Source organism: Lepidochelys kempii, chromosome 6, assembly GCF_965140285.1.
Source record: "Lepidochelys kempii isolate rLepKem1 chromosome 6, rLepKem1.hap1, whole genome shotgun sequence".
Taxonomy (NCBI): domain Eukaryota; kingdom Metazoa; phylum Chordata; order Testudines; family Cheloniidae; genus Lepidochelys; species Lepidochelys kempii.
Window position 1 is genome coordinate 113,895,990 of NC_136385.1, and position 117,831 is coordinate 114,013,820.

A 117,831-nucleotide genomic window follows, 5' to 3' on the forward strand; every position below is an offset into this window, starting at 1 on the left:
AAACCCGGTGCTACTGCTCCAACCTGCTGTGCCTGCTCTTGGCTAAACAAGGACTTCTGCCTCAACAAATGTAAATCCAGCACTAACCCTATTCAGGACCACAAGGCCTGGCTCAGTTGGGAGCTGTGTGTTCTAGGAGGGCTGCTCCATTTGAGCATTCTCTCTTCCATGCACTTGAGTTGAGTAGCCTTTTCCCCTAGTAACCAGTATATCCAGACAACAGTATCTTTCTGTCCCATCCCCCATCACACTATTCCTCTGGCATGTGTTAAATATGCGTGTTTTAAGGAGGCATCACAGAGATCCCCTAATTGTTAATGTCTCGAGGAGGCACAGAGGGGTTTGGACTGGATGGATCTTGGAGGTACTTGTAGCCTTCTGTAGGAATTGTTTTTTCTTTTTATAAAGCAGTGGCGTGATCCTCTTCTGCGGAGCGGAAGCAGCTTGAAAAGGCCATGTCTCATCCTGAGGGCAGGTGCAGAGAATAAAGATTTCTGATACAGGAAAGAACGCTTTGTTTTTGAATGGTTGATATGGTGGGTGGTTGATGAGAAATGCACTTGACCAAAGAGAAGGTCACAAGCAGAAACCATTTATCCCTTACATTTTTTATTCTGAATAACATAAGTAGGTGGTGGTTGATTTAACACACACAAAGTACAAAGCATTGCTTACAAACCAGCGGTGGCAGAGCCATGTATACAAGACGAGAGGAGTGTCATACTGCACTCTGTTATACTTGGATGTAATTCTCCATAGGATCACGATGCTGGGACTGGGCAACAGTGGATGGATCACTTGATCATTGCCCTGTTCTGTTTGTTCCCTTTGACGCAGCTGGTACTGGCCACAGTAGTCTAGATGGACCATTGGTCTGACCAAGTATGGCCATTCTTGTGTTCTTATCATCCACTCCAGGCATTTGTACCTAGAACTCATGGATGATATTGGGTGGTAGCTTTACCACACCCAGCTGAAGACCACTTTTTAGCAGCCAGCTATCACATTAGCTTTCCACCATATCTTGGGTATCATGTTCTTCTGTATGACATGGGACCCGAAAATAGACAGCCCGTATTGGCTTTTCTTCCCAAATCAAATCAGTATCTTAGATGTCTGTATACTAATGTGAGAAGTATGGGGAATAAGCAAGAAGAACTTGAAATGCTAGTTAATAAGCACAACTATGGTATAGTTGGCATCACAGCCTGGGATAATACGCATGACTGGAATATTCCTATAGAAGGGTACAGCACATTGGAAAGTTGGTGCCTGTCCAAGAAGCTGCATGTTAACTTCTGAAGAGCCATATGTGGCTCTGGAGCCACAGGTTGGCCACTCCTGATTTAGATAATGGCATAGAGAGTTTGCTTATAAAGTTTTCAGATGATTCAAAGATGGGAGGGGTTGCAAGTGCTTTCGAGGATAGGATTAAAATTCAAAATGATCTGGACTGGAGAAATGGTCTGAAGTACATTGGATGAAATTCAATAAGGACAAATGCAAAGTACTCCACATAGGAAGGAACAATCAGTTGCACACGTACAAACTAGGAAATGACTGCCTAGGAAGGAGTACTGCGGAAAGGGATCGGGGAGTCATAGTAAATCACAAGCTAAATATGAGTCAACAGTGTAACCCTGTTGCAAAAAAAGCAAACAACATTCTGGGATGTAATAGCAGGAGTGTTGTAAGCAAGACATGAGAAATAATTCTTCTGCTCTACTCTGCGCTGATACAGCCTCAGGTGAAATATTATGTTCAGTTCTGGACACTATATTTCAGGAAAGATGTGGACAAATTGGAGAAAGTCCAGAGAAGAGCAACAAAAATTATTAAAAGTCTAGAAAACATGACCTATGAGGGAAGATTATAAAAATTGGGTTTGTTTAGTCTGGACAAGAGAAGACTGAAAGGAGACATAACAGTTCTCAAGTACATAGAAGGTTGTTACAAAGGAGGAGGGATGTAACTTGTTGTTAACCTCTGAAGATAGGACAAGAAGCAATGGGCTTAAATTGCAGCAAGGGTGGTTTAGGTTAGACATGAGGAAAAACTTCCTGTCAGGGTGGTTAAGCACTGGAATAAATTGCTTTGGGGGTTGCGTGGCACCTCTGTCACTGGAGATTTTTAAGAGCAGGTTAGACAAGCACCTGTCAGGGATGGTCTATATCAGGGTTGGGCAAACTACAGCCAGATTCAGCCCTTCAGATGTTTTAATTTGGTCCTCAAGCTCCCGCCAGGAAGTGGGGTCTGGGACTTGCCCCGCTCCAGTGCTCCAGCTGGGGACTTGCCCCGCTTCATGCGTGTCATGGCTCCACACAGCTCCCAGAAGCAGCAGCATGTCTCCCCACCAGCTCCTATGCATTGGGGCAGCCAGGGGGCTCCGCACTCTGCCCCGACCCCAAGCGTCGCCCCTGCATCTCCCATGGAAACCATGGCCAATGGGAGATGCAGGGACAGCGCCTGCAGACAGGGCAGCATGCCGAGCTGCCTCACTGCGCCTCTGCATAGGATTTGAAGGGGGGACATGCCGCTACTTATGGGAGCTGCTTAAGGTAAATGCCGCCTGGCATCTGCACCCCTGACTCCTCCTGTGCCCCAACCTCTGCCCCAGCCCTGATCCCCCTCCCATCTTCCGAGCCAATTGGTCTCAGCCTGGAGCACCCTCAGGCACCCCCAACCCTTCATCTCTAGCCCTACCCCAGAGTCCGCACCGCCAGCCGGAGCCCTCACCCCCCCCGACACCCCAACCCCCAATTTTGTGAGCATTCATGGCCCGCCATACAATTTCCATACCCAGATGTGGCCCTTAGGCCAAAAAGTTTGCCCAGCCCTGGTCTAGATAATACTTAGGCCTGCCGTGAGCGCAGGGGACTAGACTAGAAAACCTCTCAAGGTTCCTTCCTGTCCCATGATTCTATGACATTGTAGTAGTTCTGGTGAGACGTTGTTGAAGCCACAAGTTTTCCCTGTTTTAATTTATTTCAGTGCCTTTTCCGTGTCTTCCCTAACGTGGGGTTGGAAGTTTTCATCTTGGTCAAAAGTGGAGATTTCTTTTATTGACTCCAGTCCTTTTTTGATTGACACCTCAAAAATTGTATCTTTTTCTGCTTTAGCAATGTTGATCAGGTATGTGGGGACACTCTTTGGAGACACCTTCTGTTGACGTGTATCTGGTGGGTTCTGTGGTGCCCCAAACTTCCTGACTGTCCATGCTTTCCTGATAGAACTTGATATGTCCGTTTCTGAGATTGCTTTTTCCCAGCATGCTCTGTGGGCTAAATTCAGGCTCTCTAGAAGATGACTGGCTATTTCTGGGTTAATGAATATTTTGAACAGCTAAAGGAAGTTTTCACATTCTTTGCCCAGACATGGTATACAGATCTTTGGCAGCCACATTGGATGAACTTGGAGATGATCTTAAAGATTGCTGTGGTAAACCTTGAACATGCTTAAACTACTGAGATTTTATGCAGAATGCAGAATGTATACTAGTCAATGAGCTTAGTGTAATTGTCCCAGTCTTCTTTCTGTAGTTCCAACTTAGTATCCAGGAGTAAAGTGGTTTAGTCTGTACCCTGATTGCTGACCAAAGCCTTCAATTATTTCTTGTAACACTAGCCCCATTTTATTTATATCTTGTATAAAAAGCATAAGGCCATCAGCATATAATGAAAGCTTTTCTATTCCCAATATTCTTATTCCCTGAACTTCTTCACCTCAATCTTTTGTTCTAATAGTTCCATAATTAAATCAAATAATAAGGGTGATAAGGGACACCGTTGGCTTGTTCCTCTGCATAATGGCATTGGCTCAGTCTTTGTGACATCATTTCCCCAAATACCTAATGTGACCCTGGCAGGACAGGTGCCAGCTCATGCCAAGGCCCCTTGGCCACAACTGAACACTGACAAATGCACCGCTGGAAAGCAGCCTGGCTCCCCTGTGTGTTAGTACTGTTAAAATAGGTATTAGATTTATGAAAAGGTGTTTCGACTTTATGAAATGCTTGTAAACTGCTGCATGCGTTAATCTCACATATCAGATCTATATCCCATGTTATAAGGTAGCACTTTAGTGTTTGCTCTATAACTGTAAAACCACTTGTCAGGAAAGAAGTGTTGCCAAGTGTGAAATACTAGTTTATCACAAGAGGTGTTATCTCCTGCCCAACAAAAGAAGGCCCTGAGGCACCAGACAAGCCATTGTGGAACATCAGAAGACTTTGTTGATTGCTCCTCTCACATCCATGAAGAGGAGATGTGCATGGGGCCTCATCCCGACAGCTTGAACTCTGGTGGAAGGGAATAAAAATCCCAGACAGGAAGAAATTGTATGTTTATGCTGCTTGGACTCTGCGGGGCAAGGATTACTAAGCATAAGCAAAAGATCCCAAGTGCTTGGCCTGGATTACCCCTGAAAGACAAATAGAGCTTGATTATTATAGAAGTTGCTATTACCTTTTGAAACCTAAGACTGTAACTCATTTGTGTGTATTTTTATCTGCTTTAACCTTGTAAATAACTTTAATTTCTTTTTCTAGTTTATATATCTTTAGTTCATTTATTATAGGATTCACTTCAAGCATTATCTTTGGTGTGGGATCTAAGGTGCAATTGACCTGGGGTAAGTGACTGGTCCTTTGGGAATGGGAGTAACCTGAATATTATAGTGATTTGTTGGGGGGGAAGGGACCATCTATCACAAAGGCAGGCTAACCTGTTTGGCAAGATAGATTGGAGTGCCCAAAGGGACTGTCTGTGACTCCATGTCAAGGCTGTTATAGTGCTTGAGGAGTTCACATTTGATCCTTGGTTGGTGAAATCAAAGTATAGAACTCATAATCAATTTGGGGTGTGTGCCCTGCTACTTAACAGTCTGCCCTGAGGTTGGTACTCTTGCTCCTGAACCACTCCAGACAGTTTGTCACCCTAGGATTTCTATAGGTTATTTTAATCCACTTCTGAAAGTGTTCCCAAAAACTGTATTTCTCCACCTTTCTAAACAAAAATGGTCATTCTACCAAACCTCTTCTGCATCCATAGTTAGAATGCAGATGTCTTCATTAGTGCTCTTAGAATGCTTTACCACATGCAGGAGTTTTCTTGTGTTATTTAAGTGGTTTCTTCCTTTTTATAAAAATCAATCTGTTTTTGATGCACTACTTTAGGCATTCTTGTGTCTAATCTGGATGTTAGTATTTTTGTTAAAATCTTACTATCTGTATTTGTTAAACAAATGGGCCTATAAGATGCTGGATCTGATAAATCCTTATTTGGTTTAGTTATCAAAACTACATCTGCCTGATGGAAGGTATTTAGTAAGCACTTTGTTGTCAAAGAAGACTGAAATATCTCAGCTCACAATGGAGTTACCTATATTTTAAACATGGAAGCTGCGGAGCCAGTGCTCGGGGCTCGGTATGGGCAGTGCGCAGAGCCACCTAGCCACGCTTCTGACTAGGAGCAGCCAAGGATGGGTCACCACTTATGGGGAGCCGCCCAAGGTGAGTGCCCTCCGGATTGGGCACCCTGAAATCCCTTCTGCACCCCAACCCCCTGCCCCGAGCCCTCTCCTGCACCCAAACTCCCTCCCAGAGCCCACGCCCCACACCTCCTCCCACACCCCGCACACCCTCCCACACTCAAACTTCCTCCCTCTTAGTTAACTGGAATTTTTCACTTTTTCACCCCCCCATTCCTGCAACATGCTGGATAAAAAGCTTTTACTGTACTACCCTTTCATTCTGTGTCAGTCTGGGCATTTTAAGAACTTGCAAAATACTAGCTCCTAATTCTTCCATGTTAACACATTTGCTAGTATATATCTCTTGGAAATATTCTTCTAGTATTTTGTTAATCCCTTTGTTTTTGGAGTATTCCATTTTTTGTCCTTAAGGTATGGTATGGCTGTTCTGGGTCTTCTGTTGGAAATCAGTCTGGTTAGTAATCTATGTTCCATTTCAGAGTAACAGCCGTGTTAGTCTGTATTCGCAAAAAGAAAAGGAGTACTTGTGGCACCTTAGAGACTAACCAATTTATATGAGCATGAGCTTATGAAGTGAGCTGTAGCTCACGAAAGCTCATGCTCAAATAAATTGGTTAGTCTCTAAGGTGCCACAAGTACTCCTTTTCTTTTTATGTTCCATTTGATGCCATAAAATAGTTTCTGCGTGACTGACCAACGAGGCAATCATGAGTTCCTTTCCTTGTCATGGTACCTTTTTAGGTATCATTTTTGCTTTAGCTTCTTAGCAGTCCTCAGTAATTTTTCTTGACCTGCCTGGGCTTTTCAAACTGTCAGCCACAGTTTCTTCTCACTTGTTTTAACACTTTCCCTGATTTGACACCTTGTTCTGCTGTTATCACTCTACAAAGAGACTTTGAAATTCTATATTATCAGTTCAAGAGACTCATTATACAGAAAGTGCTCTCTAATTCCCTTCCTCTTATCCCAAATCATTTGCATATAGGCAGCCTTTTAATTCCTGCTATCATATTTTGGAAACCTTCTTTTAGTAAAGTGAGAACTGGTTGGCTTCACTGCTTGCAAAGGGATTTTAAATTCTCAGATGGAAGGCCCAATGTACAGCAAGTGCACTATAAATGTGTTTCGCACACAGTGGTTGTGGAGCACTGGCTGGTGATCTGCGGAGTGCTGACTGGTCACCTGGTGCTAGCACTCCTCCTTGTTTCCAAATGTTAAATTGCATTAAAAGAAGCTGAAAATATAACACTTTCCTACGTAAGCTAAGGCTGCATCTGCCAAGGTGATGTTATGTGACCACAAATGCAATGAAAGATGGGCTGCACATTCGAAAATGGCCCAAGAGGCAATCCCTCTGTTAAGCTATGACCCATTCTAGGGAAATGTTTGAGATCCCCTCCCCTGCCATATGTAATTTTTCACGATTAGTCAGAGTGGAGCATTAAGCATTTTGTGTGAGTCCTAGTACAAAATGGGGCCACAGCCTGGAACTCCATGAAATCTTGGAGTCACCCCACTGCAACAACAGTGACGAAGTCTTCAGAGAAGAGTAACACTCTGGGAAAACAGGACCTTGCGCAGAGAGTTCAGTAACATGAGGTAGGCCCTGAAGCCAAGCCCAGCAGCATTCCACACACAGTATTAATCTACACACACAAGCCTGACTTTCACTTCTCTCTCTTGCTTCATACCAGACCTTCAGAACAGCCGTAGGAAATATTCAAGTCTCCCCAGAAGGATTTCTTAGGCCTTCTGCAGATCAGTCACAGTATTTCTGTAAAACTGCAAAGCGATTGATTTGTGATTTCAGGTCCCCCACTTCCTGAGTCAGCAGAGCAGTGCAGCAGGGGCACTAGCCTGCTGCCATATACAACAGCAACATCCTCGGCCAGTTAGGAAGCGGTATTGACAGGTTCTGTGAGGATCTCCATCCTTGCCACTGGCTGGCTCCTAGGGGTAGGCTGCAGAGTGGAGGCAGGCAAACACCAGGCTCCTCACAGCTCCACCAGAAAAGCATCTCATGGCATTGAGAGGCGATTTCCCTTCTTAAAACCTCTTTAGAGAGATCTCTAACAAAGAAGAATGTAAAACTGTTTTCTTCCATTGGAAGAAGCCTGTTCTAAGCCCAGAGGTAACAAAGAGACCTTGAGTCCATATGAAATATCTTGTTCCTGCTTATTCCAGTTTGTGCATTTCTACTCAACTACTTCTGTACAAGCTTAAATATGGATGTTGCCCAGAGATTGCTATACTTCTGCACCTGGATATTATCATCTGCTGGTGCTCTTACCCTCTGCCAAAAATTCTGATCCTGCAGTAATGCAGGCACATTGAAACCTAAGCTCTTTGGAAAATACTGGAAAGCCTTTCCTCAGAATTAGCCTCATTGTGATACATGTGAACCGGAGTGTTGTGGAAATGTTCAATTACCCATTTTTAAAATGTATCTCAGGAGTTCAGTCTCCTGTGCAAGAAATTCCTGCAAATTCTCTGTCAGTCTCCACATGGTGCTGGGAAACAGACTGAAAAAATGCAGTCAGCTCAGACAGAGATTATTAGGGATTCGTGTGACTTCATAATGGCTGTTAAGCATGACTTGATAATGCCCATTGCAGTTTGTGGACCCCCCAGGGCACAGTCTGGCCCATTTGTCTGAAAGGCCAATTTTCTTGCTCTAGATTATTAAATTACAAAGAGCTTTGGGAAACAATCTCATTTACTTTTCACAGTAAAGGATGCTGCCTTTACTTTTGCATTTCACACAGTTGAGACAATGAAAATAGTGATGCTATGGCCCTGCTGAAGTTGATGGCAAAACTCCCATTGACTTCAGTGCAGTCAGGATTTTTTTACCCACAACTCAGCTTTGCTTTCTGTTCTCATGCACTTGGCACACATCTGTAATGTTTGCGTTGCAGAGGGCTGCTTAAATCCAAACAAAACTTCCATCTCGCCCCTTCATTTTCCATGAGAACATTTCTTGCAGTGTTAGATTTTTGCATAATCTTTTCCCCCCTTGCAAAGTCTTAAATTTCGGGCCCTGACAACATCCCCTTCCATCAATGAAAAGGAGTACTTGTGGCACCTTAGAGACTAACAAATTTATATGAGCATAAGCTTTTGTGAGCTACAGCTCACTTCATTGGATGCATCCGACAAAGTGAGCTGTAGCTCACAAAAGCTTATGCTCAAATAAATTGGTTAGTCTCTAAGGTGCCACAATTATTCCTTTTCTTTTTGCGAATACAGACTAACAGGGCTGCTACTCTGAAACCTTCCATCAATGAAGTGACGTAGATTCAAGTGCTTTTGAGGGCAAGGATCGGCCTTCTGGTGTCATCATGATATTTGTAAATGATGGAAAACACCATGCATATGCTCAGTAAATTGTGAGGAATTAAAAATGAGATTCCTTGTATAAAGCAGCCTTATGTGAGTGAGACACTCTTGCAATAGAGAATCTCACTCATTGAGTAACGCAGAAAACTGTTGCAGTATGTAGAGAAGGATTTGGAACAAATTGATCAATTGAACAGTAATGCGTCCCCAGGGCCAGGTAGTATTCACCCAAGAGTTCTGAAGGAACTCACGTATGAAATTGCAGGACTACTAACTATGGTATGTAACTTATCATTTAAATCAGCTTCTGTATCAGATGACTGGTGGATAGCTAATGTGATGCCAATTTTTGAGAAAGGCCAAAGGTGATCCTGGCAACTACAGGCCAGTAATTGTAACTTCAGTACCAGGCAACTTGTTTGAAACTGCAGTAAAGAACAGAATTTATTAGACACATAGATGAACACAATTTGTTGGGGAAGAGTCACCGTGGCTTTTGTAAAGAGAAATCATACCTTACCACTCTATTAGAATTCTCTGACGCCAGAGGCGGATTACATTTTTATAGGGCCCTGGGCCAGAGTAAGTGGGGGCCCCTCCCCACTGCTTCTATCTGCAGTCTTCCTCCAGCTTCCCCCTGGTGCTCCCGCTGGGGAGCGGGCTCAGGGCGCTTTCCCCGCCTACCCAGCGCTCCTGCCAGGGGGGAGAGGGATTGGGTGTAGGGGCCTGGCTCTCCACTCGGTGGGGGGCCCCAGGGCATGGGCCCTATTGGCCCAGTGGCTAATCCGCCACTGTCTGAGGTGGTCAACAAACATATGCACAAGGGTGATCCAGGGGATATAGTGTACTTGGACTTTCAGAAAGCCTTTGACAAGGTGTGACGCTGGTAGACCAGGTCAGATCAGGGCCACGAGCCAATTCACTTGTGTATTAGTATAGATGAAAATGAGTGTAAATGTAAGAGTGTATTCAGGTCTTTAAACTCAGTGGTAGCGGATGACAGGACAAGGAGTAATGGTCTCAAGTTGCAGTGGGGGAGGTTTAGGTTGGATATTAGGAAAAACTTTTTCACTAGGAGGGTGGTGAAGCCCTGGAATGCGTTACCTAGGCAGATGGTGGAATCTGCTTCCTTAGAAGTTTTTAAGGTCAGGCTTGACAAAGCCCTGGCTGGGATGATTTTAATTGAGGATCGGTCCTGCTTTGAGCAGGGGGTTGGACTAGATGACCTCCTGAGGTCCCTTCCAACCCTGATATTCTCTGATTCTGTGAAACTTCATGAAAACACGTGGAATGTTACTTGTATTGTTTTCACTTATCCCGTGGGGGGAGGGGAGCTGTGCTCCCACCAGCAATGCCCCAGGCCTGGTAGGGGCCCGAGTGCACAGGGAGGAGGCGGGGACCGTGCCACGGGGGAGCCCAGCAGTGCGGCAACCAGAAACCCCCGGGCCTGCTGCTAAGCCTCTCCCCTGCTTGTACTACCAAGTAGTACGAGCCTCTGTGGGGAGGAGGTGGGCTGGGGCTGGAGCGGAGCCGCAGTGGCTGAGGGCTCCTCTCCACCCCCACCACTGGCAGGAGCCCTCAGCTGGCAGCCAGCTGGCCAAGGGGAGCAAGTGGGCAAGGGCGAGGGAGAAGACAACCCTGGGCCCACCAGCTGAGAGCACCCAGGGGGAGGGGCTGGGCCGGAGAGGAACTAGTGCCCCAGCCAACATTGGGCCAGGCCAGCACATGGCACCCTCTTTGGCGGGCGCCCACCCCAAAAAGGCCATCCCTGGTCCCAGTGGTGCCCCAAATTTGCTGGTGCCCTATGCAGCCTCGTATGCTGTTTACGCTTAAGGACTGCTCTGCCCCCCTCACCACATGACCCCACTGTCACCTCCTGTAACACCACCCTCAGCTGTGACCCCTCCAGCCCCCTCGTCTGGAGCAGGGGGCAGCCAGTCAGATCCTTGGCAAAGGGGGGGGACACGCGTGCGATGGGGCTCCAGGGGGGAGGATGTGCCTTGCTCCAGAGCAGATGATGCCTCTTGCATACTCCTGACTGAATCCCCACACCTTCACACTCCTTTGGGCCCCACATAACTCCTCCTGCCTGTAATACTCCAGTCTCAGTCTGCCCCAAACTTTGTGCTTTCCCACTGCAGCCTCAGGCTCCACAGTGCCCAGGAGACCAAGGCACGTGAACATGGAGGTGCCCACGCTGCAGTGCCAAGGAGTCCAACTCCTTTTTCTCCTGTGCTGATGCTGGAGCAACTCACTGGGATGCCAGAATAGTGCAGCGGGGGGTCATGGCCCCATCACTTTTAGAAGTGGGAGGTCTATGCCCTCCCACTTGTTTCCTGCCTTAAGGGTACGCAATGGGGGGAGGGGATGGAGAGGAGTGAGCAGTGGGGGGGGGTCTTGGGGGAAAAGGTGGAGCAAGGGCCGGGCCTTGAGGGAAGAGGCAGACCAGTCAGCACTCCGCAGATCACCAGCCAGTGCTCCACAACCACAATAGCTGTTAGTCTAGATAGTCAGGGATGCAACCTCATGCACTGGGTGTCCCTAAGCCTTAGGGAGGAGCATGGGCAGCTGTACCCTCCCTCACCCCCATTTCTAGAGAGCTTCCGGCGCTCCTGCTGGGTCAATGCGCCTCCAAAAACAGGTGACCCACGCTTGAATACTGTGTGAGTTGTAGTCACCCCATCTCAAAAAAAAAAAAAAAATTAGAAATGGAAAAGGTACAGAAAAGAGCAACAAAAATGCTTAGGGGTATGGAACAGCTTCCATATGAGGAGAGATTAAAAAGACTCTGAGTTCTCATCTTGGAAAAGAGAGAATGAAGAGGGGATATGACAGAGGTCTATATATTCATGAATGGTGCAGAGAAAGTGACTAAGGAAGTGTTATTTACCCCTTTACATAACACAAGAACCAGGGGTCACCCAATGAAAGTAATAGTCAAGTTTAAAACAAACAAAAGAAAGTACTACTTCTCCCATTGCATCATCAACCTGTGGAACTCATTGCGAGGGTATGTTGTGAAGGCCAAAAGTATAATTAGGCTCAAAAAAGAATTATATAAGTTCATGGAGGATAGATCCATCAATAGCTGTTAGTCTAGATAGTCAGGGATGCAACCTCATGCACTGGGTGTCCCTAAGCCTTTGAGTGATAGATGCTGGGACTGGATGACAGGGGATGGATCACTTCATAATTACGCTGTTTGTTTCATTCCCTTTGAAACATCTGACACTGGCCACAGCCAGAAGACAGGATAGTGCGCTAGATGAACCATTGTTCTGAGCCAGCAGTTCTCAAACTATGAGGCAGGCCTCCCCTGGGACAGAGGGGCAAGAATGTGTCAAGGGAGGTGTCATAAATATAAAGGGAAGGGTAACCACCTTTCTGTATACAGTGCTATAAAATCCCTCCTGGCCATAGGCAACATCCTGTTACCTGTAAAGGGGTAAGAAGCTCAGCTAACCTGGCTGGCACCTGACCCAAAGGACCAATAAGGGAACAAGATACTTTCAAAACCCTTTCAAAAAGGGATTTTATCGCACTGTATACAGAAAGGTGGTTACCCTTCCCTTTATATTTATGACAGGAGGCCTGAGCTGTGTTTTTTTTTGTTTGTTTGTTTGTTTTTTAAAGAGGTCTGGCTTTCAGCCCCCTTTTGGCTGGGGCTCATGCAGAAGGGCCATGCACAGCCGGGAGGTGGGGATACAGAGGGCAGCCAGAGACCCACCTCCCGGGCTTGGGTTCTCCTCCTCACACCTCTCAATCCCTCACCAGGGGGCAGCCTGGGCTCGGCCTCTCCTTCCGTCACCAGTCCCTCACCAGGAGGCAGCGGAACGCCAGCTGCCAGCCCCGCCGCGCAGAAGTAAGGGTGGCAATGAAGTGCTAAGTCTGCTGTAAAAAGTGATCTCGCTTTTCACATGGGCACCCTTACTTCTGTGCTGCTGCTGGCCCGGCGCTGCCTTCAGAGCGGAGTGACGGTATAGGTACTTGTGGGGAGGGACAACTACAAGACAAAGTAGTGGGGGCCAATCAAATAAGTCTGAGAACCACTCGTCTGACCTCGTAAGGCCATTCTTGTGTTATTTGGATACCATTATTAAACACCCAACGCAATGAGGGCTAGAGCCCCAATGTGCACTTCAGTGTTACAGTGCTGAGTCTAACTTTAGACACCCTGCTGCCTGGTGGAATCCACACCCCAAGTTAGGTGCCCAAGCTCTCTAGAAAATGAAGGGGGAGAGTTAGATGCCTACACGAGCCAGCAAAGTAAGTGGAGAGCTGCCTAACGCAGGGTATGTCTACACTACAAACCCAAGTCAACCACCACTGCGATGCTGCATGTCTACACTACCCTCCGTGGGTCAGTGGTGTGCGCCCTCATCAGGAGCACTTCCACTGACCTAAGAGGGGCAGTGTGGGGAGCTGAGAGCCCCATCTCTCAGCTCTGCTAGCAGCTCCCTGCCAGAAGCCAGACTGCCCCACAGGCCCCCTCTGCTCCCCATTCCCTGCAAGGAACAGGGGAAGCTGTCCGGGGCTTCTCCCCCCCATGCACTATTCCCCGCCAGGAGCATGGGGGAAGCCGCTTGGGGCTTCTCTGTCCCCCTACCCGCTTCCCACTGGGAGCCTGGCAGCCTTGTCAATTTCACAGCTCACCAATGACAAGGCTGCCAGGCTCCTGACAGGGAGTGGGCGGGGGGCCCCTTGGGCTTTTTACTCCAATTCCCAGCTGGTATTGGCTCTGAATCAGCCCCAGTTTCTAGCTCCAGTTCCCAGCTGGGATCGGGGTCCAAAGCGCCATGAGCTTCTCACCCCGGCTTCCAGCTAGGATAAGGGTCCACAGTCACCCTAGCGTCTCGCCAGGGATCCCAAATGGGATAGGGGTCTGAAGCCACCCCAGGCTTTTCGCCCCAACACCCATCCAGGAGGTTTGTCCAGCCACCCAGCTCTCAGAGGAGATCAGGGGCTTTCTTGTCAATTTCATGGCTCCAGCCGTGAAATTGACAAGACAGCCAATGTAAAGGATGCAGTGTCTACACAGACACCTAACTCCACATGAGACTCTCAGCCATAAACCTTCTCCTGGAATTAGGTACCTAAACCAGTGCAGAGAGGTTTTTAAGGCCTGGCTTGACAAAGCCCTGGCTGGGATGATTTAGTTGGGGTTGGTCCTGCTTTGAGCAGGGGGTTGGACTTGATGACCTCCTGAGGTCTCTTTCAACCCTATAGGGTATTCTGGCATCAGGTACTCTTGCTGAATCTGTTTCAATTTGAATAAAATACTTAAATATTCATTGGCACAGGAGTGCTTTAACCACTGTGCTATAGACTTGCACACTCTCTCTCATACCTTCGGTTAGCTGATCACAGGTGGCCTGATAGGAAAAAAATGTACTTGATAGTTTTTGCTGTTTTTCTCTGTTTATTTTTAACCTGTCAGTTAAATGCAGCCACTCCATGTAAAGTATTAATATAAGTCTGTGGGCACTCAACCAATTTAACCATTGACATCAAACTGTAGAATGAAAATACCACTTCTTACCTGTCTCTCACATCTTGGGCCAGTGCATCATAGCAGGGGACCCTTATTTAATTCATGCAGGAAATGCATTGCTTACCTGGAAAGAAGACTCGCACCACCTGAAAGTTTTGTTGTCTACTGTGAAGGGAACCATTTCTCCAAATGTACTATTGTAACCCAAGAAGTTAGACACCACAATAGCAGCATGCCATGCTTCTAAGTGGCCTGCAATTGCTGAAAAATGAAAGATTAGCGATCAGTGTAAGGTCAAATAGCTGTGGGGGAGGTCTTCAATTGAAGACTTAAAAGGTAATTGGGATCTGGAAAAAAACAGGAAAAGCAGAAGTATGTCTTGTTAATTCTGTTGTAGCACCTAGAGGCACCAGTCCCATTATGCTAGGCACTGTACAAACAACTGTAAGACAAATACTTGTTGTTGTTATTTTTGCATTACAGTAGTAAGTGGAGTCCCCAACAAAGATCAAGGCCCCATTCGGCACTGAACAAAGACATAGTAAGAAACAGTCCCCAACTCAGAGTTTCTGATCTAAATAGGCAAGACAAACAACAAGTGGGAGAGTGAAGAACAGCGCCTGCATCTCCTGAATCCCAGACCAGGGCTCTGCCTGCTGGACCAGGACCACACTGCCTCTCTATTAAATAGGTGAAGGTGAGGGAGGTGGTAATGGTAGAGACAACTGAAAATAACAGTATCAGAAAAATCATCCTGGAATTGAAATGGAATCCAAAGGAAAATGGTGGAAGCCCCGTCTCTTGAGACATTTAAAAATAGACTGGACAAAGTACTAGAAAATGTACTGTAAAGAGCAATCCTATACTGGCAGGGGAATAGCTTAGATGATTACATAGGTCTTTTCCAATTCTAATAGCACTGCTTCCAAGCTGTAGAGGATGAGTAGAAGACAAAGGTGATCATGGGTGGTGGGTACCATAGGCTGGGGGAGGCTGTGCCACCCCAAACAGCCAGGCGTGTCCCCATCCACACTCTGCCCCAGCCCCCACTCCTGCTTCTACTCCATGTGGCTGCTCCAGTCTCCCTGTGGGGTGGCCCTGGCTTGGAGCTGTGTGTGTGTAGGGGGGGGGTTGGCCACACCACCCACTCCAAGGCTGGGGAGGGAGGCTGGGGGTGCTCTGGGGCTGGGAGGGGAGCTAGCTGCGGCGGTGGCTAGCAGCTGCAGTCGGGGGGGGGGGCTAGCCTCCCCCAGCCTACGGTTCACACGCTGCCCATGAAGGTAATACATAAGAAGCAAGAGCATGCCACAGGAGCCTACAGACCTATTTAACAGGGCAAGAGCAAACACGATGCCGAACAACCGATGCCAATTAATCTTTGTGAGTCAAGATGGGTGAGATAATACCTTTCATTGGACCAACTTCTGTTGGTGAGAAAAAACAAGCTTTCCAAGCTACACAAGAACTTTTCTTCAGGGCTGGGAAAGGTATGAAGCATGTTCCAGCTAAATACAAGCTCAAACATATAGTTTAGCGTAAGTAGTTAGCACATATTTCAAGGGACCATTAAAGGTGAAGCAGCACACCCCTGTAGTCATGGGACAAAAAGTACTAGCAAACCTTTGACAGTTGTTTCTGATGTTTGAGGGGGTAGGACAGATGAAATGCCAGAGAAGTGGGAAAAGGCAAACAAGCAAAATGCTTATGAGTGGAAAGAGGATCCAGAGCATTACAGACCAGGGCATTTATCTGTGATACTAGGTAAAGGATTATAACAATTAATAAAGCCATAAATCATGGCAACCCAATTTAATATAATTATTTCTTAAACCAGGTATACTCTTCATGGATAATGGCAATGCAGACAACATACATCGTCAGTCTAGTAGGTCATTTTATACATATTGCCTCGTGACAGGCTCACAGGGCTACAAGAGAAATGTGGACTAGCTGGCACTGCTATAAAATGGATACACAAATGGTTAAAAATCATGAGCAATCTTCAGTCACATGGCAGGAAGACAAATTGCGTGGGGAGCTCACTGTGTGCGCATTTGGGATCTAATAAATACAAAGCGAGGGCTAAATCCCTTGTCAGATAAGGATCCTGGGATTATAGCGAATGCTGCATTGAATGTGAATCAACAATGCAACTTGCACAAAGGGCAACTATTATACTGGTGTGGGCTGTATTTAACAGAAGTGGTATGTAATTGTTCCACTTTACTATGCATGTGTTAGCCCTGAAGAAGAGTCCTACACTGACAGGTGCTGCAGAATCCAAAAGAGAAAAACCAAAGAAAGTTCAGAAGAGAAGAATATATATATATATATATAAAAACCTGACAGGGAAGCTTTTGAGAAGTGCGCACATTCAGTCTGGAGAACAGATGCCTGAGAGACAACAGGATAACAGTCTATAGGTACAGAAGGGACTGCCATAACCAGAGCAGGGAATCAATTATTCTTCCTAGCGGAGAGAACGCAACAAGCATCACTGTTAATCTGTAGAAAAGAATAATTTGTTTAAATATTAGGGGAAACGACAGGCCATGCATCCAGCAATCAAGGAAGCTTGTGACCTCACCAATTGGAGCTACTTGGGGCTAGAAATAGCACCTAGCCATTAGAAATGGCTAAGAATAATTAACGTTCGCAATATTGTTGTAGCGGTGTTGGTCCCAGGACAGTACCGCGACAAGGGGGGTGCGGTAACATCTTTTACTGAACCAACTTCTACACAGAACTGAAGAAGTAACTCAAAAGCTTTTTGCTTTCATCAACAGAAGCTGGTCCAATAAAAGACATTACTCACCTGGTCTCTAAGAATAATTGTCACTTTGGTCATGATGCAGGGAATTAAATGAACAACCTATTGGAGGTCCTCTCCAACTACACAGAGACTTTGATTACCATTAATCTAAGGAAACTGAGTGATACTAATGAATCCATTAGAAACACTTTTTGCATGGATACATTATAAAACCTCTGGCTGTTTATGATCTTCTGCTTGAATAGTGCAAGGTCCCAACAACTCACCTGAGAAGCCACTGTTGCCTAGGGTGGGAAGGGAGAGTGTGTTTACATTTGTGAACTTCACTATCTGACCCACAGCATAAGAGTAAAATATTTGCAGACCTAACCAATGATTAGTAGTCCTACAATTTACCCATGAAAATAAAACTAGGTAGAACAGTGCTTCTTCAGAGTATTGCTAAGAATAAAACTATATGTTACAACTTTTAAGATAATTTGATAGGTTTTATTTCTTTCCTGAATCATAAGCATTAGGTGGGTACCAGTTCTGTTAGGTCATTGTGCCCAGCCTTCTGCCACAACAGGATTACTCTCTAGGATATTCACAATTGCTTTATACAAGTTCAAACCAAAACCATGCTCTTATTATTCCTCATGGCAAAGAGATGAGAATTCAGCTAATGATCCAGTGGTGAAAACAAAGACTAAAGAGAATTATTTTCCTTAACTAGATCTAAGAAATAAGGACTGTCCTGCAATTTTGGCTATGGATTTATTTGCTTCACCTACAGATTCTGTCTACCTTCTTGGAGACAGCAGAAGAAAAATAAGGCCTGGCTGGTACAACTAGATTTACATTAGCAACGATTGCAGCAGTGCTGTTGTGTGGAGTGTGGACAGGCACTCTTAAATTAAAACTCCATGCCTGTTAGATGAGACTCCAGCCACCTGCCAAGCATGTGTGGAATCATGAAGTGGACAGAAGTCTGAAGTCTCCCAAGAATGTACAGAAATAGCAGGTGGGTTTTACCCTCTCTCCCCTTCCTCCATAGCCTTGTAAAGAAAACATTCTTTTTCTGAATGCCTCCAACATGTAAATGTCACACTTCGTACATAGCATCAAGCCTCTTGTGAAGAAGCTCCGCCCCATCTTCAGCACTGCATTTTAACCATGCTGACAGAATAAAGAAATACCACCTCTAAAGCCTGGTCTACACTACAGCATTAGGTCAATGCAAGCCCCTTGCAGCAGGCTAGCTGTGGAAGTGTCATCACTTAAATTTGGCTCCCATTGACTTAAGTGCCTCTCTGTGCCTATTTAGCAATACCACCTCCCCAAGCAGTGGAGAGTCACATCTGATGTAATTAGATTGATGCAGTGTCCATGTACACCAGGGATAGTTGATTATTTTCTGTCAAGGTCCAAATTTCTTGGCCAAGGTATAGTCAAGGTCCAGACTCCAGAGAAAATTAAAAAGATTTTATGGTCCATTCAAAAGCATCTGACAGTCCAGATTTTCCCCTATTGTAGGCACAGTTTTGCCTGTTATTGGCTTTTAGGAACCATCCCACAATGCCCCCCCGACAATACAATTGATACAAATGCTCCTAGTGAGGATGCGCATTGCTGACAAAGAGCCAAGTGTCCATACACACAAACAATTTAATAACTACAATGGCTGCATACTGACATAAGTTAGGTCAACAATTTTATAGTGTAGACATGGTCTAAATGGGAAAGCCACCAGCCTTCCTTCACTGAGATTTACATTTACACTGACTAGCATCTTCGCTTATTCCAATGTGAGACTGAAGTTCTGTTTATGACATTTAAAGATTAAATCAGCAACATGAGTGTTCTAAAAACCACACATACCACACTTTATGAAGCACAACTTTGCATGCCCAAACTATCAGTTTGCCTCCTCTATATAACTGTTGGTTTAGAAGAGAGTACAGCTATGAGCTCATACTCTGGGGGGGTTGTATCTGAGCTCTGGCCCAGTACCAACCCTGCTACCACCATCTCTGGGATAATTGCTTGTATGAGTAATTATAAGTGCAGGTTAATTATAGTAATTCTATAGCAGGAGAGACTGAGTTGCTACCACATACAATGTTTTCACCCACAGCTTGAGAATGGTTATGGAACCAACAAGCTGCATCAAGATCCAGCTTGACTAGATAGTTTGTTTTAGGCTGGTGTATTGCTCTGTTTCAGGTTGAGGAAGCTGACTAAGCCCAAACTCTTTGTTAGCTCTCAGCTGAGAGCTATTTGTAAGAATAGGGAAAGACTCTATAGCAGGCAGCGTATTAACAAGCAACTGACACTCAAGTCAGCATCTCCCAGCTTCCCCAACAGTTGGTGTACAAGTCTGATACATGTTGAAACTAGGAGAAAGTATTTAGTATGCATGCTTTTGGAAAAGTAATGTAGTTAAGGCAGGTTTTTGACTACTCCTTTAGCATTCCTTCAACATGTGATGGATTAACCCTTCAAACCAAGAACTGGGGTGGGGGGGTAATACTGGTGACTCAGTTTGGAGCCCTTTATTACACCCACTCTCCTACTATCTATTGTCTAGACTTAGAGATGTTAATTCCTTAGTTTCAATTCCTACTGACCTAGACAGCAGTAGAGCTATTAGAACAAGCTTTAGGCCATGAGAAGCAACATGTATTGGCTGCCCATCTGTGTGACTGCAAACAGCCCCTTTAACAGTAAGGTGGCCCTGGTATGACAAGCCACAAAGCAGTTTACCATTGTCAAGATACTGAAAGAATTTACAAACAATACAGCAAGTGAGTCCAAGGGCTGACTGCACATGCTCAGGTCTTAGATGTGGCAGTTTTACAGGAGAATATTTTAACTGAAGTCTGAACATTTGTTCTTTATGCCACTTACCAGGATTAAAAAAAAGTTACAGCAACAACTAACATCACAGGTGGTGGAAAGACTGTTCCCCTAGAACTGCAAGTGGGTGTATCAAGTTCAGAATTCACTTCGAGGGAAGCAGCCCAGCTAGGAAGATACAACACTAAGTCCTGCCACTCCAAAAAGCTGGAAGAAACAGCTAAATGTCACTCCGCCTTGTGCTGCCATGCTAGATTTTAGTATTCAGACAGATTTGGTTTAATTAAGACACATTTGTCAGGCCAAAACAATAGTTTATTTCAGTTTTTTCAGCAACATCTCAGCCATCAAAAAAATAAACTCTAACACAGATGGATGGAAGACTGTTCTACAGTGTTACTAGTGGGTTTTTGACCCCAGGGCTTTGATTGGAGTGATGTTTATTATTCATCCAATAAGTTAGGAAGCATGGAATTAAAGTGCTTTCATTTCTGAGCTGGTATGAGGTCATCAATGGACTGGCCTTTTTCAAGGCGTTTTTCCATTTCAATCAGTAGCTTCACACCATCAACCACCATCTGCACCAGCTCTACCTCAGAGAAGCCTAGCCGGTCAGCATTGGAGACATCAAACACTCCTCCAACAGCAGCAGTATCCACACCCCCTGAAGAAAGAGGAGATTCAGTTTAGATTTGTGAAGTCCTTCACATCTTGTGTACTGCTGGAGAGACCACAGCAAGAGTCCACTTGGAGCAAAAGCGTTTCCCTTGCTGGCCTGGCAACTGGGACTACTGCATTCATACCTGGTTATGGACAGGAAGGTGGATGGGCATGGCTTGAACAGAGGGATGCTTCCAGTTTGCTGCTGAGTTAGTAGTACAGTACAAGTTCTGTGACAGGACTCTCCCCCTCCCAGCTTTACCACTACGAGTGACCCTTTGCAAGTAACTCAGCCTCTGTGCCTAGGATTATCTGCCTCATTGGCATAGCATTCTACTGGACAGAAGCCAGGTAGCTTGATGCTTTTAGAGTGTTTTGATATAAGTGATGAACTGTTCTTGTGGGACCAAAAACAAAAACACACACTTTCCTTAGCCATGACTGTAGCTGTGGGCACTCACAGTGGGTAAGCTGCCTATTCCATAGGCACAAGGGGAGGATTTGGACACGGACTGTAAATGGTGCTAACTAATAGCATGCTGCAGTGCAGTTCTGTAGACCTCTATGCCATTTGCCTCCACATAGTTTTTTTTTTTTTTTTTTATAAGTCATCCTGGAGTGCTGTCCCTCTACTGAATGCAGAGCCATCCCTTGGGTAGGGCAAATTGGGGCAGCTGCCTTGGGCCCCTGTGCTTTGATAAAAATCAGGACTGTCCTGATATTTAGCCCTTTGTCCTGCATCCAGAGGTGAAAGTAAGCTGGTACAGTCTGGCATACTGTACAGTATGCTGTGCTGGACTGGACTGGCTTCCCTGGTGGTGATTTAAAGGGCTGGGTCTCTAGCCCTGAGGGGAGCCCTGGCCCTTTAAATCACGACCGGAGCCCCAGGGTAGTAGCAACAGGGCTGCCAGTGATTTAGAGGACCCAGAGCTCTGCCATGGGTGGAGCCCCATGCCCTTTAATTTGCCCCTGAGCTCCCAGCTGCCTCTGAACCTGGTAGCTCCAGGGTGATTTAAAGGCCCTGGGGCTCCCAGTCACAGCTGGAGCCCCAGGGCCTTTAAATCAAGATTTAAAGGCCCCACCTCTTCTGTTTGAGGCCATGCCCCTGCTCAGGACTCTGGTGTACCGGTAAGTCCTTTAAGTTACTTTCACCCCTGCCTGCATCCCAACCGATGCATGATCAGGGCACCATTTGTCCTGATATTCAGGTGAGGAGGTGGGCAGGGAGGTGAGGCTGGAGGGTGAGTGAGGTGAGGAGGTGAATGGGGAGGTGAGCAGCAGACAGGAGAGGAGGCAGGCAGAAAGGAGGAGAGTGGTGGTCAGGTGGATGTGGGGGGAAGGCATGCCAGATGGACAGGTGAGTGGGGAGGCAGGCAGGAGGTGGGGGTGGTGTTGTGAGGAAGAGGTGGTGGTGAGCAGTGGCTGGGTGGGGCAGATTGTGAGGAGACTAGTGGGGAGGCTGATTTGTCCTGGGCCCTGCACCCCTACTAGGGATGGCCCTGACTGTATGAACTGGGAACTAGTCTTCTAGACACTGCTTCTGAGTAATTCAGGCTCCAAACCTACTTGCCAATAGAATATTTAAAGGAAGTGATTAATGCAGTTCTGTGGAAAAGGACCTGGGGATTACAGTGAATGAGAAGCTGGATATGAGTCAGTGTGCCCTTGTTGCCAAGAAGGCAAACAGCATTTTGGGCTATATAAGTAGGAGCATTGCCAGCAGATCAAGGGATGTGATCATTCCCCTCTATTTGGCATTGGTGAGGCCTCATCTGGAGTACTGTGTCCAGTTTTGGGCCACACACTACAAGGAGGATGTGGAAAAATTGGAAAGAGTCCAGCGGAGGGCAACAAAAATTATTAGGGGTCTGGAGCACATGACTTATGAGAAGAAGCTGAAGGAACTGGGATTGTCTAGTCTGCAGAAGAGAAGAACTGGGAGGAAAGGGGGATTTGATAGCTGCTTTCAGCTACCTGAAAGAGGGTTCCAAAGAGGATGGATCTAGACTGTTCTCAGTAGTAGCCCATGACAGAACAAGGAGTAATGGTCTCAAGTTGCAGTGGGGGAAGTTTAGGTTGGATATTAGGAAAAACTCTCACTAGGAGAGTGATGAAGCACTGGAATGGGTTACCTAGGGAGGTGGTAGAATCTCCTTCCTTTGAGGTTTAAGGTCAGGCTTGACAAAGCCCTGGCTGGGATGATTTAGTTGGGGATTGGTCCTGCTTTGAGCAGTGGGTTGGACTAGATGACCTCCTGAGGTCCCTTCCAACCTGGATATTCTAGGATTCCATTTCTCACCAGTGCCTCGCTTCTGCAGCCTCAGCCTCTTGAGGATTTCTCCAAACTTCTCATGCTTGCCAAGGTTAGGTAGTTTGATGTGTACACCACCACGGAGACCTGTCCCAAGGTTGGATGGGCAGGTCAGGATGTAGCCAAGGTGTGGATTCCACATGAACTCATAGTTTTTGGTCTTAAAGAGAGTTTCAATCTAGAGAGAGAAGACAACAACTTTAGCGGAGAAACAGACCAGGCAGTCTCTCAAAGGTTTAAGAATTTGAGGTTTGAGGACCATTTGCAGTCTCATTAATGTATCTAGCTCCATGATTCACCGTCCCTCCCCAGATAGTAGTATGACCTGAGTTGAACAGCTGCTATCAGTGGAACCTCTGAAGCTAAAGACCCCTGGATTTAGAAGTGGGGGCAGCCAGCAGGGCATCCCCCCCAAACAGATTTGAACTTCCTTTGTTCTCCAGTGTCTGAATGAGTCTATATTTAGTGGCTTTCAGGGTAGCATCTAAGCCCATCTGTTGACATGGGCTTGTGGGAAGAGCGTAGATATTTAGTGATGTTGCCAAGCTTGATTTAGTGGCGTGTGTTCCTCTTTGCATGGGTGGACGTGGGGAGGAAGTGCTGGCTTTACTTCCCCCTCACACTAGTGAGTTAGCTAAGGTACCTAGGGCTCCAAGTAGGTGCTTGATGTAGTGGAGAACCACTACACATTTACTGAGCCTCAAGACATGTTCCATTATTGGTCTGTAGGCAGTGGTAGTTCATGTGTTCTAATGAAAACCCATGCAAGAGGAGGAAGCCAATCAGGACGTTAGAGGACCTTCCTCTAGGCTTCATAATAACAACCTACTTTGTCAGAGTAGGTGTTTGAGCCTGTACACCCCTGGAATTTATTTGTGGAAAGATACACTAAGATGCTACCAGATGCCTAAGCTACATTGTCAGATGTTTACATAAGCACAATACAGGACTTCTACTTGCACTGAGACTCCATGCCACACAGTAGCAGTACATGGCAGTATATTTTTAGAGCCGGTTTTAAGTCAGCACTCTGAGCACTGCATCAAGTCCTGCACCATTTAAGGCAAGAGCAATTCTCTTTAGGCTTCTTGTTACAAAGGTTAACTTCACCTGTGTTAGCCCAGTACAGAAGCGGGTGAACACTTCCTTCATGTTGCCACCTTTCTGCATGGAAATAACTCTAAGGTGATCTTCCTCATTGATCCAGACAAGGAAGGTCTTGTTGTCATTGTGCCTGAAAGACAGAAGCCAAACAACCCCTTTCTCCATTTGCAGTAGAGTTTTACTCACTTGGATTGCCACCTGGAAATCTAAATCAGTCCATCTCTTATTTGGACTAACCCATTGTAAAGAGTTCATGTTGTACTGAAGATATGCTTTGACTTTAGTATCATTTACTCTTACATGACAGTTACATTAGATTTAGTTTTAACTCTGAATCTGCCCTTGTAGGTTAAAGGGTCAAATCAACTCCATATAGAGACCTTCCCAAAACATCAAAGGAAGATGCAATTCAGCTTTTTCTGCCCTTAACATCTGAAGAATGGTTATTTGACTCCTCCACCCTGCTTAGACATGACCTAAGTCTTAGACTATAGCCATCAAGATGTGCACATCCTGTGCACCCTTTCCTATGATCTTATTGCTCAACCTTGATGCCATGTCAGGTCTTAAATTAATTTGCAAGTCCCCTGGGACAGAAAGATTCAGTCCCTTTGTTCCATAAGGAGTCACTGTCAGGCAGCGTAAGGGGTGAAATACATTAGCAAATATTCCTGCTAGGGCAGCAGTCTGCACCTTCTATCTCACACCATCTATGGTATGCAAGGAAACATGAGGTGCAACCTAACTGTCTTGTCAAAGTCAGTTAAGTTACCTTACATGCAGCAAGGACTCAGCATGTGGAGTAGATTTAAGAAACAAAAATTTTGGATACTAATTTTAAGCTGCAGTTTCGAAGGAAGAATGCTGCAAGCCTGGTGACCCATTGGTCCATCTGCCCTTGCCTTTGGATTTTAGTTGCTGCTGCCAGATAAAAAAAAAAAATCTATATTGCAGTACTGATAAGCTAGTCCTCGACAGCAATCAAGTTGGGTACTGAATTGGTTAGCTGTCAAGATGAAGGTTACATAGCGTGTTAAAAGCTTCCATTTAATCAGAGACTAAGGTTTTAGAGTCATGGCTCAGTCGACAAAGCTATCTAGTGTTATCTCTTGCAGGCAGGTGATGAGTGTTCTCTTGGAAAGGTGACCTACAAATGCGTTCAAGATCCCACTGTTGCATAAGACTGGAGGAATTCTACTGAGTGTAGCAAGAAGCTTTTAGTGACTCTTGTTGACCTGGGAACATTTGCAGGAGTTCAACCTTCAGTGTAGAGGAGAACAAGATACTTAAAATGTTCTTGTGAAAGCTTTTCTTCCACTAGTTGGTTGGGTGTTAGAGGTCTGACAAGTTAACTCCTTCCCTTTACTTGTTCCTGTGTCAAGGCATACTGCTAGCTTTCTAGACAGAAAAGTGAAGGCCTGATGTTTCCAATGCAAAAAAAGCCACGTAAGAGGCCAAGTCTTCTCTTCACCATAAGCAGAAAGACTGACACTAGTCCCCTTTTAGGTTTGCTTTGATTATATTGCTGCAGAAGGCATTGCTTTTCCTGCCTTGTGTTTTCAGTGAAGCCATTTTTACTGCAGTTATTTTTTTCAATTCCAAAAAGCTAGATTGCGTTAGTCATCAGTGACAATGCCACTAGTTCACCATTAATGGATTTTAAGCTGCCTCCCTGCTCCCTTAAATGAATTATTTCTGCAGTGGAGCAATTCTTATATCCCCAGTAAAGAGGCTGAGAGCAACAGCCATACCAATGGGGGTGAACTTAAAGTTTGAGGGCTTTTTAAATTTTAGCTTTATGGGCTTGATCTTGTGGCCCACTGAAGCAGATATTAAAGCTCACATTTAAGTCAGAGCAGATTCAAATACCCCTTTAAAAGCAAAGACAATATGCAAGTTTCTGCCAAGTGAACACTGTTTCATTCAGCTAGATTATTCAGGACCACAGATTTCTGCCTGGTACCCACTGCAGACATTTTTAAAGGATTCTGGTTTCCATTGCATATACTCACCAAATGCCTCTGCCATCAGGCCAGTCTCGTGCCATTCCAGAAGCCAACAGGAGAGGAGAAACTGGTTTATCAAATAGGAAGTGATCATCGATCAGCTGCTGCTGCTCTGCATCAGTCATGTTTTTCAAAGCATAGTACTTTCCATTAAGGTCACCTTCCAGGCTAGCCAGGGCTGAAAGCAAGATTCATGTTTAGGACACAAACAGGATGCTAGGTGGTATTTTGATACAGTCCCAGCAATTGAGAGGCTAGACACACAAGCCTGGTGGCATTTCTGAAATGGATCTGTTTTGTTTCCTTCCTCCCCTTACTGTCAGGGACCATGCAGTGTTTGGCTCTTTCACCTTTGAAGGAACTATCAGGCTGCTGCACATTGTTGGGAGTTACTGTAGCCTTTATATCTTTAAAAGGGCATTTGTTTTCTTATGAGCTATGCAACTAGGGTTATTTAATAGGACCTATATTGCTAGCAGGAAGTGGTATTAGCTATGAATAAGCAAGGCCACTCCAGTCATTTAGAGGTTAGAGTAATATTACTCTCTGTATTGAAGAGTCCTGAGCAGAGTGGTCTCAGTACGAGGACAGCATTGCCACTGTACAAGACAATCTCCTAAAATACATCCCATTGAAACCTACAGCCCACTCCCACAGTGTCATCCTAGTGGAAAGCTAGGTGGCAAGAGCTGTAGTTAAGACCATGAGTGTTGCAATACATCACTGGATTTGAAAAGTCTAACACCTGCTCTAGTTGAATGCATGCTCACTTGTTATCCCACACAGCCAGGAAGGCCATCAAGGTCAGAAACTCATTACTTAATACAATCCAATTGCCCTCTACTGGCTTCCAATTCACTTCCAGTTGAGAAATAAGCTCTAGTTATTAGGTTAGACATCCAGCTACATGTGATAATTTGTCAGATTCCTAATTCTGCATTTGGTGCCCTAATATTTGAAATTTTTGAAGTTGAGGAGGTAGGCAAAAATATTCTACCTCCTCAATTGTTAGCCTCAGTTTGACACACATCGAAAGCCAGTCCATAATAACTGAACTTTCATTTTACCTTCAACAGAAAGCTTCTCGATAGCCCGTCTCTCTCCTCTGCTACAATGAGGGGGAAGACAGAATCCACGGATGCTCCTACCAGTTCTGACACGGGAACTTAGCACATAGCTGGGGTCCAAGTCATCACCACCCTATAAGAGATTGAGAAGTGCAACATGCCATCAAGTTCTACCCTGAATTATGCACGGCCCCTATTGGTTTCAGAGCATGATTTGACCCCAAAGCCTTCAATATTTGCGTTGGCTTTAGCATTAACTCAAACACAAGACATCATGTTACTACTTCATATTTTTAAGTGGATAAGCTAGTGTACTGCATGCATACAATCCCCTTGTGTCAGTGCTCTCAATACATTAGAGCTGCTTTCTTTTACTAATAGTTGGAAAAGATCAACTCATTAACAGAAGTTTAGATCTGTATTTGTCTCTACCCAAGTTTAGGGTTTTATTTCCCCTCCAGAAGTGGGCTGTAAATAAGGCAGCTCCTTGTTGTGTTTAGGTGCTAGTCAACTCTTGTAGGTAGCAAACAGAGTTATGAACTCAGGTTGCTACAGTTAAGAGTCTTCCCATTCAACTTTAAGAATCTACTTTGGCTACAGATCGTTCACACATGTTGTTAGGGATTCCCAGTAGTTTATTTCTGGAACAATTGGAAAGATCCTGAACTCAAACTACATAGTAGTGACTTCAACAGGTCAAGTCATTTGTAAGATCCACTTGTGTACCAGAACCCAGCCTAGAGTTATCCTTAAGGATCCTGCAGGGTGAGACAGGGCTGCCCCAGAAGTCAAGTACAAATGTGGATGTTGAAGCTCACAGCGCTGAGAAAGCTGTGACTGTTCCACTAGAGCAGAGGGGACTAAGGGCTTGTCTACACTACCCGCCGGATTGGCAGGCAGCAATCAATCCAGCAGGGAGGGGGAAGTGGGGGGGAAGGTGTCGATTTATCACATCTAGTATAAATGTGATAATCAACCGCTGAGAGGTCTTCCATCGACTCTGGTACTCCACCAGGGCGAGAGGTGCAGGCAGAGTCAATGGGAGAGCGTCAGCTGTCAACTTACCACAGTAAGTAAATCTAAGTATGTCAACTTCAGCTACGCGATTCACATAGCTGAAATTGCATATCTTAGATCGACCCCACGCAGCAGTGTAGGCAAGCCCCAAGTCACAGCAGTATCTCAGGTCAGATAGGACAGGAGTAGTCATTCAAAAGTGGTTCCACCCAGCCTGTGCTGAAGAGTCCTTACTGAGAGACAGGCTCCAGAGAGCAATAGGATAGGAATACAACAGATTCTAACAGGTGGTCACACAAGTCACAGGAACAGATTCTGAATGACAGGGACAAGCAACTACACTTAGTTTTGCCCAGGTTTTTCTATACTTTTGTCAGATGTCTGACCACTGCTGATGAAAGACTCTATACCTGTAGGTGATCAGGATTCAAATCAGTCTTGTGTTGGTCACTTGGTTTGTAGCCTCCATGTCGGTCCTTGATAATTGGGTCAAGGAGATCCTTAAACACTTCATAAGATTCTTCATCACCAGCTACACATCCTACTGTCATAATGAAGGGATGGCCTGGAGTGGTAATAGAATTGTAAGAACCAGATTTGGGTGACGTTTGACTGTATCCCGGAACAGCATTAACCAGATAAATTTGTCCTTATAATGGTAGGTCTAGTCACTTAGGAATACATTCCTACACATACACACAAGACAAGAACCAGTTGAAGACAAATCTTAGACACTTTACATTTCATTAGCTGGATGAAATGTAAAGTTACTGAAAACCTATAACTGTTGCCAATAAGCTACGTTTGGACAAGATTTTTGTCCATGGTCAATTTTACTAGCTATAGTTTAATCAGATATTTTATGCTCAGGCAGCTCAGATATTGCATCCATTATAGTACGCTGGGCTTGGACTTCATGGACAACTTGATTTTTGGTTCAGACTGCTACTGATGGAGTTGCATTGCTCACAAGAGTCAACTCCACAAACTTAGTCAGCATACGCATGACTGATTTCAGCTGGTTCACATATAATATTCTCAATGCATTTTACCAGGATTATCAACCCCAGTCTGAATGACATCATCCAGGGTGAAGCCACTGGGTGTAACTCTGTCTCTCAGTTTCTTGTACAAGTCCAGGGTTAACACCTTGGCCATGTGGTTGTTGTGGGCGCTCAGGTCCGGGTACTCCTCATCAGAAGGCAGTCTCTGATTATTTAGTTGGGCCATTTTGATATTGCTAGAGTAAAAATAAATACTGGAATGTTAACACATTAATCAATCTGCTCCCCCTTTTTTTAAAAGAAGTGCCACAGAACTTCACATAGCCAGTTTGGAATAGGAGAGATCAGAGCAGCCAGGTAGGCCCTCAGAATGTCAAATTTTTAGTCATGGTGTTTGTAACTAAGTTACACTTTTAGTCAGATTTTGTTTCAGATCAAAGCATTTAGCAGAGCAGTTACATAATTTGAGTGTTTGGTCTGTCAGAACACTGCATGCATTTATAGTGTTCTCTGCATTGCTCAATGGGAGAAGGCCACCTTTAATCCTTAGTGGGCAGTGCTTTTGGGCCAGGACTCGCTGCTTGAGAGATTTTCACAGCTCAAGGAACCTGGGTGCTGTTATCAAGACACACTTCCTGTAATGAGGGAGAACAGATGTTTGTGGATCAAGAGGCTCGGTCCTTTACCTGGGTTGTCAACCCCAGTTTGAATGACATCATCCAGGGTAAATCCACTGGAAGTCTGTTTGTCCCTCAACTTCTTGTACAGGTCCAGGGTCAGCACCTTGGCCATGTGATTGTTGTGAACACTCAGGTCTGGGAACTCATCCGTAGCAGAGTACTTCATCTTCAGGAGGTTGTGGCTGTTTGAGAATGGCATGACTGACGCCTGACTGCAAGGTGCTAGGGGAGAAGAAAGGGGAAACCTCACCTTCAGTGCTTGGCACGCCCTTCCAGGCAGCCGCTGGAAGGACGCCATGGCCTGCACCAAGGTCACCTTGGCATGTACTCCACCTGCTTGCAGCCCAGTTAACTGCCTGGCCTCTAAGGCGCCTTCCACGGCCTCCTAACAAGGGCACCCTGTGGGCAGGGCTACCCCCTTCTCCCCACAGGGAGGGTGCAGAGCCAGGGGTGGGGGACTTGCCCTAGTCTGGGGAAGGGGGGCCAGGTCTCCCCCACAGGGGCTGTACAGGCAGTGCCCAGCCCCGCTGCGGAGAGCTCTCTCCCCGGCCCTACCCCAGCGGGGCCCCTTCAGGGGAGGGGGAACCCGCGTTAGCCCCAGAGCCGCGTGGCCGAGCTGCCCCCCGCCCCAGCAGAGGTGCCGGGCTCAGCAGCGGCCACCCAGCGGCCGCTCCTTGAGCTCAAGGCACCGGGCCACCTCCAGGCAGGGGGCGCAGCCGCGAGCTCGGGGCTGCAGCTTTTCTAGGCAGGAGAGCTGCGGCGCACCCGGCCCGGCCGCGTTACCTCCCTCCGGCACCGGGCGCTCGGGAGGGCGATGCTGCACCTGCCATGCAACCTGCCTGCGCCGAGAGGCAGTGGGAAGCGCACAGCAGCCGTTCCCCAGGACCCAGCACCGGCGGGGAGGGTGCAGTGCAGTACAATGCAAGCGCTCCCCCCCCCCCCCCGGGCTAGAAGAGGGAACGCAATGCAGCCCCTCTCCCCAGGCTCAGCAGCCGGGGCCAGAAGGACGATGCAATCTCGCCCCACCTGCAGGGGGGAGAGAGGGGAACGCAACACCCCGGCAACCACCGCGGGGAGCCGGGACCCAGCTGCAACCGCAATCAAATCCCGCAGGGAGCGTCCGGCTGCAGCAGATTGCCTGGGCCAGCCAGCGCCGGAGGGGAGAAGGTGAGGACCGGGGAAAAAGAAATTCCTCCGGCTTCCCCAAGCCTGGGGGGGCAAAGATCCCCAACACCCAGCGCAAGCGAGCCCGACCCTCTCCAATCCCTGCGGGAGCCCCGGCTGGGGAGAGCTCGCCCATCCCAAAAGCACTGTCTACCCACTTTGGGGAGCGGGTTAAACAATCCCCTACCCCAAGCCATTATGTAACAAAGGCCTCCCTTCGGGTCACCCGAGTGGGGGTGAATCTATGTAAATACCCTGCTAAATAGCGGCTTAGCCTGGCTTTAAAGTTAGAGCCGATCCAGTTTAACAAACCCTCCAGTGCCTGCATCGGGTTAGGTTTGGTTTTTCCTTGGTTATATTCTGGGCGTCCATATTATAATCTGTTTCCATCTCTCCCTTTATCTATAAGCCCCCCCCCCCCCGCCTCCCCTCCTTTTTTCAGGGTCCGGAGACACATTCCGGACCCTTTGGTAGCTAGCACTAACAAACAATACATTCAGCTGCAATACAATATTGACCCATTGGATTACAATTTCAGGGGGAGTTTTTTGGGGGGGTTGCCTCGAAATAGTTGTATTAAATCAAACTGTCTAAAACAGGCCAAATAGATCATCCTCCCATTTTAGTATTGCCAGTCAGCTCCCCCAGCACTTACCGGGTACCACAGAAAAGGAAACCGCCCTTGTTCTTACACCCCCAAAGCTGTCACAGGGAGACCTATATGAAGTGGAGTCTCACCCCCACAGCCTCACCAGTTTTATATACAGCAGGAGCTGGCCTCCCATTGGCTGGTATTTATATTCCATTCATTCCACTGGAAGATTGTAAAAGGGAGGGGCGAGGTCCCTTAGTCTATTATAACCTATTGTTGCTTCCATTTTGCCAGGCCTCTTAGTCTCAGGGAGATGCTGGCTGTCTCCAGTTTCTCTGTGTTAGCCTGAGCCTACAACTTTCCTTCCAGGCAATCTGAAAATGTGAGGTTTTTTGGCTCAATGGCATCTAGTTGCTCTGGTAAAATGCAAATACTGTATTAATGCACACCCACTTTCCATTATTACAGTGTTTCCCAGCACTATTAGACCCACACAGCTTTTTTGCCATTCAGACTTGCTGCCTTTAGTAAATATTTAACAATGACTATAATAATCTGATGTAATAAAAGTACGGTCTTTGTGATGTTAGGACCAGCCTGACCTAAGAATCATGTGAGTGATTAACTGCCTCTGAGTTCACTGGTTAGAAACTATGATAAGAATAATGGCTGACGATCTAGTACCTATTCTCAGCCTCCTTGAAATATTAAAATAGTGAGTTTGTCTCACAGTTTAATTTGAAGGAAAGCATACTTGATTAATCAAGTACACCAAGCCTCTTATTTTACTGGGTGCAAAAAAAAGAGGGGGGTAGGTAGGGGGGAAGCTGCATTAGAGAGTTGAAAACAGAAATTAAAAGACTAAATCCTGCTCACTTTACTCATGAAAGTAGTGCTGTTAACTTTAATGGGATTACTCAGGTGAGCACAACAAGCAGGATTTGGCCTAAAGTTAGATGCTACTGAGGCTAAGGAAAAAGCAAAGTTAATGACTTTACTTTCAACCTGATACTGTTACACTTTATATTTCTTTCTGAAACATAGTTATTACAGTAGGCCTTACATTTGTCTGAGTGGAACAGGGGATTATACATTTATATAGGCTCAAATAAGAGGGCTTTTATTTTAATGTAAGTTATAACTGTCATGGGATATAAACCCAAGTTCCTCTCCCAATTCCTACTCCTACCATCATTATCCAAATTCAGGTAAAGGAAGAGTCAAAGTATTGTAAATAAAAAGTATTTGGGATAAGGAATGAACGTAGAACATGACTATAAAATAAAAACTCAGACCACTACAAACAAAATTGCATTATGTTTGGCACGGACGATATCTGAATTAATCAGGATCTATCTGATATTCAGAGGTGCTGAGCACACAGAACTCCTGCTGAAGTCATTGGGGGCTGCCAGTCTTCGGGCAGGCCCTTTGTCTCCGGGAACAAAGAAAAATCCTCTCAATATCCTTTCTATCTTTCAAACCATATTAAATCTCCTCCAAACTTTCTAAAGCCCCCATCTGTATGTACCAGTCAGGTGTGTTCACAGTTTGCACAGACTTCTAGTGCACAAGTCTTATCTCAATTATACTAGCATCAATTGGCAGTGATGACAGTAAGTTACACTATGGTAAAATGAATGTAAGTGCAAAATCAGAGCATATAGTCCTTGAAATAATACATTTGGCTATGGATGCTCTTAGTAACAACTTCTGTAATTTTGTCAAAGTTATTATGTCCCAATGTCATGTACAATTCGGATTCTGGATCATTTGGTGCAAAGTGCCAAGAACATGTTTGGTGCTATATTAATAATAATAAATATAAAGAATAATACACCAGTAATTTAATATTGTATTTCTGTGGTCTCTGATTTCTTCCCAGAATTGTTATGCACTCTTCTCCTCTGGTAACAGCTCCAGCTGTGATAATTCTCTTTAATTCCAGCCTTATGCATCCCACTGGGCATCCATTATGTTACAAAGGTCAGTTTTAGGTTATTCACGGATAAGGTCACATGATCTTCATTGCATCATTGCTAACCCTATTTTTCATTTTCAGCAAGAATTTTATAACTCTTTCATTCAATCTGCTGTTGCTTGGCTTCACTCCCTGTTTCCACACCAACAATGGAAAAACATCAACATATACAGGTCCCTTTGGTGGGCTCTGTATATGTTGATGTTTTTCCATCAAATGAACACTTAGGCAAGAAATCATCCTTTATTATACCCATTTTTAGATAAGCAAATTGTGGCATAGAGAGGTTAACTTGCTCAATGTCATGCAGCTTCTCAGTGCAGAGCTAGAAGACCTGATTCCAAGGCCCCTGCTCTAATCACTAGACACACTCTTTCCCTTCCAATATTCTAGAAGCAGGAATATCACTATTATTATAATTATTATTTATTATTATTTTATATTCCATCAGAGCCCTTGATCTGCTAAGCATCATCAACACACAGGGAGAGAGACGATCCCTGCCCTACAAAGCTTTCATCTGAAGAAGACAAGCAACATGCAAAAGGTGGGGGAGAAGGAGTCAAACTATGTACAATTCATATGTATAATAAATACATATGAACTGTACCCAATAGTCCCTCATTCTGTCCTTCATTATTTGGCAAATTTCTTGTAGTCAATATGACAGAAGTGGTCCCGTCTGACTTAGCTATCTTTGGATCACCTAGAATTTTGAGATTTGCTGAGAATTTTGCCTACATTGGATCCATAGTCTTTCTGTTACGTCAACCCCCCCGCCCTCCCCAGACGTCCCCAGTGGCTTAATTGTAAGTGTTGTTCAGTAGACTAAAGCTAATGCGTCAACAGACAGTGACTGACCATTATATCTAGTTCATCTGCTGAAAAACAATATTTTCTTCAGGTAAGCCCGTATTTGCTTATCCAGCTGCAATAATGGCAGCATTATATTGCCTTATATAATGGAGTAATTAACGTCCTGATGCTTGCTGATTTATACAGTAGGTTGCAGTAATGCAGCCCAAGATGGAGATGTGGGGTAATGATCCCAGATATTTCAATGTTGAGCTTTAGATGGTTGAGAATTTAAGGGAAGTCAGACACAGGCCGCACAGTGAACTTCCTAAGTGGCTTAATTAGAAAAGTTGTCTGTATATGAGTTCAAAAGGAGATGCATGTTACACATCTTCTGAAATGACCCAGGTAAACCTAAGATGAGTCTGGAGAATTACAGGGTAAACATTTCCTTGAGCATTCAGAAGAACATCCAGAACAGAGGAGACAGCCATAGATGGTGAACTACCATCCCCAACAGTTTTGTGTCCAATTTCTGAGCTGGCAAGCTGGGTTATAAATTGCCATAAAACAGTACTTTGAAAACAAGCCAGAATGTATGTGGATCAATATACTGGAAGGATTTGGCTGTTGCTGCATTTGTTTAACTTAACTTCTCTTCCCACACAAATGGAGGATAAATTTATCTTAACCATTAAATATACCTGCCTGACTATCACATTTGGCATGTTTATTGGCAATTTGTTTCAAATGTTTTGTCATCTTTGGCCCATTCATGCGAAGAGCTGAGCACCTCCTGTGAGTTGCTGAGCATTAACAGCTCTCATTGAAGTTAAAGGTAGCTCGGGGCTGGCAATTCCCTTGCTGGATCAATTCTTCGAACAACCACCTTTTCCCAGAATGCCATTACTCCAAAATAGTTACGCAATGTGGTAGGTGCAGACATACAGCCATATGGTTGTAAGGCAGAAAGGCTGCAGGATATCTGGGGTAACACAATCTAAGAAACTGCATTTGTTATGTCCTGGTCAGAGGAGGGTGTAACAAACTGGTTAAAAAACAGTTGTATTTGAACAGGCATAGTTGGCTCAAGAGGTAAACCAGACAACTGCTCCTGCTCCTGCTGACGGCAACGGTAAAGCTCCCATTGATTTAAAGGGGAAAAGGGTGGAGGTTCATCAGTTCTTTCCCATAGACAGAGTTTCCATCCGAGTTTGCACTGATCATGATTTCATTAGGTTTCAGGTCCACCCGCAGTCCTTGATCCTTTTACTTAATGCCCAATTCTCTGCTCATTGCTTCAAAATGTTATTGCATTAGATACCTACAAGATTTTTTGCCTTAATTATTGTGTATTATAAATTATTAGTTAATGAAGAAAAATGTATAGGATTATCTGCCTTGTCAGCATAGACAAGAATCTACAACTCCAAGCCCTGGTCTACACTACGGGGTGAGGTCGAATTTAGCCGCGTTAGGTCGATTTAAAAATGAATGCATCTACACAACCAACCCCGTTCCATTGACCTAAAGGGCTCTTAAAATCAGCTTCTGTACTCCTCCCTGGCGAGGGGAGTAGCACTAAAATCACCCTTGTTGGGTCAAATTTGGGGTAGTGCAGATGCAATTCGACGGTATTGGCCTCCGGAAGCTATCCCAGAGTGCTCTAATGTGACCACTCTGGACAGCACTTTGAACTCCAATGCACTAGCCAGGTACACAGAAAAAGCCCCGGGAAATTTTGAATTTCATTTCCTGTTTGGTCAGCCTGGTGAGCTCAGCAGCACCGGTGACCATGCAGTCCCCCCCAGAATCGCAAACGAGCTCCAGCATGGAGTAAAAGGGGGACACTAGATCTGATTGCTGTATGGGGAGAAGAATCTGTGCAGGCCAAAATCCGATTAAAAAGAAGAAATGCTAATATATATGCCAAAATCGCACAGGGCATGGTGGAGAGAGACTACAACAGGGACACACAGGAGTGCCGCGTGAAAGTCAAGGAGTTCAGGCAAGCCTACCAAAAGACAAAGGAGGCAAACGGTTGCTCCGGGTCACAGCCCCATACATGCCACTTCTATGATCAGCTGCATGACATTCTAGGCAGGGACCCTACTACTACCGCACCACTGTCCGTGAACACCTGCAAAAGGCTTACCATGGCTGCCTGAAAACCGAATTCTGTTGCCCAGCCATTTGTGATGTGTCACCATACTGGGAGGTACTCAATATAAAAGGCAAAATGTGACCTTGTACATAAAGCACATGTGCTGTCTGCTGTGAATTGCTTGATTCACTGTGGAAGAGCCTCCCTTTTGTTCTCAGAAATGTATCATCTTAAATTTTACTCTCCCTTTTTATCTCCCCCCAGGTGCAAATGTTTCTATACTCCCCCTATCATCTCCATCCGTGAGGTTATCACAGATTAGAAGGCAAAAAAAAAAGCACTTATGATAACATGTTTTCTGAGATCATGCAGTCCTCCCTCACTGATCGGGCTTAATGCATGGAGGCATTCAGTGGCAGAGGCCAGGAAACACTAAGTGAGCATGAAGAGCAGAGGCAGGAGGTGATGCTGAGGCTAATGCGGGAGCAAACGGACATGATGAAGTGTCTGTTGGAGCTGCAGGAAAGCCAACAAGAGCACAGACCCCCCCGCTGCATCCATTGTATAACCGCCTGCCCTCCTCCCCAAGTTCCATATCCTCCTCACCCAGATGCCCAAGAACGCAGGGAGGGGGGAAGGCTCTGGGCACTCAGCCACTCCACTCCAGAGGATGGCCCAAGCAACAGAAGGCTGTCATTCAAACAGTTTTGATTTGTAGTGTGGCTGCAATAAGGAATGTGGCCTTGTCCTTCCCTCCTCCCGCACCCCACCGCACCCAGGCTACCTTGTCAGTTATCTCACTTTTTTTTTAATTAATAAAGAAAGAATGCATGGTTTCAAAACAATAGTTACTTTATTTCCTTTGCCAGCTGTGATCGAAGTGGGGAGGGTGGTTGGCTAACAGGGAATTAAAATCAACAAAGGGGGAGGATTTGAAGCAAGAAGAAACACACACAGCTGTCACACCGTAGCCTGGCCGGTCATTAAACTGGTTTTCAAAGCCTCCCTGATGCGCAGCACACCAAGCTGTGCTCTTCTAATCGCCCTGGTGTCTGGCTGCTCAAAATCGGCCACCAGGCGATTTGCCACAACTTCCCACCCGCCAAAAAACGTCTCCCCCTTACTCTCACAGATATTATGGAGCACACAGCAAGCAGCAATATCAATGGGAATGTTGGTTGTGTTGAGGTCTAATCTAGTCAGCAAACAGCGCCAGCGGCCTTTAAACATCCAAAGGCACATTCTACCACCATTCTGCACTTGCTCAGCCTGCAGTTGAACTGCTCCTTACTACTGTCCAGGCTTCCTGTGTACGACTTCATGAACCATGGGAGCAAGGGGTAGGATGGGTCCCCAAGAATTACTATTGGCATTTCAACATCCCCAATGGTAATTTTCTGGTCTGGGAAGTAAGTCCCTTCTTGCAACTGCTCAAACAGCCAGGAGTTCCTAAAGATGCGAGCGTCATGCACCTTTCCCGGACATCCCACGCTGATGTCAGTGAAACATCCCTTGTGATCCACCAGTGCTTCCAGCACCATTGAGAAGTACCCCTTGCGGTTTATATACTGGTTGGCAAGGTGGTCTGGTGCCAAGACAGGGATATGTGTTCCATCTGTCTCCCCATCACAGTTAGGGAACCCCATTGCAGCAAAGCCATCCAGTATGACCTGCACATTTCCCAGAGTCACTACCCTTGATAGCACAACGTCAGTGATTGCATTTGCTACTTGGATCACAGCAGTCCCCACAGTAGACTTGCTCACTCCAAATTGATTCCGAACTGACAGGTAACAGTCAGGCTTTGCAAGCTTCCACAGGGCTATAGCCGCTCACTTCTCAGCTGTCAGGGCAGCTCTCATCTTGGTATTCCTGCGCTTGAGGGTGGGGGAAAGCAAGTCACAAAGTTCAAGGAAAGTGGTCTTACACATGCGAAAGTTTTGCAGCCACTGTGAATCATCCCATACCTGCAACACTATGTGGTCCCACCAGTCTGTGCTTGTTTGCTGGGCCCAGAATCGACGTTCCACTGTATCAACCAGCCCCACTGCCACCATGATGTCCCAATTGCCACAGCCCATGCTTTCAGGAACATCTGTGTCCATGTCCTCATCACAATCATCCTTGTGCTAGCTCTCTTAGCCCAGTTCTGCACATACTCCAGGATAATGCACGAGGTGTTTACAATGCTCACAACAGCAGCGGTGAGCTGAGCGGGCTCCATGCTTGCCATGGTATGGCATCTGCATGGGTAACCCAGGGAAAAAGGCGCAAAATGATTGTCTGCCATTGCTTTCACGGAGGGAGGGGCGACTGATGACATGTACCCTAAACCACCCTCAACAATGTTTTTGCCCCATCAGGCATTGGGAGCTTAACCCAGAATTCCAATGGGCAGTGGAGATTGCGGGAACTGTGGGATAGCTACTCACAGTGCACCGCTCCAGAAGTCGATGCTAGCCACAGTATTGTGGACACACTCCGCCGACTTAATGCGCTTAGTGGGGACATACACAATCGATTGTATAAAATCGATTTCTAAAAATCGACATGTATAAAATCAACCTAATTTTGTAGTGTAGACATACCCCAAGATGGCTCAAGTGCTTTCTATTTGTGTGTACCCTTCCCATTCAAGGTCTCTGGGGCTCCTTTGCAAACAGAAAATGAAGTATTCTTCTACTCTTTCCTCTCTACAGAGAAATTTCCCATTGCCACAGGCCCATGTATAGGTCTACACCAGTGATCTTCAAACTTTTTCCATCACCCGCCCTCTTTATCCATAATGAAACCTGTCCATGCTCCCAGAAGAAGCACAGTCAGGAGGCATGGCTGGGAGCAGGACCAGAGCCATGGGCCGGGTCCAGAATGTGGCTGGGGTCAGGAGTCAGGGCTGGGAGTGGGGTCATGGCTGGGGCCTGTGTGCTGTGATTGGGGCCGGGAGACAAGGCTGTGGCCAGAGCTGCAGCTGAAGGCAGGGCGGGAGCGGAACGGGGACAGAGCGAGGCTAGGTGGCACTCCCTCCCTGCCCCAATGGGGACCGGCCTGGGTCCCGCTGTGCCCTCCCCAAATATTCCTCCATGCTCCCCTGTGGGGCGTGCCCCACAGTTTGGAGACCACTGGTCTACACACTATTTAAACCTTTAACATGCAATTTAGGTGATGGTGAGAGTTTATCACTCTTGGTCTTTAGAACATTGATTCTATTTCTCCTGAATTAATGTCTTTTTTCCCTATAGCCTATGTAATGGCTAGTTGTCATCAGCTCTTTCCCAGAATTAGATCCTTTGTATAATAGCAATGTATTCTAGAGAACTTATTTCTGAATTCTGCCTATTTTCCTCAATAGTTAGCATGAAATCTTGATCCCATTGAAGTCAATAGCAAAACTCGAATGACTTCAGTGGGCTGAGGATTTCATCCATAAAGTTTAAGATTGTGCCGGTGCATCCTTACTCTTAAAAAACACCACCAAGACAAAAATCGTATATTTTTTAAAAAGTTTTTAAGTTATTATTACCAGCTCAGATTATTGGTAATAACAACAATCTTTATAATGGGCTCCATAGAAAAGCAATTTACAAAGGAGGTAAGTATCATTATTAATATTGAAAGAATAAGTCACTGAGGCTCTGTGTGGGTGCAGGAAGCTGCCTGCACAGAGCTCAGTGTGGGATCAGAATCCTGTTGCATTTCATGGGCCTACCAGAATGAAAACAAACTAGGCAAATTCACTTTCATGCACTAGCAAAATGTTGCAAAAGCCTGTTGATTTTTTTTTTTCAGGAAAAAATGATATTACTAATAAGTTTAGTAAAATCTGTTCTTTTAATACAGCCACTACATTTTGGACCCAGACTACTTCAGTGTTCTTTCATTCAATGTCCTCTAAAGTCTCATTGAAACACAATGCAAAGTCCTTCATCAGCACAGGGAGATACTATTAAATACGCCCTTTCAAGGGATCCAGAATGAGCCCGTTCCCTCTTCCTCCAGTTGAGCAAGAGTGGGCAGATTAGATCTGAACACACAGCCAACTCCGGTGAGTTCATCCCTGTGGCTCTTGGTTTAGGGGGCGGGGTGCGTAAGGGACAGACCCCTGCAATGACAGCTCAGGCTCTGATGTGAGTGAGACTCCCAGGACCAGGGCTTAATTGGTAATGAAAGAGGAACCAGGGCTCAAGCAATTTTCTTTTACTTGAAGAACTTACATGGCAAACCCGGTGGGGGGGGGGGGGGGCTATGAACTGCTAAGCCTAGAAGTGCCGGGGCTCAGCCCGCCCACAATTTAAGCCCTGCTGAGGACTGATCCTCCCCGAGACAAGCCCACCGCAGAAACCTCCTGCTGATAGGAGAGCTTTAAAAATGCGCCTTACAGGGAATCCAGAATGGGGGAGTCTCCCCCGTCCCGGCCAGGAGCTGGGGGGGGCACTCGGGCTGCTCCCTGGGGCGGGGCTCTCCCCAGTCCCCGGGTCCCCACGTGCCGGGAGCGGGGTCCGGAATCGCAGCGCTGCCGGGGAGGTGGCAGGGGGCCGGGCTCCCCGCACTGACTCTGCGCCCGGCGGGGTTGCTGGGCCGGCAGGTGCCAGCTCGCTCCGGCGCAGAGGGCTCATGGGGAGGGAGGGAAGCGGAGCGTCAGCAGCCTGCGACCAGGGCGGAAGGAGGAAGCGGGGGTTTGAGCACCACGTGTGTGAGCCGAGCCGGGGCCGGTGGCTCCTTTAATGTCCCCGCCCGGAGCGGGAAGCCCAGGCAGGTAAAGGCACCGGGTGGGGCGGCTGCGGCTGCGGCTGGGGGAGGTGGGTGTTGTGTTACCCACTGGCCTAGGCTGGGGGACTCTGGCACCTGGAGAGGGGCGGGCACCCTGCGGCAGGGAAGGAGCCTGGGCCATGGGGGGAAGGAAGGGGCTGGGAGACTGTGAGGCCAGCTCTGGGTCATCTGTCCCCCTGCTCGCCCCACCCTCGAGTCTCCCCGCTTGAGTGGCCAATGTTAGCTTGACCCGAGCTGCCTTGAAGCATGTCACTGCGGTGTCGTCGCGAGCTGGACCCTTCGCAGCTTAATGCTGCTGCTTTCTAATCCCTACAGCATCTTCCTGCCTCCCCTCCCCGCCTCCTTTATTTGAGCGTCTAATTCTAAGGCTAGTAAATAGAGAATCAAGTTAACTAACTCTAAAGTGGCCTTAAAGCAGCCATTAGGTTTTCAAAACTGCTCTTAGCTAATTTGCCTCTAGATTCTAGCAGCTGAGTTTTTGTGTTTATAAAAAGTAAGTAGATAAAGCAGTTCTTCCTCTAGGGCTCTGTTCAGGAGTCAAAGATTTCCTTTGCTTACAGGCCAAGGAGGATGATTATAATAAACGCTATAGCTGATAGCCAAATATTGGATCTCGTGGCCCGCATATTTTATAGGAGTGTTTGTAAAAGAATGCTGTGTTTCAAACCCAGATGAGGGACTATGCAAGGCACCATAAATGTTATGCCTTACTTCTCTTTGTTGCTCCTGGTTTGTGCACCAGATTTCTGTTTTTATAAGGGGGAGTCTCTATTTTATATTGCACAATTTAACCCTTCAGTAATGTTTAAACAGCTACTTTTCCCCAGTCTGCAGCTGGAGATACAAAGTCTGTTTGGGAAAGAACTTCTTGAAGGCTGGAACTATTTTGGGTTTACAGGAATATAAAATATTTTTTCCATTTCATAGCTCAGGTTATTCTAGCTTTATAAAGTTAAGTAGCTAGTCACTCAATAAATACAATGGGAGAAAAACTGCAACTACGGTATATGCACAGCAACTTGAGAGTTAACTACTTCTATCGTTGCAGGGAAACCAAAACCCAACAGTAAATAACCTGATATCTTGGGTAAAAAGTATATCCAAGTTACCACATCAGCTAAAATCCACAATTAATTGATATTTGATAGCTGAAAGTTAACAGCCCCACAAAGCTTTACTCTTCTGCTCTGGCTTTTAAGTTCATGGAAGACTGTTTAAAGATACATATTTGTAAATGGTTAATTGTTTAAAGGGATCACATTAAGGCTCTTGGATGACCTGACCTGAAACCTTCATGCCAGGGGAATCCCTCACTCCTCTTTTTTTAAAATCGAACATGGGCCATCCTTTGGTTATGCTGAAGCTTTCGTGAACCAGAATTTGAAACCAACTGAGTAGAAATTTTCCCATTAACTTCTATCCATGGTGTCAAAAGCTAAGCTTGCCCAGTTCTAGGGGTGGCTCTTACTCTGGATAAAATGTTTGTTGTCTTAAGTCATAAATCACCAAAGAGAGAGAACAAAAGTCACTGCCTAGCAGGCATGCTCAAGAACTTGTGCAGTGGGGTTTAATAGACAGCTACAGTTCATATTTCCTTGTAGCTCGCTCTGTAACAATGTGGAACAAGCTGAAGAAAGAATTTGTTTGCTTAAACTTGTTTAAAATTATAAATGCGTTCAGTGTACAAAGGGACAAATGTTGGTCACGTTGAAGTCAATGAGAGCTTTTTGTGGGCAAGGATTTGGTCCAGTGTCTTTTGTTACATTTCTAAATGTTTCCAGATCGAAGTTAAATTTAGTAGCCATTTTGTGTATAGTTTCTTCAAGCTTTAGATATAGAACATGACTCATAGAATATCAGGGTGGGAAGGACCTCAGGAGGTCATCTAGTCCAACCCCCTGCTCAAAGCAGGGCCAAGCCCCAATTTTTGCCCCAGATCCCTAAATGGCCCCCTCAAGGCTTGAACTCACAACCCTGGGTTTAGCAGGCCGATGCTCAAACCACTGAGCTATCCCATAATGAGCTATCCCATAATAAGCTATCCCATAGCTCCGTGGTTTGAGCATCGGCCTGCTAAACCCAGGGTTGTGAGTTCAAGCCTTGAAGGGGCCATTTAGGGATCTGGGGCAAAAATTGGGGCTTGGCCCTGCTTTGAGCAGGGGGTTGGACTAGATGACCTCCTGAGGTCCCTTCCCACCCTGATATTCTATGACATATTCTTGCTTTTATCATTCATAATTACATATAAAACTCCATCATAGTCTAAAGGTATAAAACTTTCTTGTATGTTTCTTTTCCTTTAGGTGAAAATATCCAGCCGACTAGAAGATTATCACAATGAGTTTTGTTGACTACGGAGATACGATAAAAGATGGAGACACAGCTATTGTGTTCTTGGGCCATGAATCAATGTTTCCTGTGAAAGTCCAACATGGCAGTAAAACTCAGACTAAGTATGGGGTCATTAGACATTCCAGTGATCTCATAGGCAAAAGGTACGGCTCAAAGGTGACCTGCAGTAAAGGAGGCTGGGTGTTTATTCTTCATCCAACCCCAGAGTTGTGGACTATGAATCTTCCCCACAGAACACAAATTCTTTATTCAACTGACATCTCTTTAATCACCATGATGCTGGAATTGAAGCCAGGATCCATAGTGTGTGAATCAGGTAATAGTTTTTAATAAGGGATTTTAGTATATTAACTCAGGGGTTCTCAACCTTTTTCTTTCTGAGGCCCCTCTAACATGCTATAAAAACTCCACAGCCCACCTGTGCCACAACAGCTGTTTTTCTGCATACAAAAGGCAGGGCCGGCATTAGGGGGTAGCAAGCAGGGCAATTGCCCAGAGCCCCACATGACAGGGTGCCCCGCAAAGCTAAGCTGCTCAGGCTTCACCTTCAGGCCCGGATGGCAGGGCTTGGGGCGGCTGGACTTTGGCTTTTTGCCCTGAGCCCCAGTGAATCTAATGCCGGCCCTGTCTGGTGGACCCTCTGAAACCTGCTCGTGGTCCCCCAGGGGGCCTTGAATCCCTTAGTTAACCCAGCAGTTCTCAACAACACTTTAACTAGCAACAGACTTTGTTTTAAACTTTATATAGATAGATATAGAATTGTTCTGTTGCTGCTAGAGCCTTCCTGGCCTACAGCTTGAATAATTCTACTTCGTTTATGAATGTTAGCAAATGTTCTGTTTTTCTGTACTGAAAAGACACTTATGTGACACTTATGTGGCGGGGACCATGTGCAGAAGCGTGTGTAACAAGGTTATTGAGTTAAAATAAATAATTTTATACTTTTTTTCCCTTTGGGGGGTGAATTAGGTTTTTTTGGGGGGGGGTCCTTGGGAATGTGCCAGTTTCAGATGAAATAGTTCAGTTTGTTTACATAGTATTAGGTGTGTTAATACTCACCTAATTGTGGGGTTCAGTATTAGGTTCAGTATTAGGTGTGGGGGGAGTTGTCTACAGAACAGCTTATCTGACAAACCTCAGATATAAATCCTACATTCTTCTTCTAAAATAACTTGAGCATTGGTAGAACTTATACAGGTTGAAAAAGAAAACAAAATGGTATGGGTTAAACGGGTAATACGTGGGATAAAATGGGAGCGTTCACCAGGCCACATAATCCACATATTTGGCCTTTCTTACACGATGTATGTGCTATATGCAGTACTGAAACAGCACACAAAGGTCAGCTGCAATGGAATGTACAATGGGTGGTTTGATACCAGTGGTGATCTGTGCACTATGTTCCACTGCTTTTCATACAGATGATTTTAACCCTCTGAATGGATTAGTGGTGTGTTGTGTTTAGCTTATAAAGTGTGCTGTAAACATTATAAATGCTAGGCTGTTGCTTGCGATGCAAAAGGGGAGTTGTTGTATTTTATACTAAATGTTCATTATCATATTGATTAAATATATTATATGATGCTTTAATATTTTTTTTTACTGCAGGCAGCATTATTAGGGCTACATAATAATTTCCTGCCATTTGATTACTTTCCTGTACTGTAGGGGAAATATATAATTTTTATTAATGTATATAGCTGCCTTTCTTTTTGAGGGATTTATTCTGTCTGCCTCCATTGAATCATTTTGTAAACCTGCTTGTCCCTTGACTCTCAAGAGCAGATGCATAAAAGGAGTGCACAATGTTGTTATGCTGTATTTTTGGTTAAGGTTTCCCATTCCCAGTCTTGCATAATAATTGGCAGCCTTTTAGGCACGGCTTTTTTTCACACGCAACTAAAATTTCATCTGTCATTCTGTTTCAGATTTGTGGGTCAGGGAATGTGATGTGTATATATTTAACCCCTGAATACTGGAAACTGGTATTTCCAGATGCATAAGGCACTATTGCACAAGCCCTTGATTCTGCAGAAACTCTGAACCCCACAAGTCCGGATTCTAGTTTGTACAATGGTAGTCTTAGGGCTGGAATTGCAGAGTTGTTGTAGACGTGTTGGTCCCAGGATATTAGAGAGACAAGGTGGGTGAGGCATCCACATGGCCAGGAGGGCACAGAGGCAATGTGCCATAGCATGGTTTGACCTGGCTAATGCTTTTGGATTGATGCCCCATCAGCACATTTTTGCCACGCTGCGAGAGTTCAAACCTATGCCTGAAAACTCTCTCCAACTGGTCCGGGAACTGTGTGAAGGCTGCACCACCACCATGTGCTGCACGGAAGGAGAGACACCCAAAATTCCTATCCGTAGTGGCGTGAAGCAAGGCTGCCCCCTGAGCTCCATCGTTTTCAACTTAGCCATAGAGCCGCTCATTCGAGCGATCTCCAGCGGTCTAGGTGGTTTCAATCTATATGACAACAGAGTGAATATCCTGGCCTACGCCGACAATCTGGTCCTGATTGCAAACAACCCACAAATGCTAGACATCACCAGCAAGGCTGCCAACTGGATGGGATTCCACTTCAATGGCAGGAAGTTTGCATCCCTGCATATCAATGGCAGTAGAACGGATTCAGTCCAGGTGACATCTTTTCAGGTCCAGAGTGAACCCATGATCTTCCTCGAGGACAGGCAAGCATACCAACAACAAGTTTCTACGTCCAGCAGACATCTGAGGATACTATCGCAGAGATCCTACGAGATGTGGCCAGGATCGACTCCTCCCTACTGGCGCCATGGCAGAAGATCAACGCCTTGAACACCTTCCTGATCCCCCGTATCTCATTCGTCCTGAGGGGATCTGCCATGGCGAAGGTACCTCTGAACAAGGCAGACAGCACCGTCCGGCAGCTGGTGAAGAAGTGGATGTTTCTCCCCCAGAGGGCCAGCAATTAACTGGTGTATATCTTGCACAGGCAGGGCGGCACCAACGTCTCTCGAATGGGTGATCTGTGCGATGTTGCCGTGATCACTTCCGCCCTTTGATGTGCCCGGACACCATGGTGAGGAACATCGCAGAGAGTGCTCTGCAGGTGCTGTCAAGAAGCAAATTGCCAGAACCCCCTCCAGCCAAGATGTCACCACTACCCGAGTGGCTCGCTGTAAGGTGAATTTGGAAGAGACAGGGGAGACTTTGCTTCGCTCTGGACTCGTGCCTGCAATGCTACGATGACTGGAGAAGCATATCTGCTGCCACTGGATGTGGTGCAAGGAACACCAGGAGCTAGGAGTACTGGTACCACAGGTGAAGAATACAGATCACGCTATCATCACTCCAAGAGCTAGAACCATGCTGGAGAGGACCTTGAAGGATGCCATCCACTGCCAATACGTGGAAAACCTGAAACAAAAGCCGGACCAGGGCAAGGCGTTTGAGGTGACGTGCAAGTGGGACGCCAGCAACGACTTTCTCCCTGGGGGCAGCTTCACCTGATTTGTCGACAGGAGGTTCATCCTTAGGGACTGGCTCAACTGCATCCCACTGAACGGAGCCGTCTGCCATGGGAATCGGGACAAGCGATGCAGAAAGTGTTGCTACGCCAACGAGACACTACCCCACGTCCTATGTAGCTGCAAGCCCCATTCCAGAGCTTGGCACCTGTGACACAACGCCATCCAAGATCGCCTGGCCAGAGCCATCCCGCCACCCATGGGGAAGGTTGCTGTAAACTCTGCCATCCCCGGAACCGACAGCCAACTGTGACCGAACATCGTCATCACCAACAAGGACCGGAAGAAGATCATCATGGTGGACATCACAGTGCCCTTCGAGAACAGGACCCCGGCCTTCCACGATGCCTGAGCTCGAAAGGTAGAGAAATATGCCCCTCTGGCCGAAACCTTGAGAGCTAAGAGTTACCAGGTCCAGACACACGTACTGATTGTCGGAGCCTTAGGAGCATGGGACCTCAGTAATGAGTGAGTGCTGAGAGAATGCGGAATCAGTCAACGCTATGCTCGACTGATGCGGCAACTCATGGTGTCTGATGCCATTGGGTGGCCAAGGGACATCTACATAGAACACATCACTGGCCATCGACAAGGAGGAGTGAGCTAGAGTGCCGATGAGAAGCGCAGTCAGGAAAATAACAAATACTTTCCTCATGGACTGTATTTTCTAAATGGACAACCAACCTAATTCTCAATTAGTGAGGGACAGTCTCCACTCGCTGATATATTTTGCTTTCCACAACCAAATCTCGGTTCAACTTTTCACGAATGATGTACCCAGGTATTCAGATTCTAATACCAAAACTGTATTGTTAAATCTATTCACTTAAATTTTAGTTATTGCTGATTATGTATCATATAACTTTAAAAAACTAACTTTGTATTTGTGGATAATCTAAGCACTAAGTACAGACACACTTTTTCCAAACTATGTATTATATAATTTTTTTAACATTAGCTGTAAATAAAATTTTTAAATCTCTTACTGAACCAACTTCTGTTTGTGAATGTATAGCTGGAAAGTTTGTCTCTGAGCTCTTCCTCAGGTCAGGGAAAGGTACTCTCAATGTCACAGCTAAATACAAGGTGGAATAGATTGTTTAGTAAGTAGTTAACACACATTCTAAAAGACTGTTCAAGATGTTGTGGGCCGTTAACAATAAACTGGGGGTTAGTGGGTCACAGATCAAATCAGCAGACAAAGAGGGTCATTGTAGTTCTCAGCCATGATGACTATATCAATGAGGTCAGCCAACAGCTCTGACTCCACTTATTATGAAGAATTCGAAGATTCCACACGACAGTTCACCCAGGAATTTAAGGATATCCTCAAATCCTTCCCCAGACCACTCCAGGAGAAACTCTACAACCTCATCACCCATGATCCCACACCAAGAACCTTCTACATGCTTTCTCAGATACACAAACAAGGGACCCAGACAGACCCATCGTGTCTGGCCATGGCACTCTTACTGAATGAATATCAGGACTCTCAGAAACCATCCTCATGCCACTCATCACACAAGGGACCAGCTTCCTCCAGGACACAACCGACTTCCTCCACAAACTCCTCAACATTAACCAACCATCCTCAGAACACCATCCTTGCCACCATGGATGTCACCTCCCTATACATCAACATCCCTCACAATAACTGTGTCACTGCATCTATTTCATCCTCACCCGTAACAATTTTATACTTTATCCAAACCATGGGAACAGCTATGAGTACTAAGATGGCTTCCCAATATGCCAGCCTATTCCTGGGCCACCTTGAGGAAGAATTTCTGGACAAATGCACTATGAAATCAATTATATACCTGAAGTGCATCAATTATATTTTCATCCTCTGGACAGACGACCTACATTCCTCATCAGTTTCCACTACATCTTCAACAACCCCACCTTTTCTCCCCAAATTTTTTCCATTTTGACCATTCTAATAACTAACTACTATACCTGTGGCCTGCAGTGCCTGAAGGGTTGGTTGACTGTTGATAAAAGAAAAAGCATTGCTCCGGATTCATTTGGTTACTCCTTGAAATAAGTGAATTTATTTAAAAAAGGAGTACTGGTGGCACCTTAGACACTAACAAATTTATTTGAGCATAAGCTTTCGTGAAGTGAGCTGTAGCTCACGAAAGCTTATGCTCAAATAAATTTGTTAGTCTCTAAGGTGCCACTAGTACTCCTTTTCTTTTTGCGGATACAGACTAACAGGGCTGCTACTCTGAAACCTGAATTTATTTAGAAGCACAGTGCAAGTGACCAGAAATGACAATTTGAATAAAAATGTTACAAGTATTGACAAGTAGGGGCGAGGCTGGTATGATGTAACATACTTTGGTGTGATCTTAAATCAGACTATATTCCAGCAATCCTAAATAATTAGTTCTAGATTAACCTTTTGTGGCCTAACAGGAAACAAGCCTGCCATGATTAACAGAAACAAGCCAGGAAATCTAGTCTAGTAATTACATTCTGAGTCTGCTTCCTACTGATGCTGGTATTATATGCAACTAGAGCATTAACGACCATTTGGCTTTTATTTTACTTTATTTTATATTGCTGATGTAATAGCAATGAATGGGTCAAATTTTGCTTTGTTACAATGCTGTAAACAGAGAGTAACTTGACAGACTGCAGCAAATTGCTCTGCATTTACATCAGTGAAACAGAGTAGAATTTAGCTTAATGTTTATATTAACAGCTGGTGTTGAATTTCCTCATGTCTTGTGTCATACCCATAAGACTGAAATAAGGAGGGAAAGATAAAATGCTTTCAGTCTGAAATGAAATGGAATAAATTCTGCATAATACTATATCTCAAGCAATTTAAGTAAAAGGATTTTATTTTTCTTTTATGGGGGGAAAAAAATAAGATGACTAGAATCTTTAATTTTGTACCATTGAGTCTTGGAAATGGGTTTAGATTAAAAAACACAGTCGTGATATAAAAGTATTACTACAGCTTATTTTTCTACTGACTTTATTTTTGAAGAGTAGCTTGCTGCCAGTATCTCCAGATATTTGCCCTACTATTAAAATGATACAAATGCACTATTCCCAGGTTTTGAAGGATCTAGGAATCTGGCTGATGTCTCATCTGTGATACTTAGTGGGTGAACCTTTCTCTTCCCCATCTCCTGCTGCTATCTAAATTTAAAAAATTTATGTTTTAACTATAGCCAGAGCTACCTTTTAGAGTTAAGGTTACAGTAGAACCTCAGAGTTACAGACACCTCAGGAATGGAGGTTGTCCGTAACTCTGAAAGGTTCGTAACTGAACAAAACGTGGTTGTTCTTTCAAAAGTTTACAACTGAACATTGACTTAATACAGCTTTGAAACTTTACTATGCGGAAGAAAAATGCTGCTTTCCCGTTATTTTTAGTAGTTTATATTTAACACAGCACTGTATTGTATTTGCTTTTCTTTTTTTTCTTGTTTTTGTCGTCTGCTGCTTGATTGCATACTTGCGGTTCCAATGAGGTGTGTGTTTGACTGGTCAGTTTGTAACTCTGAGGTTGAACTGTACTTTTTAGAGTACTGCTCGCAGAATTGGGTAGCTTCACAATGAGAGAACCTGCAAAAAGTCAGATACAGGATACACAGTCTGAGCTTTGCAGAGAAGAAAGACTCAAGATAGCCCTGAGAGGGTTAAAATACCTGTCCGTTGAAAGTGGCCTTTTCTCTCAGACTTCCATCTCTGTCAGGTAGCTTTAATCTCAGTCAATCTCTATACTTGGTAATTGCTACATGTTGCAAACTATGTCTACGCTACGAAATTAGGTCGATTTTATAGAAATTGATTTTTAGAAATCAATTTTATACAATCGATTGTGTATGTCCCCACTAAGCGCATTAAGTCGGCGGAGTGTATCCACAATACTGTGGCTAGCATCGACTTCTGGAGCGGTGCACTGTAAGTAGCTATCCCACAGTTCCCGCAGTCTCTGCTGCCCATTGGAATTCTGGGTTAAGCTCCCAATCCCTGATGGGGCAGAAACATTGTCGAGTATGGTTTTGGGTACATGTCATCAGTCGCCCCTCCCTCCGTGAAAGCAATGGCAGACAATCGTTTCGAGCCTTTTTCCCTGGGTTACCCATGCAGACACCATACCACAGCAAGCATGGAGCCTGCTCAGCTCACCGCTGCTGTTTGTGAGCATTGTAAACACCTCGCGCATTATCCTGGAGTATGTGCAGAACTAAGCTAAGAGAGCTAGTACAAGGATGATTGTGATGAGGACATGGACACAGATGTTCCTGAAAGCACGGGCTGTGGCAATTGGGACATCATGGTGGCAGTGGGGCTGGTTGATACAGTGGAACGCCAATTCTGGGCCCAGCAAACAAGCACAGACTGGTGGGACCACATAGTGTTGCAGGTATGGGATGATTCACAGTGGCTGCGAAACTTTCGCATGCGTAAGGCCACTTTCCTTGAACTTCGTGAGTTGCTTTCCCCCACCCTAAGCGCAGGAATACCAAGATGAGAGCTGCCCTGATGGTTGAGAAGCGAGTGGCAGTAGCCCTGTGGAAGCTTGCAATGCCTGACTGCTACTGGTCAGTTCAGAATCCATTTGGAGTGGGCAAATCTATTTTGGGGACTGCTGTGAACCAAGTAGCCAATGCAATCACTGGCGTTGTGCTATCAAGGGTAGTGACTCTGGGAAATGTGCAGGTCATACTGGATGGCTTTGCTGCAGTGGGGTTCCCTAACTGTGGTGGGGAGATAGGGATATGGGTTCTCTCTATCTTGGCACCAGACCACCTTGCCAACCAGTATATAAACCGCAAGGGGTACTTCTCAATGTTGCTGGAAGCACTGGTGGATCACAAGGGATGTTTCACCAATATCAACGTGGGATGTCCGGGAAAGGTGCATGACGCTCGCATCTTTAGGAACTCCGGGCTGTTCGAGCAGTTGCAAGAAGGGATTACTTCCCAGACCAGAAAATTACCTTTGGGGATGTTGAAATGCCAATAGTTATCCTTGGGGACCCAGCCTACCCCTTGCTCCCATGGCTCATGAAGCCGTACACAGGCAGCCTGGACAGTAGTAAGGAGCAGTTCAGCTGCAGGCTGAGCAAGTGCAGAATGGTGGTAGAATGTGCCTTTGGACGCTTAAAAGCTTGCTGGGGTGTTTGCTGACTAGGTTAGACCTCAGCACTACCAACATTCCCATTAAAAAGAAAAGGAGTACTTGTGGCATCTTAGAGACTAAGAAATTTATTTGACCATAAGCTTTCGTGAGCTACAGCTCACTTCATCGGATGCATTCAGTGGAAAATACAGTGGGGAGATTTATATACACAGAGAATATGAAACAATGGGTGTTACCATACACACTGTAACAAGAGTGATCTGGTAAGGTGAGCTATTACCAGCAGTATCGGGGGGGAGGGGGGGAACCTTTTGTAGTGATAATCGAGGTGGGCCATTTCCAGCAGTTGACAAGAACGTCTGAGGAACAGGGGAGGGGGGAATAAACACGGGGAAATAGTTTTACTTTGTGTAATGACCCATCCACTCCCAGTCTCTATTCAAGCCTAAGTTAATTGTATCCAGTTTGCAAATTAATTCCAATTCAGCAGTCTCTCATTGGAGTCTGTTTTTTGAAGTTTTTTTGTTGAAGAATTGCCACTTTTAGGTCTGTTATTGAGTGACCAAAGAGATTGAAGTGTTCTCTGACTGGTTTTTGAATGTTATAATTCTTGACGTCTGATTTGTGTCCATTTATTCTTTTACATAGAGACTGTCCAGTTTGGCCAATGTACATGGCAGAGGGGCACTGCTGGCACATGATGGCATATATCACATTGGTAGACATGCAGGTGAACGAGCCTCTGATAGTGTGGCTGATGGGATTAGGCCCTATGATGGTGTCCTCTAAATAGATATGTGGACACAATTGGCAACGGGCTTTGTTGCAAGGATAGGTTCCTGGGTTAGTGGTTCTGGTGTGTGGTTGCTGGTGAGTATTTGCTTCAGGTTGGGGGGCTGTCTGTAAGCAAGGACTGGCCTGTCTCCCAAGATCTGTGAGAGTGATGGGTCATCCTTCAGAATAGGCTGTAGATCCTTGATGATGCGTTGGAGAGGTTTTAGTTGAGGGCTGAAGGTGATGGCTAGTGGCGTTCTGTTATTTTCTTTGTTAGGCCTGTCCTGTAGTAGGTAACTTCTGGCTCTGTCAATCTGTTTCTTCACTTCAGCAGGTGGGTATTGTTCCCATTGTTATTGCTGCTTGCTGTGTGCTCTATAATATCTGTGAGAATAAGGGGGAGATGTTTATGGCGGGGTGAGAGGTTAAGGCAAAATTGCTCAGCGGCTGATTTTGAGCAGCCAGACACCAGGGCGATTGGAAGAGCACAGCTAGGTGTGCTGCGCATCAGAGAGGCTTTGAAAACCAGTTTCATGACCGGCCAGGCTACGGTGTGACAGCTGTGTGTGTGTTTCTCCTTGCTGCAAACCCTCCCACTTTGTTGATTTTAATTCCCTGTAAGCCAACCACCCTCCCCCCTTCAATCACAGCTGGCAAAGGAAATAAAGTAACTATTGTTTTGAAATCATGCATTCTTTCTTTATTAATTAAAAAAATAAGTGAGATAACTGACAAGGTAGCCTGGGTGGGGTGGGGTGCGGGAGGGTGGAAGGACAAGGCCACATTGCTTATTGTAGCCACACTACAAATCAAAACTGTTTGAATGACAGCCTTCGGTTGCTTGGGCCATCCTCTGGAGTGGAGTGGCTGGGTGCCCGGAGCCTTCCTTCCACCACCACCCCCCTCCTCTCCACGTTCTTGGGCGTCTGGGTGAGGAGGATATGGAGCTTGGGGAGGAGGGCAGGCGGTTATACAATAGATGCAGCAGGGGGTCCGCGCTCTTGTTGGCTTTCCTGCAGCTCCAACAGATGCTTCATCATGTCCGTTTGCTCCCCCATTAGCCTCAGCATCGCCTCCTGCCTCTGCTCTTCGCGCTCACTTAATGCTTTTCTGGCCTCTGCCACTGAATGCCTCCATGCATTAAGCTGTGCCCTATCAGTGCGGGAGGACTGCATGAGCTCGGAAAACATGTCATCACGAGTGCGGTTTTTTTGCCTTCTAATCTGCGATAACCTCAGGGACGGAGATGATGGGGGGAGTATTGAAACATTTGCACCTGGGGGGGATAAAAAGGGAGAGTAAAATTTAAGATACATTTCTGAGAACAAAAGGGAGACTCTTCCACAATGTCTCAAGCAATTCACAGCAGACCGCACATGTGTTTTATGTATAAGGTCACTTTTTGCCTTTTATATTGAGCGCCTGCCGGTATGGTGACACATCACAAACGGCTGGGCAACAGAATTGGGTTTCCAGGCAGCCATGGTAAGCCTTTTGGTACGCGGGGTTAGAATCATGGAATATCAGGGTTGGAAGGGATCTCAGGAGGTCATCTAGTCCAACCCCCTGCTCAGAGCAGGACCAATCCCCAACTAAATCATCCCAGCCAGGGCTTTGTCAAGCCTGACCTTAAAAACCTCTAAGGCAGGAGATTCCACCACCTCCCTAGGTAACGCATTCCAGTGTTTCACCACCCTCCTAGTGAAAAAGTTTTTCCTAATATCCAACCTAAACCTCCCCAACTGCAACTTGTGACCATTACTCCGTGTTCTGTCATCTGGTACCACTGAGAACAGTCTAGATCCATCCTCTTTGGGACCCCTTTCAGGTAGTTGAAAGCAGCTATCAAATCCCCCCTCATTCTTCTCTTCTGCAGACTAGATAATCCCAGTTCCCTCAGTCTCTCCTCATAAGTCATGTGTTCCAGTCCCCTAATCATTTTTTGTTGCTGGATACTTTCCAATTTTTCCACATCCTTCTTGTAGTGTGGGGCCCACAACTGGACACAGTGGTGAGGCCTCATCTGGAGTAATGTCGAATAGAGAGGAACGATCACATTGGTTGGCTTCGTACGCCTTCATAACATGTGGGAATGGTTTCAAACTGCAGCGCCATCCTTTCCCATAGCAAACAATGCCGGTTGGGTTTCACATTTAAAAGGAGGGGCTGCGGTTTTCGAGTGGATGTGCAGCACACACCTCTCCCCACCCCACCGCGTGGCTATTCTCTGGGATTATCCCTTTTAGCTAAGCGCAAACAACCCAGCATGAATGGGGTCCTTTTACTGTTCCCTTACAAAAATTCCCCTATTTCAACCAGGTGAGCATGAATGATACCACTCTCCTGAGGCTAGCACAGAAAGATAAAGACCGAATGTTGCTTGAATGCAACCAAACCCAGGACCATTCACTGCCATGCTTTGTGCTGCAGTGATTCCAGACTACTTGCTACTGACCTGGCGTGGTAAAGTGTCCTATCGTGAAGGATGAAATAAGGCAGCCCTCCCCAGAAACCTTCTGCAAAGGCTTTGGGAGTACCTCCAGGAGAGCTTCATGGGGATGTCCCTGGAGGATTCCCGCTCCATCCCCAGACACGTTAACAGACTTTTCCAATAGCTGTACTGGCTGCGAATGCATCCCAATTCTTCAGGGCAAATCAAACATTAAACACTATTGCTTTTAAACCCTATACTGTAGTTACAAATGTGCACTCACCAGAGCTGCCTTCTCCAGCTTCAGGGCCGGAGAGCCCACCACGGGAGGGTTTTGGTTCCAGGGTGATGAAAACGTCCTGGCTGCCGGGGAGAACGGATTCACCGTTTCCCTGCTGCGCATTTTCCTCCTCCTCATCATCTTCTTCTTCCTCATCCACAAAATCCTCCTCCCTGTTGTGTGAGACTCCCCCCTTGCAGGTGTCCACGGACAGTGGTGGGGTAGTGGTAGGGTCACCCCCTAGAGTGCTATGCAGCTGATCACAGAAGCGGCACGAATGGGGTTCTTACCCGGAGCAACCGTTTGCCTCCTTTGTCTTTTAGTAGGCTTGCCTGAGCTCCTTGACTTTCACGTGGCAATGCTGTGTGTCCCTGTTGTAGCCTCTCATCATCATGCCCTGTGCGATTTTTGGCATATGTATTAGCATTTCTTCTTTTTGATCGGAGTTCGGCCTGCACAGATTCTTCTCCGCATACAGCAGTCAGATCCAGTGTCTCCCTTTTGCTCCATGCTGGAGCTCGTTTGCGATTCTGGGGGGGACTGCATGGTCACCTGAGCTGCCGAGCTCGCCACGCTGACCAAACAGGAAATGAAATTCAATATTTCCTGGGGTTTTCCTGTGTACGTGGCTAGTGCTTCGGAGTTCAAAGTGCTGTCCAGAGCGGTCACATTGGAGCACTCTGAGATAGCTCCCAGAGGCCAAATCCATCAAATTGCGTCTGCACTACCCCAAATTCGACCCAGCAAGGTCGATTTTAGCGCTACTCCCCTCACTGGGGAGGAGTACAGAAGTCAGTTTTAAGAGCCCTTTAAGTCGATGGAACAGGGTTGGTTGTGTAGACGCATTCATTTTAAAATCGACCTAACGCAGCTAAATTGGACCTAACCCCGTAGTGGAGACCAGAGCTCTGTCTAGATTAAGGGACAGAACTGAATCTTCTTTCAGGTCACTACTTTCTCCAAAACTACTCTTGACATCAACATCCCAGACAGGGCTATTTTCTATTCAGTGATCAGAGCTGCCCCAAGACAAATTCTGTTTTGCAGCAGCCTTTGAAGATTCAACATTTTATTTTTGTTCCCCATTGGAATTAAACGAAAACATTTTGAATGTTTTTGCAAAATGGAATTGTGTCAAAACAGCTGTTTTCTGATGGAAAACCTGAGCTTTTCAATAAAGGTCTCTCTCTGGTCAGAATTCAGTCTTGGACTTCAGAAAACTTCCTCGAAACAGATACATCTCTGAAACATCTTAGCTTTGATGAAATGACATTTAGTTGAAAATGTTCCAGCCAGCTCTACCAATGATAATGTAACAATCAGCAGTCCTAGGACAAACTCAAACCGACTTGAGCCAAACACCCGTTGGAGTATCTCTTTCTCTCTGGCTAAATCCTGTATTCAAAATTGCTAAATCTTCCTTTAGTGCCATATGAAAATAGATTTTGGATTCCTCAATATTGAGAGTAGTACAGCTTCTTGATTGGGTGACTGTGGAGATCTTAAGCATTACACCAAGCTAATCCCAAGCCTGTTCTAGAGGTGCTGTAAATCAGTTATGGAAATGTTTAAATTCATTCTGGTCACCGTTTATATTAAGGATACATTTATATATAGTTTAATAAAGGGTTAATACAAGATTAATTTGTGGTTTCAAGGTCCAGCAGGTCAATTGGCTGCTTAAAACTTTTGATAACACCTTCTACTAATGTGCTTATGACACTTCTTACACATGCTAGCATGTCTATAACATGATTATAGCATCTGTTAATCATTTATAAACTGTTTATAAATGCACTCCTAAGGTAAAGCATGACCCAAAGCCCTGTAACGATTCATTCAACTTGGGAACATATTAACGCTAAGCCTAAGCTTACAACTTCTGCCATATCTATCCTTCGGCTACTGCATGAGCAAAAGGAATCTGAAAAGAAAGTGAGAAGCTGATCTCTGTTTAAAAACGTCTGTGGTGTAAGCCTGGCCTCATCTGTCAACACATGGGAGAATGTGGCACTCTGCTGATGTACAAGTAGGTCTAAACCAAAGCCCACTGACGTCAAGGGAGTCTTTGCATTGACAGTGGTGGGTTTTAGGAAAGGCCCTTGACCGCCAGAGTGTTTGACAACTGTAGTTAATGAAACTAGCCCTGCTGACAGTACTGTAGCCCAAGAGGGATATTACTGTATAGCTTAAGAACTGGCCAAACATCTCCATTTTGGCAGAAGATTACTTCCTGTGGGAATCTGACTTTGTCGTCTCTAAAAAGGAAACCTCAGTCTTCCCGTTCCCCATCCCTTTTGCTCATGACGCCAGCCTGGATACCTTCTTCACCACTTTCTCCCACTTCCTTCCTGTATGACTAGAGCCCTACCAAATTCACGGCCATGAAAAACGGGTCACAAACCATGAAATCTGGTCTCCCTCTATGAAATCTGGTCTTTTTTGTGCTTTTACCCTATACTATACAGATTTCATGGGGGAGACCAGTGTTTCTCAAACTGGGGATTCTGACCCAAAAGGGAGTTGCAGGGGGGTCGCCCTTCTGCTCTGCCTTCAGAGCTGGGTGGCTGGAGAGTGGTGGCCGCTGACCAAAGGTCCAGCGCTGAAGGCAGCAGAGCAGAAGTAAGGGTGGCAAGACCACACCATGACATCCTTACTTCTTTGTTGCTGCTGGCGGTGGCTCTGCCTTCAGAGCTGGGCTCCCGGCCAGCAGCCTCTGCTCTCTAGCTGCCCAGCTCTCAAGGCAGTGCCACCCCAGCAGCCGCGCAGAAGTAAGGGTAGCAGTACCGCACCCCCACCCCATTACCTTGTGACATCCCCCACCCCGCACAACGCCTTTTTGGTCAGGACCCCTTCAATTACAACAGGGTGAAATTTCAGATTTCAATAGCTGAAATTGTGAAATTTACTATTTTAAAAATCCCATGACTGTGAAATTGACCAAAATGGACGGTGAATTTGGTAGGGCCCTACGTCTGACCCTATGCATGGGATTGCACTTTCTAAACCTGTTCAGGCAATAACCCTCTCCTCATTCATCTCCCTTCCTAAAAACCCACGTCAGTTGTGTCCTCCATGAGAGAAGAGAGAGTGGAGGGGAGAGCTGTTCTTCTCTAAAGGAACTCTCTGAGATGCGTGTTTACCTTACTGAAGTAACCCTGAGGCGGTATTATTGTAACTGCTCTCTTTCCCTCCCTTTTCATTTCTGTATTATCCCCACTGCATGTGTCGTGCCTGACTTTGGACAGTAAGCTTTTTAGGACAGGAACTGTGGCTTGAATTATTTCTGTGAAGTCCATAGCATGCCTTTGGGTGTTCAAAATAATGAATAATAATTCTCCTGTTCCCAGCATTTATTGTGCGTATTCTTGTAGTCCCTGCCTCTTGGCAAACATTAATCTGTAGTGGCACTAGGACTGCCTTGAGACTAATTCTTTCCTGCCCTGTGAGGCTCCATCCGTTCCCAGTGCTGACTGATGGCCTGCCACTACTTATTATTATATGCTAGCTTTGAGAGTTGTAGCTAGGAGACAGACAAATGGGACTGCGCTGTCGTTATTTTATTGTATTTACTGCGCCCAAATGTAGGATACGTGTGACCAAATCTTGCCAGCAACACCACCGTTCTACTGATAGCTTGTATGATATGATACTGACATGGTATTTGATAACGCTCTTTATATTTTAAACTTTTCTTACCTTGGAGCAATCTGAGATTGCCTGTGGGTTTGTGAGCTTCTCTAACTTTAACCCCTGAATTACTGGGATGGCAGTGTAGACAATCCATCACACACTCACATCTGTACAGCTGTACACATGTATAGTTTTAAAAATTTAAATGCTTTGTTTATTTAAAAAAAGCAGAACCCTAGGATTAGAGACTCTGGGGAAGATCCTGTGCACATAGGTGCTGCTGGAACTAGAATTGCAGGGGGTGTTGCCGTACCCCCTGGCTTGAAGTGGTTTCCATTATATGCAGGGTTTACAGTTTGGTTCAATGGCTCTCAGCACCCCCACTACACAAATTGTTCCTGCACCCCTGCCTTTGCACATAGCCTGTGGCAACGAAAGCTAATGCAACTCAAAATCTGGCTTCCTACATACAAGAGTTGGTGGGTTTCCAGGTCGTCACATTTAAATATCCGTTTCAAGGTGAAAACCAAGCTAACGTGATTTAGAAATGGTTAGCAATCACTTGTTTTCTATCAGTTGTCAGGTAACATAATGTTGGGGTGTCTGGAGGTGGTGCAGTCATGTGAGCCTGTCTTCGGACTGCAGTGTGATGTGCGTCTACGTAGATTTGAAATATCATAAACTATTTTTGTAAGGGACCAAATATGCCATTCTGCCACAGGTGGGGAACAAAATAAAACATGCAGACCAAGAGGGCTGGGGTCTGTGCAGAGGTTTTGCTCTGAATATCTTCTTATTGCAATAAGGAGAAAGTGAAAAGAACCGTTTTGCCTGAGCAGCAAATAAGATCTGTGTGGTTATTTAATCACTAATTTGCTGCGTTTCCTACACAGGAATGGGAACAGTTGAAAGATGCAGAAATACTGCATGGTATTTTTTGGCACAAATCCTTCTAGCCATGGAAGGCTGAACCATTGCAGTGCCCTGCAGCAGGGGAGGCTGGGAGGAGCACAAACCGAGCTCCCCAGAGCTTGAGGCTCATCAGGGGAGAAGACGGGATTGTGAGTGAGCTGGTGGAGCGTGACCCATTGGTCTGCAGAGTTACTAACCAGAAAGTCCGTGAAGTTTGGGCACAGGAGCTTAATCCCTGCCTCTGGTTCCTTGATCCTTAGGTTGGTCCCCCTCATACAATGTCTGTAGCTGGGGTTATGAATTTCACCCACAGTGAGAGAGATCTGTAACAGGAATCTGCCTGATGCCATTATGTGCACGCTGCAGTAATGTAACTCTGTGGCTGAACTTTTAAATCATAAAATATTTAGTCAATAGAGAGAAACATCAGGCTTGCAAAGGTCATTAACAATGACCATAGGCTTAGCCTGGACCTGCAGCAGCTTGAGTGGGATTCACAGATGGTATTTGTATGCATACCTGATTTCTAAAGCAGTAGCTACAATTAAGAACAGCTTTTTAATACAGTGTAAAGTAACCTAGATTTTGCTGTCTTTGTACTCCTGATACATACATGGTAATGTGCTCTAGTCACACGGGCATTGTTCTCTGCTAGAGACCAAACTTAATTTTTAAGACCATTTGTAATACAACCTATCAAAAACTCAAACAACTTGGTGTAAAACTTACAAACTGTATTTGTCCCAGAAATGATCCTGCTTTCAGCACATACCCAGCGTACACCCTTCTGGGACAAATTGACAAATAGTGTTTGGGAATGAAATCCTATTGAAGTCAAGTGCTGAATTTAGCTCTTCTGGTTTTAAATATTCTTGGTGTTGAGGGGGTATTTTTGTAGGGGGGGAAATATTATTTTGGAGACATTATTGCCTTGTCATAGTATCATAGCACAATTTGTGCAATAGATTGCAGAAATCCAGTGCCCCCCTGCGTTTTGCTGCTTGCATAAATGGTCCTGTATCCCAGGGACAGCAGCCTGAACTGATTCGATCCAGTTTCCTGCTCCTGGCAAAAGCCCACTTTGGAGTGCTGCTGTTTGAAACCATTGTAGGCAGAATTTTGCTGAGTTCTACTCTTCAGTTGTTGATTAGAGGACTCAGGAAGAAATTGAAGAACAAATCAAGGAGACGAGAGAGGAGGAAACTATCAAGGAATGTAACTGTTACAGATCAGTAGCTGAGGAGGAAATAACCTTTTGAAGTAAAATCTTTTCTTCCCTGGCTCTACACCAGAGAAACGTACAATTAATGCCCTGCATTCTGAAGATACTGCAGATTGGGTAGTGGTGGCTGTGTTTGAGTACCCTGTGGACAGATGCTGAATGCAGTGAACCGCTGTGAATGCGGGGAGGGGGAATGCTAACCTGTGAAGGGCCCTATTCTGTGTGGTGTTGAGTGCCCTGAACTCTGACTGAAGTCAGAGCAGGGCAGGCACTCAACACTTCACAGAATTGGGTCCATAATGTTCAGTCCCTTTTGGAAATTTCTGCAAGGTTTTGTGACTCATAAACACTTTGTTCTCATAACAATGGGAAACCGAGAATGTTGGCACAGGTCTGCCTGTGAGCATCTTTAGAAAGGAGAGCATTGATGACATTAGTATAATGGAATTTGATATGGTTACATGTATTCTTCTTATGTTCATAGTACTCAACTGATGACAAAGTGATTCCTGGTAAGTTCACTTAAGGAATTGCCCCGTTCAGAATATCCACCTGCAAATGCCTCCCTTTAAATTCAACATCTAACATCCTGTTTTTTGTTCTGGTCTTGGCTTGGAGCATTTGTGGGGGATCCTAGAGGGGAGAAAAACAACATCTTCTGTGGTGGTTTAAGAGCAGATTTAAAAGGAAGATCATTAAAAATGTAAAAGAATATGACGAAGGAAATGAGATACACACAAGCTGCCTCCTTTTCTGCTTATGTCACAGCTGTGCTGACAGTCCTTCTGTTTGCTTCTTTAGCTAAATCGGGGATAGATCCAAAGAAGGTGCAACATTAGCCAGGTGGAAGGTAAAATAATTACATTCCCAGGGGCTGCAAAAGTTCTGTCACACAATCATGCCTTCTGGCAGGAGACATTAGGACTGGATTTCAGTCACTTTAGCATCTCGTGATCAATAGCTCACTGCTATTGTCCTAAAAATCAATCAGAAGATAGTATTACACTGCTGTGCACATATGTTAGTGAGTTCTAATAGTATCCTGTTTACCATATCAGAATCCACTTTAAGAGGTGGGAATGCTTGTGTGTGCTTGTACAACTCATAGATAAAATACCGTATATTGTTCTTGGGTGCATATGTTAATTGGCTCTTGCTTGGTGTGTTTTTTAATGTCGACGTAGATGGGCTAATTTTTCCTTTGAATAAATGTCTGCAGGGAAGAACTTCAGGCACCAGACACTTTCCCTTGGGGTGCAGTGTGACTTAACGGATAGCGTACTGAATTGGGACTCAGGAGACCTGGGTTCTATTCCTGGCTCTGCCACTGACCTACAGGGTAACCTCAAGCAAATCACTTCCTCTTTGCCTCAGTTTTGCCATCTGTAAAATGAGTATAATGATACCACCTTTTTGTAAAGTGCTTTGAGATCTACTGACAAAAACTGCTATATAAGAGCTAGATATTATTATTCCCTTGGCAGTGGCCTGGGTCTGTATCAGAATGCCAAGGATCACCCTTTCCTGGTCTCTCCTTGCCTCACCCCCTTATCACAGCCACCAGGATTGGGATAGGGGTTGTGCAGTGATGTTCCTTAAGCCTGTTGGTAGAGCTCTGTGTCGCATTGCAGATATCTGGGGCTAGATTCCTTGCTGGCATAAACAGGGATGCAGCTTTGAACCTGCAATGGAGTTGCTTACTCTAGTGATGAATTTTGGCCCCTGGGCTCTACATTTAAAGTCCTAATGTCTCACTTGCTCCACCGGTCAAGAGAGTGCAATACCACCACAGTATTCCCACCCCTCTCTGGCCAGGGAGCAAGAGCCCTGGACCAACCATTCAACTCTGGTTTGCTGCATGGCAGTCAAAAAGTACTCCCATTAGGCAGCTGGGCTGAGTATGAATTTTCATTAATTTCTGCGGGATAAATGTGTTCTGATTACAGGACTACAAACCAAAGTACAACTTAGAATACTGTGTTTCTGTCAAATGAAAATGAAAAAACAAATTTGAGGTGGTAGGGGTTTTTTCTTGTTGTTGTTTTTTCGGTGTGTTTGGTTTTTTGTTTTGTTTTTTAAATTAAAATTTAGGTGGGTAGTCTGTAGTGTGAAGAGGTTTAGTAGCTTTGGGTTGTTTTTATTAAAGCGTTGCTGCTTAGTCATCCATCTGTTTATTCAAGAGGTCAGAGGGTCATTTTTTAAAACCTTCCCTAAATCAGTACGGCACAAAATCCTATGGTTTATTGATGTAGGCCCCAGTTCAGCATGGTACTCAAGCCCGTACCTGACTCCAAGCATGTGGGTAGTTCTATTTGACTTCATTGAGATTATTCACATGCTTAAAGTACTTACATACCTAGCTGAACCAGGGTCTTGTAGATCACGCTACTGCAAGGTGCTGAGTACCCTTAACTCTCATTGACTTCAGTGGGAATTGAGGGCGCTCAGCACCTCACAGGGATTTGGCCTATACCACCTTGAATATATGTAGCACTGAAGACTAAGAAGCAATAACAGTAAGGGATAGGGTTTTTGTCCTGAAGGGCTTTATCTGTATGGACACAAATAGGGCTTTCAAATGTTGTGACTTGTCAGCAAAATTTCACCTTTTGTTTTAATAAAGTCTTAAGTGAGATTTAAAGATTTGTTCTTGACTTTTTTCCCCCAAAAAAGAAGTCTTGGATAATGGTTGGAGAACCTGTGATTCATATGCCTGTAGTGTTTGTTTTATTTACCCATTTATTCCTAGATCTCCTGTCACCGTTATAGGTAGGTGCTTTCCGTACCATCTAGTTTTCATTCTCAACTCACTTGTTGGCTCAACAAGTGATTTGGGGTCCCATGGGGAAATTGCCTTCAGTAACCACTGAACCAGAAAGAAAGGGGGGAAATTCATAAAGAAAAGATTAAAGGGAAATATTCAAGTCCCACGTGGATTTTGATCCGTGTTCATAGAATCTAAACATCTAGTCCATCTTCCTGCTAACATAGGGTTGTGTGCTGTTATAAATTTTACAAATGGTTTTATTCTAGTTTTTAAAATATTCCAAGCATCTGGGCTTATGCTTAGGGCCTGCCAAATTTATGGTCCACTTTGGTCAATTTAATGGTTATAGGATTTTAAAAATCATAAATTTTCTTATTTCAGTTATATAAATCTGAAATTTAACGGTGTTGTAATTGTAGGGACCCTGCTCCCAAAAGGAGTTGGGGCGGGGGGGGGTCACAAGGTTACTGGAGAGCTGGGCAGCTGGAGAGCTGTGGCTACTGGCCAGGAGCAGCGCAGAAGTAAGGACAGCAAGATATGGTATTGCCACCCTTACTTCTGCGCTGTTACCTGCAGAGCTGGGTCCTCAGTCAGCAGCCGCCACTCTCTAACCACCCAGCTCTGAAGGCAGCAGTGCAGAAGTAAGGGTGGTAATACCATATCATGCCGTCCTTACTTCTGCGCTGCTGCTGGCTGTGGCTCTGCCTTCAGAGCTGGGTGTCCAGCCAGCAACCTCTGCTCTCTAGCCATCTAGCTCTGAAGGCAACACAGAAGTAAGGGTAGCAATACCACATGCCCCTAAAATAGCCTTGTGACCCCCTTACAACTCCCTTTTGGGTCAGGACCCCCAGTTTGGGAGATGCTGGTCTCCTCCCGTGAAATCTGTATCGTATAGGGTAAAAGCACACACAAGACCAGACTTCACGGTCCGTGACATGTTTTTCATGGCCATGAATTTGGACAGCCCTACTCATGCTGATTCCCTGGGAAGACAATTCTACAGTCACTTAGAGCTTCATGTCAAGAAGTGTTTCAAAACTGTTGGGTTTTTTGTTTTGTTTAGGTACCGGAAGTGGTTCCCTTTCTCATGCTATCATCAGGACAGTGGCTCCAACAGGGCATCTGTACACAGTCGAGTTCCACCAACAGAGGGCAGAGAAGGCGAAGGAGGAGTTCCAGGAGCATAAAGTAGAACACCTGGTTACAGTGAAGAATCAGGATGTCTGTAAAAACGGGTTTGGGGTCTCGAATGTTGCAGATGCAGTGTTCCTAGACATTCCGTCACCGTGGGAAGCTATAGGACATGCAAAATCAGCATTAAAAATTGAAGGTATCTTCTCTTGTGTACATCGATCTGTATTTGTGTGGGCATGGGGTGCATGGTTTCTGCCTTTGAGCCTACATGTTAGGGGTATCCCCATTCTGTTGTGTGATCTCCATTCTGATGTCAAGTGTGGTTTTCTTTTTCTCAGACTACAAAAAAGTCTTCACATTTACAGAGAAAGATTTAGCAGAAGAAAAACAACGTTCTCCCACAGGTTTCTGTGACAGCTGCTGCAGCTGTCATGTGCCACATATAAAAAGCTTTTGAACCTCTGTCAAGCATATTCTAACAGTTCCAAGAGTGTGTGGGAAGAACTAGTAACATAACTGACGAAAGCAAATCTCTGACATTTCACTGAAAAGGTGCGTGTGGTTTTGGGTCGGAGAGATTCAATAAACAGCACGTATATAATCCCTGGAGAGAAGTGGTTTTACTTAAGCATGCTCACTTACTTTCTTTCTCTATCCTACCCCTTTAGAGTTGGTGGGAATTTTGTCATGACGTCAATGAGAGTGGGACCCTAGGGCTTTTCTTCATGGGAAAATTTTACCTGTTACACTGGTACAGTTATACTGATATAAGCTCCTGCATGAACACTCTTATTCTGGTATAAGCAATATAACGTAAACTGAATAAAGCCACTGTTATACTGGAATAAGTGTATTAGACCAGTCTTTGTTGGTTTACAGCAGCAGTTCTCAACCCGTGGGCTGCTTGTAGCCAAATCAGCACACAGCTGCGGCCCATGTGACATCCTCAGGGCTATACAAGTGGTGTAAATATATTGTGTGGATGCGGCCCACATAACAGATAGAGAGCTGCATGTGCTGCCCACAATGGTAAATAGGTTGAGAACCACTGGTTTACAGTCACACCTTAGCTTATAACAAAAAAAACCATTCCTGTGTAGACAAGGCCTTGGATGAGTTGTGATGTCCTTACCAAATGCTCTAGTTTAGCCACAGAGAGAGTTCTCCTAATCAAGAGTCTGTTCCTGCACAATGCAGAGCACCCCTTGCTAGAGCCCTGATTCAGCAAGGGACTTAGTTGATCACATGCTGAAGTCCATTTCTGTTCATTAAGGCACAGAAAAATGTGTCTAATTTGAGGTACGTTCTTAGGTCACATTTAAGGCAAGGGGACTTTAGCATGTACTTAAAATTCAGCACATGTTAAGAACCTGGCTGATTCAGGGCCTATGTGTGGAGTTCCCTCAGCTGCCACTGAAAAATTTCTAACAGTTTGCCAAAAGCAACATAGACTTTAAAATTACAAACAAACAAACAAACAAAATCCCATAGTGTCCTGTGCTTGCAAGGGTTACAGCTGTATTCATAGCTGCTTCCAGTGTCTGCTGAGAGAGAAACTAATTCACACTGCGCTGTGTAATGCCCTTCCCATGCTCAAATTATCTAATCCAGTGAGCATAATACTCAGCTGACCCCTCGGTTCAGATGAAGGAGCTGCATTGCGCAGTACAACTTGAATTATTTAGCCAGTATATGTTGAGACTGCTAAGTAGCCATGCTTGAGCCTTTCTAGGCTTAGAATCCTTGGAACATTCCAGGGTTTGAGATCCTGGAAAGCTGATTTATTTATGTAGATCTGGAGCTATGCCTTATTGCGTGCTGTAATGTAGCATCCACTTACCCCGTGCAAAGTAGAAAAAATGTCATGTGGTTGCTTATAGGTTTCTGTGTATTACATACCAGTAGAAAGGCAAAATTGTCAATCCCCATTTGTAGTTAGGATCATTGTAAACAAACCACAGTACCTGAGAACTGACAGTGCTCTAAAGGTATGTCTATACAGCACACTAAGCCTGGATCAGTGGCGTCTGGGCTTGTGGACTCGGTGTTTCTAAGCCCGCTCTTGAGTGTCCAAACTGCTTTGTAAACTTGGGTTTACAGTTGTGGGACCTGGGTTTCTCATCCATGCTAATGTGTGCATGCTGCACTATGCAGACCTTCTGACTTGGGTCTGTAGCTTGTGCTACGTCCACACTGGCAGGGCTTGGACTTGAGGCACAGCAATACTTAGGCTCTGACACCATTTCCCCACCCCCCACAATGTTCTAGGAGCCAGGTCCTGAGCGTTTGCTGACCTGAGGCAGACTGATTTGTGTGTGGATGGAACGGGGGCTGGGACTCAAACCTGAATCCGAGCCCAGACTTAGTGTGCAGTGTAAACATACCTTAAGACTCATCATTTGGGTTTTGTGCCAGCTTGTTGTGCTGAAGATTGATTTATGCTGCAATATGAAGTAGCTTTTCCATTATCAGTGATGAAAATCTATTACTTTTGTGGGTATAGTACAACTAGAAACAATGGTGATTATTTATATATTTTGGAAAGCTAAAAAGTGCTAGCAAGGTGAGTGACAACCCCCAACAGAATATTTGAAGGTGCCTTTTGTTTGGCTGATTTCACATAATCAAAAGCTATTCTGCAGTGGGAATACTGGGTACACTTTAGAGTCTTTACTCACCTAAACTCTCAGTGATGAGCTGAAGGTAATGATCATTAGAGAAAATGCATTCCCACACATCCCTCCCTATGTGTGGTCACATATAAGCTATTCATAAAGGAGATTTTATTCTAAGTAAGATTGTCACAATGCATAATATAAAAATTACAACAATGCTGTTGGATACTAGTCATTTTATTTCTTAAAGTCTTAAGAACATATGCTTAAAATGAAGACTGGAATAAGCAGACAACTCTTGGACAACACCATTTTCTGGTCTCCTCCTTAAAAAAACAAAACACAACAAAAACAGGTTTCAGAGTAACAGCCGTGTTAGTCTGTATTCGCAAAAAGAAAAGGAGTATTTGTGGCACCTTAGAGACTAACCAATTTATTTGAGCATAAGCTTTCGTGAGCTACAGCTCACTTCATCGGATGCATAGATCTTCTGTATTTTCCACAGTATGCATCCAATGAAGTGAGCTGTAGCTCACAAAAGCTTATGCTCAAATAAATTGGTTAGTCTCTAAGGTGCCACAAGTACTCCTTTTCTTACAACAAAAACAGTATTTGTAATAAAAATAATACTCTCCTAGATAAGAGCTAACTTTTAGAGTACATGGTCAACAAAGCCTTAAGTATTTATTTTTCCTCCTCTACTCAGTCCCAAGCTCTAAATATCTGTAGTTCATTATTTTCATAGGCTGAAGGTTAATAGTCTTGTTTAAAGGATACATTTATCACTCATGATTGTCCTGGCCTCCCAATTAAAGCACTGCTATATTGTAGAGAGCTCAGAGGATAAAATGGCCAGTGGGTTTGTGGCTCGAAGGCCCTTATTTGTTGTTAATGGTGGGCTCTGTGCCCATTCAGACTCCTCTGCACCTTAGCTACATCCTTCTCACTTTTCATACTTTCAGCAAAAAACATTGCCTTCTAATATCTCAGTGACTCAGCAGTGCGTCACTGCCGTCTTGCTTCCATTCCCAGATCTGTGCTCTTTTCTTGGCAGCATCTGCTGATTGATGGTTTTTCACAGTAATGGCGGCTGTTCACAGTGTCTGACCTTGATTTTTGGCAAAGATCTTATTAACTTCTTCAGGCTGAATCAAAAAAACAAAGCTAGAAATCTGTCACTATAGCGCCATAATTTAACAAAAATAACCTGATTGTATATAGTTCCTAGATATTCTGGAACTCGTTACTTACAGAAAATTAACAGCTGAATAGTGTTGAACCAAAGCTTTCTAATATTAATTTCCCAACCTCCTTTCCCTCCATCGTAAATGTTATCCAGTGCTTTCAAGGCTGCAGAAGACTAGACAGAAGCTTGCTTCTATAATTGTGTTCATGCAGACTTTTAAATTTTCTTGTAATGATGCATGCAAAGTGCAGCTGTATGTTCAGTGGGTTTTACTCAAGATCCTTGTCTTATAAACCAATTGTTGAGGCTGCTTAGATCAATAGTCTCAGTACTGAACTTATAGAAACAATCCCTTTTTTTGTGTGTGTGTGCGTGCAGTGTTAACCCTTTTATCCAGACTTTCTGCTTCAACTTAAATGTCGTACACCCATTAATTAAAAGAGAGAAAATTGCACAGTTACTCTTAAGATATCGACTGAGGCAGATGACACAGTGTTAGCAGGTTAGCCTATTGTGGTGCTTGGCCAGGGCAGGTAATTGGTCCACTGAGGTTATGCCTTGTCAGTGAAAGGTTCCTCTGAAAGTCTTCCTCTGAGGGCTTATGTCTGTTCCTCTACCTAAAATACAGTACAACTCCGATGCTCTGCACTTCATCAGAGTATTCTTTCTTTTTCTTCCCAAGAACTTTGTTTTCTTTGTTCAAAATAGGTTTAAAACAGGGCTTTTGCTCCTATTTTTCCCCAGCACGACAATATAGAATGTTGTGTTGTAATCATTGTCTGTGAGGCCAAATTATTCTCTCAGACAGCATCTATAAAAATATTACATAATCCCTCCCAACAGGCCTGTGAGGAGGGTAAGGAATTATCTGCACTGGGCTTACCTCAGCTTTCAGTTTTAAAGAACCTTCAGTGTACATTGTTTCCACCATGCGAAAGGTTTCACTGACTTTCTTTCCTAAGCCTCATAGATTATTCATGGTCCCCTGCCTACAGCCATCTAGGGTTGGCCAAGGGAGAAGTGAAAACCATGCCATGGGTTTTTCCCAATTTGGGAGTTGGTGAGGAAGACTCCTGACCAGACTGTGGTGGGGAGAAGAACTCATTTACGTAAGGACTGATGCTAATAGTAGTAGGGTTTGCTGCAAGCTCCCTCCCAGCTGGTCACCTGCAATTGAGCTGATTCCTCTACTGGGCAGTCACTGTGAACTTGAGTCACAGAGGACTTGTCTACACTGGTTAACCTCAAGTTGATTACTTGCCAATTAACTAGAGGTTGCTAACATGTTTTTACAGGCTAGTACAGACACTCTTGGCCATTATAAATACTGAAGACCTTGTCATTGTGGTATCTGAGCACCTTGCAGTCTTTTATGGGTTTATAATCATAGCACCCCTGTGAAGTAGGGAAATGCTGTTATCCCCATTCTACAGATGGGGAACTGAGGCACAGAGCACCTAAAAGACTTGCACAGGGTCACACAGAGAGTCTGTGGCAGGGCAGGGAATTAAATCTAGCAGACAAGCACCCTAACTGGAAGACCATCCTCCCCCAGGGCACGCTTTCGTCGCCACATAAGTTTGTTCCAGGATCAACTACAAACATTGCTCCCTGGAATAAACCTTTGTAGAGGGTCAGAGCTAGCCTTTGCAAATGTGTTAGCTGCCTTGAATTAAACAGCAATCTATTAACTTGAGGTTAAAAAACCATATAAACAAAGCCACAGGGGGGAGGCTGTAGTGTGAGAGGCTATATGGTCTAGTGGGTCAGGCACAGGATGGAGAACAAGAGTCTCCTGCATTCTACTCCTAGCTGTGACACAGCCTTCCTCTTTGGCCCTGGTCAAGTCCTATAGCCTTCCGGCCTTAGTTACCCCATTTGTAAAACAGGTATTCTACACACTTCACAGGGATGTTGTGACACTTAGTGATTACAAAGCCCTACATAAGCGCTCAGATTCAGCAGACTCCACATACAGCCCCACAGTAGGTGGGAGCCTCACAGCAGCGCCAATCCCACAGCTGTGGACGTTTCTTAAAATACAGGTAACTATGTACGAACCACAGGCCCAAGCAGTTGAGCTATGCTGCTCCTACAGCAGGAAACGGGGATGGAACAAACCTGAAATACCCCCCCACACAACCCCTCAGGCCAGCCTTGCACACAGTGGTGCAATAACAGCTGACTCTTATCCAGTGCCTTTGGGGAATGCACCCACCCCCAAAAAATATTAAAGCCAGGTCTGCGGAAAATTATACATAAAACTCTAGTTAACAGGCTGGCAAATGATTCAGTGAATATTTTCTGAAGCAAGAGATCTTTCATTTTCTCTGACAGCCGGACCCTCTAATTTCATTGCATCACCCGCGTGCACACTTGCTTAAAGGACATCCTGTCCCGCATTGGAAATGCCATATTTTTAGTGTCCTACTAGCACAGAGTAAATGCCATAGTGATGCTTTTCTGTGACACTGCTGCCTTGCCCCCACAAGCTATTGGTGCCTGGTTTGTTTGTGTTTCTGGGATCCTTGTAATTTAACGTTCTTATTGTGACACTACACTGAAATCCCAAAACACTGTGAATTTTGTTCTTTTTTCCTAAGAAAAATAAAATGACATATTGCGTCTCCTACATCACAGAATCACTTTCAAAGTTCAGAATAATTGGCCCCTTCATGTGGAACTTAATGGTGCTTTGCTAACTCCAGATGCTCTGCTCATAATCTTGCAGAACACATCAGTGACAAACCAACCTAGTAGAGCTCCTATATCTAGAAGAGAGAACCTGCAAAAGACAAGAGTGCATACTTTGTGTTTATATTATGTATCCTTTTGAATATTAAATGTGCATTAGAATTCTTGTGAAAGGGAGGGAGGGCATTGCCAGTTTTTCTTTTTTAACTGGGGCAATATCTAGAAATACCAGCTCAGAATTTTAGCAAAATTCCTCTTGACTGCAAGGAGATGTTCATCATTGCTCAGGCAAATAACCAAGAGCCAAATTCTGCTCTGCTCTATTTCAGTGTAAATTTGGAATTACTCTTGAAGTCAGCAGAGTTACTCTAAGTTTTCACTTAAGTGACCGAGAACAGACATTGGCCCTTACAAAGGATGTCAGGATGTGTCCCTTCATTATTAATTAGATGTCTGTCCAGTGCTTTGAACGTACAAAGCACTATGCAGGTGTCAAGTATTATCTCTTACCCCCACCCCCTTTTTGTATCTCTCTCTCTCTAATCTTTCCAACCTGAGCTGTGCTTTGACTTCTGTAAACTCTCAATCCCCTACTTATTTATAGTGGCAGCCAGCCACCCTATGGGCTCATCCCCAGCCTACAGCCTCGTGAGATTTAACCTTTGCGTTAAACATTTCCAACAAATTCACTACCTGTAACATGAAGGGGGGGGCGCTTTCATACAGATTCATTATTCTCTTTCCCTCAGCTGTAGTACTTGTCAGATGCATTATACATGAATAAACATACATTTTTAGACAGCGCCTCAGATCAAAAAGCTCACACAGATTCCCAATGTGAGCAGGATTAATCTCAGATAATTACTCTATCAATTTATGATGACACACAGATCTCATTAAACAAATTTAGTAGCAGTAGATTTTCTCAAAGGAAAGCACTCAAATGAGCCAAACTCAGTTACGAAGTTTCAGCTTTTGGGTCCAGTCCACCCCGGTTGTTCAGAATCAGAGCAGTGTGCATGCAAGCGAATGGGGAGCCTGTGTCTTTACTCCATTTATGAAGGACTCCTCAACGTGGCAGAACAAAGTAAAGCAAAGTCCAGTCTCTTAAACTCTAAATGCCTCCCTGTTTAAAGGACAACAGGGCTCATAAGAACTGTGAATGCTGGAAACTAGATTTACATCTTTTATGACAACTGTAATGTACCCAGTGTTGCATAGCTGATAATCCAAAGGGTATGACGCACAATGCAACCCACTGTCGGGGGAGTTCAAAACTATCCATCCCCAGCACTTCCATAACTTGATGTGGCGGGGGAAGCCTTTCGACCTCTGTCCTATCAGCAAGCCTCATTTCCTTTCTTAAGCTGAGCCAGTTTTCAGATGAGCAGTTATGTGTCTCAAGCGCCAGTGTTTTCCCTACTGCAGAAATACCACGTCAATCAGACCTTCTCAGTCTTTCATATTGTTTCCCTCCACCCCTCAAATCTCTTATTTGCTTGCAGAATGGTAGCCTAAATCCCTTCCAGCCTTTCACTAAGCTCCACTGAACTCCCCCTAAGCAAGTCCAACATCATAAAAGTCAAATCTGTCCTGCTGGCTGGTCTGTACAGGAAAAAGTATGTGGGACCCTTCTCCCAACTGGTAGAAGACTTAAAGCAAGATGCTTTGTGGTTACTGCACCTAGGCTTCTTTTTAGGTGTATTATCGGGTACACCTTCTATTTAATAACAAGAGGACACAGGTAATCCAAAATAGGTAGAAAAACTGAAAACAACACACAGGTTCTTATACCACCTTCATGACTGTAATATCTGCACGCCTTCCCATAGTGCACTAAGCAATGTGACCCTTGTTCTGCACTTCCCTTCTGCATGTTATCTTAGTTACTTCAAACACGTTCTTCCTTTACCACCAGGTGGTTTGAACACACGATTTGTGTAATCCCCCTGCTCTCTAAACAGTCTAGCGTGTGGGCGGTCAGTGTTTGTTTTGGTAATCATGACCAAATTTGGTATAGACATTCTGTGGTCAGCTAACCACCCCAGGAAACAAAAATGCATGTTGTTGTGGTTTCAAGGATTGATAAGAATTGCCAGTGACCAGGGTTGCAACAGCTGCTTGCAGGCTTCATCTTTTTGGCAAGTAATGTGGATTTGTGTATCTAAAGCCATCGTGAAATCTTCGGAGTCCAAATAAATCAGCAGAATCTTTACTATAAATGTAAAGCACTTTTGCTTTGTTGCTTAAACCACCAAAAAAGAAAAGACTGAATGAAGCACTAGTAGAACACGGATTTCTCTGCAACTTCTTTCTCTGAAGACAAAGAGTTGATTGTGAAATGACATTTAACTAAGTTAGACACTTGTTTGGTTTCCTACACAATGAGAATGTAATGTCTTTCTTTACAACATGCATATATCATACTAGCTTTCTAATTATATAACAGAAATTCCCCTCCCAGCTTCTCCTCTTTGCAGTAATGTCTACAAAGACTAGTTGTCTTCCCCCCCAACCCCAAAAAACTCCTGTCCGCTTCAGAGTAATTTTGATTGCCACGCAGGTTAATCCATATAACATCTTGTTTCATTGGTATTAGCTGTATGGATGTGCAACTAAATTGCAATCATCAGTTTTTGTGGATTACACAGCATCCCAAAGTCACTTTTGCAGGTGATTATTTGATTTGTTTTTTTTAATTGTGACTTCGGGGAATTGCTTGACAAAAGGCTGCTTTGTTTTGAAGATGTGTGATAAGTACCATTGACAAGGAAGACTCTATTAGAAGGCTAAAATAAAATCCAATCTGAAACCTATTTACTGCAGAATGGATTAATGGTCACGGAAAGAATTCTCCCCCAATTACCATCCGGCACATCATTGCTGCACAGTGACCGGGGCATTACAGCAGCTCTTGCATTCAAACCTGACACGGTCTTTTTTTAGATCTGTAGCTTTAAAAACAAAAAAAAAAAAGTCATAAACCAGTCCTTGTGTGGGACCAGTTTAGCCTCTATTTTTAGCAGGATGCTTTGCTGTCAAATACTTGGGTTCTTTAACTGCTTACATAACTGTGCTTAGGAGGTTTGCCTGGATTAGTAGACGTGGCGCATGAGAGAGAGAGAGAGATGGGAAGGAATGCAAAGCAGATCGATATACATCTGAAAATATTATAGCTTCAGCTTTTGTGTTCTTCCATCATTCCTCTCCCCCGATATAAATTTTCAGGAAGGTCAGTTGCATCATGGGACATTACATTATGGGTGAGACCACATGACCTGGATTTATGGTAGACAGTGTCTCTATAATTCTTTGATCTTATTTGGCTGTGGCTTTTTTAGAGTAAATCTGAATCGTTCTATTCCCAGCTGTAAAGGTGACATTGGGGCTAATGAAAAGATGGGGAGAGGGGCTAAAAATACTCAGTATTTAAAAGCAAAGGCTGGGGGGTGCTTCAATGGGAAGGAAAGTAACAGTATATAATTTGAAGTCTTGTCTTGTAGTGCAAAGGTTTTGATGCATATGCCATGAAGCTGCCTGATCTAACAATCAGTAAGCCCACACAGGGTTGCCTTTTACAATGTGTTTTGAATTTAATACTCAGGAGACACGAGAAGAGCTTGCTTGACTAGAAGGGTGAAGCTTTAATAACACTCCATCTATGGACTAGAGATTACTTTATTCTGTCTACACATACCATCTCTGTCTCAAATAAACACAGCCAGTTTTGTGTGTGTGTGTGTGTGCTTGTATTATAAAGGCAATGCTGTAATGTGGAGCAGAGTTAGAAACTAACTTTCATCTTGTGCATGAGTTAACTTCAGTTTAGTGCATCAGTCCAGGGGTCATATGTGTTGATTCCAAGAAAATTCAGCAGTCTGAAGTGATCAGCTCTACAGCCGAACCATGAATTAAAATAATGGACAAGTGTGTATTCCAAAAATGGATTAATCTGTCATCATATTTGTACTTATAAAGTGGGCTGAAGCATCTTGTAAAATCATCTTGTTAGTCTCTAAGGTGCCACAAGTCCTCCTTTTCTTTTTTGTGAATACAGACTAACACGGCTGCTACTCTGAAACCTGTCATTTTTATGTTGACTTTTTAAATGGCATAGTTATCTCCTTGGAGATCTTTATCTCTTAGGCATATTCGGTCTTTTAATTATGTATTTGCACTGTACTAAGAGTTATGCTTTGCATAACTGAGAGAATTTGGCTAAGATTAATTAAGTTGTTGTTTTCCTCTCTCCCACGCTGCCTATCTTATTTTGTAGGTGGACGCATCTGCTCCTTCTCCCCTTGCATTGAACAAGTTCAAAGAACCTGCCTGGCTATGGAAGAACATGGTTTTACTGAGATTAACACTTTGGAAATTCTGCTTCGAGTATACAATGTTAGGACAATTAGCTTGCAAATCCCTGACCTTGGAAAAGCAGCCGAGGATAATTCTAGCACTGGGTTTGACAGCAGCAACCAATCAAATCAAGGTGGCTTATATGGTATTCTGCAGCAGGGAACTGCCCAGTTTAAAAGTGGTGTGCCACTCAAGGAAATGGTGGGTCATACTGGATATCTGACCTTTGCTACTAAAAGTCTATTTTAGCATACTTTGGGTTTGTTTGTTTTTTAAGGTCATCCAAACTTTTACTCGTCAGGGAATTCCATATATAGTCAGATCCATTTGGAATATGCTTTGTTTAAATAACACATGAGCACTAACCAGCCCAGCATAGACAGAAAGTTGAAGGTCTGGAACAGCACTCTGTTTCTGTCAGAGAGGAAAGATAAATTAATAGCTAATGGCAATTCATTGGAATTTGCAAAATAAAGCCACTTGCTGATAAGTTTTGTTTAAAATTGTCTGTTTTCTTTTTACTTTTTGCAATCCTTTCTTGATTTCCCCACCCTCATCAGACACTGTTTGGGGGGTTTTGTTTGGTTGGTTGGTTTTTGCTTAAGTTATTTAGTATTTATGTCATTCTTTGGATCTTTGGAAAGATCCTCATTGACTCATTTTAGATGCTGAAGTTGTGAGCTCAGACAGCAGTCACATTGAGCAGTCACAGAACGGGTGTTTCCCTGGAACAGTATTTGGCTGCACAGAAGATTATTTGCAGTGTGTTCAAGAACATGGTTTCTTTCTCCCATCCCAAACTGGCATCTAGTAATCAGATAGATTATACTGAAGTCTCACAAGCATGGTAACTGTTGGATCTGGTTTATAAGAATATATTGGGAACATCATTATAGAGGCTTCAGCCACGGTGGCTCATTCATACTAAAATCTTACGATTGAGCAGCTGCTTTCACTTTTTGTAAGTCATGTGTTTTAATGTTACTTAAACACCACTTTGTAAGCAATGTGTCTGAGTTCTGTTGTTTTTTGTTTTTTACTTGACCCTGCTACAACTGAATGATGGAAAAATCACGACTGGCAGGATTTATCTCTTAATAAATTGTAACAGTGATGTAAATGTAGTAAAATCATAAATCTTCATTAGCAGTAATTTACTAGACCACTTATTATTTGGTCTCTTATATAAAGCTGGTTGGTGTGGTTGATCTATTTTGAACCTCAGATTAAATTTTGTATTTACGGATTTAAAATTATTGTACATATTTCTGAGACTCTACATGCCTCTTTCCTTTTTTTTTTAATAAAGTATCTATTATGTTCTTCTCAGCCATGGTAATATCTCTCTGCTCATTGCTTCCCTGTATGTTGTATTTTCTGCAAAACAAAATACATTGGTCCATGCTGGGCATGTTCTTTTTATATTGCAAACTGCTGTATGAACATTTGAACCCGGTTTCTCTGTGTTCTTGACAAAAATAAACAAAGCTAAGCTTTTAACGTGTCACAGCAGAACACTAATCTGTAATGGTTAAAGAAAGTTCAACCAACCAGGACAGCACAGATAAACGGTTGAGCAGATTAAAGGCAGAAAGCAAGTCTGTTTAATTCAATCTGTTGTAAGAAGTTCTACAGATGTAGCTTTCCTCCTGAAATGATATGATTCTATTCTCTATGAATGTTAATGGCCTTGGAGGAAGCAGTAGGTGGGTTGCTATACCATTCGCTTAGATATGTAGTTATAGAGTGAGTGAGTCTGTGTGCGTTTTTAAACGCAGAGCTATTGAAGTAATGCTCAGGACCTAACTTAAACCAGAAAAGACCAGAGAAATGCCAAGTTAAGACTGCCAGCCTGTCCTTACCCTACCTTGTTGAGCAGAGGTAGTGCTGGGTCTCTGAACAGTGACAAGGTTTACATTCCACGTGTGCTGAAATACCTGGGACCGACAGGGTGAGTTAAGAATGGGATTCTAGGATCCAAATTATTTCTTTGATACAGATATTTTTAATGACTTAACATTTAAATTAGAACAAAAAAGGAAAAAGCCAAGTTTCAGTCCCACAAGCAGACTTGAAATGGAAATACTGAAGGCCCTTATAGAGTGACAACCAAGCTTGGCTCTGTTATATCCTGATCCAAAGTCCCTTGAAGTCAACCATAGTCTTGACATAGACTTTACAGATCATTGATTTGGTCCCATATTGAAGAAGAGCAAATATTCCAGCAGAGGAGAATGATCTTCTCTACCTTTAAGGTGCTCTAATGGTAAAAGGCCTTTGTGTTTCAGATACCAACCACATTAATTCTTGGAAAGCCAGGTCCAGCCCCATATCCCTTCCTGCTGTCCTTTATGCTGAAGGAAGTAGAGAGAATTCAGCATAGCTTCCACTGATAAGGGGCTGTGTAACTGGATATCCGCTGTGCAGCGAGGAACATCCCTAATTTAAACACCTTTATGATCTCCCTTATTATAAACTTCTTTTAACACTCAGTGCTGCCAAAGCTATGTCCAGCCTCCTGTTCTGGGTAAGTCTGACTGGTGTCACCTTGTTTATGTCCCACACATTGTGGCTCTGATGTCCATTTTGAATCCATTTTTAGTCTTCTGTCTAAAACGAAAGGTGTGTTCATTCCTCGTCTCCCGCTCCACAATTCTGACCAGTTCAGGTGGGCGCGAGCAGCACCTGCACTTCGTGCGCTGATTGTCAGAGGCGCTACTTCAGTTCGCGTTGTTGAACTTTTATATTGCAGTAGCATCTAATAGCCACAACCAGCTTGGTATCCATTAGGCTGGGTGCTGTGCAAATATATGATGACAGTCCTGTCCCAAAAAGCTCCCAGTCTAGGAGATGGGAAGTACCAAGTTGAGGAGATGAACAGGTGGGATGGGGTAGCTTGGGGCATATGGGGTAACAAATATAACAGCATGGGCACTGTATTATTATTATTTTGGTATAATAATGGTAATGTCAGTCATGGAGCAGGACCCCACCGTGCAATTCTTTGCCAGCGATCACAGCTCATCGCCTGCCTAGCTGTTATCATGTAAGTGCAAGTTAGCTTTTAATGTCTTTGCTGTAGACAATATGATCGTAAAAGCCCTTTAACTGTCTTGAAGGGGGACAGGGCAGCACAAAGTTAGTCAATATTCTTCCCCTGCCCGCAGCAAGCAGTGTACTTCTTCAAGGAGCATTCTTCTCCTCTGGGTCATGCAAGGGTGGTTTTCAGAGGGGCTGTGCACGCGAGGCTCCCCATTGACGTCAGTAAGAGCCGCAGGGCCTCTGAAAAATCAGGCCATGTGTTCATTTGTTTTAAAAAAAAAAAAAAAAAAAAGACTGATTCTGCTGTTGCTGCACTTGGAGCACCAGTCGTGGAAGACTGTAGGCCAGGGATGGTGACAGCAAGTTGTGCAGATGTTTCACAAATCCAGTGTATTGCATTTCTGATTATACCGAAGTGCTGACAAACCAGGCCTGGGATACTGCTTGTGTTCTCCTGCAGCCACTGGATTGTAGCAGCTGCTTCCGATCACTTGCTGTGGTGACAAAAGATGACGTTAGGCTTCCTTCTTCTTTAGTAATGGGCAGCGCTTAAAAGGCAGATAGATAAAGGGTAGGATTTTCATAAGCATTCACCAGTGGCCTAACTCGGCTCCCGTTGAAGCCAACAGTAGTGTTAGTTGCAGCGGGCATTTAAAAAATGTATCCACTTTTCAGGAACTAGATAAAGAGAAAAGATAATAGAGGAGAATGGGAGAGACATTGCAGTAGAACTATAAGACTGCAACACTGTACACACAAATGTGGCAAGTCAAATAAGGGGGGTAGGAGGGACACCACAACAGAAAGGTCTATGTATGCATCAGAGGGAAATGGTTCTTCTGTCTCAACAAGGAGAGCATTTAAATGGATCTGGTCACTTGTTTGCTTTTAAATAATTGTTTTGTTCAAGTTTCAGAAAAAAGAAGCCAGATTGTGTTATTTCCTTTCTCTGTACGTAATTTCTTCTGATTGGAATTAGTCTGTGTTAGTATGAACGTAGGGAACAAATGAATCGTCCATGAAGCTGGTTTAAAAATAACACTGATGAATACCCAGTGGGCGTCATAGGCAGCCCTTACCTTCACCTATGACGCAGTATCCTTTTGTTGACAATATCAGCATGTAACGCTGTTCTTCTGATTTCCATTGGAAAATGGTTTCGAATTTTTAGATTAACTCTATGAGAAACCTGTAAAAATAATTACAGGGACAAGCTGAAAACACTGAAGTGTGATGATTCCCTAAATAGTTAAGTAACTTCATATGCAGAATGAACACATGCTGGCTGGTTGCTTGGACGGAATGCCTGTTGCGGATGTCATAACTGCACCTCCTTGCAACTGCGCTCTCCCTTCCCAACATTGCCTGCCATGAGCTTGTCTTCAAGCAGAGGGTTGGCAGGAATGTGCTTCTAGCACATGTGAGGTCCAAGGTGCTGCTCCTAGGTTTCGCAGGTGATTGATACAGTGCAATCTGTTTCTTTGGCAGCCACAAGTGCTCTCCTCTTCCTTTCATCTGCTGTCCAGGTGGGGGTTGGGATGTCGTTTGACATGCAAGCGTCAATGTGTCTACTTGTAAAGACTCAGCTGGCACTGCTGTTGGAGAGTAGAGCACCTGCAGAGAAGATGGCACTTGCAGCGTTAGCAAGGTTCCCTGTCTGAATCCATCTGCAGTGGGCTAGCTTTTATACACCCTTGTGAAAATGGCATGCCACCTTGGCAACAAGCATAGTGTTATCCAAAGGGATAGTCATCTATGCACATCCCAAAATACATGTTTGGTCTTGGCTTGACCAGAATTTAAAGGTGCATTGCAAGATCATGTAAACTAAACACATTTTAAAAGCCTAGTGTAGCCAGGCAGTGTTGATTTTAATACATGTTAAGTTGATCGAGTTGTAACTTAGGTTCTCTTTTGGTTTTATCTAGCGTAGGACATGCTAAAGGGCAATGAGCTTTGCCTTGACTAGAGATTAGAAGATGTTAGATCAAGCTAGCAAACTAGAGAAAAATGTAGCCTAGACAAACCTACTGTAAGGTGAGTTTCAGAGTAGCAGCCGTGTTAATCTGTATCTGCAAAAAGAACAGGAGTACTTGTGGCACCTTAGAGACTAGGCTGGAAAACCATACTCATGGAGTAGTTATCAATGGTTTATAATTGAGCTGGAAGGCCACATTGAGAGGGGTCCCACAAGGATCTGCCCTGGGTCCAGTTCTATTCAATATCTTCATAAATGATTCAGATAATGGCATAGATAATGCACTTAAAGTCTGTGGATAATACCAGGTTGGGAGGGGTTGCAAGCATTTTGAAGGATAGGATTAGAATTGAAAATGATCTTGACAAACTGGAGAAATGGTCTGAAAGACATAGGATGAAATTCAATAAGGACAAATGCAAAGTACTACACATAAGGAAGAATAATCAGTTGCACAAATACTAAATGAGAAATTAATGCCCAGGAAGGAGTAGTGCAGAAAAGGATCTGGGGATTATAGTGGATCACAAACTAAATATAAGCCAATAATATAATACTGTCACCGAAAAAAAAGGGGAACATAATTCTTCCATTCTACTCAGTTCTGGCCACCACATTTCAGGAAAGATGTTGACAAACGAGAAAGTCCATAGGAGAGCATTAAAAATTATTAAAGATCTAGAAAACAGGATCTACAAGGAAAGATTGAAAAAATGGGTTTGTTTAGGCAGAAGAAGAGAAGACTAAGTGGGGACAGGATAACAGTCTTCAAGTATGTAAAAGGTTGTTATAAGAGAAAGCTGATAAATTGTTCTCCTTAAACCCCGAGGACAGGACAAGAAGCAATGGGCTTAAATTGCAACAAAGGAGATTTCAGTTAGACATTAGGAAAAACTTCCTAACTATAAGGGTGGTTAAGCACTGAAACAAATTACCTAGGGAGGTTGTGGAATCTCCGTCATTGGAGGTTTGTAAAAACAAGTTAGATAAACACCTGTCAAGGATGGTCTAAATAATTCTTAGCCCTGCCTCAGTGCTGGGGACTGGACTAGGTGACCTATTAAGGTCTATTCCAGTCCTACATTTCTGTGATCAACACACCTTTAAACCCTAGGCTAGACCATGTCTGCACTAGCAAACTAGCCATGATTCTCTACCAGTGGTAGAAATGCTGGAAGTATGTAGTGTGTCATGACTTACGGGTCTCAAACCTGGGTCTGTAGGAGCAGCCATGCTCTAACCCCCCATTTGCTCTAACCCCCCCTCCATGCGGATGCTCACTTATCTCAGATCCATGAAGCCTAGTTGCAGTTTGAGGCTCCACCCCTGCAATCGTATTGGCCGAGCCCGAGAGTAGCTGATTAGCCTGCTGGCCCTACTTAAGCCAGCAGCAGGAACAGGAAGCTGCCTGAACAACTGGGCTCCATACTGTTCTGGATTTTGTTCTTTCCTGGCTTGATTTCCGGACCCTGAATGACTCCTGGCATGTGATTCATGGTTCTGACCTCCAATTTGTCTCCTGCTTCTGACCTGTTGGTATCCTGACCCAGCTGACTCCTGTCCTGTGATTGTGGATTCTGACTATTAGGTCTAGCTGCCCATGACCCAGATGTGACATAGTGTAGTCAGGCATTAAGTGTTTATGCCACCATGTTGTCTAACCCTAGCTGCACTGATGGTGGTTTATGGTTACGGTAAAACATGCATCAAGAATCACCTGCAATAGGCATGTCTCTTTCTCAAATGACTACTGTAAATTGTCCCCAAGATTTCCTCTACAACTTTGACTTTCAAGCTGTGTCTGCACTAGGGCTGAACCAGTGGAAGGGCGTCACTGGTGCACTGTCTACCCTTGTGATGTTCTTTTGGTTCCAGGTTTTCCCAGCAGCCACCCTAACTCTGTGCTACATTAGAGCAGTTGTTCTGCCCTGTACTACCTATCCCATAGTTCTTGTTACAAATTCCTGACACAGTGACCTATGGGAGATTTCAAAAGCTCCATATAGCCTAGGAAATTTGCACGAGCACCTTGGTGGTCATGCTGTTTCCTACTCATTTTCTCGAAAGAGAGACCTGGATGAATGTTCTTGTTCAGCAATAAAAGTTTGTGTTGAGAATTTCAAAAAGTTGTGAGCCATCTAGGTGGCTGCAGCAAGGTGATGGAGGATGTTGTGGCAGCAATCAATACCAGCAGACCTTAGTTATTGCTGCATTGATCAGGTACCCTTCTTCCCCACTCCCATCATCAGACAAGGCGTGTTGATCAAGGATTATATTCACCGGACGGAGCATCGCCTCTGGGTCTAAATCACAAGCATCAGCTGATGGGCCTGAGTTGTCATGGAGGCGTCAGCTGAGTGGTAGCTGCTGCATAACTTCAGTACAGATACGAGACTTTTTTTCTGTCCTCCTCCAGTGAATGAGCCTTGTCATTGTAGCATCAGGCTTACAAGGAGGGAAGTTCCCCTCCACATGGAAAATAGTGGTGATTGCTCTGTGGAAACTGCCTGCCTCAGATAGCTATTGGTGAGTAAAGCATCAGTTGAGGGTGGGGAAAGCCACACTGCGGCTTCCATGGAGGCGTTCATGCAAACACCCAGTGTGCTGTATAGAGGTGTGTTATCAAAGGGGCCAGTGAGGGTTTGTATTCTTGAGCTGTGCAGGAGCTACTGATGGAAACTATGTGCTTGTTGTGTGTTCCCCCAAGAAGTTTAGGACCCTATATTAACAGGACTCACTGGTGATGCAGGTCTTAGTGGATCATCATGGCAGGTTCCTGAACATGTACAAAGGATGGCTGAGCAAAGTATAATATTCCAGGATGTTCAGAGTCTAGACTTTCTGGAGAAGGGCTCATTGACAATTATAGGGTTTGTTCCCTCAGTGCTTCTGGGTGAACCCTTGTATCCATGTTTACTGTGGCTAATGAAGCTATTCCTTAAGCAATCAGCATTTGCTGGTTAATTGTCTGGTTGCTTAAGACTTATTGCACTGTTTCAGATATTCCCTCTCAGCAATGAGTAATGCACACTGTATCTTCCACTGTCTCCTCCTTGTAACTCAGCAGCAAAAGTAAATATTCATGTCCATCCCACTTGTTGGCTCTTTTCTTTTCCTCTGTAGTCAAAGTTGGCTGCCACACTACATTCCCCCCACACACACCTTTCTATTAGCTTTTTTATCGGATGCACTGTTCTATAAATGAGTAGACACCAAAGTGAAAGTGAGTCCAGATCCCTGAAGCACTCTCTGCTACTTTAGAGCTGGGGGATCTTGAAGAATGCATGAAGAGCAGAATGCCTCAGAGTACATCAGCTGTGGAGACGTGAGCGGAGCAATGGCTGGAGCTGGAGGGTGAGAAGGATGAAAAAATGAGCCAGATAAGCTGGAAGGAAGATTTTAATCAGAAAAATGTGAATTATAATTGGGAATCATTAAAGAACACTTTACTAGATGTCCAGAAAGCCACAATTGAGGAAGAAGGCTGTACAGTTTAAAAAACAGACCAGGTTTAGAGAGAAAGTGAAGGTATAAAAAATAATATATAACAAATAGAAGAAAGGGATATTAATGAATATACATCAGAAGTTAGGAATTGTAGAAAATTGATAAGGAAAGCAAAGGCACACAAGGAGAAATGTATGGCCACAGAGTTATGGACAAAAAGGGCATTTTTAAATATATTAGGAGGGAAATGAATCCTGACAATGTTATTGGTTCATTACTAGATGGAAATGGTAGAATTCTCAATAATAATATAGAAAAGGCACAAGTATTCACCAGATATTTCTATTATATATTTTGGGAAAAACATGACACAGTCTCATCATATGGTAACACTCTTTCCATTCCACTGGTATCTCTGAAGGATGTTAAACAGCAACTACTAAAGTTAAACATTTTGTAAATCAGTAGGTCCAGATAACTTGCATCTAAGTATTTAAAAAGAACTGGCTGAGAAGCTTGCTGAACGAATGTTGATTTTTCGATAAGTCTTGGAGCACTGGGGAAGTTGCAGAAGACTGAAAGAAAGCTAATGTACAATTTTTAAAAGGGCAAGTGGGATGACCTGGGCAATTATAGGCCTGTCAGTCTGACATTGATCCTGGGCAAAATAATGGACCAGCTGATATGGGACTCTTTTTTAATAAAGAATTAAAGGATGGTAATGTAATTAATGCAAATAAACATGGGTTTATGGAAAATTAACTATATCTTTTTCTAATGAGATTGCAAGTTTGTTTGATAAAGGTAATAGTATTGACATACTATACTTAGACTTCTGTAAGGTATTTGACTTGGTATCACGCAACATTTTCATTTTTTAAAAAACTAGAAGGACATAAAATTAACCTGGCACATATTAAATGGATTAAAAACTGGCCAACTGTTAGGTCTCAATGTAACTGTAAACAGGGAACTATCAAGCAGTGTTTCTGGTCGGGTCCCACAGTGATCGGTTCTTGGTCCTATGCTCGTTAATATTTTTATCAATGTCTGTAAGAAAATTAATTCATCACTGATAATTTTTTTCAGATGAGACAAAAATTGGGGAAGTGGTAAATAATTAAGATGACAGGTCACTGATTCAGCCTGATCTGGATCGCTTGGTAAACTGTGTGCAAGCAAACAGTATGTGTTTTTAATATAGCAAAATGTATATATCTAGGAACAAATAACATAGATCATACTTACACTGCTTCCCAGGACAGAGTCCTCCATCCTGTATTGGAAAAAGATTTGGGGATCATGATGAATAGTCAGCTGAGCATGAGCTCCCAGTGTGATGCTGTGGCCAAAACAGCTAATGTGATCATCAAATACATAAACAGAGGAATCATGAATAGCAGTAAAGAGGTTAGTTTATCTCAGTATTTGGCACAGGTGTGACTGCTGCTGGAATACTGTGTCCAGTTTTGGTAAGAATGTTGATTAATTGGAAAGGGTTCAGAGAAGAATTGTGAGAGTGATTACAGGATTAGAAAATAAGGCTTATAGTGAGACTCAAAACCTCAATTTGTTTAGCTTAACAAAAAGAATGTTAAGGAGTGATTCGATTACAGGCTATAAGTATGTACATGGGGAACAAATATTTCATCATGGACTCTTCAGTCTAGCAGAGAAAGACATAACACAATCCAATGGCTGGAAGTTGAAGATAAACAGATTCAGAATGGAAATAAGAGGTACATTAACCATTGGAATAATTTACCAAGTGTTATGGTGGATTCTCTATCATTGACAATTTTTAAATCAAGACTGTATGTTTTTCTAAAAGATCTGCTCTAGGAATGTTTTGGGGAAAGTTCTCTGGCCTGTGTTATACCGGAGGTCAGACTCGATCAGAGGTCAGCAACCTTTCAGAAGTGGTGTGCCGAGTCTTCATTTATTCACTCTAATTTAAGGTTTTGCGTGCCGGTAATATATTTTAACATTTTTAGAAGGTCACTTTCTATAAGTCTAGAATACACAACTAAACTATTGTTGTATGTAAAGTAAATAAGGTTTTTAAAATGTTTAAGAAGCTTCATTTAAAATTAAATTAAAATGCAGAGTCCCCCAGACTGGTGGCCAGGACCTGGGCAGTGTGAGTGCCACTGAAAATCAGCTTGCCTGCCACCTTTGGCACGCATGCCATAGGTTGCCTACCCCTGGATTAGAAGATCAGAGTGATCCCTTTTGGCTTTGATGTCTATGACTCAGTGAAACCAGCTGAACCAGCAAAGGGGCTGAGCAGCAGGAATGGGAAAAAGAGAGAATGAGAATGTGGGGAAGGGGCACAGAACATAAAGGAAGAGAATGAGAGGAGGGCTGTTTGAAGGATTCTCTGCTTCTTCTTGCATTCATCAACCCTTCACTCTATCCAGGCATGGAGGGGATCTTCAGTGCACAGATCTCTCTCTCCCCCCCCACCCACAAGGAAGCGGGCAGTCAGTAATCGCCACACCTCCATTGCTGGGACCCTGAGGAGGGCTCTCCATGGGGTCTGGGATTCTGCATGTAAAAGGGGAGGGGAAGAATAGGGGACACACGGGATTGTGGTATATATATTATTCCTCTGCCCCCAACTTCACAGGGATTCTGCACTGCAGATAGGGCCCTGGCTGTATGCCGCCCTTTACATGGGAACCTCTCTGCACTGGAAACTGGCCCCCTCCCCGTTAAAGTGCTGCCCCAAAGATCCACTCATTAAGGGGAATGAGCAGAATTTGAACCTCCAGATCTGCATATGGGGGAGGGAGAAGGGCAAGGGTTGTTGTGAAAAGAGTAACTTCACACATAGGTACTTGGAGAAAGCTCCTTCCTGCCTGCCTAGGGCTTCCCAGGGGGTTTGCCAATGAAGGACATGTTCTCAGAAGATTCCTATTTATCACCTTGTCTAAGCACCAGAGATCAGAAACCTGGTCAATGAGTCAGGAAATCTAAATCTTGCATTCCCACTGTTTTGTTTATTTAGACCACTAAATATGTGTTTTAACTCTCTGAATAAGCGGTGACACTGCTGTGATCTAGAACTGATGGGGAGAGAAACAAAGCTTCTTAGTCACTCCATTCAAGTTAGCATGTTCAATATGCTAATATGCAGGCCATGACTCTGTGATCCTGCCACTATGCCATTACAAGACAGCCACAAAGCAGCCTCAATAAGCTTTGGACTACATGCCCTAGGAGGGTTGCCGTCTCCTTTGATGTGCATGATCAGCAAGACGAGGACTACCAAGACTCAGACATGGGCATTGGGTGAGATCATTGGACAAAAGGTAAATTTCGGTTATCTACCTCAATGGGTCTATTTCTACTGAACTGACTCTAACTCTGTTCTGGTGGGCAGTTGGGTGGGTTGGTTTTAATTGTTTTGTACTTGTACCCAGAGACAAATGTGGTGGATGCATTTAGAAAATAACATTATTGCATATATAACCCCCACAAAGGCATACAGTCATTTGCATATTAGGAAGGCTGCTTGTTCTTATGGACCAGCACTTCCAAATTATTGTTAATCTTCAGCCAGAAACAGTAAAAGAATGCAAAGTTACACAGTATCTGCTTATATACAACTAGCGTACAAACCCGGCTTTTGCAATGGTGACAAACATCCTCAAGTGTTCACTGTAGCCTGGGGGTAGGGGCTACAGGATTCTCCCTGTTAGACATTCATATTTAGAACATGGAAGGGAAAATAAAATAGTTGTATTATGCTAGCACCTGGAAGGCCCAATCAAAATAGAGGCCCTGTTGTGTTAGGCATTGCACAACCTCTAGGGTACGTCTCCATTGCAACTCGGAGATGTAATTCCCAGCTTGGGTAGACACAGCCATGCTAGCTGTGATTGAGGAAGCACACTGAAAATAGCAGTATGGCCACAGCAGCATGGGCAGAGTTTGGGCTAGCTGCCCAAGTACGTACCTAGGAACTTGGACAGGACTGTATTAGGGCAGCTAGTCCAAAGCCTGTGCAACATTTTTAGTGGGCTAGCTCAGTCAAAGCTAGCATGTGTACATCTACCCAAGCTGGGAAATCGCGGGGGCCGGGGAGGGACTTGGGGGGGATATAGCCAGCCCAAAATTTGCCTGTTATCTTTTTCCCCCTCCCCCACCCTGCCCCAGCAGCTGCTGCTCCCTGACCACTCAGCTCTGAGGGCAGAGTGGAGAAAGTGGCAGCTGCTGGCCGAGTGCCCAGCTCTGAAGGCAGCAGTGTCACTGCCAGCAGCAGCCCAGGAGTAAGCCCAGGCAGCGGGGCCGGCATGCTGCCCAGGGCAGATGGAGGGTCTGGTGCTGCCCAGACCCACCTGCCCCAGCCTGGGCTTCTGGGCCCCGCCCCCCACAGTCGCTGCTCACCGAGGGCTCAGCCGGCTCCAGAGCCAGGTCTCTCTGCTCTGGCGGCTGTTACTGTCTGCGAGCAGTCAAAGGCGGCAGGGAGCTGAGGAACAGCCACAGCCAGGGGCAGGGTCTTGGGGCAAGGAGAGGAGGAGGAAGTACTGGAACTTAGGAGGAGCAGGGGGTGGGGCCATGGAGAGGGGGACAGGGACCCCTCCAATTTTCTGTCTAGTCCACCTCAGTCCCTCCCACCGGGAAGAGGCTGGAGCCACCCCTGTGGGAAATACACCTCCCAGCTACAAGGGAGATCATAGAATCATAGAATATCAGGGTTGGAAGGGACCCCAGAAGGTCATCTAGTCCAACCCCCTGCTCGAAGCAGGACCAATTCCCAGTTAAATCATCCCAGCCAGGGCTTTGTCAAGCCTGACCTTAAAAACCTCTAAGGAAGGAGATTCTACCACCTCCCTAGGTAACACATTCCAGTGTTTCACCACCCTCTTAGTGAAAAAGTTTTTCCTAATATCCAATCTAAACCTCCCCCACTGCAACTTGAGACCATTACTCCTCGTTCTGTCATCTGCTACCATTGAGAACAGTCTAGAGCCATCCTCTTTGGAACCCCCTTTCAGGTAGTTGAAAGCAGCTATCAAATCCCCCCTCATTCTTCTCTTCTGCAGGCTAAACAATCCCAGCTCCCTCAGCCTCTCCTCATAACTCACGTGTTCCAGACCCCTAATCATTTTTGTTGCCCTTCGCTGGACTCTCTCCAATTTATCCACATCCTTCTTGTAGTGTGGGGCCCAAAACTGGACACAGTACTCCAGATGAGGCCTCACCAATGTCGAATAGAGGGGAACGATCACGTCCCTCGATCTGCTCGCTATGCCCCTACTTATACATCCCAAAATGCCATTGGCCTTCTTGGCAACAAGGGCACACTGCTGACTCATATCCAGCTTCTCGTCCACTGTCACCCCTAGGTCCTTTTCCGCAGAACTGCTGCCTAGCCATTCGGTCCCTAGTCTGTAGCTGTGCATTGGGTTCTTCCGTCCTAAGTGCAGGACCCTGCACTTGTCCTTATTGAACCTCATCAGATTTCTTTTGGCCCAATCCTCCAATTTGTCTAGGTCCTTCTGTATCCTATCCCTCCCCTCCAGCGTATCTACCACTCCTCCCAGTTTAGTATCATCCGCAAATTTGCTGAGAGTGCAATCCACACCATCCTCCAGATCATTTATGAAGATATTGAATAAAACCGGCCCCAGGACCGACCCTTGGGGCACTCCACTTGATACCGGCTGCCAACTAAACATGGAGCCATTGATCACTACCCGTTGAGCCCGACAATCTAGCCAGCTTTCTACCCACCTTATAGTGCATTCATCCAGCCCATACTTCCTTAACTTGCTGACAAGAATACTGTGGGAGACCGTGTCAAAAGCTTTGCTAAAGTCAAGAAACAATACATCCACTGCTTTCCCTTCATCCACAGAACCAGTAATCTCATCATAAAAGGCGATTAGATTAGTCAGGCATGACCTTCCCTTGGTGAATCCATGCTGGCTGTTCCTGATCACTTTCCTCTCATGCAAGTGCTTCAGGATTGATTCTTTGAGGACCTGCTCCATGATTTTTCCAGGAACTGAGGTGAGGCTGACTGGCCTGTAGTTCCCAGGATCCTCCTTCTTCCCTTTTTTAAAGATTGGCACTACATTAGCCTTTTTCGAGTCATCCGGGACTTCCCCGGTTCGCCACGAGTTTTCAAAGATAATGGCCAATGGCTCTGCAATCACAGCCGCCAATTCCTTCAGCACTCTCGGATGCAACTTGTCTGGCCCCATGGACTTGTGCACGTCCAGCTTTTCTAAATAGTCCCTAACCACCTCTATCTCCACAGAGGGCTGGCCATCTCTTCCCCATTTTGTGATGCCCAGCGCAGCAGATGTACCCATAGTGAGAGACAGTCCTTACCCCCACTAGCTTACTATCTAAACAGGTCGACAGACAAGAACTGTAGCGGAAACTGAGGCATGGAGCAGTGAGGTGAGTTGCCTAAGGTCACACAACAAGTCAGTGAGAGAGCCACGAATAGGACTCAATTTTCCTACTCCCAGCTCTGTGTTTTATCCACCAGACCACGTTGCCTCTGAAAAAAACATGAAGGATTCTACTTTCTCTTCAAATCTGATGGACTCCTTTACATCTTCCTACTCCTTGCTTTATGTCACTTCTGGTTATGGAAACAGGGGTATCAAAGTCAATGTGAATGCAACATTCCTCCTGAATAGAACCAAATGTGATATTTCAATAAGATATAGATCTCTCTGGCACACAGGTTATTTCTGATCCATAATGAAACATCTACTGTAATTTCTAGTACAGTTTGGGCTTGATCCTGCAAACATTTAATCCTCTAGATAAGGATTTGCCTGATCAGGGCCTTAGATGGAAATGTTTGTAGCTGTAATAAGACCTTGATATTTTGGGTGGTGCTCAAGTAAAAGGATGAAGCTAAATGAAATCCTAAAACAGATAGTTACAGATGGCTAATATTGTGTCCTTCATATCATGTGTGTTTTACTGAAGGATCTCAAACCATTTCACAAATACTAATTTAGGTGGAGATGTTCAGAGGAGCTGAAGAAAGTCAAGAGCACAAGTCCTATTAACTTTCACTGGCAGTTGGGCACCTAATTCTCATAGGCTCCTTTGGAAACGGTAAGTCTGTCTCACAGCAACCCTGTGCAGCAGACACTTATAACATTATATCCTCATTTGAAGGGTAGGGAAAACTGAAGCACGGGAGTGCTAGTTGTGCAAGACCACGAGTCAATTGCAAGGTCAGAAACAGAACCTAGGAGTCCTGGGTCCCAGTGCTGTGACCAACAATTATGCTCCTTCCTAAATAATTACAACTTTCTAACATCCACCAAGTATTCTCATCCTCTAAAGCAAAGTTATTCCCACTCTCCCATGATAGGGATGGCTTTGCCCACAAGCTCCTACAGTACCTGAATGATGACTATGTAATTAGACAATTTTCACGATGTCATGACTCACTACCAAAGCAGCATGCACAACCATATCAATGCACAATGATTTTCTAAAACTCTAATTCATTTTACTCAATAGTCACTTTCATTAATTAGCTGAATTAATTTAACACAAGATTAAAATATTTATGGCAATCTCTTCTTTGAAGCAGAAAATGTTTTTATTTTATGTTCTTTCCTAAGCCCATAAATACACATCCCCCCCCAAATCAGCTGTTCATGGCTGGTCTTGTAGCAAAAGAGATGAGTTAAAGAAGCTTATGTGATGTGGTGTTTTACTGGAGCTACAAAAATAATATTCCCCAGGAATTAGAAGGATCAGTGACTATATATAGCTCCCACTCTTTTTCCATGTAAAGCTAAATTCACAGCATCTGCCAGATGAGACATGGTCCTGGTTTCAGCTCTACTCTGTGACCAATATAATAAAGCCAACAGCGGATGGTCATATTTTGTTTTACTTTTATAGACTGCAAGACAGCACTTAATTTCCTCAGGTAAAATTAACGAAGCAGAAATACCAAATAAACTTTCTGTGATTTGAAACCTCATGCAATCAGCAGCTTCCTTCTCCCACTCCCATTCCACCGCCCCCACCATTTATTTTATGGCACGTAACAAAAGCTCTATTAAATTAAACACTAAAAATTATGTTAAAAGAACATTATTCAGATTGCAGAATCAAGCATTCAAAGGTGAGGAAATGCCAGAATGAAGGTTGCTGGGGCAACCTTAATTCGGTCCCTTTGCGTGTACATATTATGAGACAGGCTTTAATTACATGATCACATACCATTATTTCCACTGGACCCCTGCCACATTCAATGCACAGAATGGATGGCGCTCATTTCATGAGCAGCTATTCAATATTTTGCTTGCTCCTCATTGTTCAGTGTGTGACCCCTGCCTTATTTACTGCGCACTATTCAAACCCAAAAGCAAACTGAAAAAAACAGAAAATCCATTGTGTAGCACCATATTGTCAGCCAGAGGGGTCATCTGCAGGGTTGGAACCTTTCGATCCTGTGCACAGACCTCTGCCACTTGAGCTAGCAGGGTAACGGATAGCAGCAGTAAATTGTCCTCGGTGTGGAGCAAGTTTGGGGTCAGGGGACGCTTTGCCAGGGGGTTTCACAGGGTATTTGCAGACAGCGGAGGAATGGTGAGGCTCAGGAATCTCTGATTCCATTCCAGGCTCTGGAGTGGAGTGTGCTCTCAAGGGAACAGATTCTTCTGCCCCCCCACTCCCCACTTCTGCCCCCATCCCTGCCAAGCTGTCCCTAAGTTATGTACATGCCCTAAGTTATGTACTCCTCTACGTATCCCCACCCTTCAGGCATATCTTTACTCACCTTACTGTCTGCCCTGCTATTTATATCCTTGCTGGTGTGGGGGCTATGTGCATATGTCCTCTGCACACCACCAAAAGAAGCATGCAGTTTTGACATACCTATACAGCCAGATTGCTATATCCTCTGGACCCAAAACTGGGTTGCCAGAATGTTTCAAAGGGTCAAGCAGCAGCTCCTGTGGCTCTTGTCCCATGGGCCTGGCTGGGACCTCTGGGGTCCCAGCGCCACTCAGGGTTAACCCAGCAGTCATGAGGACAGGATTCCAGGTAGACCAAATTTGAGTGAGCGGTACTACAACCCCATGAGCCAGCTCACAACTCCACTCACATGAATTTGGTCCAGTCAAGGGGATGGGGCCAAACCTGAGCGGCGCTCCAACCCTGGAGGTTGCAACGCCTAGAGCAGAAAGCCAAGGCCAGCCAGTCCCAGAGCAAAGTTGCTGTCATTGTGGGTGAGTGCTCGGCAGGCCCCGATTGAAACCACCCCAGGACCTCCACCCCCAGACTATTTACTTGGTTGTGACAGACCACAAACATTTACAAATGGGTCCTGAGGCCAAATGGGTTGAGAACCACTGCTGTAGACCCTTATTCCCTGAGTAGCCATAGTCAATGGGACTGTTCAAGGTACTATAACCATTCTGGCTCTTAGTAGCAAGATAAAACTTCTCAGGTCCCCATCCCACTTGCCATTTTAAACTTCCTAATGAAGCATAGAAGAATGAATGTAACTAATCTGTGGGCCCAGCTGCCGTTTACACTAAGGCTCTGGTAGTGCCATTTTAAAGCCCACTGACACAGCCAGAATAGGGTAATAGGCCTTTGGTGTCTGTGAGAATCAAGTCCCAAGGCTGTTGGCTGGCATGCTGCTCTAACAGAGCATATGTTGTTGTGAACCAAAATTGTAGTGCTTCTTAGCAGCATATTTGCCCACTTGTACGATGGGAGGTTTTTCATTATTATTTGATTTCCTGAGCATTTAAAACCCTTTGAAAAGTGCTGAGCTCACTCAGCTGCATCCATAAACATTCAAATTATGCTTGGCTTATTTTCTACCCTGTATTTATCTTCTAAATGAGCTTGTCCTGGCAGAAAAGGAGATCAGCCCTGTGAGATGACTGGTGTTACGGAGGAAGTGGCTATAGCACAGTCAAGGCAGTTACTCGCCTGGGTTCTATTCCTGACTCTGCCATTGACAACGTGGGCAAGTTGTTTAGCCTCTAGGTGCCTCAGTTTCCCCTTTTATAAAATCAGATGATTTGAGGCTCTATGCATTAGGACCTAATTATTACCTTCCTGCACATTCAAGCACAGAAGATTCCCCTCTGTGTGGATCTTCTCTAGCTGGCACAGAAGGAAGAGGACATAGGCCTTTGTATCAACGTCCTTCGTTGCAGGATCTTACAGAGAAGCTCAATGTGGGAAGGTGGGGCAGAACCTGTGTGTGGGGTGAGGAGATACTTTATTAGCTTTTCCAAACCTTCAGGGAACCCTAAGGAAAATACAGTATATGAATGTTAAAATGTTACGTTCAACCCTACACAAGCCAGTTCCCACAGGAATCCTGTTCACTGATCTTTCTGTCTCCTGCGATTTTTTTTTCTGTGAACATCAGCAGGTGAGGAAGCTTCCCCTAGGACACCCTGAAGAGATTAACCATCCGGTGAATGCACCTTTGGGATGAACTCCAGTATACCAGGGTTACTACGGGAACCATGTATTCATAACATCAGGGAGCTGCCATGTTTGTCTATCTCCCCACACTCCGACAGCTGGAGTGACCTTGTAAAATGGCACAGTGCAAAAGATGCATTTTTATTCACACCCTCTGGAATACTTAACAGTTCTGGGGTTTTTTAACACCCCTCTGCATAAGGAGCAAGCAACACAGCAGTGGCTGATAATCATGCTCTGTGTTGTGAAACACCCCACTTCAAATCTTCCAATGGAGCCACACTACCGAGAAACTGGACAAGGCCAGGGGTCCTAGCATCCAGCAAGTCCTTTAGATCTGTGTGTATCCAGGGGCACAGCTAGAGTTTGGTACTAATCGCCCCTACTTCTCCCATGGGACGAGCAACTTCATCTTTTGTGGAAGAATTTGAAGGAAATTCCATAAGAGGAACTCTTTCCCCAATCCCTCCTGGGAGTTTTCCCATAGGAAATGGTGATCTGGGATTATCAGCTGAAAGGTACGGGATGGTAAAGTATTCCTATTCTTATCATTCATGATTAGCATTGCCTAAGGCAAGTCGGCATCGGCTGATGACTACTACATTCTGACCTTCCTTTCAGATTAGAAAAAAATAATAACAAGGAACCTGCACTGCACCTTGGCTGAGCGTTTTAGCAACAAAAAGCTAAAATAAGTTTTTTACATTTTTGTGATTTATTAACGATCATTATTGTAACGCACACAAGGTCTGAAGGGGTAAATTAGGCCAATTAATCTATTGGCCACACCTAGAGGAAAGTGAGGGAGTGCTAAAGCCTAATTTCCTGATGAAGTCCAGCTGGGGGAGGAGCTGGGTCAGATTTATAAAGACAGGAAGTTGACAGCAGAAAGGGACTGCAGGAAAATGGTGTGTAGCCACTCCCTTGGAGTAGAAAGTTGTGTTTGAGGGTACAGGATTCAGTAGTCTACAGCTACTCCCTGAGAGGAGGGAGTTGGAGCTGATACACCTGGGGTGGGGAACTAGAAGTTGTAGGAAGAAGTCTAGGAAAGGACCAACAGGCCTGCGGGAAAGCAGACCACAGTTGGCCTGGAACCTCGAGTAGAGGGCAGGCCCAGGTTTCCCCACCAGCCACTGGGGAAGTGGCACCATCAGGGCAGTGCATGAGAGGAGTGCCTGAGACTGGGTGTGGCAGGACTTTGATACCCCAGATGAGGAAGACTATAGTGACCTGGCCAGAGGCCCAAGCCACGACGACAGAGAACCCTGAGTCACAAGGAGAAAAAGAGAGATGGGTGGAGAGACTGCCAGAGGAGGGCATAGTGTCTGGAAGTATCTAATCCCCAGAGCACCCAGGAGGAGGTGTCTCTTGCGGTGAGTAGAGTTCCCCATGACATGATCACCTATGCACTTTTTTTTGGCCTTTTACTAATGTAACCATTTGTGGTATTTCAATTTGAGCTGTAGCAATTCTACAAGACTTCCAGATCTGCCCTGCAGATCATGCAGAATAAATAAGAACACCAAAAGAGTTTTGGATTTCTAACTCAGAGCTTTGGAAAAGGTTAGCAATGGAAGGGATGGGGGGGAATCATTGCAACCACATAAAGAAATCCTGCCCCACCTCCCGCCCCCCACAAAAAAACCAAACCCTTCTGCAATGTAGATAAATGCTGGAGAGGTGGCTGGGAATTTAGCTATATGGCAAGTTTCTGCTTAAGGAAAGCAGAGAAATTAGGAGATCTGTACAATAGCAACCACATTTTTTAAAAAATCCTGTAGGAATAGGAGCCTTATTCTGATTTTTACTTACACCTGTGCACTTCAAGAGTTACTCTGTTGGAGTGAATGGGGTTACACCAATGTAATATCAGAACCAGGCCCAATAAGGACAAAGAAGTGGCCAGGAATATCCATACTGATTTTACAAAGAAACCCATTCAAAGAAAATGGAAGGTTGTAAAAGTAATAAGAAAAAGAAAATGACTACAGTAGTGGACAAAACTGAGAATAAAGCCAAGATCATTCTGCAGAGCTATGAGAGAAGACTCCTTCATCCAGATGCATCCTTGTAGTCATAGGAGAAGCAGCTGAGTGGATCACCAAGTCACGAAGATGGTGTTATAACAGATGTTATATTCAATGATGGAGAATGAGAAATCATTCACTACAGGTCTGGGCCAAAGACCACTGCAGTCAATGGAAAGTCCCCCAAAGATTTAATAGGCTTTGGATCAGACCCTAAATTCACTAAATATTTGACGAAGGGGTAAGAGACTGTCTGTCTGTCTGAATGAATGACTGAAGCCATGATATTAATTAATAAAAAAGGGAAATCTGAATGCCTCAAGAATGAATGTTCCATCCAAACAACTGTTGATATCAAACAAGAATTTGACAAATGCACTGACAAATTAGGAATTATAACATTCAAAAACCAGTAGGAGAACACTTCCATTTCCCTGGTCACTCAATAACAGACCTAAAAGTGGCAATTCTTCAACAACAAAACTTCAAAAACAGACTCCAATGTGAAACTGCAGAACTGGAATTAATTTGCAAACTGGACACCATCAAATTAGGACTGAATAAAGACTGGGAGTGGTTGGGTCATTACAAAACCTAAACCTAATTTCCCCCATACTAATTTCCCTCTACTGTTACTCAGACCTTCTTGTCAACTGTTTGAAATAGGCCACTCTCATTACATCATTACTCATCATTACAAAAGTTGTTTTTTCCTCCCTTGATATCCTACTGTTAATTGAATTGTCTCATTAGGCTGACCTCACACTTGGTAAGGCAACTCCCATCTTTTCATGTATTTATACCTGCTTCTGTATTTTCCACTCCATGCATCTGATGAAGTGGGTTCTAGCCCACGAAAGCTTATGCGCAAATAAATTTGTTAGACTTTAAGGTGCCACAAGGACACCTCGTTGTTTTTGCTGATACAGACTTACACAGCTACCACTTTGAAACCTGACAAATTAAAGTGTAGTTAGTGCTGGTTCTGGAGAAAACTGCTGGACAAATACTTCTGAATAGGTCTTTGGGCACATCTTTTACAGGCTATGGAATTGGTGGAACTTCACTTGATGGAAATTGAATAGTAATGGAAGAACAATGTGTGTGTGTGTTTTGAAAGCTATCTTTAGAACTCGCACAGTACTAGTCTTGTCATTTGCGCTGTGACATTTAGTCACATCTGAGCTAAATTTAAGAGGTTTGGTTTTGATTTTTTTAACGCATCTTTTTGGCCTGTAGTAAGTTGTAAGTTCCTGATTCTGATCCCACTTATGCTGGTTTTAGTCTAGTGACATAATTGGAGTCCTGATTTACACTAGTGTAAGTAAAATCTGAATAAAGCTTCTGTTAGGCTTGTAAAATTCTGTTAGTTTATCTGATTTGATTAATCTCTGACCATTTCACCTTGAGGACTTATTCCAGTAGATGTACCTATATTATATAATTATTTTCCTCAATAGTTTGGATTTTCCCTTCATGTTTACATAAGGACTCTTCTGTTCTTAATGACACTTAACAGTTATTGAGCAAACTTCATCCCTAAACTTGGCCCATGATCTTTGAAATAAAAAATAAAATGGGGAGTGGGGGGAAAAAAGAAAATGTCTAAAGAGATTCGAGGGACCATTTTCTGATCTCTGTGGTACTGGATTAAATCCCATGCAACTCCATGGGGCTACTCTAGATGTACACCAATGTAAATAAAATCAGAATCTGGCACTCGGCGTATAGAATTCTCTGAACTGAGTAGACTTGCAGGGGAACAATCAGTAGGTACCAGAACAGCATTGCAATGAATTTCTGCTCAGTTTAATCACAGCTTCTCAGCGACTGATTTTATGTAAACAAGCGTGTAACCGGTTGATATTGCAAGGAGTTAAATATAAGGGAAAAAAATATTTTCCTACCTCTTCAGGATCAGTATTGTGTGTCAGTTGTCTTCTGCAGAATGAGTGGTAACCCAGTGAACTTCAGTGTCTTCCCAACAGTTAACATACCATCTAACCACAAATGCTTTTAATTGGGATTTAGTAACTTGTGGGAGCTGGCAGGACCTAACTAATCTCTAATGAAATCTACATATTTTAATACCTGTTTCCTTCCTTCTGCTAAAAAAAAAGTTTTGAAAAGAAAACTAACAAGTTAAATGCCACCCTATCCTGGAGAGCCTTCCTATAATCTTAAATATCAGTAGAGACCTTTTAGTTAAACAGGAAAAACAATATGAAATTAGGATTCAAAATTAGTCTATCCTCTGGGCTTTTCAGTGTGTCCTGTCCTGTCTTCTCTGTTTTGTAAGTTTTCTGAAACAGGGACAGTCTTGTTTTGTCTTGTGCTGTATAGTACATTTTTGTTGCATAGCAAATCAATAATACTAATAAATCCTGTGTAAACATGTACATTACAAACATGCTGCTTTTCCAAATTCTGATAATTGCTATATGTAAAGGCATTCAGTGAAATAAAGGTTTTTTCAGTGACGGAACAAATATATATTCAGTGGCCTTGAGCCCCTATTGCATTTTGAACTCCATCAGGAATTCACTTTTCCAAATAGTTATGTAGAAATATAGGTGGTAGGGTGTACATAAGCACCCAGGTGATTTCAGAGCACAAGTCCCATGGACTTCTAAGCACACTTCAAAACCAGATCTATAGCTTTTAGGTTTGGTCTGTAAGTTTTAATAAACCATTTAAAAACCTTTTCCAGGCCGTTTTAACACTGCATGTTGACTTTAAAGGTCATTCTTGAAAGGAGCAATTCAAAGTATTCTGTTTGCTGTGCCTTCTCATTGGCTCTTGGTGATGTCATGGTTTTGCACACTCATAAGTACAGAGTAGGTCAGTCCTATGTCCTGAAAGCAGATTGACACTTCAGCATATGTGAATGTAACACAGTCAGCAGTCTTTGCTTTATCTCCTTGATCACCTTTATTGCTTTAACTGACTGTACCGTGTACAGAAAACTCAGAAACCAGTTTGTTCTTTTCTGCTTTAAAGATTTAGCTTTGGGAAACCAAAGTCATACCTCAAATACACAAAACTACACTCCTTAATGGATATGAACTACAAATCAAATGATGTCCAGTAGCCCAGTTATCACTGGAGATAGAAATCCCTCTCAGTGCCATAGATTTCAGTGTGGCAATGAGCAGATTCCATGCTTTCACCTTAAACTATGAGGTTATATTTATTGGAAAAAGCCTGATGGAAGGAGTAGGTAAAGTACTGTGTGTATATGTGTACGTAAATCAGTCCTTAGCATTATTCTCAACATTCCTGAATTTTCACAGTTGAAGTAATGTCACTCCTCCTCTGTCACATTGAAGGAGCTGTATGTGGCACTGGCAATAAGCTAGGGACCACGAGAATCTGCAGCATCTTGAAAAACTGCAAATCTCAGAGCCTGAAATTGGGAGGTTTGGTTTTTCTTTTCCTTGCTGAAATTAGTCCCATTGCTTCGCTGCTCCACCCTTTTCCTTCCAACCAAAACTCCTATTTTAAAGAATAGAAAACCAGAAGTGTTAGTTGTAAAATAGATCTGGGCCAAACTGATTCCTTTTTGTGTGTGTCTGGTTTAAACAATGACTCCATTTGGGTTTGGGTAGTACTGACCTGGTCCTGCTTGCTCAGTTTCTTGAGTAATTCAAAGAAAAGAAATCCAGAAAAATATTAATACACATCCATGAGACTGTCACTTGGTAGCTAGACCAGGAGCCAGGTGTCACTGCTTGGCTTTGTCCACGGATTAATAATGTGACCTTGGACTAGTCACTTAGGACACAGTCCTGTACCAGGATCCTGGGACTCTGCACAGGTGCAGCCTGGCATCTACGCTAACAGATTTTGCTGCAGGATCAGGGCCTGAACAGTTTTATGATTCAGTTAACTGTTCCCACTAAATCCTCTAAATGTTTTGTTTTTGTTTTAATGCTTGCCTACCTTGCATAAGTCTTATGAGGGTTGCTCAATTAATGCATGCTGATAAATAATATATTTATAAAAAAGATGATGAGAGAGGTGCTTTATAAGTGCAAAGTATTTATTGTATTATTCATTTATTTCATTATTTCTTATATGTAATGAAATTAGCGGCAGGTGTGAGCCACATATTTCACACCTGGGATTTAGATTCAAATTTCCCCAAAATCCAGAAGTGATCAGATGCAGTTGATAATTCAGTCTCTCCTCGATTATGAGACAGGCAATCAATATTGTTTGTCCTCTTAGAAATTTGAAAGCAAACCATTTAGAGGTCTCTAAAGCATTGTTGCTGTAGCCAGGATCACTTAAAAATGTGCACTAGGTAGGAAATACATTAACCTAGCATCAGACAGGATTAAAGAAGAGCGATGTGTGCGTGTGCCATGTATACCTGCTTTGTTTGTTTGTTCCTTTCTCTTTTATTCCCATCAGTCAGCTCAACAGTGACAATGAGCCCGAATGAAGTCTTTCCACCACTTTCTATCTTTTATCAGCTTCACAGCTTCATTTATCTTCGCTGTATCTATCCAATGCATCCTCAGTCTTCCTCTGTTTCTAGTTCCTTGCTCTCTGGTATGTATCACCAGGCATGGTATCCTTTCCAGGTCTATTCTTGACACATGTCCAAACCATCACAGTCAACTTTCTTAAATCTTCTGTAACAGATTTATTTCTTTCCCAAACTGTTCTCTTATCTTTTCCTTTCTTTTATTGTCTGCAGTCATGAAATTCTCATTATTCCACTCAGTCAATCCTTTTCTGCAATCAAAATCTTTAATTCACCAGCTTTCCTCAAACTCCAGCATTCCAACCCATACAGCAATATCGGCATGACAGTTTTCTCATATACGCTGATTTTTATTTTTATTGTGATGTCTTTACCCTTCTGGATCTTGCAGAGTTTTCTGATGCAGAAGCTGCTAGTTCAATTCTTCTTTTTCATTTTCACTATTCCCATTCTTCGATACTAGTCCTCCAAGGTACGTAATTTTTTCCATGCCTTCTATTTCTTTATCAAAGTTTGAGCTGTACCTTTTTGTCTTGTCTTCCAATTGCCATAATTTTTGTCTTTCCCATGCTGATCTTCAATCTGAATCTTAGGCTATCCCAGTCTGCCTTGTCAGTTATTCTCTGTAAATCTTCCTTGTTCAATGCTGTGAGTCAATCTAAAGTTATGTGCTGTCCTACCACATAACATGACTCCTCCTGTTTCATCTCTCAGTGCTACAGCCATTACTAATTCCAGTACCAAGTTGAACAAATCTGGTGATAACATGCATCCTTGTCTCACTCCTACAGTCATCCTCAACCATTCCATCAGCTTGTTTGCCTTATGTTAATTGCTCCCAACTAACCTTTAGAACATCGGTGCTATTGCCCAAAATGAGGGTGTAATGACATCCTTCTCTGAAGAGCTCTCACCAGCTGAATCAGTTCTTAAAATAATGTGAAGAACCTTTCATGAGTTTCTAATTATTTTTAAGTGCATAAATTATATATCTTAAATCCTTTCGCAAATAGCACCTGATTGTGAAACACTGCAGTCAATAAGGGCCTTATCCAAAGCTTATTGAGTCCCATTGACCTCAGTGATATTTGGATCAGGCCCTGGAAGCTTTGCCATTGTCTTCAATGGGCTCAGGATCAGACCCATGATGGAAAAGTCCATCAAGCATTTACGCGGTTCAAGCTGGCATCTCAGCTCCCAAAGGAGGGGTTAGAATATTCAGCCAGTGGAGCCATGTTATTGCCCAGAATATACTAAGATGCTTGTCTTATCAAACTCCTGGCGATTCTCTTAAGCAATATGTTATCTAATAAAAGATGTCAGTGAACAAGATGTTCATTCATTTTAATTTTTAAAAAACAGCCTGAAAATGTTCTCCAAATACAGCCTGTTCTCACTATAAATACACAGCAGCAGAGTTGGATGAAAAAGCCACTTCTTTGTAACACGGATGTTCTAGGTGGTTTTAATGAACATCGCCTCTTCAGGAGAACCTTTTATTTTTTAATAGAATATCATTTAAAACTGAAATAAAGTTTTTATGTGTGTTGGCATATTTCCAAAGTAAGAGCTTCTTTTTTCACCCCACCTCCAAATCATGCTTCGTCTGGAAAAGAGCATCAATTATATATAGCACTGCATCTAACTCTACCAAGGCAGCTCAGCAGGGCTGTCAAAATGCTGAGTGGAGCCAGTTAGGAAATATCACAAGGGAACATCCATTTTAATTAGAAGACACCCAAAGACAAAGGTCCTGATCCTCGTACCACTGAAATCACTGGGTGTTTTGCCACTTGCTTCCATGGAAATAAGGTCATACTCTGAGAATTAATCTATTTTATCAGCATGACAGTGCTAGGAGCCTGGAGCTGACCCAGCACTCTGATCACTAAGGCCTTGTCTACACTACGGAGTTGTTTGATGCAAGTTAGGGCGACAATCAAAAACCTGTATAATTACATCACTTGTGCATGTTCACACAACACTCCTTCTGTCAACTGGTGTATCCACAGTTGGTGCTCTAGCATCGACAGTGAGAGCAGTTCACTGTGGATGCTATCTCATTTTGCTACTTGCCACTTGCTGCAGCTAGGAGTTGTGGGAAGGCAGAGTGGATCGCAGTGTATCATGGGTGCAGGCTCAATGTCACATGATGCGGTTCTTTTTGTCCCAATATTCCATGGGCTTCCAACTGTCTTTCCCTGCATTTTTCAACAGCCCCTGTTTACTGTGTGCCCACCATCTCTGTCTGAGAGGATGAATCTCATATTGCTCTCTACTGTTGTGGTCACTGTTATAAACACATCACGGATGGTCATGCAGTATATCCTGAGCTCCCAATGTGAACAGAAGTCAGAGTTGCCTGACCTGCTGTGCGCCATGGAAAGAGAGAACACCAGTTTGGTTTTGGCATTTACGGTGCAGCTGAACACAGTTGACTGTCACTTTGGGGCTCAGAAAACAAGCACTGAGTGGTGGGATCACATCGTTATGCAGGTCTGGGATGACGAGCAATGGCTGCAGAACTTTTGGATATGGAAAACCACCTTCCTGGAACTGTGTGTGTAGCTCGCCCCAGCACTGCAGTGCAAAGACACCAAAATGAGAGCTGTCCTCTTGGCGGAGAAGCGCATGGCAATTGCTGTGTGGAATCTGACATCTCCAGGCTGCCACTGATCAGTCACAAATCAGTCTGGAGTTGGGAAGTTGAGCATAGGGGCTGCAGTAATGAAAGTGTGCAGGATCATTAATCGCATCCTGCTACGAAGGGCTGTTACTCTTGGCAAAAGTGCGTGAAATAATTAATGGCTTTGTGGCAATGGGATTCCAGAACTGTGGTGGGGCAATAGATTGGCACAGATATTCCAATTTTGGCCCCAGACCATCTTGCAACGGAGTACATCAATACAAAGGGGTACTTCTCTATGATATTGCAGGCACTTGTGGATCACCATGGGCATTTCACTAACATCAGTGTGGGGTGGGCCAGGAAGGTGCATGACACATGTATCTTCAGGAACACTGGCCTGCACAGAAAGCGCCAATCAGGGACTTTCTTTCCAGACCAGAAGATTCCAGCAGGGATGTTGAAATGCCCACAGTGATCCTGGGAGACCCAGCCTACCCCTTACTCACATGGCTCATGAAGCCTAACACAGGAAACCTGGACAGCACAAGAAGCATTTCAACAATAGGCTGAGCAGGTGCATGATTGTTAACTCACACTCAGCATTGAATCATTATAGTAAAATACATATCTTTTAATATATGAATCACTTTCTCACTGTCCCTTCGCAAGCACACAGCTCAGCGAATGGCCTAAACATTGTGAATTCAGCCTTGGGGGCGGGGTAGGCATTGGGCGTTCGAGATTGGGCATAGGAGTCTAGGTGGTTTTTAAGGGGATCACTGCTAGTGACTAGGGACAATATTTAAACTCTGCCACCATTTGCCACAGGCGCAGGTCACTGAAGCTGATATCTCACTCCTGAGGGTAAGCAAGGATGCCAGGGCGCAGCTCCTGCATGCCTGCGGCTTCAGACCCGGTCCCTAAGCTGCTCACCTGTGTGCCTCTTTGGTCCCTGCACAAGTGATTGCCAAGTGGCATGGGAAAGTTTCCTACAAGAGGGGAAGGAACAAAGCAGCTCTGCCAAGGAACCTTCTGCAGAGGATTGGCGAGTACCTCTAGGAAACTTTCCTAGAGAGCTCTGTGGAGGATTCCCATGAAATCCTGGTGTGTATTAAAACACTGTTCCGGCACACTGCTCAGCTGCACAAGGGAATGTGGAGCACACTCAAACAGAGCTAGTCCTGTGCATTTCTATCCTTCACCCACTTCTAGAATATACAGAGCAAATGACAGCTCCACCTCATAATCGAGGAGCATCAATTCAAAAAGATCAGTTACCAGAGCTCTCTTCTCCTGCATCATGTGCACCAGAGACAGACTGCTGGGACAGGCCAGACCTCTCTGCAGCGGAAAGGGGTCCTGACTCACTGTGCCACTGGACGACCCTGTTGTGTGCTCCACATCGTCCCCCAACTCGACCTCCTCATCCATGACTTTGTCCTCATGTTTGAGTCCACTGTCTGCTGTCTCCAGCCCTGCCAAAGTATCCAGGATGCTCTTGGTGGTGGAGGTGGAGTCGCTACCAAGGATGGTGTCCAGCTCCTTACAGAAGCAGCAGGTCCTCAGCAAAGCACCCTTCTGGCATGCCTTTAACTTCGCATGGCACTGATGCATATCCCATTTATAGCCCTTACCCAATAAGCCATGAGAAATCTGACTGTAGCTATCTAAATTTCTATGGCTGAAGCGGAGCTGGGACTGCACAGCCTCCTCTCTCTACAGTATCAGCAGATCCAACAACTCAGGTGTGCTCCAAGTAGGAGAGCATTTGCTGCGTGGAGCCGTCGTTGTCAGCTGGGAAGATGCAATATGAGATGTTCATGCCTAGCAAACAGGAAGTGGAATTTCAAAAATCCCCAGGCCTTTAAGGGGGGAGATACTTGGGTGTGGGGCAGCAGAGTTCGAAGTGCTGACCAGAGCAGTTGGGATGGGCATTATGGGACACCACATGGAGGCCAATTATAGTGACATAACCAAGCAGTGTCTACACTGACACTTTGTCACTATAACTTTGCCACAAAAAGCTCTACGCCTCTCGTCGAAGTAGCTTTATTTTGTCGGCAAAGCAGGAGAGTTTTGTCAGTGGAAGGAGCATTGTAGTGTGTACACCTCCACTGTTATATCGACAAAAACCTGTAGTGTAGACAAGGCCTAAGGTACTAGCTGTTTTCCCCTCCGGAGTGGATGTAATTGCGAGGGATAGATGCTCAATGGCTTAACTAGACAAGAGGCTGACAAGGTAATGAGAGCAATCAACCTGTGGGGTGGGAACAGTTAAAAGGACAGGAAGGCTGTGCAGGGGAGAGGCTGGGGGATACAGGATTGTGTGAGCTCTCCCTTTCCAGAGAGTGGACTAAGGGGGAAGTTTACTTCCAATTGGATGTTGCTATGTACAGTTTACTGTTGTAAGGGACCCAATAAATAACACATTGGGGCCTATAAACTTGGAAGCCTCCAGCCTGGTTTCTGGTGATTCAAAGGGTTGAAAAGGAAGCCAATTACAAGAAGCACTTGTGTCGAGTTTCTCCCAACCTTCATCTCTAAGGCCCCGATCTTGCATCTTGTTGTATGTGGATAGTCTGCTGTGCCTGAGCAGAAAGCTCACTGAACAAGGCTTGTATGCAAAGAGTTGCAGGACCAGGGCCGTAAGTAGAATTTTCTAGCCGCTACGATATGTCTTTAGCTATAGCTTTTAGTGTAATAACTCCTGTAAGTGTGAAATAACTCCCCATTCCTCTCTTCTCAGGCTGCGTGGCCATATATTGCTGGAGAACAATGCCCGCGTCACAGCAGGGATAAAGATCTTCACAGAGCTTTTGCCCTTGTTAAGCAAAGTGAACTTTGCTTCTGTGGTAACACACTCCAGATGAAAACTTTTTATTTGCATACATTTTTCTTGCTTTAGGCTGATAGAAAATGTAACCATTGACCTTCAAACTCCTTTTAATTCATGTGTTGCCAAGAAATTGCAAGGTGAGTGCCTGTCTTTAAATTCACTCCTTAGCCCTGCCTTGGTCTGCTCCACCCTTGAATTTATAACCTTCAATTGTTGACTCCTGTCTCGCTGCTAATATTTTCACCACCTGCTGTCTAACTCTTTGAAATGCCTTTCAGCCACATTGAAAATAATGGTACCAGTGACTGAGCGGCTGCTATTATTTTTTGATAAAATAATCTAGGATGTCAGGAGTGTCAAGGGATCTCTCCAGTTCTGTCACTATTTTATTCGAGCATATTTCACCACAAATCATGTAAAAATCCATCCTTTTTGTGCATATAGTTTTATCAACAGATAAATCTGCATGTGCTCCCAGTCCCAGCCATATTAGATTAGGGTATCATGATCCAACGGTAATGCATGGTACCAGGCTGAGTGGTGAACTATATACACGTCACTCAATGATATATGGATACTTCTTTGACTGGAAAGCCATGTGTTAACCTCAAGATCACTTTGTCATACAGGTTTTCCAAACGGTTTACCGCAGCATTCTGTTCTTCATAGAGAACCATGGGACTGGCTCCCCCAGCCTAGCCAAGCTGTGCACAGCACAGAAGAACAGCAAGGGGAGGAAAGCTTTAAGATTTTAATCCTTGGGATGGCTAGGAGCCGAGCCAGGCCAGTCCAGTCTCAAGCATAAATTAGATCAGTGACAGGGCTGAGGTAATTTACCATCAGCTTCCCACAACCCCAAGGTGCTGTTTGGTAGCCACACTGCTGAGGTGCTGGGACATCCCAGTTATGCTTCCTTTCTTGCAGACAGGCTCCCTACACTGGGGGCTGGGAATGGAACAGGTAATATAGTAGCCTGCAGAGTAGTTTCCAAGGCTGCCATATACGTATGATGTGTGTTTTTTTCAACTAACTAAATTGAAAGGATCTAGTGGTAATAGTCAGGCTTTACATGCCTGATCCAAAATCTTTCCATTGACTTTAGTAGTCTTTGGCATAGGTTCCATCCAAATCTTCCTGTATGATTTCCCAGTCCTTCTCTAAATTGGCAATACCTCTCAGCTTTGTATCATCCGCAAACTTTATTAGCACACTCCCACTTTTTGTGCCGAGGTCAGTAATAAAAAGATTAAATAAGATCGGTCCCAAAACTGATCCCTGAGGAACTCCACTAGTAACCTCCCTCCAGCCTGACAGTTCACCTTTCAGTAGGACCCGCTGTAGTCTCCCTGTTAACCAATTCCTTATCCACCTTTCAATTTTCATATTGATCCCCATCTTTTCCAATTTAACTAATTCCCCATCTGGCACGGTATCAAACGCCTTACTGAAATCTAGGTAAATTAGATCCACTGCGTTTCCTTTGTCTAAAAAATCTGTTACATTCTCAAAGAAGGAGATCAGGTTGGTTTGGCAGATCTACCTTTTGTAAAACACATTGACCTCAATGTCCTTAACTACTTTCTCCTTCAAAATTTTTTTCCAAGACCTTGCATACTACAGATGTCAAACTACCAGGCCTGTCTATGAGTAATAGGATGAAATTTAATAGTGAGAAGTGTTAGGTTATGCATTTAGGGATTAATAACAAGAATTTTAGTTATAAGCTGGGGACACATCAATTAGAAGTAACGGAGGAGGAGAAGGACCTTGGAGTATTGGTTGATCATAGGATGACTACAAGCTGCCAATGTGATATGGCCGTGAAAAAAGCTAATGCGGTCTTGGAATGCATCAGGCAAGGTATTTCCAGTAGGATAAGGAGGTTTTAGTACCGTTATACAAGGCACTGGTGAGACCTCACCTGGAATACTGTGTGCAGTTCTGGTCTCCCATGTTTAAGAAGGATGAATTCAAACTGGAACAGGTACAGAGAAGGGCTACTAGGATGATCCGAGGAATGGAAAACCTGTCTTATGAAAGGAGACTCAAGGAGCTTGGCTTGTTTAGCCTAACTAAAAGAAGGTTGAAGGGAGATATGTTTGCTCTCTATTAATATATCAGAGGGATAAATACCGGAGAGGGAGAGGAATTATTTAAGCTCAGTACCAATGTGGACACAAGAACAAATGGATATAAACTGGTCATTGGGAAGTTTAGACTTGAAATTAGACAAAGGTTTCTAACCATCAGAGGAGTGAAGTTCTGGAATAGCCTTCCAAGGGAAACAGTAGGGGCAAAAGGCCTATCTGGCTTTAAGATTAAACTCGATAAGTTTATGGAAGAGATGGTATGATGGGATAACATGATTTTGGTAATTAATTGATCTTTAAATATTCATGGTAAATAGGCCCAATGGTTTATGATGGGATGTTAGGTGGGGTGGGATCTGAGTTACTACAGAAAATTCTTTCCTGGGTATCTGGCTGGTGAATCTTGCCCATATACTCAGGGTTTAGCTGATCACCATATTTGGGGTCGGGAAGGAATTTTCCTCCAGGGCAGATTGGAAGAGGCCCTGGAGGTTTTTCGCCTTCCTCTGTAGCATGGGGAACAGGTCACTTGCTGGAGGATTCTCTGCTCCTTGAAGTCTTTAAACCACGATTTGAGGACTTCAATAGCTCAGACATAGCTGAGAGGTTTTCGCAGGAGTGGGTGGGTGAGATTCTGAGGCCTGCGTTGTGCAGGGGGGTTGGACTAGATGATCATAATGGTCCCTTCTGACCTTAGTATCTATGAGTCTATAGGTTCCAAGTTGTGGCGGGGGGTACTCCGCCCCAGGCCTGCCCCCACTCCACCCCTTCCCCTAAGGCCCCCACCTCTTACTGCCCTGTTCCACTCCCTCCCCTGAAGGCGCCCCATCCTTGCTTCTCCTCTCGCCCCCAGTGCCTCCTGCACACCGTAGAACAGCTGATCCACAGTGGGCGGGAGCTGCTGGGAGCGAGGGGGAAGTGCTGTTGGGGGGCTGCCAGTGGGCGCTCCAGCGCTGAAGCACCCACGAAGTCAGCGCCTATGGTCTTTGGATCAAACCCTAACTTCTGTGGGTCATGTTGGCTTTCCAGTTGGAGAGGAAATTTGTATTGCTTTCCAGAGTGTATTTATAGAGTTTACCCTCCCGTAGAAATCGTTCTCACTTTATTAGTGAGATGGGATTTGGAGTAGCTGGAACATCCTTCATCCCCCTGCAATGAGTAAACTTTCCTCTCTATTATTAGTACATTTATATGTGACAGTTAATTGCTTTTAATTGTTCAGGTCCTAAAGGTTTTTAATCACTGCTTGTCGTATCCTGCCTATCAATATATCAGCTTGCTAAATTAAAACATTATTTGCTCCTCGGGCAGCCAATAACAGGCCGAAAAAGCAATCAATAAATGTTCTTATACAGAACTCGGTCTACAAGCAGAAGTATTGTTTAAAAAATGTGGGGCCAGGAGAATGAGTCCTTTTTTTTACCCCCCTCCCCCGGGCCATTGGCCTTTTTAAAATTATTCACTTGGTCTGCTTGTCACTTCCTTCTTAGAATGTCCCTCTCCCAAAGTACAGCAGATGGCAGGAGGAATGGTGCATCTGGGGAGTAGATTCTAACGGGTATCAGAAGGGAAAAGTCAGAGAGATGAGCTCATCTTATATGGGTGACCCATAGCACTTAGGCCTCCTCCACTAAATCCCCAAACTCTCTTTCAGTAAGACTGTTAAATGCATGTGAATCAAAACAGCACACCCCTCATGAGTCAGTATGGACCTGAAAGTCCTGATTCTGCTCTTGCTACAACCAGGGCCTTTGGGATTAACTCACTTTAGTCAGAGGAGTTACACTGGTGCAAGTGAGGAAAAATTGGTCCCAAATCAATTAGCCATCACGCTTCCTCCAAATGCCGCTACCCACCACTTCCCCTGGTCTGCCTCCATCCTAGCTTCAGTTTCCTCCTCTTTGTCTCCTTACAGCTTCTGAACCTGCCTCCAGCCCTGACAACCCCAGAAGTGCTTACTCCACTGTAACTGAGAAGCAAAGTCTTCTGGGGCACACTGGCACTGACAGCTGGAGAGGCAGAGAAGGGAAAACAGACAAGGTCAGGCAATCTGGAGCCTTTAGTGATGCTGCAGGCAAGGAAAATAAATGTCTAAAAAACAGGAACAAAAAGCACTTAATTTTGCTCCTTGAAACTTCGCATTGATGGGAGGGGTGGTAAGATACCTGGAGAGACCAAAATCTGGGGGAGTAATTGCTACCAATGACATTTGTGTCTACAGCTTAGGATCATAGTTACTGCCCTGTTAGGTGCATCTGGCATTAGCAGCTGCTGGAAAGTGGAAATTAATGCCAGATGCTTGAGAGGAAACTTAAAACACCCATGATGCATGTAATTGTGCTGTACCACACCACTGGGAGCTGGGGACTTCTTCCTGACTCCAGCTGGTGAGAGGTTTGTGCCCTGAAGCATGAGGATCAATAACCATTGTCACTTTCACCCTGACTAACGTAACTACAAATGCTATCTGTAGTCTCCTAAATAGCTATTCCTCCTAATCCTACTTTAGTTCTTGTTGGCTGGTATTCTCTGAAAGCATATAAAAGTCATTCTCTCTCCAGCTGTCATCCTGGAAGCTTTTTAAGAATATTCTTCCTACTAATGCTTGAACAAAGTGCCTATAATATAGCAAAGTGCCTATAATAAAACAAAAATTCATCCCCTCCTGCAATTAAATCTATCACTCAAGACTAGAGTTTTTACTCCTGTTGTAACTTGTGTTAATTGACAGTTCACTCATGTTAACCAACGTCTTTGTAAATGCTAATCTAGAAACTCCACAAACATTTCTGGCCTGCCCTAGGCTGAGCCTGATGTACAGGTTTGATATAGACTTGTAAACAATTTTGTACAAGACCGCGGTGAGGTAGGAGAGTATTATCTCCATTTTACACACACGGAAACTGAGATTCGGCCACTCACAGAAAGTCACATAACAAGTCTGTGGCAGGGCCAGAACTGGAACCCAGATCTCTCGATGCCCAGTCTGCTGCTTTAACTACAGGGCCAGACTTCTTTTCCTGTTCTGCAGCTCTGGAGAATAAACCTTATGCTCTGTTTCGTGCATGTCTCCAGGTTCGTTATTAGGGAAAAGCAGTTCATCTCAGTTTGTTTTGCTAAAACTGCACATTCTTGTCAAGCTAGGGGACATGAGTCAGCAGTCAACTTCCATTTTAATTCAGCCAGAGAAACGGAATTTCCCACAAGTAATTCATTTGAAAAAAGTGATCACAGATTGAAATGACTAAAGGCCTGACTCCCAAACACTTACCAGCTGGGATACTGCTTGCTACGGTGAATAGGCCTCTTGCACTCAGCAGGACTGCTCACAATAATAAGATCTATGGGCCAGATGCAGATACCCTTTTTCATGCTGAGTAGCACTTTACTCCACAGGTAGCCCCATTGATGTCAATGGACCACTCATGGAGTAAAATACTGTATACTAGGGATTAAAGGGATCAAAATCTGGCCCTATATCACTAGCAAGTGTTTGCAGGATTGGGCTCTGTGCTTGAGCGGATTCAAATGTCCACTGTTGATATCTCATTAGACACACAGAAAATGCGTCAACCATATGGAATGGGAGTGTGTGCCCTCTGTTTTACCCAAGATGCATTATGATAATCACCATATAAATTGCATCATAGTTTGTACATTTCAACGCAGTGAAAACTAACAGTGTCTCCTTTTTACACACATACATAGGTTCCTGTCATTTTAGGACAGAAGACCGAAAGTTGGTTGCATCTTCTTGCTTTCTGGATTATGCACTTGTATGCTTGGCTCTAAGGGTTTCTTGATGTTGTAAAATCCTTGAGCCTCATGTGGTGTAGACTTATGGCTTGTTCTATTGCTCTGCATGCAGGTGGCATATTATTTTGCATTTCAAGCCTTTCCCTTTGTCTGCAACCCCTACTAAGCATTATTCAAAAGCTGACTCCAGAGTTGACCTACTATACAAAGCTAGGCAAATTAGGTTATGTCTACACTGCGTACCTTACAGCCAGGGCTGTCCTTACCCATAAGCAAAGCACGTGCTGCTCCAACCCTGCCCCAGCTCTCCCCCAGGGCCCCGCTCCTGCCCCAGCTCTCCCCATAGCACCCACTGGCGGCGTGGCTGAGGCCGGGTCACTGCTCTCCCGCTGCCGGTGAGTGCAGGCCCAGCCCTGCTCCCCTGAGCTCTGCAGCCAGGCTGGGCCTGCACTCACCGGCAGCTACCCGGCCTCAGCCACGCCGCCAGTGAGTGCTGGGGGGTGGTTCCCCCCCTGCCCCCCAAAGTCAGCCCTGCCTGCCCCCTGTGGAGGCCTGGGACCCGCCCCCCTGCTTCCCCCCCAACTGAGGCCTGCACCCCCCCCCTCCCGGGAGGAGGCTGCGTAGGGCCGCAGAATTGCTAAGGCCGGTCCTGCTTACAGGAGCACAGCTGTGCCGCTACAGCCCTCCCGCTGTAAGGTGCGCGGTGTAGCCGCTGTTTGCCAGCAGGAGAGAGCTCTCCTGCCAGCAACATAAAACCACCCCCAAGGAGGGCTGGTATCTTTGTCAGCGGGAGAACATCTCCCGCCGACGTAGCGCTGTCCACATGGGCACTTTTTGATGTTAAAACTTTTGTAGGTCGGGGTGTGTGTGTGTTGTTTTTTTCACACCCCTGACCAACAAAAGTTTTAACAACAAAAGTGCCATGTAGACATAGCCTCAGGGTTGTTTCATAGCCAAATACAATGAAACAACCCTAAGGCTACGTCTACACTACCACTTATGTTGGCAAAACTTACATCACTCCGGGGTGTGACTATTCCACCCCCCTGAGCGGCATAAGTTACACCACCATAAGCACTAGTGTGCCCAGTGTCTACCACCGCTCATTGGGGGTGGATTAATGATGTCGATGGGAGCTCTCTCTGCCACTGGCATACAGCAGCGACACAAAAGATCTTAAAGCAGCGCCACTGTATGCTCTCTAGTGTAGACATAGCCTTACGTGTGGGAAAACGTGCTTCTCATGAATGTTCCTTTTAAAAGAACACTCACATTAGAAGTCCTACATGTATAAACAACCAATAGTCTTTCCTCATAACACTTTAGATTATAAACTGTAAATTCTATCATGGAAAAGCTAACTTATTTTTCACTATTTGTGCTGTTCAGAAGCTGACGATACCATTCAGTTATTTATTTGTTCATAATTGCTGTTCTCGTAGCTCCCAACAGCACTATTATGGGTGCTGTACAAACATACACAGAGAAAGTACCTGCTCAGATAATGATAGATGAGGGATCTGACCCAAAGCCCATTGAAGGATTCCCATTAACTTCAATAGGCCTTGCATCAAATCCTAAATTAAGACAAGATGCAATAGTTGGGTGATCCAGGCAGCTGAGCAGCGTGGGAGGGAAGACAAGGGGAAGAGTAAAGGGAAAAATAAGATTACATAGATCAGCCTTGTGCAGATGATTACTTCCAGGCTTCATAGATTCCAAGGCCAGAAGGGACCAATGTGATCATCTCGTCTGACCTGTACAACACAAGCCGTAGAACTTCCCCAGAATAATTCCTAGAGCAGATTTTTAAGAAAAACGTCCAATCTAAGTTTAAAAATTCCCAATGAAGAAGAATCCACCACAACCCTTGGTAAATTGTTCCAATGACTAATTACCCTCACTGTTAACAATCTACCCCTTTTTCCAGTCCAAATTTGTCTAGCTTCAGCTTCCAGCCATTGGATCACGTTATACCTTTCTTGCTAAACTGAAGAGCCCATTATCAAATATTTGTTCCCCATGTACATACTTCTACACTGTAATCAGTCACCCCTTAACTACCTTCTTGTTAAACTAAATAGATTGAGTTCCTTAAGTCTCTCACTATAAGGCAGGTTTTCTAATCCTTTAATCATTCTTGTGACTCTTCTCTGAATCCTCCAATTTATCAACATCCTTCTTGAATTGTGGGCACCAGAACTGGACACAGCATTGCAGCAGTGGTTGTAGCAGTGCTACATACAGAGGTAAAACAGAGATTCCTCTGTTTATGCATCCCAAGATCGCCCTAGGCCTTTTGGCCACAGGATCAAACTGGGAACTCAAGTTCAGTTAACTATCCACCACAATCCCCAAATCTTGCTCAAAGTCACTGCTTCCCAGGACAGGCCCGCATCCTGTAAGTATGGCCTTTGTTATTTGTTCCTAGTTGTATACATTTATATTTAGTTGTATTACGCCACATAGTGTTTGCTTGCAACCAGCTTGCCAATTTATCCAGATCTCTCTATTCATGATCTGTCCTGTCCATTATTTACCACTCACTTCCCCAATTTCTGTGTCATCTGCAAACCTTTTCAGTGATGATTTTGTTTTCTTCCAGGTACTTGATAAAAATGTTTAATAGCATAGGCCCCCAGTCAACCCTCTCTCAAACCATAATACATCTTCTACTCAAGTAATCTTACGAGATTCCGTTCTGCCTCCTTTCCCCTCTGAGGTCTTTTGCCGTTCTCACAACTGAGTCAGACACAAGAAGATGAGGCATATTGTTCACTGTTGTGTTTGCAGGTAGGGAGAACCACATCAAAGTAAACCAAAAAAAAAAAAAAGTCAGGCAATCCTGGCTGATGTGCTTATATATAACAAACTTCAGCTGTTAGCAGTAAGACATGGGGGTACCTTCTCCTCTCATGCACTAAAAATCACAGCGCTATGCACAGGTATCTGAGGGCAGAGTATGACTCACACTTTTTAATTAATTACGTTTTTCCTTTCTCCATTTTCCCCCCCACCTAGCCCACAGTTTATAAAATCAGTTAAAATCCTTACAATACAATTCCAAAAGTTCCAGGAACTTCCATATTCCTGGCAGGTTCTCGCAATAGTAATATTGCACTGTGGCACCTCTCAGACACATACAGGAGCGTGAGAGGATGATTCCACCCTCGCCTGCTGGAAGAAAATATGTCTTGTCAGCTAAGTTCTCAGATAACAATAAGTGTCGCATGAATCTTAAGGATGTCACCCAGAGAACACCATTAATGTCAGAGAGAATAATAAATAAAGTAAGGAGTGTGGATGAGTGCATACAGGAATGCCGTCACCCTGCAATTATTCCAGTCACTAGTATGTTGATGGATTTAAGAAAGACAGAGGAGTGAGCCACAGTTGCAAACTTTCATGCGGTGAATAAGCACCCCGACTTTCACAATAAGCCAAAAATCGAGCTAATCCCATTTCAAAGCAAGCAAATCACTAAGAACACCAACACTCTATGTGACTAGATTCCCCCCAGTGTGCAGTCTGGGACTGTGGTGGCCTGCTGTGCACCCCAGACTTTCTCCCACACCCTTGCCCCTACTTGCCCCCCCTTGCCCTGTTTGCCAGGAGCCAATCGAAAAAAAAAAGAAGAAGCAACAAGCTGCAAGGCAAACAAGCAACAAGCTACAAGCCAAAAAGTAGCCAACAAGCAACTCACAAGCCAATTAAGCTAAAAATAAGCCCAATTTCTGCTTTTTTTGGAGCGGGGAGGGAGGGTTGGCAGGTCTGGAGTGAGCACAAAAAGACTGGCAGACTGAAAAACATCCTCCCCATTTCCAAAGGATGTATCTAGAGAAGGAGAGAGCCCATGATCACCATGCTATTGGGAGTGTATTTGCAGGGAAAACAGGGCTATGAATATATATTGAGAAGGGATGAGCAAGTGGGTTAAGGCATGAGGGACACGGGTTCAGTTCTGAGCTCTGCGAAAGACTCCCTGTGTGACCTTAGAGCAGTCGCTTGATCTCTCTGTGCCTCAGTTCCCCATCTGTAAAATGGGGGTGATAATACTCCCTTTCATTGACCTTTTGCCTACTTGGATTTTAAGCTCTTTGAGGCAGGGCCTCTCTTACTGCATGTATGTACAACATCTGGCACAATGGAGCTCTGATATCCCCTGGAGCCTAGAGAAACCACCATAATGTAAACCGTAACAGCAGAAACGACATCTCACTGGATCAGCTGTATGAGCACTGAAGTATAAAACTTCATAGAAAACCAGAGGTTAGAAGAGCACTAGTTGTACTAGTTGGAATGGGAAGATATCACCAGAAAGCCAAGGGGGCTCTTCTATTTAAATAGACATGTGATTCCCTCTTCAGGAGTGTCCTTGAAGCACCAAAGATTCCCTCCCTTCTTTCCCACCATTCTCTCCACACTGAATGTCCATATCACAGTAACTGTCCTGTTAGCCAAGGTCTGGACCTGGCTCCCTCTGGAGCCTGTCAGTGCTGTTTTTAAGCCATGTGGAAGGATCACTGTGGAGCAATGTGAGGCTCTCCCTCTTCTCATCTCCCCTACCTGGAGACTGAATGTGTTGCCTTCCTATTATGTTAGTTCCGTCTGATCTGGAATTGGAGGCCTGATTCAGATCCTGACTCAAATCCTCCTGATCTGAGAGGGAAGGCCAATTTCAGAGTCTGATTCAGATCCTCCTGGTGTGAGGGGGGAGGGCTGTCTTGATCTGGGAGTGAAGGACTAATTTTACTTATGATTCAGATGCTCCTGACCGGGGACGGACTGATTCAGTAGCAGATGGTGTTATAGCTGGAAGGCTGGGCTGGCTGGCCACTGCTAAGAAAACACTTTACAAGTGAATGTCCTGCTAGTGAAAAGGGCTGACAGCCCTAGACCCTGAATTCCTGTATTGACAGAAG

The 117,831-nt window shown here is 44.4% G+C and overlaps 2 protein-coding genes and 1 long non-coding RNA gene across 7 annotated transcripts; 2 read left to right on the top strand and 1 right to left on the bottom strand.

The window, feature by feature from the left end:
• Positions 1-20,224: 20,224 nt before the first annotated feature.
• On the bottom strand, positions 20,225-31,683 carry CKB (creatine kinase B). 3 transcript variants are annotated; one of them, XM_073349749.1, is made up of 8 exons: positions 31,600-31,683; positions 29,787-30,002; positions 28,507-28,661; positions 27,080-27,212; positions 26,019-26,190; positions 24,013-24,136; positions 22,891-23,080; positions 20,225-20,595 (listed from the first exon to the last, which is right to left on the bottom strand). In XM_073349749.1, the coding sequence occupies exons 2-8, from the start codon at positions 29,977-29,979 to the stop codon at positions 20,417-20,419; spliced, it is 1,146 nt and encodes a 381-aa protein (XP_073205850.1). In that variant the 5' UTR covers positions 29,980-30,002; positions 31,600-31,683; the 3' UTR covers positions 20,225-20,416. The 3 variants fall into 3 exon arrangements, with proteins under 3 accessions (XP_073205850.1, XP_073205851.1, XP_073205852.1); XM_073349750.1 differs by lacking the exon at positions 29,787-30,002 and adding an exon at positions 29,149-29,336 and having other exon boundaries at positions 31,600-31,667; XM_073349751.2 differs by lacking the exon at positions 31,600-31,683 and adding an exon at positions 29,149-29,336 and having other exon boundaries at positions 29,787-29,855.
• On the top strand, positions 30,384-37,243 carry LOC140913406 (uncharacterized). Its single transcript, XR_012159578.2, has 3 exons — positions 30,384-30,947; positions 33,969-34,064; positions 36,681-37,243. It is a non-coding gene; the product is annotated as an uncharacterized LOC140913406 (long non-coding RNA).
• Positions 37,244-40,414: 3,171 nt separating this feature from the next.
• TRMT61A (tRNA methyltransferase 61A) lies at positions 40,415-77,463 on the top strand. Of its 3 annotated transcripts, none has more exons than XM_073349754.2 (4): positions 40,415-40,458; positions 43,487-43,851; positions 65,239-65,505; positions 76,081-77,463. In XM_073349754.2, the coding sequence occupies exons 2-4, from the start codon at positions 43,521-43,523 to the stop codon at positions 76,407-76,409; spliced, it is 927 nt and encodes a 308-aa protein (XP_073205855.1). In that variant the 5' UTR covers positions 40,415-40,458; positions 43,487-43,520; the 3' UTR covers positions 76,410-77,463. The 3 variants fall into 3 exon arrangements, with proteins under 3 accessions (XP_073205855.1, XP_073205854.1, XP_073205853.1); XM_073349753.2 differs by lacking the exon at positions 40,415-40,458 and adding an exon at positions 41,016-41,165; XM_073349752.2 differs by lacking the exon at positions 40,415-40,458 and adding an exon at positions 41,017-41,169.
• The last annotated feature ends 40,368 nt before the right edge of the window (positions 77,464-117,831 follow it).

Bases quoted from the DNA above. Each gene is read 5' to 3' on its own strand.
- CKB (XM_073349749.1), bottom strand. From the start codon at position 29,979: ATGCCATTCTCAAACAGCCACAACCTCCTGAAGATGAAGTACTCTGCT. The intron at 26,191-27,079 runs GTAAAATGAAAG...TCTTGCTTTCAG, and splicing joins CGAGAAGCTTTCTGTTGAAG to CCCTGGCTAGCCTGGAAGGT. The intron at 20,596-22,890 runs GTGAGAAATGGA...CTCTTTCTTCAG, and splicing joins GCTGCAGAAGCGAGGCACTG to GGGGTGTGGATACTGCTGCT.
- TRMT61A (XM_073349754.2), top strand. From the start codon at position 43,521: ATGAGTTTTGTTGACTACGGAGATACGATAAAAGATGGAGACACAGCT. The intron at 43,852-65,238 runs GTAATAGTTTTT...TGTTTTGTTTAG, and splicing joins ATCCATAGTGTGTGAATCAG to GTACCGGAAGTGGTTCCCTT. The intron at 65,506-76,080 runs GTATCTTCTCTT...CTTATTTTGTAG, and splicing joins ATCAGCATTAAAAATTGAAG to GTGGACGCATCTGCTCCTTC.